This window comes from Ascaphus truei, chromosome 15 (assembly GCF_040206685.1).
Source record: "Ascaphus truei isolate aAscTru1 chromosome 15, aAscTru1.hap1, whole genome shotgun sequence".
NCBI lineage: Eukaryota > Metazoa > Chordata > Amphibia > Anura > Ascaphidae > Ascaphus > Ascaphus truei.
The window spans coordinates 7949805-8080242 of NC_134497.1; the positions used below are offsets into that span (position 1 = coordinate 7949805).

Consider the following 130438-nt stretch of genomic DNA (forward strand, 5'->3'; position numbering starts at 1 on the left):
CAGTAATCCGTGCGTATACGCGGTGCCCATAAACCGTTAATAACATGGATTCTCTATACCTGCGTTTACAAAACCATATGACGCACATAGAGGGGTACGCGGATAAATCGCACGCCGACTAATTATCGGATAAGGGAGACGCGACCATCCTCACGGTTCTAGAGGCGGTCGTGCTTGCGGTGGAGAACGAGCGTATGAAGAGTCCTGCGTGCCGCACGACGTGCCCCGAAACACCACGCGGTGCGACATCTCCAGGTTGTTAAACACCACCAGGATATTATTTGTGAGCGACACGTACCGATATGCGTGCAGCTTAACCACGTTGAAATGTTAAAACCGTTGTCTTCGAACACTCTCACCGCGACCCCCACGGATTGTTTTATCTGCCTGAACCAGCGTTAACAAAATAGCAATGTAGTAATTACGAAACACATACAATTGGCACCCTTACTAACATAATAAAATCCAAATGTATTGTTAATTATTTATTTGATGTTATTCAGAATCTGTGGATCAACTGCTTAGGAGGGAGGTGTGCTGTCTGTGAGATGTTCCACACCGGATTAACAGAGACACAGTTATGTTCAGTGAAGAATATCAAACACAGAACAAACAAAACTCACCTCCACAGATATATAACTCACTCTGCACAAGGAAGCAGAAGCATCATCTACAGCTCCTGCACGGGAAACCCAACTACTGCACTAAACAAAACCCATACCGCGTAAGTACCAGTTCTTGACACGTCTGTCAATCGATATCCGTACGTCGGTTATATGCAACTGTTGGTGACCATGTTTTTATTTAACAGATCTTTACCGGCGGCAGTGTGGACATGGATCCTGTACTCAGATCGGTATTTACGCTGGTTGATATATGGAATCGCATATATACGATAAAAGAAACTACCCACAGAAGTGCCAGGAAAGCGTTGGATATAATCCTACATTTGATCAGAGAACACCCGCTCATCGGCCCGCCGGGCATGTGCGATCTCGATGCGAGTAAAAGGATCTGTCTGGAATTGAAAGACTGCGCGACCGACATACACTACCGACACACTTTATTGAAGTGTGGTCGGTACCGCAAGCCGGGAAATCTCCCGGCTTGCTAGTGCTAGCGTGCGCCCCCTGCACGTGTGTCCAGGGGCTCCCCGAGGGAGCCCTGGTGTCCCGCGATCGCGGGACAGCGGCAGGGGGTTCCGGGGGACCCGGCGGACCCGGCAGCGGTAGGGAGAGCGCCCCGATCGGAGGGCGCTCTTCCGCTGCTTCGGCGTGCGCCCGTCACACTCGGGCGCGCGCCAGGCTACTGCTGCGGCACAGAACGGGCAAATGCTCGAATAAACTGTGCCGCAGCAGTAAGTACACCGGCCTATACAAATCAGCAACACCTTGCGGACAGCAACCCGTTCTTCCTGCGGGCGAGCAGAGGTGAACTATTTGACATGGCTTCTAAACAGAACGGAAACATCGTCCCGTACAAGGTGGGATGTCACGTCGCACCGTGTCTGAGATCGGAGACTACGTTAGTATTTACATGTGTGAAGAACACACACCTAACGCCCATCACGGAGACACAGTACCACAAAAGAACCATCACTGACCACACGAGACTATGGTTTGCACACGGCATGAAGACGATGGACGGTAAATATACGTCGCAAGACATGGCTCTGTACGATGAGGTTATGTCGTATACCCGTCATTTAAAGGGCAAGGAACATGAATATTTTGTCAATGCTGTGGTAGAGTACATTGTTATCGGTAACGACACGTACACGATATCGACTGGGCTTATGGGATTGTGTTTTAACCCCCTGTACAAACTGACGATAGGGGAAACTATGATTAATAGGGATGAATCGGGTGTGTATCTTACCGATGTATTGTATGCAGTTAACAATATTAATCAATACCAACACGTATACGATATGTTTATCAATCCACAGGGCAATATACGATTTTATGCTAAAGACTGTTGTGCGGAATTGAATGTATTGGTCGATCGTTTTGTTTCCACTTTACCCGAATTTCCAAGAGACCGTGTCTATGCCAAACATTTGTATTTCGAAAAGGAATTTGCTGCAGCGCGTTCGGCTGTACGTGCGTTGGAAAAAAAGAAACCGCAACCGCACCGCCCGTACAGATGAGAGCGCGGCTACTGGTTTGACAAGCGTAGGTATGATACGCACACATATACGCACACACACAGAAACAGATGTAGTAGACCCCCTTACGATCGTGTCAGGTCTAGGACGTCCTTTGGGTACGGACATACTTTAAAGGCCCGACTGCCGCGGTACGTACGGATGGACGATAACGTCCCTATAGACGAAACCGACCCAACATGCGCGGAGACAAAGGACATATCCCAGACATATACGACCCCCAACAACACATTAAAACCATGCGCCCTGACGCACGCATTGCTCCCCGCACACAAACGCAACACTTTCACACAAAGGGTATCTGACACGGGTCCCTGGCAGCCCACCTCGAACGTATGGACAGATGATAACGGACGTCAAAGACCATCGTCCCCAACTACGGAACACGACGATACTCTATCGATACACGCAGACATATCCTCGGAGATTGACGAGTCTCGTGCAGACGGCGCGTTTGCAGACAATGGTGAGGTTGTTCTGTGTAATAAGCGTAACAGGAGCAGCAGCGGTAGTGACAGCCGCGATACCGATAGCTCGAATGACAGAGTTAGCGACGGTCGTACATTAAGCACATCTAGCAATAACTCTGTTGACAGTAAGATGAGCGTTAAAACAATCATGACCTGTGCCTCTGTAGATAACATAAGCATTGCTGCCAATGATTATGAGGATTTCGTTGACGATGATTTTTAAATACACACCATACCTGCCTCGTATAATAAGTTGTTGACGAACTACATTGTTTACATTGTATATATGTATAATAATATTCCCTGCCTTTCACCCCCCCTTCCCTGCCTTTCACCCTCCCGCCCCGCCCCTGCCTTTCACACCCCTGCCCCTGCCTTTCACCCCCCCGCCCCTGCCTTTCACTCCCCCCTGCCCCTGCCTTTCACCCCCCCTTCCCCTGCCTTTCACCCTCCCGCCCCCGCCCCTGCCTTTCACCCCCCACACCCCTGCCTTTCACCCCCACGCCCCCGCCCTTCAACCCCCGCCCCTGCAATCCCAGGCAACGCCGGGTATATCAGCTAGTGTATAATAAAGTTTGTTTTGTGTATTGGTTTTACAAATGACATAATGCTTTGTTTTACTAAAATGAAACCGCTGTGTATTAGGTGTTACATGTCGGTATTATAAATAAAGGCATTTGGGTTTTAAGATTCTGTGTCCGTCATGTCTGATCCTTCCACTATACCATTAGTCATAAAGTAACCGTACCTGCCGGTTGGCACATGCACAGTGCTGGTACCCTAATAAATGGTTGCGTTCCTTCCGTAGTAGTGCCGCAGGAGGAAGCCACAACCTCCATATTAATGAACAATTGGTAACTGAGGAAGAAGTTCATAAGCGACTTGAAAAAAATTAAAGTAAATAAGGCACCTGGCCCCGATGGCATACATCCAAGAGTTCTCAAGGAGTTAAGCTCAGTAATAGCAAAAAATAGAAAAAACAAGCGCAAATAATATTAGTAATAAATCAAATAACATAAATGATATACTGTCCTTAATGAGTGCAGCTCCCGACGTAGAATTCAAACCAAATTCAATCAGCAAATGAAGGAAAAACAGGTGCGCAAATCACATCAGGACATGGAAAAGAAAGTAAAAACACAAAAATAGTGCAATATTGTCTACTCCAACAGATCATTTCAATGCTGGAAGTTCTATAAAATTTGCACTCACGTGTTTAACGTGAAATGAAAGCGTTGTGGTTATTAGAAGTTACCAACTTATATCTCCAGACAGGTACTCCAGATCCATATAGAGGGGGGGAAATCCATATACAAAAAAGGGGGAAAGCAAAAATAGTATAGTACTGTTTTTAATGTTAAAAACACAAGTATTCCACTGTTCCATATCCTGACAGTGAACAGTGCTTAGCCTTTTGGTTATTAGGAGCAATGTATATTATAGGGTAAGAGTGCAAATTACTAGGGTGCTTTACTCAATTCTTTTTGAGTTCTCTTGGTTATAAATGTTATACCCTCTATGCACCTACCTTACTATATATAGGATCGCAATATATGTAGAGGTGAGCAGTTCAATTTTTTCTTATTTGATCAAGTCCACTAGACAGCTAGTGTCGTTTTCATGTAACTAGCTCCCACACTCTCCCGAGTTGAACATACCTTATATTTCCCTATATAATAGTGATTGGCATATGAGTAACATGACAGGCTTTCTAGACAGTACACAGAATTTTGATATTTGGTTGAATGAAGCCATTAATGTCTTTTCAACTAATGGTGCTCCTAGTGATGACCAGACACCTAACATCAAAACGTTCTTCTATCATTTAGAAAGAACTTATACATCACAGGCCAAGATCTGGTGGGAAGTGACTAGCCTTGATTACTACCTAAAAAGTAACCTTGTCCCAAGAGGGCTGCGTGTTAAGCTACCACCTTCCCAGCAGATTGTTGATGTTGAGTTTACCACATACTGGAATAAAATACTGTTGGAATGCTCATCCAGACTTATGACCCTTTTATGGACTATGAAACCAAAAGGCTAGAAGTGGTAAAAACAGAGATAAAGACACAACTAGAGGGTTTGCATATTTGGCGCACCAATACAGAGTTTGTGCAACTTGAACTCAAACTCAAGAACAACATAGACAAACTCACAAAAGACATTAAGGAGAGGAAACAAAGGAAATATAAAAGGGACAAGATTGATTTTGAAACAGGTAAAATCTTTAATTTCAAATCTAGACGCCAGACAAAACATTACTCACAGGCACAGGAAACATCCACTGATTGTGAGATTTCGGAAAGTAAACCCGAGACCACACACTGTGAAATAAACCCTGAACACCCCGGTACTAGTACAGGACTCCCTTTTCCACTACCCCAAAGACCAGCCTCTTTTTTAGGAGAAGCGGGCAATACAGGCCAGCCCTCAAGAGGAAAACAAGGAGGGGGAAGGGTAGACTATCTGGGAGACAGAGAGAATTGGGCATACCAGGAACCGCAACACACGAGGAGCAGACGAAGGAGAAACAGGCGATACAAATAATCAATCTTTCCTCCAAAATCCTAAGCACTGACCATATACACTTACTCTCCAAAGGTCTTTCCTTTTGTCCAACCAACCAAATAGATATTTTTAATACAGTCAAAGATCTTAACCTATTCTGTCGAAAGTTAAATCTTCACAAATTCTTCAAAAAATGTAGAGTTTGGCAGAATAGGAACACCCCCCCCGGAAAACTTGAACACACAGGATTGTGACAATATTGAACTCCAAGAGGGTCTCATAGATGAAAACACTAGACCAAGGGGAGAAGGGCCTTTCACCACGCTCAGGAACAAATCTCACTTTGTTCCCCCATCTGAAACTAGTGCGAATGTTGATGTTTTTTGTCAACTAGTTACTAAAGACATAATGTCTTTAAAAGTCAAAAAAGGAAACAAAATCTCACTTATAAAGAACGTTTAGCATTAAAGGATCTAGCAAATGACCCCACAATCATTATCAAACCCTCAGACAAGGGAGGAAATGTGGTGAGTCTTAACCAATGTGATTAAATTGTTGAATGTAAGCGTATCCTGTCGGACAGTAAATGCTATAAAATCCTAAAAACCAATTCAACAATAGCGTTCACCAAAGAACTCACGACCATACTTACTGAAGGCTTACTCACAAACTTATCTCTAAAAATGAACATGATTATATGTTGGTTAAGAAACCCCAAACAGCTACCTTTTACTGTCTTCCAAAGATACATAAAGGGAAGATCCCCCCACCCGGAAGACCCATTGTCTCCTGTATTGACAACATAACATCACGTGTAAGTGTATATTTGGACAATTTCCTGCGCCCGTATGTCACCAGCCTTCCATCTCACATTAGAGACACTAAGAATGTCCTACTCAAACTGGAGAATATAGTGTTGGAAAAAGTCACTTTTCTGGTGGGATTAGACGTAGAGGCACTGTATTCAAGTATACCTCATGAGTTTGGGGTTCAGGCTGTTTCCCACTTTCTAAGAGCCAGGGGGGATGACATGAAACGACATAACACCTTGATATTGGACCTTCTTTGGTATGTTCTGACCCACAACTTTTTCCTTTTCGAGCATCAACTCTACCACCAGGTGCAGGGTACGGCAATGGGGACAACCTGTGCCCCCACGTATGCCAACCTGTACCTGGGATGGTGGGAAGAGATGATTGTCTTTGTGGAAGACCACGAAAGGTTTTTAATCCATGTGGAGTTGTGGGTCAGATTTATAGACGATATCCTACTCATTTGGAGTGGGACTGAAGATTTGTTGAAGGAATTTATCCAAAGTCTAAATAAGAACAAACAAAATCTCATTCTAACATATCAGTTGAGTAAAATTCAATTGGATTTCCTCGATATTACTATATCAAAAAATGACATGGGTGGGCTGACAACTAGCATCTATAGAAAACCTACCTCTACCAACACGCTACTTATGGCAAATAGCCATCATCCTAGGCACATTACAGATAATATTCCGATAGGACAGTTCCTACGCCTTAGAAGGAACTGTTCTTCCTTATCCGAATTTAAGCTACAAGCCAAAGAAATGACAACAAGGTTCAAGGAAAGGGGGTACACAAATAAAATCATAAAGAAGGCCTACTACCGGGCATTCACTTCTGAAAGAACAGTACTACTCGCTAATAAAAAAGAGACAACTACGGATAACATAATAAGGTTTATTGGCAAATACAGCAGCCAATCACATGAGCTTAGACAGATTCTGCACAGCATTGGCATGTCTTACAGGAAGATCAGGACTTGTGCAAAGTTCTCCCCACAACTCCGAGCATGTGTTGGAAACGCAGTGGCAACATTAGGGACAGACTTGTCCATAGTCATTTCCAAAGCAAAACAAATAAAACCTGGTTGGGAGAAAAACCATCAGGGTATTACAAATGCACGAGATGCAAAGCATGTCCTGTCATGAGAAATGCAAAAACGTTCATGAATCTTACACAAACACAGACTTATCCAATAAAATAATTTATTAATTGTGAAACCTGCGGTGTTATTTACCTCATGACATGCGAGTGTGGGAAACGCTATGTAGGGAAAACACACAGAGCATTTAAAACCTGCGTCCTTGAACATATTGGCAACATTAGGAATTCGGTAGATAACCCACTAGCCAGACATATTATTGAATTTCATCAAGGTAATCCCAATGTTATGAGTTTCATTGCCATTGAACATATTCAGCGAAATCCACGAGGAGGAGACTGGGACAAAATACTTCTCCAAAGAGAAAGTCGTTGGATATTTCTGTTACAGTCCCAGTCATCCTCTGGACTCAATGAGGGATTTCTATATTCAGCATACCTTCATTAAATTAAACAATTACTAAGAACTACTGATATGGAATAACATCCCCACCCCCACCCCCTTTATAGGGAGAATTTCACTATATGTGGGGATCCAGGGAATACAGGAGTAAACCAATTATGATCCGTATTGACCTTAGGGGCGGATCACCTAAAAGTACACACACTCCTACACTATAACATCTTTTTACTAGTGATCCATAGTTTACCTACTTTATCCCCCTGCTAGACCTTCCCTTAATTCATGTCACTTAAATGACTTATACACAAAAGGGATACTATTCATGAAAGATAGGTCCGTGACAATTTGTCACTTATGTCAGACCTGACATGATAGGGTCACTTCCACAGACTCCTACCAATAGAAGCTAAGCGCTGCCAATAAAAGGCCAAGTCAGGTATTGAGGAGCAGACTCGTCCCCCTGATGAAGCGCGTGCATCGCGCGAAACATATGTCGGGTTAGTCGGACGTCACCAGAGTGACGTCACTGAGGAGCGGCGGCTCATGCGGCTGATGCGATCTGAATCCTGCTAGACACACGGCTTGAATAATCCCTTTCCTTCTCTGCTGTTGGGGTTTGCCGCAACCCACACTGACACGAACCACCGGTGGTGATTCATGTTTGTTCCTTTGAATGTGCAACACGCCCGAGTACTTCTTGCATAGATACATGTGTTGTAGGACTCACTGCTACATAACAGCAGACTATCACCTGTGGCTACACAGCAGTCACTTTTTGGTTGAGACGAGTTGGTTACTTTGTGGCACCTTGCATTGCCTAGTTTATCCTCATACAGGCATTTACATTGTTTGTCACTATATTGTGTCTATAGAGCATGCATGTGTGATATCTGAGCTCCAGCAGGCTTTTGGCTACTATGTTTTATATGTTGCCAGTTTGACAATTAATAGCCTATATACTCCAACATTATTTTCTAAGGTACAAATGGTATAATAAGGAGTTGTCTATAACAGACACCTCATATAAAGATCATCTTATTGTGCAACCTAGGCTATACAATAATATACATGCTAACTACATGTGTGGACCTTAACCAACAACACACATAGTGAAACTCTAGTTTATACAGCAACACCCTGTTTGTTGCAAACTTACACCGCAGAGCGTTTGAGACCGTAGGAGGGGGAAGATAATTTTCTGTCTGCAGAAACCACGCAGTTACTTATCAGAACCTCCATAATTTCCCCACTCCCCCGCTCCCACATGGGGATTTTAAACAACATTTAAAAAAAAACATTTTTTACTATTGAATGTGATTATTAGATGTATTAAAGTATTTTTTGTTTTTTCGTCGGTTCCATATCCTGACAGTGAACAGTGCTTAGCCTTTTGGTTATTAGAAGTGTGGCAGGACGGCCTGTAGCCGAGGTCAGGGAACAGTCCACACGTGTAGTTTCAGGATAATGAAAAATGTTCAATGGCTTTATTTCTCCACAGTAACATAACATGCGGGTACACTGTCCCTTTAACAAAATAAATCCTGCTCCATGATGGGAGAAAAACTGACTAACACAGCAGACTTATCTAGCAGGCTGGCTGGCTAAACCATAACCAAACCTTCAGAGTCTTTTAAGCAGTCGTGAAAACAAATGAAACAAATTTTACTTTGGCTGCAGTAAGTAGTGTGTTGTATCCTTCTGGCTAGCAGCACATCTATCCATGTGCTCTTGTCTGAGAGAGCCAGCTACTTCTGGTAACAAGACCCTTTTCTACCTTTCTGGCTCTTAGGTGTCAGCTTACTTCCTGACTACCTAAGTTCCACCTGAGTTAACCCTTATGAGTGCTGGATGAAGCACTCACACATATGTCTCCCAGGCGTAACTGATAGGAGTTGACTTCACTCTGTCACATACCTCCCCTGTTTGTGTGTGGCTAGTGTCCCACACGGCTGAAGCCCGACCCTCCACTCCTTCCCTTGACAAAAAATCAGCATTTCCATGGTCCTTTCCAGGTCTATGCTGAATATCAAACGAGAAGGGTTGGAGGGCAATATACCACCTGGTCAACCTTGGATTTGTGTCCTTCATGGTGTTTAACCACTTCAAGGGCGCATGGTCAGTGACCAGGGTGAAGTGTACTCCGGCGACATAATGTCTCAAGGCCTCAATTGCACATTTTACAGTGAGGCACTCCTTCTCAATAACGGAATACCTCACTTCCCTTGGGAACAGCTTCCGGCTGATGAACAGTATGGGGTGTTCAACACCATCAAATTGCTGAGACAGCACTGCTCCCAGTCCTAGCTCTGAGGCATCCGTCTGGATGATGAAGGGCTCTTTAAAATCTGGGCTCCGAAGAGCGGGGCCCTCTGACAGGCACTTTTTTAGCATGTCAAAGGCGTCTTGGCACTCCCAAGACCATTTAACTTGGGTTGGGGCACTCTTTTTTGTCAGATCTGTTAGGGGTGCAGAAATTTCCGAAAAATTGGGGATAAACCGCCGGTAATACCCTGCTAACCCCAAAAGGGAGCGGACCTGTGTCTTTGTCTGTGGGGTGGGGACTTCCTTTATGGCGGCCACCTTGCTAGCTAGTGGCCTTACTATCCCTCCCCCAATGGCATAGCCCAAGTACTTTGTAGTGGATTTACCCAGGGCACATTTTTATGGATTTGCAGTGAGCCCTGCTTCTCTTAAGGACGTTAGGACTGCCCTCAACCTTTTTATATGAGACTGCCAGTGTCTGCTATAGATGACAATGTCATCTAAGTAGGCCGCGGCATATGCCCTATGGGGTCGTAGTACCTTGTCCATTAACCTTTGGAACGTGGCTGGAGCCCCATGTAACCCAAATGGCATAGTGACGAATTGGTATAAACCGAGAGGTGTGGCGAAGGCAGTTTTGTATTTGGATTCTTCCGCTAGAGGTATCTGCCAATATCCTTTCGTGTGATCTAGGGTGGAGATATACTCTGCTTTACCAAGCGAATCAAGCAATTCATCCACCCTAGGCATTGGATATGCATCAAATCTGGATACAGCATTTACCTTTCGCAGATCTACACAAAACCTCACCTTCCCATCTGGTTTAGGGACCAACACGATAGGGCTACACCATTCGCTGTGGGACTCCTCGATCACGCCCAATTCCAACATGTCTATTATCTCCCTCTCTACCAGGTCTTTTCGGCCCTCTGGCAATCTATAGGGACGGGACCGTACTTTTACGCCAGGTTCTGTCTCAATCCTATGGGACACTAAATCAGTCTGCCCTGGCAGCTCAGAAAAAACATCTGAGAACTGGTTACATACATCAAGTAGGTCTGACCTTTGTTCCGTTGTTAACTGCTCTCCCATGGGAACCTGATGGTCAGTGTACATACTACCCTTTGGAAGCTTTGGACCCAAATCCGTCTCTCCTTCCCGAGGGTGAATGAACAGCGATCTCATCGTTTTCCAGGGTTTCAGGAGGTTCACGTGGTAGATTTGTTTACCCTTCCTGGACCCTGGTTGAGAGATCTCATAGTTCACCTCCCCGGTGCGGCGGAGAACTTGGAAAGGACCCTGCCCCTTCGCAAGGAGTTTACTCTCTGATGTCGGTAGTAGTAGCATCACTTGGTCCCCAGGTTGGAAGACCCTCAAGCGAGCATTTTGGTTGTACTGCCTCTCTTGACGTTCTTGAGCAGATTTGAGGTTTTCCTTTGCAAACCGACCTATCATGTCTAGGTGGTTTCTAAGGTCTATGACATACTGAAGGGTATTCTTGGAGGGGGAGGGCTCCTCCTCCCAGGATTCCTTCAGTAGGTCGAGAATACCCCGAGGTTGGCGTCCATATAGGAGCTCAAACGGGGAGAAGCCTGTGGATGATTAGGGAACTTCTCGTACCGCAAACAACAGGAAAGGGAGAAGTTCATCCCAAGCTCGCTTTTCAGTGTCCACAAACTTCCTAAGCATAGATTTGAATGTACGGTTAAACCTCTCTACCAATCCATCAGTCTGAGGATGGTAGACCGAGGTCCGGACGGATTTTACCTCCAATAACTTCAGGACATCCTGCATTATCTTTGCCATGAAATTTGTTCCCTGGTCAGTTAACATTACTTGGGGAAGTCCTACCCTAGAAAACAGTTCTAACAGCCTGTGAGCAACCTGTTTAGCAGTGGCTGATCTCAGAGGGAAGGCCTCAGGATATCTGGTGACATAATCAACAACAACGAGTATAAATTTATGTCCCTTCGCAGAGGGTTCTAAAGGTCCGACCAGATCTACCCCAATTCTCTCGAATGGGATGGCTACCAAGGGCAGAGGAACCAAGGGAGCCGGCTTCTGTCCTTTTTGGCTAGTTAACTGGCATTCAGGACATGTCTCACATAGTTTCATGATGTCACCATGTATGCCTGGCCAGTAAAACCGGGACGAGATGCGGTCCGTGGTCTTATCTCTGCCCAAATGACCACCCCATGGGAGAGTATGGGCTAGGGTGAACACTGTTTTAATCAACCCTTTAGGGACTAGCATCTGTCGAATGACCTCCCCTGTTTGTGTAACCTTATTCACACGATATAGTATTTCATTCAACAGTTCAAAATGTGGATACACTTTTACACCTTGTTCATCTATTATCTTGTTGTTGACCTGTACCACCTTCTCATATTGTCTAGCCAGATCTGGGTCCTCCCTCTGCCTCTGACGGAAGTCAGGAAGATCCAGGCCTGGCAACACTCCCGTATCTATCTGTTCCCCACCCTGGTCATCCCCGGCCATGATCTGCAGTCCTTTGGGCTTACTAATGTTACCAAAAGTCCCAGCCTTTCTTAACCAGTCCTCTTTTTCTGCACGTCTCTGTTTACGTGTCTTTGGGACATGGTGTTTATGGGGGAAAATCTCTGGGGAAAAAGGGAACAATTCTCCGGGCTTCTCCGATACCAGAGAAGTAGGCTCTGTAGGAGTAGGGGCCAACAATGTTTCGAGGTAGGGCCAGTCTCGGCCAAGTAGAACAGGAGCAGGTAGCCAGGGAGCAACTCCCACTAGTAGGCTAGCCTCTTTATCCTGGATACGTAGTAGAACGTTCGCCGTCGGGTATCTCTTTGTATCCCCATGGATAGACTCGATATTCCAAGGAGAGTCATAAGATCAGGGTTTTTCCAGAGCCCGAGTCCAGCATGGCGTTTACTTTTGTCTCCTCCAGAGATGCTGGGACTAACCACGGATTGTGGTCCCCTCGGAGACAAGCTGTGGCAGTGGTTCTGCCATATAAACAGTCCATCTCCTCATCTCCTGAGTCCACAAACTCGGTCGTCCGCGGAAGCTCTCGACGGGGCTCGGGGTTTGGACCTCTCCGCTGTTGGATGGGGTCCTCCCTTCTGGTTGGTGGGGTTATCCTCTCCACCGGGTGGGTGACAGGAGTCCAGGTTCTCGGGGAATACTGTGGGTGGCGGCCTCCCTTGAGTGATCCAGTGGCCTCAGACCCAGGATGGGCGTCTCTGCGGGAGTTTGTACCAGGAACTCTCCGAGATGGGAAAGGGTCTTCCGATCGGGTTGACTGGATCTCCCGAGCTGGCGGGTTGTAGACCCCTCAATTGTCTGCTCTCCTGCCTCTAGCATCACCGGAAGCAACTGGTGTTTGCACCGGCCATTCCCAGATATCCAGTTGGGTGTCGTCACCCAGGAAGTTTTCCACCAAGCGGACCGCTGAATCCAGGGAAAATGCAGCGTGTCTTTTTACCCAGGAGCGGGAGGAGGGGGGCAGTATCTGTATGAACTGCTCGAGCACAAACTGTTCAAGGATCTCTGTCTTGTCACGTTTTTCCGGTTGTACATAAGTCTTCTAAGCGGTGGGCTACGACCCGGGGTCTGTCTCTGTTTGTATATTTGACTGTCCGGAACCGCTGTCGGTAGGTCTCTGGAGTGAGGCCTAGGCGATCCAGAATAGCAGCCTTTAGTTGCTGATAGTCCATGGCCTCGTCTGCTGGAAGAGCCTGGTAGGCTGCCTGAGCTTCCCCTATGAGGAGTGGAGCCAGAGTCGTTACCCAGCGATCAACTGACCAGCCGTGGGCCGTGGCTACCCTTTCAAAAGTGAGGAGAAATGCCTCTGGGTCTTCGTTTGGCTTCATTTTAGGCAGCATCACCGGTGGGTTATTTAAGTAGTAGGGAGGCATACATTATGTCAAACTTTTTTTGACAGGTACCACGCCCCTTTTCCCCTAAGCCCCGCCCCCTTTTGGCCTTAAACCCGCCCTATGTCCCGCCCCTTCCGTATCCGGTCCCGCCCCTTCCATATCCGGCCCCGCCCCCTGCGCCAATTTTTTTTTTAGGTTGACGCCCCCTGCGCCAGAAAAACGCAGTTGACGCCCCCTACGCCAAAAAAAACGCGGTTGACGCCCCCTACGCCAAAAAAACGTGGTTGACACCCCCCTGAGCCCATTTTTTATTATGTGTATTTTTAATTCTTTTTTTGTGATTGGTGCGTACTGTTGACGTAGATTCGAGGGGGCGTATACATACGCGGGGCATGTCCGGGCATGTTTATAGGCGTTTGGGACATGCCCGAACATGTTTTTTTTCATACGGGCAAGTCTGGACATGTTTATTATGAAATAACGCAGTGCGCATGTCAGAAAATTTCAAAAGACGTTGAAAAGAGGGCGTAGCATTTTTTTTAATTCAGACGGGATACTCCTTTAAGAGAATAAAACCCTCAAGTGTCAGGGTGGCCGAGTGGTTTAAGGCGTTGGACTTAAGATCCAATGGACGTATGTCCTCGTGGGTTCGAATCCCTCCCCCGACATAATCTTTTTATATGTATAGAGACGGTATGGGGATTAGCCGCAACAGGGGCTACATAAAAATAAAAAGTACAAGTGGATAAGAGTCAAAAATATTTATTTTTAAAAGCTACAACAGTTTCAAGCATGAAATAATTACAAGGCGTATTTACAAGTAAAATGGTAAATAAGGTATTAAAAGTCAGTTAAGGCATTAATAGACTAAATACATCTAGAGTCGTTAAGTTAGTACGATACATAGTATAGAGGGACAGCAATACAATGTCTTATTTACAGTGGGAAAATAATTAAACAGTTTATTTACAGTTTCAACCAGTCAGCCGACGGCGTTAATAGACTACCCCTCCTCTTGTTTAGTAAATACCCCGGCGGTGATGTTAAGCCAGGGGCACTTAAAGAACTGTAACGCAAATCAGAGGTTCTTTTCTGAAGGGGTAAAAGGGTTGATGAAGGAGGGGGCGTTGTATCGGGGGGCAGTATTTTTAAGCGATCCAGGCTTTCTCTATTTGTTGCATTACCCACAACCGATGAGGGGATATTCAGTTCAGCCATCGCAGACAGAAAAGGGCTCCAGCCCTGTGGTATTTTACGCTGTGTAACAGTGTGACTTTGTGTAACACCGCGTACCAAATCCAGTAAATTAGAGCCTGGTATAACCTGTTTTTTTATAAATAAATTCCCCTTTGTCATTCCAGCTTGTAATATGTTTAGCCTGAAACATTTTACTGAGCAATAACTCTGCATTTTTCTTGAAGCGGACATTCACATTAGTAACAACCTCACGAATCAAATTGTCAGTCGTATCTGCTGAGACAATATCCTGGATGTGTAAAGGGAGAGAGGCTGTTTCACCAGTAGGCATTAAAAGGGTTATGCGGTTCTTCTCCCCTTTGCTCTGTTTAGCATGCACCAAGTATTTCTGCAGTACAGTAGTGTATCTTTTTATCCTCTGATAAATTATTGCTATTTAAGATCGCATTAATGTCTGTATCTAGGTGTTGCATGGCAACTTCACGTATGTCGGCCTCTCGCTGTGGGGGACGCTGTAAACGATCCATATCTTGTTTGGGGACCAGGTACATTTTCTCAGCATATTCCATTCGCGGTTAGTGAGAAGGCCAGTCAGCAGCGGTATAGCAAAACCCAAAAGAGAGCCAATAAAGCCGCCGGACTGCTTCACCAGGCGTTTCTTTTTTACAATTGTAAATTTTTTATCGCTCAGCTTTTTTATAATTTTACGCCACTTTTTAAGTATGCCAATTTGCCGCTTTGATAAAGGTATTTTACCTTTTAGAGCATTGAGGGCTATCTCGCATATGGCGGTGACTAAATCATTAGACGCTGAACACAGAATAACTTTTCTTTGCTTTGGTGAAGCCCTTATTAATGCTTTTAAAGTATGCCAACTGCGGCGTAGTCGCTTAGACATGTTTACAACCGCGCTGCGGCTACAAGTAATGACAATTTACAGATAATTATCTCTTTTTAGAACCATTTTTTTTTTTAAAACATAAACTGTGGGGTTGTCAGGCGGAAAGATACCGGTTCTTAAGCGGTACTCATCAGGGGTCGTGGCTCTTAAATCTACTAACAAAAAACCATATGGGGACCGTGTGGCATCTTCAAAAGCCTCTAAAAAGAAGTGTGATTTACCAGGGTACATTTGACGAGCTAAGGTGTTAATTTGTAATTTATACCTTGGATTTTTAAAAAGAACCATATACTGTATTTAGTGTTTAAATTTATGGTTCTGCTTTTTTTACCCTGGCAGAAAACATTTTGTACGAGGTACATGATACTGGGGTTTCTGTGATGCACATACTTGGTGAATGCTTTTCAATTTCAGAGCTCTCACTGGCGGCTTCCATCAAGTCATCAACGATTGTCAAATTCACTTTACCAGGGGGAAAAAGATCATCGTCATTAAATGTAGCGGGTATACCCTCAATAAATCTAATGTGACGAGAGCGCGGCTACTGGTTTGACAAGCGTAGGTATGATACGCACACATACACGCACACACACAGAGACTCGCGCACGCGTACGGACAGATGTAGTAGACCCCCTTACGATCGTGTCAGGTCTAGGACGTCGTTTGGGTACGGACATACTTTAAAGGCCCGACTGCCGCGGTACGTACGGATGGACGATAACGTCCCTATAGACGAAACCGACCCAACATGCGCGGAGACAAAGGACATATCCCAGACATATACGACCCCCAACAACACATTAAAACCATGCGCCCTGACGCACGCATTGCTCCCCGCACACAAACGCAACACTTTCACACAAAGGGTATCTGACACGGGTCCCTGGCAGCCCACCTCGAACGTATGGACAGATGATAACGGACGTCAAAGACCATCGTCCCCAACTACGGAACACGACGATACTCTATCGATACACGCAGACATATCCTCGGAGATTGACGCGTCTCGTGCAGATGGCGCGTTTGCAGACAATGGTGAGGTTGTTCTGTGTAATAAGCGTAACAGGAGCAGCAGCGGTAGTGACAGCCGCGATACCGATAGCTCGAATGACAGAGTTAGCGACGGTCGTACATTAAGCACATCTAGCAATAACTCTGTTGACAGTAAGATGAGCGTTAAAACAACCATGACTGTGCCTCTGTAGATAACATAAGCATTGCTGCCAACGATTATGAGGATTTCGTTGACGATGATTTTTAAATACACACCGTACCTGCCTCGTATAATAAGTTGTTGACGAACTACATTGTTTACATTGTATATATGTATAATAATATTCCCTGCCTTTCACCCCCCCTTCCCTGCCTTTCACCCTCCCGCCCCGCCCCTGCCTTTCACCCCCCCGCCCCTGCCTTTCACCCCCCCGCCCCTGCCTTTCACTCCCCCCCGCCCCTGCCTTTCACCCCCCTTCCCCTGCCTTTCACCCTCCCGCCCCCGCCCCTGCCTTTCACCCCCCACACCCCTGCCTTTCACCCCCACGCCCCCGCCCTTCAACCCCCGCCCCTGCAATCCCAGGCAACGCCGGGTATATCAGCTAGTGTATAATAAAGTTTGTTTTGTGTATTGGTTTTACAAATGACATAATGCTTTGTTTTACTAAAATGAAACCGCTGTGTATTAGGTGTTACATGTCGGTATTATAAATAAAGGCATTTGGGTTTTAAGATTCTGTGTCCGTCATGTCTGATCCTTCCACTATACCATTAGTCATAAAGTAACCGTACCTGCCGGTTGGCACATGCACAGTGCTGGTACCCTAATAAATGGTTGCGTTCCTTCCGTAGTAGTGCCGCAGGAGGAAGCCACAACCTCCATATTAATGAACAATTGGTAACTGAGGAAGAAGTTCATAAGCGACTTGAAAAAAATTAAAGTAAATAAGGCACCTGGCCCCGATGGCATACATCCAAGAGTTCTCAAGGAGTTAAGCTCAGTAATAGCAAAAAATAGAAAAAACAAGCGCAAATAATATTAGTAATAAATCAAATAACATAAATGATATACTGTCCTTAATGAGTGCAGCTCCCGACGTAGAATTCAAACCAAATTCAATCAGCAAATGAAGGAAAAACAGGTGCGCAAATCACATCAGGACATGGAAAAGAAAGTAAAAACACAAAAATAGTGCAATATTGTCTACTCCAACAGATCATTTCAATGCTGGAAGTTCTATAAAATTTGCACTCACGTGTTTAACGTGAAATGAAAGCGTTGTGGTTATTAGAAGTTACCAACTTATATCTCCAGACAGGTACTCCAGATCCATATAGAGGGGGGGGGGAAATCCATATACAAAAAAGGGGGAAAGCAAAAATAGTATAGTACTGTTTTTAATGTTAAAAACACAAGTATTCCACTGTTCCATATCCTGACAGTGAACAGTGCTTAGCCTTTTGGTTATTAGGAGCAATGTATATTATAGGGTAAGAGTGCAAATTACTATGGTGCTTTACTCAATTCTTTTTGAGTTCTCTTGGTTATAAATGTTATACCCTCTATGCACCTACCTTACTATATATAGGATCGCAATATATGTAGAGGTGAGCAGTTCAATTTTTTCTTATTTGATCAAGTCCACTAGACAGCTAGTGTCGTTTTCATGTAACTAGCTCCCACACTCTCCCGAGTTGAACATACCTTATATTTCCCTATATAATAGTGATTGGCATATGAGTAACATGACAGGCTTTCTAGACAGTACACAGAATTTTGATATTTGGTTGAATGAAGCCATTAATGTCTTTTCAACTAATGGTGCTCCTAGTGATGACCAGACACCTAACATCAAAACGTTCTTCTATCATTTAGAAAGAACTTATACATCACAGGCCAAGATCTGGTGGGAAGTGACTAGCCTTGATTACTACCTAAAAAGTAACCTTGTCCCAAGAGGGCTGCGTGTTAAGCTACCACCTTCCCAGCAGATTGTTGATGTTGAGTTTACCACATACTGGAATAAAATACTGTTGGAATGCTCATCCAGACTTATGACCCTTTTATGGACTATGAAACCAAAAGGCTAGAAGTGGTAAAAACAGAGATAAAGACACAACTAGAGTATTTGGATATTTGGCGCACCAATACAGAGTTTGTGCAACTTGAACTCAAACTCAAGAACAACATAGACAAACTCACAAAAGACATTAAGGAGAGGAAACAAAGGAAATATAAAAGGGACAAGATTGATTTTGAAACAGGTAAAATCTTTAATTTCAAATCTAGACGCCAGACAAAACATTACTCACAGGCACAGGAAACATCCACTGATTGTGAGATTTCGGAAAGTGAACCCGAGACCACACACTGTGAAATAAACCCTGAACACCCCGGTACTAGTACAGGACTCCCTTTTCCACTACCCCAAAGACCAGCCTCTTTTTTAGGAGAAGCGGGCAATACAGGCCAGCCCTCAAGAGGAAAACAAGGAGGGGGAAGGGTAGACTATCTGGGAGACAGAGAGAATTGGGCATACCAGGAACCGCAACACACGAGGAGCAGACGAAGGAGAAACAGGCGATACAAATAATCAATCTTTCCTCCAGAATCCTAAGCACTGACCATATACACTTACTCTCCAAAGGTCTTTCCTTTTGTCCAACCAACCAAATAGATATTTTTAATACAGTCAAAGATCTTAACCTATTCTGTCGAAAGTTAAATCTTCACAAATTCTTCAAAAAATGTAGAGTTTGGCAGAATAGGAACACCCCCCCCGGAAAACTTGAACACACAGGATTGTGACAATATTGAACTCCAAGAGGGTCTCATAGATGAAAACACTAGACCAAGGGGAGAAGGGCCTTTCACCACGCTCAGGAACAAATCTCACTTTGTTCCCCCATCTGAAACTAGTGCGAATGTTGATGTTTTTTGTCAACTAGTTACTAAAGACATAATGTCTTTAAAAGTCAAAAAAGGAAACAAAATCTCACTTATAAAGAACGTTTAGCATTAAAGGATCTAGCAAATGACCCCACAATCATTATCAAACCCTCAGACAAGGGAGGAAATGTGGTGATTCTTAACCAATGTGATTAAATTGTTGAATGTAAGCGTATCCTGTCGGACAGTAAATGCTATAAAATCCTAAAAACCAATTCAACAATAGCGTTCACCAAAGAACTCACGACCATACTTACTGAAGGCTTACTCACAAACTTATCTCTAAAAATGAACATGATTATATGTTGGTTAAGAAACCCCAAACAGCTACCTTTTACTGTCTTCCAAAGATACATAAAGGGAAGATCCCCCCACCCGGAAGACCCATTGTCTCCTGTATTGACAACATAACATCACGTGTAAGTGTATATTTGGACAATTTCCTGCGCCCGTATGTCACCAGCCTTCCATCTCACATTAGAGACACTAAGAATGTCCTACTCAAACTGGAGAATATAGTGTTGGAAAAAGTCACTTTTCTGGTGGGATTAGACGTAGAGGCACTGTATTCAAGTATACCTCATGAGTTTGGGGTTCAGGCTGTTTCCCACTTTCTAAGAGCCAGGGGGGATGACATGAAACGACATAACACCTTGATATTGGACCTTCTTTGGTATGTTCTGACCCACAACTTTTTCCTTTTCGAGCATCAACTCTACCACCAGGTGCAGGGTACGGCAATGGGGACAACCTGTGCCCCCACGTATGCCAACCTGTACCTGGGATGGTGGGAAGAGATGATTGTCTTTGTGGAAGACCACGAAAGGTTTTTAATCCATGTGGAGTTGTGGGTCAGATTTATAGACGATATCCTACTCATTTGGAGTGGGACTGAAGATTTGTTGAAGGAATTTATCCAAAGTCTAAATAAGAACAAACAAAATCTCATTCTAACATATCAGTTGAGTAAAATTCAATTGGATTTCCTCGATATTACTATATCAAAAAATGACATGGGTGGGCTGACAACTAGCATCTATAGAAAACCTACCTCTACCAACACGCTACTTATGGCAAATAGCCATCATCCTAGGCACATTACAGATAATATTCCGATAGGACAGTTCCTACGCCTTAGAAGGAACTGTTCTTCCTTATCCGAATTTAAGCTACAAGCCAAAGAAATGACAACAAGGTTCAAGGAAAGGGGGTACACAAATAAAATCATAAAGAAGGCCTACTACCGGGCATTCACTTCTGAAAGAACAGTACTACTCGCTAATAAAAAAGAGACAACTACAGATAACATAATAAGGTTTATTGGCAAATACAGCAGCCAATCACATGAGCTTAGACAGATTCTGCACAGCATTGGCATGTCTTACAGGAAGATCAGGACTTGTGCAAAGTTCTCCCCACAACTCCGAGCATGTGTTGGAAACGCAGTGGCAACATTAGGGACAGACTTGTCCATAGTCATTTCCAAAGCAAAACAAATAAAACCTGGTTGGGAGAAAAACCATCAGGGTATTACAAATGCACGAGATGCAAAGCATGTCCTGTCATGAGAAATGCAAAAACGTTCATGAATCTTACACAAACACAGACTTATCCAATAAAATAATTTATTAATTGTGAAACCTGCGGTGTTATTTACCTCATGACATGCGAGTGTGGGAAACGCTATGTAGGGAAAACACACAGAGCATTTAAAACCCGCGTCCTTGAACATATTGGCAACATTAGGAATTCGGTAGATAACCCACTAGCCAGACATATTATTGAATTTCATCAAGGTAATCCCAATGTTATGAGTTTCATTGCCATTGAACATATTCAGCGAAATCCACGAGGAGGAGACTGGGACAAAATACTTCTCCAAAGAGAAAGTCGTTGGATATTTCTGTTACAGTCCCAGTCATCCTCTGGACTCAATGAGGGATTTCTATATTCAGCATACCTTCATTAAATTAAACAATTACTAAGAGCTACTGATATGGAATAACATCCCCCCCTCCCCCCCCCCCCCCCACTTTATAGGGAGAATTTCACTATATGCTGGGATCCAGGGAATACAGGAGTAAACCAGTTATGATCCGTATTGACCTTAGGGGCGGATCACCTAAAAGTACACACACTCCTACACTATAACATCTTTTTACTAGTGATCCATAGTTTACCTACTTTATCCCCCTGCTAGACCTTCCCTTAATTCATGTCACTTAAATGACTTATACACAAAAGGGATACTATTCATGAAAGATAGGTCCGTGACAATTTGTTACTTATGTCAGACCTGACATGATAGGGTCACTTCCACAGACTCCTACCAATAGAAGCTAAGCGCTGCCAATAAAAGGCCAAGTCAGGTATTTAGGAGCAGACTCGTCCCCCTGATGAAGCGCGTGCATCGCGCGAAACATATGTCGGGTTTGTCGGACGTCACCAGAGTGACGTCACTGAGGAGCGGCGGCTCATGCGGCTGATGCCATCTGAATCCTGCTAGACACACGGCTTGAATAATCCCTTTCCTTCTCTGCTGTTGGGGTTTGCCGCAACCCACACTGACACGAACCACCGGTGGTGATTCATGTTTGTTCCTTTGAATGTGCAACACGCCCGAGTACTTCTTGCATAGATACATGTGTTGTAGGACTCACTGCTACATAACAGCAGACTATCACCTGTGGCTACACAGCAGTCACTTTTTGGTTGAGACGAGTTGGTTACTTTGTGGCACCTTGCATTGCCTAGTTTATCCTCATACAGGCATTTACATTGTTTGTCACTATATTGTGTCTATAGAGCATGCATGTGTGATATCTGAGCTCCAGCAGGCTTTTGGCTACTATGTTTTATATGTTGCCAGTTTGACAATTAATAGCCTATATACTCCAACAGTATTTGCTAAGGTGCAAATGGTATAATAAGGAGTTGTCTATAACAGACACCTCATATACAGATCATCTTATTGTGCAACCTAGGCTATACAATAATATACATGCTAACTACATGTGTGGACCTTAACTAACAACACACATAGTGAAACTCTAGTTTATACAGCAACACCCTGTTTGTTGCAAACTTACACCGCAGAGCGTTTGAGACCGTAGGAGGGGGAAGATAATTTTCTGTCTGCAGAAACCACGCAGTTACTTATCAGAACCTCCATAATTTCCCCACTCCCCCGCTCCCACATGGGGATTTTAAACAACATTTTAAAAAAAACATTTTTTACTATTGAATGTGATTATTAGATGTATTAAAGTATTTTTTGTTTTTTCGTCGGTTCCATATCCTGACAGTGAACAGTGCTTAGCCTTTTGGTTATTAGAAGTGTGGCAGGACGGCCTGTATCCGAGGTCAGGGAACAGTCCACACGTGTAGTTTCAGGATAATGAAAAATGTTCAATGGCTTTATTTCTCCACAGTAACATAACATGCGGGTACACTGTCCCTTTAACAAAATAAATCCTGCTCCATGATGGGAGAAAAACTGACTAACACAGCAGACTTATCTAGCAGGCTGGCTGGCTAAACCATAACCAAACCTTCAGAGTCTTTTAAGCAGTCGTGAAAACAAATGAAACAAATTTTACTTTGGCTGCAGTAAGTAGTGTGTTGTATCCTTCTGGCTAGCAGCACATCTATCCATGTGCTCTTGTCTGAGAGAGCCAGCTACTTCTGGTAACAAGACCCTTTTCTACCTTTCTGGCTCTTAGGTGTCAGCTTACTTCCTGACTACCTAAGTTCCACCTGAGTTAACCCTTATGAGTGCTGGATGAAGCACTCACACATATGTCTCCCAGGCGTAACTGATAGGAGTTGACTTCACTCTGTCACATACCTCCCCTGTTTGTGTGTGGCTAGTGTCCCACACGGCTGAAGCCCGACCCTCCACTCCTTCCCTTGACAAAAAATCAGCATTTCCATGGTCCTTTCCAGGTCTATGCTGAATATCAAACGAGAAGGGTTGGAGGGCAATATACCACCTGGTCAACCTTGGATTTGTGTCCTTCATGGTGTTTAACCACTTCAAGGGCGCATGGTCAGTGACCAGGGTGAAGTGTACTCCGGCGACATAATGTCTCAAGGCCTCAATTGCACATTTTACAGTGAGGCACTCCTTCTCAATAACGGAATACCTCACTTCCCTTGGGAACAGCTTCCGGCTGATGAACAGTATGGGGTGTTCAACACCATCAAATTGCTGAGACAGCACTGCTCCCAGTCCTAGCTCTGAGGCATCCGTCTGGATGATGAAGGGCTCTTTAAAATCTGGGCTCCGAAGAGCGGGGCCCTCTGACAGGCACTTTTTTAGCATGTCAAAGGCGTCTTGGCACTCCCAAGACCATTTAACTTGGGTTGGGGCACTCTTTTTTGTCAGATCTGTTAGGGGTGCAGAAATTTCCGAAAAATTGGGGATAAACCGCCGGTAATACCCTGCTAACCCCAAAAGGGAGCGGACCTGTGTCTTTGTCTGTGGGGTGGGGACTTCCTTTATGGCGGCCACCTTGCTAGCTAGTGGCCTTACTATCCCTCCCCCAATGGCATAGCCCAAGTACTTTGTAGTGGATTTACCCAGGGCACATTTTTATGGATTTGCAGTGAGCCCTGCTTCTCTTAAGGACGTTAGGACTGCCCTCAACCTTTTTATATGAGACTGCCAGTGTCTGCTATAGATGACAATGTCATCTAAGTAGGCCGCGGCATATGCCCTATGGGGTCGTAGTACCTTGTCCATTAACCTTTGGAACGTGGCTGGAGCCCCATGTAACCCAAATGGCATAGTGACGAATTGGTATAAACCGAGAGGTGTGGCGAAGGCAGTTTTGTATTTGGATTCTTCCGCTAGAGGTATCTGCCAATATCCTTTCGTGTGATCTAGGGTGGAGATATACTCTGCTTTACCAAGCGAATCAAGCAATTCATCCACCCTAGGCATTGGATATGCATCAAATCTGGATACAGCATTTACCTTTCGCAGATCTACACAAAACCTCACCTTCCCATCTGGTTTAGGGACCAACACGATAGGGCTACACCATTCGCTGTGGGACTCCTCGATCACGCCCAATTCCAACATGTCTATTATCTCCCTCTCTACCAGGTCTTTTCGGCCCTCTGGCAATCTATAGGGACGGGACCGTACTTTTACGCCAGGTTCTGTCTCAATCCTATGGGACACTAAATCAGTCTGCCCTGGCAGCTCAGAAAAAACATCTGAGAACTGGTTACATACATCAAGTAGGTCTGACCTTTGTTCCGTTGTTAACTGCTCTCCCATGGGAACCTGATGGTCAGTGTACATACTACCCTTTGGAAGCTTTGGACCCAAATCCGTCTCTCCTTCCCGAGGGTGAATGAACAGCGATCTCATCGTTTTCCAGGGTTTCAGGAGGTTCACGTGGTAGATTTGTTTACCCTTCCTGGACCCTGGTTGAGAGATCTCATAGTTCACCTCCCCGGTGCGGCGGAGAACTTGGAAAGGACCCTGCCCCTTCGCAAGGAGTTTACTCTCTGATGTCGGTAGTAGTAGCATCACTTGGTCCCCAGGTTGGAAGACCCTCAAGCGAGCATTTTGGTTGTACTGCCTCTCTTGACGTTCTTGAGCAGATTTGAGGTTTTCCTTTGCAAACCGACCTATCATGTCTAGGTGGTTTCTAAGGTCTATGACATACTGAAGGGTATTCTTGGAGGGGGAGGGCTCCTCCTCCCAGGATTCCTTCAGTAGGTCGAGAATACCCCGAGGTTGGCGTCCATATAGGAGCTCAAACGGGGAGAAGCCTGTGGATGATTAGGGAACTTCTCGTACCGCAAACAACAGGAAAGGGAGAAGTTCATCCCAAGCTCGCTTTTCAGTGTCCACAAACTTCCTAAGCATAGATTTGAATGTACGGTTAAACCTCTCTACCAATCCATCAGTCTGAGGATGGTAGACCGAGGTCCGGACGGATTTTACCTCCAATAACTTCAGGACATCCTGCATTATCTTTGCCATGAAATTTGTTCCCTGGTCAGTTAACATTACTTGGGGAAGTCCTACCCTAGAAAACAGTTCTAACAGCCTGTGAGCAACCTGTTTAGCAGTGGCTGATCTCAGAGGGAAGGCCTCAGGATATCTGGTGGCATAATCAACAACAACGAGTATAAATTTATGTCCCTTCGCAGAGGGTTCTAAAGGTCCGACCAGATCTACCCCAATTCTCTCGAATGGGATGGCTACCAAGGGCAGAGGAACCAAGGGAGCCGGCTTCTGTCCTTTTTGGCTAGTTAACTGGCATTCAGGACATGTCTCACATAGTTTCATGATGTCACCATGTATGCCTGGCCAGTAAAACCGGGACGAGATGCGGTCCGTGGTCTTATCTCTGCCCAAATGACCACCCCATGGGAGAGTATGGGCTAGGGTGAACACTGTTTTAATCAACCCTTTAGGGACTAGCATCTGTCGAATGACCTCCCCTGTTTGTGTAACCTTATTCACACGATATAGTATGTCATTCAACAGTTCAAAATGTGGATACACTTTTACACCTTGTTCATCTATTATCTTGTTGTTGACCTGTACCACCTTCTCATATTGTCTAGCCAGAGCTGGGTCCTCCCTCTGCCTCTGACGGAAGTCAGGAAGATCCAGGCCTGGCAACACTCCCGTATCTATCTGTTCCCCACCCTGGTCATCCCCGGCCATGATCTGCAGTCCTTTGGGCTTACTAATGTTACCAAAAGTCCCAGCCTTTCTTAACCAGTCCTCTTTTTCTGCACGTCTCTGTTTACGTGTCTTTGGGACATGGTGTTTATGGGGGAAAATCTCTGGGGAAAAAGGGAACAATTCTCCGGGCTTCTCCGATACCAGAGAAGTAGGCTCTGTAGGAGTAGGGGCCAACAATGTTTCGAGGTAGGGCCAGTCTCGGCCAAGTAGAACAGGAGCAGGTAGCCAGGGAGCAACTCCCACTAGTAGGCTAGCCTCTTTATCCTGGATACGTAGTAGAACGTTCGCCGTCGGGTATCTCTTTGTATCCCCATGGATAGACTCGATATTCCAAGGAGAGTCATAAGATAGTCTATTGCTTGGAATTAGGCCCTCTAGGATCAGGGTTTTTCCAGAGCCCGAGTCCAGCATGGCGTTTACTTTTGTCTCCTCCAGAGATGCTGGGACTAACCACGGATTGTGGTCCCCTCGGAGACAAGCTGTGGCAGTGGTTCTGCCATATAAACAGTCCATCTCCTCATCTCCTGAGTCCACAAACTCGGTCATCCGCGGAAGCTCTCGACGGGGCTCGGGGTTTGGACCTCTCCGCTGTTGGATGGGGTCCTCCCTTCTGGTTGGTGGGGTTATCCTCTCCACCGGGTGGGTGACAGGAGTCCAGGTTCTCGGGGAATACTGTGGGTGGCGGCCTCCCTTGAGTGATCCAGTGGCCTCAGACCCAGGATGGGCGTCTCTGCGGGAGTTTGTACCAGGAACCCTCTGAGATGGGAAAGGGTCTTCCGATCGGGTTGACTGGATCTCCCGAGCTGGCGGGTTGTAGACCCCTCAATTGTCTGCTCTCCTGCCTCTAGCATCACCGGAAGCAACTGGTGTTTGCACCGGCCATTCCCAGATATCCAGTTGGGTGTCGTCACCCAGGAAGTTTTCCACCAAGCGGACCGCTGAATCCAGGGAAAATGCAGCGTGTCTTTTTACCCAGGAGCGGGAGGAGGGGGGCAGTATCTGTATGAACTGCTCGAGCACAAACTGTTCAAGGATCTCTGTCTTGTCACGTTTTTCCGGTTGTACATAAGTCTTTTGGCCTTAAACCCGCCCTATGTCCCGCCCCTTCCGTATCCGGTCCCGCCCCTTCCATATCCGGCCCCGCCCCCTGCGCCAATTTTGTTTTTAGGTTGACGCCCCCTGCGCCAGAAAACCGCAGTTGACGCCCCCTACGCCAAAAAAACGCGGTTGACGCCCCCTATCCAAAAAAACGTGGTTGACACCCCCCTGAGCCCATTTTTTTTTATGTGTATTTTTAATTCTTTTTTTGTGATTGGTGCGTACTGTTGACGTAGATTCGAGGGGGCGTATACATACGCGGGGCATGTCCGGGCATGTTTATAGGCATTTGGGACATGCCCGAACATGTTTTTTTTCATACGGGCAAGTCTGGACATGTTTATTATGAAATAACGCAGTGCGCATGTCAGAAAATTTCAAAAGACGTTGAAAAGAGGGCGTAGCATTTTTTTAAATTCAGACGGGATACTCCTTTAAGAGAATAAAACCCTCAAGTGTCAGGGTGGCCGAGTGGTTTAAGGCGTTGGACTTAAGATCCAATGGACGTATGTCCTCGTGGGTTCGAATCCCTCCCCCGACATAATCTTTTTATATGTATAGAGACGGTATGGGGATTAGCCGCAACAGGGGCTACATAAAAATAAAAAGTACAAGTGGATAAGAGTCAAAAATATTTATTTTTAAAAGCTACAACAGTTTCAAGCATGAAATAATTACAAGGCGTATTTACAAGTAAAATGGTAAATAAGGTATTAAAAGTCAGTTAAGGCATTAATAGACTAAATACATCTAGAGTCGTTAAGTTAGTACGATACATAGTATAGAGGGACAGCAATACAATGTCTTATTGACAGTGGGAAAATAATTAAACAGTTTATTTACAGTTTCAACCAGTCAGCCGACGGCGTTAATAGACTACCCCTCCTCTTGTTTAGTAAATACCCCGGCGGTGATGTTAAGCCAGGGGCACTTAAAGAACTCTAACGCAAATCAGAGGTTCTTTTCTGAAGTGGTAAAAGGGTTGATGAAGGAGGGGGCGTTGTATCGGGGGGCAGTATTTTTAAGCGATCCAGGCTTTCTCTATTTGTTGCATTACCCACAACCGATGAGGGGATATTCAGTTCAGCCATCGCAGACAGAAAAGGGCTCCAGCCCTGGGGTATTTTACGCTGTGTAACAGTGTGACTTTGTGTAACACCGCGTACCAAATCCAGTAAATTAGAGCCGGGTATAACCTGTTTTTTATAAATAAATTCCCCTTTGTCATTCCAGCTTGTAATATGTTTAGCCTGAAACATTTTACTGAGCAATAACTCTGCATTTTTCTTGAAGCGGGCGTTCACATTAGTAACAACCTCACGAATCAAATTGTCAGTCGTATCTGCTGAGACAATATCCTGGATGTGTAAAGGGAGAGAGGCTGTTTCACTAGTAGGCATTAAAAGGGTTATGCGGTTCTTCTCCCCTTTGCTCTGTTTAGCATGCACCAAGTATTTCTGCAGGACAGTAGTGTATCTTTTTATCCTCTGATAAATTATTGCTATTTAAGATCGCATTAATGTCTGTATCTAGGCGATGCATGGCAACTTCACGTATGTCGGCCTCTCGCTGTGGGGGACGCTGTAAACGATCCATATCTTGTTTGGGGACCAGGTACATTTTCTCAGCATATTCCATTCGCGGTTAGTGAGAAGGCCAGTCAGCAGCGGTATAGCAAAACCCAAAAGAGAGCCAATAAAGCCGCCGGACTGCTTCACCAGGCGTTTCTTTTTTACAATTGTAAATTTTTTATCGCTCAGCTTTTTTATAATTTTACGCCACTTTTTAAGTATGCCAATTTGCCGCTTTGATAAAGGTATTTTACCTTTTAGAGCATTGAGGGCTATCTCGCATATGGCGGTGACTAAATCATTAGACGCTGAACACAGAATAACTTTTCTTTGCTTTGGTGAAGCCCTTATTAATGCTTTTAAAGTATGCCAACTGCGGCGTAGTCGCTTAGACATGTTTACAACAGCGCTGCGGCTACAAGTAATGACAATTTACAGATAATTATCTCTTTTTAGAACCGTTTTTTTTTTTAAAACATAAACTGTGGGGTTGTCAGGCGGAAAGATACCGGTTCTTAAGCGGTACTCATCAGGGGTCGTGGCTCTTAAATCTACTAACAAAAAACCATATGGGGACCGTGTGGCATCTTCAAAAGCCTCTAAAAAGAAGTGTGATTTACCAGGGTACATTTGACGAGCTAAGGTGTTAATTTGTAATTTATACCTTGGATTTTTAAAAAGAACCATATACTGTATTTAGTGTTTAAATTTATGGTTCTGCTTTTTTTACCCTGGCAGAAAACATTTTGTACGAGGTACATGAAACTGGGGTTTCTGTGATGCACATACTTGGTGAATGCTTTTCAATTTCAGAGCTCTCACTGGCGGCTTCCATCAAGTCATCAACGATTGTCAAATTCACTTTACCAGGGGGAAAAAGAGCATCGTCATTAAATGTAGCGGGTATACCCTCAATAAATCTAATGTGGGGCATAGTGCTTAACAGTTCATCATAAAGATTTTGCCAGCAAGCATAAAACCATACGATATTATCAGGCCGGTGCGACAAGTGAGTGCTAGAATGCTGCAAAATCTGTTTAACAAAATAGCTTTTCCCTGAATTTGATGGTCCGGCTGATATCCATTACAGATTTATAATTAGTAACCAAAGGGTAGGGTTGTGAAGTCGTTGGTCAGCTGTCGTTTCGTGTACACACACTTTTGTGTTTTCTGTAGAGGACGCGTCTCAATCTGCCAGTAACGTTTATTTCGGACAATCCCCGCCTGTTGTACCACAATCTTTTTCTGATCTTCAGGATCAGAGTGTAGGGGGTAGTCCAGGACAATATCTTTTAAAGTGTCAAAGTTAATCAATTCAGCGTTTGCAGCGTTCAGTGTTATACCTTTAACTTTTAGACTCGTTTTACCAGTGGAAAGCTTGTAACCGTAAGTCTTGGGGCCGGCGGAAACAAATTCGGTAATGTGTGTACCAGCCGGTAGTTCACTAGTCAGCTCCCCTAAGTAGTCGCCCAGAGGCGGATTCCAGTCACCTGTTTTGCTAACAAAAATGACAGAGTCAGTGTCATGGTAGAGACACCGCTCTTGTAGCTTGTCCAAAACATTGTACAGTTCAAGACGGGCATAGGCCGTCGTAAAACAGGCAATAAAAATATTGACATTACGACCTACAGTGTATCCTTCCTTTGTATACTTCCAGCTAACCATGGCCGTGTCATCATCTAGGAAGTCTAATGATGACACATCGTATTGCGTTGAAAAGGCGTAACCAAAAAGTTCATCAGGGCTTGTTACAATACTTGTATTTTGTAAATTAGTCTTTTGACCGAATTTACCCCACAAAGAATTTAGAAACAGTTTAGAAATTTGTCTTTTTGCCGGGTTAATGTCTATTTTATCAGCGCGTAAACGTATACCCTCTTTGGAAAAATACTCGCTGATGTATTTTTGTTTTTTGGCCTCGTCTGTACACCAGCTGGGGTATCCAGATGCCTCCTGTTTGTCCCTGAGGTGCACCTTAATGTATTTAGCAAACAATTTGTCTGTATAACATTCAAAGTGCCAAATTTCAAAAATTTTACACAACCGGTACCCTTTCTTCAACGCGGCCTGAATTTCAACGGTACACCACGTACCGGTCAATGAGCGCTCCTCATCCGTATGACAGCAAGGCGTCGTCTGGTTGGTGACGGCGCATGTGCTGCATAGCGGAAACATGAGCTTGCCATTCATTTTAACAGGAAGGATGGGGAAAAATAAGTCTCTAGGCGGATAGACTTTTACTTTAGCAACCCCAAAGTACCTGTCAAAAGAGAAAAAATTCTCATAGATGATCTTAGGGTGACCGGTGGGATACATTTTGGTTTTATTGATAAAAGGATACAAGCTGGTAAAATCATAGTAATGTATACTCTCGCCGGGCGCCGCTTTGTGGTACAGCTTAATAGCGTTTGTGCGGCCGCCGTAAAGTGCATCACGGGGGTTCATGGGTTGTGGGAAATCACTTTTAAGTAGAAACGCCTTTAGTTCCGTATCGGTCTCTAACATGTGTTTCCACTCGTGCTCCCACAGCTCACGCACCGCATAGCCACATTTGGTTTTTAGAAAATGTGTTTTGATGGCTGTTTTGTGGTACAATTGACCATATGTGAGAGATGTAACAGTGTTTGTATCTTTTTCATTGTAACACATGGGACAGCCATGGTAAAAGCAGCCGTTGAATTCAAAGGCTGTTTGAACCCCATTAATCACCGCATAACCATCCAGAAAATAGTTACCCACCTTCTTTTCACCTCCCCTTAAAGCGTGCTGTATGACTATATTCTCCTTGTAAGACACATACAGTAGCCACTGTGTGGCGGGCGTAGAGAAGCGTTTTTTTGTGATGTTGTAATTGTCAGGGGGCACAATGGCGATGGTGTTACTTGGTAAAAATTTGAGCCGATACATAGCCATGCACACAGAGGCGAGGGTTGTCAGCTGAAAGGGGTCCACATTATAGACATCGTCCTCACCAATCTGAGACTCACGGTCGCTCATTACCGTATGCTCTGTCATTTCTATGACACTGGTTCTAAAGCAGATACAGGCTTTCTTCAAAATTTTTACATCCTCAATGCAATAGCTTTTAAGCTCAGCCTGAAAGTTGAAATCACAATGTTTGTTCGCTTTATACCATGTCATGAACCCCGTTTTCTCGTCGGCCATCATGTACTGGGGACCGTAATGCTCTATAGAGGGCATAGAACCGCTGTAATTTTGATTCTGTACAGTGTTAAAAAAGTGTGGGAAATGTCCTTTACTGCCTGTAAACCCCAGGGCCTGTGGCAACTTACTGAGCTTCATGGGGAGGAAATTTAAAGAGTCGATAAATCTGATATTCAGATCAGGTATTGTTACACATAATAATTTACCGCCTTGTGCTAGTAATTCTATTTTTATCTTCTCTTTAAGCAGCTGTTGCACCACAAAATAGGAATCGTAACGGCCTGCATTATGTGCGATGAAAGTGTACCCCCTAAAGGGCCTGTCTATGAATTTTTTTACAAAATCAGCCAAACACTCTGGACCCTGGAACTCCCAACCCTCAGTGCCGTCTAAAGAATGGGCACGACCTTTTTCTTCATCATCCCTTAAAGGCATGGCGTAGACATAATTTGGTATGTGTACGCCCGTCTCCTGCATGCACTCAAAGTCATAAAAAATGTAGTTGTCAGTGAGGACCGGTGGTTTGTATGGGAGCATGTAGCATAGGTGATTGTCAAAACTGGCGATGTAAGCATAACAGACTCTACACTGCAAACCTCTGCATTCCTCATGATCGTCATCTGTGTAGCGACCGCAACGGTCGCAGTATTTCTTGCGCTTACAATCTATTTTAGCAGCTTGGGCTAGTTTCTTGTGTTCACTCAAACAATCCTGTGAACGACAAAATGCCCGACACATAGGGCACCTAGGCATGTCTGCTATGACCTCAACACAATTCCGTCTGTGGCACGATCGGCAAAAATAGCGGCATGAATGGTTATTTTTGTGAGCGAATGGAGTATGACAAAAATCGCAAAAGTAATTGGCACCGATGAAAGCGTTTATTTTTTTTACGCCAAAGTAATGTGTGTCTTCATGGTATATAAATAAAACCCGCTCTTTGCAGGGCTCACTTGTATTAAAAAACTGCCATTCTCCCCGATTGTGGTAGAACACTTTAATGGTTACATTCAAGTGCTTTTCAAAGTCGGGTATGTCGCTAAAACTGACTAGACGATCATCAGGAATACCCAGGGTGCGATGTATCAAACGTGCTTTCTCCAGTAACACCGCGTCAGCCGTATCTCTCTTTTCTAACAGGGCACAAAGACTGGCTGCTAGACACAAGTTATGGCTGTCGTTATTTAAGTCAAAGAGTAATTGTCTTTTTTTGTTTACTATGCAACTGTAAGGCGTTGAATTAATGCGTCTACGGTGCATCACACCACCAACTCTGTTCTTAACAGTTATGACCAATAGTCTTAAAGTACCGTCACCAAGAACCTCCGCGTTGCTTTGTAACATGTTTGCCACATGTTCCAAAAACGTCTCAGCGCTTAAGACGTCCTTAGAGCGTTTAATAGAGTATAAAGCTCTATTTAACGTGTCACCGTCTAGACGTAATTGCACCATGTCATGGGGCCCTATGTCGGGCAGTAGTCTATTCAATGTACACTGTATAGAATCATGTACCGCCTGTAATGCCATTGAAAATGATGTTATACGATCAAGATTTACAAATTGAAAATGTTCAAAATGTTCCACAGCATTAAAATTGTGTCGTACTCTTTGGTACTGCGCTACACGTTCCAAAAATACAGACTGATCCACCGCATCATTAGGGGGCTGTACTATCAGTGGTGTATGTATTTCAACACTATTTTCAACCGGCAGTACAGGTCTTTCAACATTAATTTCATTTACAGGCGGCTCTGTCTGTACAGACATTAATGGCCGTATACCCCTCTGGGGCTGTTCGACCGCAATTAAGTTGGGGCTCATAACGGGGGTCGATAAATCACCTGTACTAACGGGCGTTAATGAGCTTTCTGGCGTGTGTTCTGGGTTGGTGTCTACAACATAATTTATCTGCTGGCCGCTCTGCGTGTTTCTGTTTAACGTGGGGTGTTGATCTAAGCCCCGGCCCACCATATTTAGTCATGAATTGGTTAGTAATTGGGCCCCGTTGCTAAATACAGTCGTTAAACGATCAAGTTTTAGTTTGAACGCCGGCTCCATACACATGTTGCGTTCGACCTGAGGCACCCAACAATGTGAATACAGTCCACGCATAAATGCGTTGATAGACCTCTTTACATCCACCCAGAAAAGGTATTCAGTGCACCCCCGGCTCTCAATGTCAGATTCGTCCTCTATACACAGCGTTGTTGTGGCTTTTGGGTGTGTATTGTCAGTACACGGTGTTGTTATTATTACGTCGTGTTTTATGTTTTGGTTGTTGGCACTTAAATCCCCCTTTAGCTGCATTACACCCTTGTGAAATATATCGCTTGAACGGCGAAGCCTTAATAACAAGGCTTTCAAGCGCTCTAAATCGCGTTCATGCTCTTTCACAAATATCAATGTTTTCAAGTCGCTTATTACATTTTCTATAAGCCGATTTAAATCTATCCAAAAAACAAAATGATTATAGAACCAGCGCCAATAATGCGGTGTATCAATGTCATTAATCGTCGTGCAGTTAACTGACTGACCTTTCTGCGCCCCATGATCATTGTTTGTGACAGTCGTGATGTCCTGTAAAGGAAACCCTTGGCTTTTACTGTTTGTGACAGGTGTGATGTCCTGTAAAGGAAACCCTTGGCTTTTACTGTTTGTGACCGGTGTGATGTCCTGTAAAGGAGACCCTTGGCTTTTACTGTTTGTGACAGGTGTGATGTCCTGTAAAGGAACCCTTCGTCTTTTAATTGTTGGCTGTGCAACATCAGGGTCATTTACACGTGGGCGTCTGCCAAAGTCAATTCTACGCAATATATTTTCCAACTGGGCTTGTTGCCGGCCTGATACAGGCGTTGTGTTTATGCGTGCTGACTCACCGCCGGTGGCACGCGAAATGATATCAGCCGTTGCTGTTGGGGAGTTCAACATTGTAGCTGGCGGTGGTTCAATTGTAACAGTAACCGTTGTTGTTGGTCGCTTTAGACCGTACAAAGCTTTTGATGTGCTGGGCTGCTCATTGTCGTGTGCTGGGTTACATTTGTCAGGAACACGTCTAGTAGCTTGTCTTACGGTCGTCTTTGAGGCTAAAAACATCAACAACAAAAAAAATACTGTCAGCTCATTTCATTAATAGATTAAAGTCCAGACAGCTTGAGGAACTATGGTAGTACTACATTACACAACACCACGTATATAGCTGCTTGAATGGCAACACAATATACTCACCAGGCTTTTCAGGTTGCGGGGCCCGTGGTTTCTTGTTCTGGGTTTGCATTTCAGCGGCGACTCTTGGGCTTCTAACGCTTTGGGGCCGGTGCATTTTTGAAGCTGTGAACAATGGCCTCTTTATTAAAAAGTTTTATAATAGACAGCATCATTTAAAAATAAAAAAATAACTACACAATTATTGTGGCTGCATGACCCCTAATGTTGGCTATAAAAAAAAAAAGTGTAATAAAATGAATAGAAACACTCTCTTAGTCCACTTAGATATATAATTACAGCCGTAATCTATAAAGTTTTAAATAAGTTCAAAACATGTCTATAGTGTTAGTTTTAAATATAACAGCGATACATTGTCATACCTACCCCGTTTTTGATTTGTCATTATGGACGGTTCAGGGCTGTGCTGTTTGATCGAACGTTTGACAGCTCGTACACCGTTTTCCGTACCCGCCTTGGTTTGTTCTGAACGACATAAAAGACCGCATAGGTGGTTATTCATGTACACAGGCAACTTTAAAAGTAAAAAAAGTATCTGCATCCGCTTTTATATAAATACGCACCATCGGTGACCGGTTTTCCAACTCGACAGTCTAGATCGTTATATAGAAGCTTATAATCGTCATTAGCCACCCGCTCAGCTTCAAGTGCAGCAGCCAAAACTACATGAAAGAAAATTACAAAAAATAAAAATAAATAAATAAAAATAAAAAATAAAATATATATATTTTTTTAAAAGTGTATAAAAACAGTCTAAGCATTTAGTATGTTAGCATAATAAAATAGCGCTGTCTTAAGCGGTCTCTGTAGATTCTTACATTCTTGGTCTGCCTCTGTGGAACTCCCCTGTGTATTTTCGGCAATATTTGTTTGGAAGCGGTCAGCCTGCATGTGTTATAAAGTACAATCAATTCTAGGCCTTTAAATATTATCATTAAAATGCCTTCAATATAGTCTAATAAAAAAACGGACAAAAAACAAAACAGTCAATGCTATTAAAATACACTAAATATCATGATATAAAATAGATGATACTATATTATCACGGGGGCCCCTTTTTAGAAAAATAAAATACATTAAATGCTACTTTGAAAAAACATATATGAATAAAACAATACACTCAATATACGTTAACTAGCTGAGAGACCCGGCGTTGCCCGGGATGTAATGTTCCCGCTCCTCTCTGTCTCCTCTCTCCACCCCCCTCTCTCTGTTTGTCCCCCATTCACATCAATCCAGTCCCCCCCCTCCCTCCTTTACAGCTCTGTTTGTCCCCCTTTACAGCTTCATGCAGTGTGTGCGTCAGTCAGTCAGTGTGTGTGTGTGTGTGTGTGCGCGTGCGTCAGTGATTCTGACGCAGAAACACAAACACACACACACAGACTGAGTGACGCGCACACACACTGTCAGTGTGTGCGTGCGTGTGTGCCTCAGTCAGTGTGTGTGTGTGTGTGTGTGCGCCAGTCAGTGTGTGTGTGTGTGTGTGCGCCAGTCCGTGTGTGTGTGTGTGCGCCAGTCAGTGTGTGTGTGTGTGTGCCAGTCAGTGTGTGTGTGTGCGCCAGTCAGTGTGTGTGTGTGCGCCAGTCAGTGTGTGTGTGTGCGCCAGTCAGTGTGTGTGTGTGCGCCAGTCAGTGTGTCTGTGCGTGCGTCAGTCAGGGTGTGTGTGCGTGCGTCAGTCAGGGTGTGTGTGCGTGCGTCAGTCAGGGTGTGTGTGTGCGTGCGTCAGTCATGGTGTGTGTGCGTGCGTCAGTCAGGGTGTGTGTGTGCGTGCGTCAGTCAGGGTGTGTGTGTGCGTGCGTCAGTCAGGGTGTGTGTGTGCGTGCGTCAGTCAGGGTGTGTGTGCGCGTGCGTCAGTCAGGGTGTGTGTGCGCGTGCGTCAGTCAGTGTCTGTGTGCGCGTGCGTCAGTCAGGGTGTGTGTGCGCGTGCGTCAGTCAGGGTGTGTGTGCGCGTGCGTCAGTCAGGGTGTGTGTGCGTGCGTCAGTCAGGGTGTGTGTGCGCGTGCGTCAGTCAGGGTGTGTGTGCGCGTGCGTCAGTCAGGGTGTGTGTGTGCGTGCGTCAGCCAGGGTGTGTGTGTGCGTGCGTCAGTCAGGGTGTGTGTGTGCGTGCGTCAGTCAGGGTGTGTGTGTGCGTGCGTGCGTCAGTCAGGGTGTGTGTGCATGCGTCAGTCAGGGTGTGTGTTCGTGCGTCAGTCAGGGTGTGTGTGCGTGCGTCAGTCATTGTGTGTGTGTGCGTGCGTCAGTCAGGGTGTGTGTGTGTGCGTGCATCAATCAGGGTGTGTGTGTGCGTGCGTGCGTCAGTCAGGGTGTGTGTGCATGCGTCAGTCAGGGTGTGTGTTCGTGCGTCAGTCAGGGTGTGTGTGCGTGCGTCAGTCATTGTGTGTGTGTGCGTGCGTCAGTCAGGGTGTGTGTGTGTGCGTGCATCAATCAGGGTGTGTGTGTGCGTGCGTCAGTCAGGGTGTGTGTGCGCGTGCGTCAGTCAGGGTGTGTGTGCGCGTGCGTCAGTCAGGTTGTGTGTGCGCGTGCGTCAGTCAGGGTGTGTGTGCGCGTGCGTCAGTCAGTGTGTGTGTGCACGTGCGTCAGTCAGGGTGTGTGTGCACGTGCGTCAGTCAGGGTGTGTGTGCGTGCGTCAGTCAGGGTGTGTGTGCGTGCGTCAGTCAGGGTGTCTGTGCGTGCGTCAGTCAGGGTGTGTGTGCGTGCGTCAGTTAGGGTGTGTGTGCGTGCGTCAGTCAGGGTGTGTGTGCGTGCGTCAGTCAGGGTGTGTGTGCGCGTGCGTCAGTCAGGGTGTGTGTGCGCGTGCGTCAGCCAGGGTGTGTGTGCGCGTGCGTCAGTCAGGGTGTGTGTGCGCGTGCGTCAGTCAGGGTGTGTGTGCGTGCGTCAGTCAGGGTGTGTGTGCGCGTGCGTCAGTCAGGGTGTGTGTGCGCGTGCGTCAGTCAGGGTGTGTGTGTGCGTGCGTCAGTCAGGGTGTGTGTGTACGTGCGTCAGTAAGGGTGTGTGTGAGCGTGCATCAGTCAGGGTGTGTGTGCGTGCGTCAGTCAGGGTGTGTGTGCGTGCGTCAGTCATTGTGTGTGTGTGCGTGCGTCAGTCAGGGTGTGTGTGTGTGCGTGCATCAGTCAGGGTGTGTGTGTGCGTGCGTCAGTCAGGGTGTGTGTGCGCGTGCGTCAGTCAGGGTGTGTGTGCGCGTGCGTCAGTCAGGGTGTGTGTGCGCGTGCGTCAGTCAGGGTGTGTGTGCGCGTGCGTCAGTCAGGGTGTGTGTGCACGTGCATCAGTCAGGGTGTCTGTGCACGTGCGTCAGTCAGGGTGTGTGTGCGTGCGTCAGTCAGGGTGTGTGTGCGCGTGCGTCAGTCAGGGTGTGTGTGCGCGTGCGTCAGTCTGGGTGTGTGCGCGTGCGTCAATCAGGATGTGTGTGCGCATGCGTCAGTCAGGGTGTGTGTGTGCGTCAGTCAGGGTGTGTGTGTGCGTTCGTCAGTCAGGGTGTGTGTGCGTGCGTCAGTCAGGGTGTGTGTGCGTGCGTCAGTCAGGGTGTGTGTGCGTGCATCAGTCAGGGTGTGTGTGCGTGCATCAGTCAGGATGTGTGTGCGCGTGCGTCAGTCAGGGTGTGTGTGCGCGTGTGTCAGTCAGGGTGTGTGTGCGCGTGCGTCAGTCAGGGTGTGTGTGCGCGTGCGTCAGTCAGGGTGTGTGCACGTGCGTCAGTCAGGGTGTGTGTGTGCGTGCGTCAGTCAGGGTTTGTGTGTGCGTGCGTCAGTCAGGGTGTGTGTGTACGTGCGTCAGTAAGGGTGTGTGTGAGCGTGCATCAGTCAGGGTGTGTGTGTGCGTGCGTCAGTCAGGGTGTGTGTGTGCGTGCGTCAGTCAGGGTGTGTGTGTGCGTGCGTCAGTCAGGGTGTGTGTGTGCGTGCGTCAGTCAGGGTGTGTGTGCGTGCGTCAGTCAGGGTGTGTGTGCGTGCGTCAGTCAGGGTGTGTGTGCGTGCGTCAGTCAGGGTGTGTGTGCGTGCATCAGTCAGGGTGTGTGTGCGTGCGTCAGTCAGGGTGTGTGTGCGCGTGCGTCAGTCAGGGTGTGTGTGCGTGCGTCAGTCAGGGTGTGTGTGCGTGCGTCAGTCAGGGTGTGTGTGCGTGTGTGTGTGCGTCAGTCAGTATGTGTGTCTCAGGTGTGTGCGTTAGTCAGGGTGTGTGTACGCGCGTCAGTCAATGTGTGTGCGTGGGCGCCATTCAGTGTGTGTCAGGCAGTCAGTGTGTGTGTGTGCCTCAGTCAGTGTGCGTCAGTCAGTGTTTGCGTGCGGCAGTGAGTGGGTGAGTGGGTGAGTGGGTGAGTGTCTGTGTGTGTCTGTGTGTGAGTCAGTGTGTGTCAGTCAGTGTGTGACTGTGTGTCAGTCAGTGTGTGTCAGTCAGTGTGTGTCAGTCAGTGTGTGACTGTGTGTCAGTCAGTGTGTGTCAGTCAGTGTGTGACTGTGTGTCAGTCAGTGTGTGTCAGTCAGTGTCTGACTGTGTGTGTGTGTGTCACTGTGTGTGTGTGTCACTGTGTGTGTGTGTGTCACTGTGTGTGTGTGTGTGTGTCACTGTGTGTGTGTGTACCTCCTTGCGCCAGCCGGTGCTCCCGGCCGCGCGGGGGGGGGGGGGTTGTGTGTGTGTGGGGGGGTTGTGTGTGTGTGTGGGGGGGGGTTGTGTGGTGGGGGGGGTTGTGTGGTGGGGGGGGTTGTGTGGAGGGGGGGGAGGTTACCTCCTTGCGCCAGCCGGTGCTCCCGGCCGCGGGGGGGGGGGGGTTGTGTGTGGTGGGGGGGGGAAGGTTACCTCCTTGCGCCCCCGGTGCTCCCGGCTCGGCCGCGGGGGGGTTGTGTGTGGGGGGGGGGGGGTTACCTCCTTGCGCCCCCGGTGCTCCCGGCTCGGCCGCGGGGGGGGTTGTGAGTGGGGGGGGAGGTTACCTCCTTGCGCCCCCGGTGCTCCCGGCTCGGCCGCGGGGGGGTTGTGTGTGGGGGGGGGGGTTACCTCCTTGCGCCCCCGGTGCTCCCAGCTCGGCCGCGGGGGGGGTTGTGTGTGTGGGGGGGGAGGTTACCTCCTTGCGTCCCCGGTGCTCCCGGCTCGGCCGCGGGGGGGTTGTGTGTGTGGGGGGGAGGTTACCTCCTTGCGCCCCCGGTGCTCCCGGCTCGGCCGCGGGGGGGTTAACTGCTTGCTGGCGCTCCCGGCGGTAAGACGGGGCCGCGATGAGAAGAGCTGAGTGAGCAGGCGGCGGGAGTTTTGCTGGCGGCGGGAGTTTTGCTGGCGGCGGGAGTTTTGCTGGCGGCGGGAGTTTTGCTGGAGGCGGGATGTTTGCTGGCGGTGTGTGAGAGGTGAGGTGGAGTAGGCTTGGCGCCGGGGAGGCTGAGGTTTGCGGTAAGGGGGGCGGGGGGTTTGCGGTGAGGGGGGGCGGGGAGTTTGCGGTGAGGGGGGGCGGGGGGTTTCCGGTGAGGGGGGGCGGGGAGTTTGCGGTGAGGGGGGGCGGGGGGTTTGCGGTGAGGGGGGGCGGGGGGTTTGCGGTGCGGGGGGCACACACACACACACACACACACACACACACGACGGGAGTGAGAGGTGGTGGAGAGTGGGACTGGCGCAGATCTGAGGAGAGTGAGTGAGTGAGTGACTGTGTGTGTGAGTGTGTGTGTGTGTGTGTGTGTCTCTCCTTTGGCCTGTCACTCCGCCTCAGGCCAATGAGAGGTGTGCAGGGGTGGGCGGGCAGGCCAATGAGAAGTGTGCAGAGGCGGGCGGACGGGCCAAGGGAGCAATCTCATTGGCCTGGCCCAAGGTCCAATGGGATTGCCGCTAGGGACACAGGGAGGGACACAGGGAGACACATACAGACATAGAAACATATGACTGTTTGAGAAATATATAGTAGATAAAAAAAAGGCCCTGTATATTACATAAAGATTACATAAAAATACATTCAATGCCATTAAATACATTAATTAGCAGTCTATAAAATAATATATCAAGGGTTTAGGTATATTATATCACAGTTTTAGGTATAATATATTACGGCCTTAGGCTCTACAGGATGTACTATATTATCAACGGGGCCACTTTTTAGAAAAAAAACATTAAATGTTAATTTGAAAAGACATATATGAATAAATCAATACACTCAATATACGCTAATAAAAAAAAGGCCCTGTATATTACATAAAGTTTACATAAAAATACATTCAATGCCATTAAAATACATTAATTAGCAGTCTATAAAATAATATATCAAGGGTTTAGGTATATTATATCACAGTTTTAGGTATAATATATTACGGCCTTAGGCTCTACAGGATGTACTATATTATCAACTGGGCCACTTTTTAGAAAAAAACATTAAATGTTAATTTGAAAAGCCATATATGAATAAATCAATACACTCAATATACGCTAATAAAAAAAAGGCCCTGTATATTACATAAAGTTTACATAAAAATACATTCAATGTTAATTTGAAAAGCCATATATGAATAAAACAATAGGCAAGTTATTACATATAGAATACATAAAAACACAATCAACATAACAACATAATAATAATATATTACGGTCTTAGCCGCTATAGGTTATACTATATTATCACATGTGTAAACTTTAAGAAAAATAAATACGTTATCTGTTATTTTGAAAAAAAGACAGACATGAATAAAACAATACAATAAATATTATGTTTACTCACCATGGCCGTTATATTGAGAGCACTGCTAGGCACAGACTGGATAGAAGGGCACTCAAGAGCAATGAGGCTAGAGACTGAAGAATTTCAAAACCACCTCTTAAATAGTGTTTTCTTGAGGATCTAACACTTCGTAGCTCCACCTTCAAGGGCTAGGGGGGTCTGACCACTCCTCTTGAGGCTGTCTTGTTCTTTGTTTAATAGTTTTAATTATTATAAGGTCTGTTTATAGGCAACACTTCTGGTTTATTATATATATATATATTTTTTTTTTTTTGCACTAACTTATCTATATTATGAAAGTGCTGTAAAAGACCATAAAAATAAAATAAACCGAGACATTGTTGGCAATGTATAATATAATTAGTCTTTTATTAAACATTACATATCAGACACATGTTTTTAAAAAAATGGGTTATATATTTTTATAACAGGCCACACATTTCTGTGTACAGTCAATGTGTACATATCCCCGCTTAAAATGGCTCATACGCTTTCTCACAAAATTAGCGACTATGCGGTCATTTTTTTTAAAATCATTAGTGAAACTTTTTAAGATCTCTTCAAATGTTAAACCTTTACACATATGATGAATGAAAAAAATACAAAATTCACCGCAGACAGACGACAAAGTATCTTGCAACTGTGCGTTCTGAAACGTTATGCGTTTCACGTTCGTATTTAAAAATTGTAAAATTTCTTTAGGAAAGAGTTCACTTTTTGGTGATAATCCGTATGAGTCGAAAAAATGTCCAGAACCATCTGTATCAAAACAAATATCGACAACCAGTGCTCACCAGGACCGTTATGAGGATGTGTATTTATGATGAAACCTGTGGGTGCATTTGTCAGCGCGCGACCGGGTAATAAATCGCAGGGGTAAATGCCTTGAAACAGTCCACGGGTGAATCGATCGGCGCTTAAAAACTGCGTTATTTGAACGGTATTCATTCTTTTTTTTTATTCAGAGTAAGTCATATAACACTTCTCTTCTCTGGTTTATCTCAATAACGTTATCAAAAACGCCGTACACAATAATATTAACGGTTCTATCCAGAGCCCTTGAAAAGCGTATTTCAGCCCTCAGGTTTCCATTGCGAATTAGTGAGAAGTGTCCACCGCGTTCCTGATCGGGTGACAAATCAAACGCAAACAGCGTGTACCCCTCAACATACTCTTCACGATTAATGAGAAATCCAGCGTCTGCATTTTGTTTACCGGCAATTTGTACCAGTGCCATGTATTCTCTAATAGAATTAGCATTCTCAAAGTCTGGTTGAAACGGTTTTGTCGGTATTTGTTCGCCGTCTAAATACAGCGCTGCAAAATTCACATGGTTGTGTTTGAAACAAAGGGGTTTTTTATCGTAAGCACCAGAAAAAACGTCATTATCAACGAATCCTATAATGACCAGTTTGGGTAACTGCCCCAAAAACAGGTTTTCTAGATTGCATATGCGGCTTCCGACCGCGATGCTATAAATTTTCATCCCCACACGGTCGATAGTGTATTTTGCGTTGCCGCTTAAAAGCCCCTGCGCATGACCTATGCGCACTGCCGGCGCAATTTGCACCCTTTTGACAAACAGCGATGCGTTTAGAATTTGAATCTTAAACGGCCTAGCCTCAGCAGACATTAAACAAAATGTATCTTTATTTCTAGTGAGTTTAATTTTTAAGTCCAGACCGTTCAGTATAAGCTTCTCTTGAACTTGATGGACCTACGTCTTTTTTCAACCTCATCTACTATGTAACTATGTAACTATGTATGCGCGGATCCATCACCGAGAACGCTAAATGTGTAACGGTCATACGGTTCGTCTGTTCATAATGCATAAGCTGTACCCACTGTTTGCAGACGGTTTCGCACACGGTCAATACGCCTTCCACGGTGTGTGGAGTGTTCTGAGACATGTAGTAGCGCGGGAATTTATCGCAGAATTCCTTGGTCAACGCTATGTAGTCTTCACCATGTATCGCATCCTGTCGCACCAGCAGAGGCGTACCGTTTATCATGTAATATAGCAGAGAACCCAACATCCAAGCGTTCGCCAGCGCAAACGTAGGGCCTTCCGTCAGACCCAACTTTCTCTTTTCCTCTACTTCATGTATGATCACCTCTGGGGCTAAAGACTGCCTGTACACGTGATTGCGCAGTACGGGGTTAGTGTCAAAAGGTTTGATTCAAACCCTGTAGTAGTCTCGCGCCAACGGTTCCAGATATATATGCGCCAAACCGACCTGGCCGTCGATCTTTTTAGATTCTAAAAACAGTAAGCCTTTGATGAGTTGTGTGATGTACCTCATAGGATCGGCGAATACTATCGCCATGTTTAAGGCTAGGGGTATGCCCGGGTTTGCATGACCAAGGCCATGCTGCTATTCTCATTCAGTACAGAAATGGTGTATACAGGGCAAATGTAGGCAGACCGTGCATGTGTCGAGAGTGTGAGGCGCCTCACCATAGGTGTACCGAGCATCTCGTTCCAGCGCCATGGAACACTCAAAATGACTTGTGACGGTTCTGCTAGTGTCCATCAGATGCGTCAACAGCTGATTGCGGAACCACAATAATGTTTTGGTCGCTAAATAACATTCCCACCAGAGCACGAGCTGCACGGCGCGCTCATCCTCCGGTTCTTGCATGTCGTAATAATCAGCCTGGGCTGAACTGTGTAAGCGGGTTAGTTACTTGAAACGGCGGTAACTTGACGCCGGGCGGTTCTGTCCTGGACTGCTCGGTCGTGTCGCTTACTATAATAGTTTTGTTCTGGACTAATATGAGACTCGGACAGTAATACGAAAATACGTTTGAAAACAGGTAACTCGGGAATTTCGAGTCAATGTTCTTAAGTCTGGTCAGGCAGAGGTTGGTGGTTTGCAGGGAGGAGTGAACGCCGCCATTCGCGTACACGTTCTTTCCCTCCAAGCCCAAAAAGGAGTCCTCCGCGCTGGTCGACGCGTCGTCTCCGAATTCGTGCGTTATGTTGCTGTACGTGTACCTGCCGTCGGGCAGCGTCCACAACCTGTCGGTGGAGCGCAGGTCCAACAGACACAGTTTCAATTTAAGTAACCGTACATCGGGGCACCGGGAACCGACCAATGCGTGACCGGTCGCCTTGTCGTACGTCACGTCTAGGTGCTGTTGGCCGGACGCCAAACGTAACAGTTCTTTGTTAGGAATCTGCTTGACCTCCGCCATGTGCGGTAAACTGTTCGGGTTGTGTAACGACCTGGAGTGAAGAGCCAAATGTTCCCACCGTTTCATTAGGTCAGTCTGCAAGTAGAACGCAAACAGTTCAAACAGTACCGCGATGTCGGTGTTGATGACGTAGGTGAAAAAACCACGGGTTGTTGCTATTGGTTAATATTTTAATATGTTTAGCCAGTGGTAGGGCTCCTATGGCCGTCGGCGCGATCACCGTGGTTAGGTTCTGTATTTGTTTTTTAAAAGCCTCCCTGGTGCCAAGTATTTCTGTTTGCTGCGGCCCCCGCACCCTCCATATGTCGTACACCAACTGACACACCATATGGCACACCTTCTGGTACGCCACGTCGCGGATAGCCGTGTTTAACCGCGCGTAGGAGGTCTTGCATGATTCCGAATTCGAATCCTCGATGACCAGAAAGAGATTGTGATACACCATCGATGCCATTTTGATAAGGACATCGTGTTCCACTTTGGGACTGAACGCTGACGGGAGCAGCAGGGCGCTGAAACACCACCCGATCGCTCCACAACTACCTGAACAGGCGCAAGTGGCACAAAACACAAATGAACGCCGTCACCGACCCCGTGTTAAAAAGGTAACACGACTGACAGCAGACCGAGAGGAAACTGTGCGCCAATTCCATGTAGCGGGTCTCGCCGTACCTCTGTCAACTAACGATCACGGCCACGGGCCGCCTTAAGCTCAACACCATACACGAACTTTTAAACGAACACATGGTGGCCGACCGGAACCTGTTTGCCGTCTACGGGGATACGGACAGTTTGATGTTTACCACGCATAATCCGTTCATGGCGGAACTCCAGAAAGATGTTTGCGAACGCGTAGACACGTGGCACGCTGATGCCGAGCGGCGCATGGTGCAGGCAGTCGGTGTTCAGATGGAGCAGGTGAATGGATTTCGAGAGGTCGAGCAGCGCGCTCTCGTAGACAACACCCTTTGGAACATGTATTACATACGCGACGACGGAACACAAGACCCGTTAACGCGTGGCACAGTCGACGGTCGCGCGACGTGGATGTGCGGAGGAGTAGGTGTGGCCGCTGTGTATCGAGCAACCAGTATAACCGATCTGTGTTTCGAACACTGCGCTAGCGTCAGAATACATTTTCAAAAGAAGATGCACCTGGCTTTGGTGCACGAACCGTGTCTGTTGATCGGCATACGCGTTCACGCGAAAGTGAAGATGCAGGGTGTAGTGGCGAAGAAGAGCACCGCTGTCGGCGCTACCAACTCCCTCACCGAGCGCTTTATCGACATACTGTTACACGGTCATGCGTTGGTCGCGACGAACACGCTGGATAGATACGTCACCAAACCATGGATTAGTCTCGCGGCGGGCAATGTATTTTATTACTGCGACCACCTTACCAAAACCGCGGACACGTCGTGGAGGAAAATACGCGATACGACCAGGGTGACAGAGTGATGTCCCTTATCCGCACCACCTCGGGGACGCGCTTTGCATTGCACCAGACGTGGTCCGGTACTTGCCTAAACCACATGCTCAATTACGATAACGCCACTGCCAGGTGCCTGCTGTTTGATCAGGTCTGTTACCACATTGCATTTGTCAGCGTCGCGGGGTTTACGCCGTGGCGCAATCTGACCAAGTACGCAAACCCGGACAGGGCAGAACACGTTTATAGCAAAAGCGTCCGCCTGGGGCTCGACGTGTGTCATGGGAGCAACGTGCCCTACGTCACCCTGTGATCTCACAAGGAGGATCCTCACAAATACGCGCTGTTCCCTCCGGGCTGCGCTAAACAGGATCCGACCAACACGTTTTTCAAAGGCTATTTGTTCGACACGAAGCTCAGCATGCTGTGGAGGGACACTTTGGGTCACCGGCTGCCGGGCAACACCCTCGCGGCCGACCTATGGGACGGTTTTTTCGCATGTTACCGACGACACTCTGCGCGAGTGGAAAGGCGCCCATTACCCGTGACATCAGTCAGGGGGTGTGCGTGCGTCAGTCAGGGGGTGTGTGTGCGTCAGTCAGGGGGGGGTGCGTGCATCAGTCAGGGGGTGTGCGTGCGTCAGTCAGGGTTTGTGTGCGTGCGTCAGTCAGGGTTTGTGTGCGTGCGTCAGTCAGGGTTTGTGTGCGTGCGTCAGTCAGGGTTTGTGTGCGTGCGTCAGTCAGGGGGTGTGCGTGCGTCAGTGTGTGTGAGTGTGTGCGTGCGTCAGTCAGGGTTTGTGTGCGTGCGTCAGTCACGGGGTGTGTGCGTGCGTCAGTCAGGGGGTGTGCGTGCGTCAGTCAGGGTTTGTGTGCGTGCGTCAGTCAGGGGGTGTGCCTGCGTCAGTGTGTGTGTGCGTGCGCCAGTCAGGGTTTGTGTGCGTGCGTCAGTCAGGGGGTGTGCGTGCGTCAGTGTGTGTGTGTGTGCGTGCGTCAGTCAGGGTTTGTGTGTGTGCGTCAGTCAGGAGGTGTGTGCGTGCGTCAGTCAGGGGGTGTGCGTGTGCGTCAGTCAGGAGGTGTGTGCGTGCGTCAGTCAGGGGGTGTGTGTGTGCGTCAGTCAGGGTATGTGTGTGTGCGTCAGTCAGGAGGTGTGTGCGTGCGTCAGTCAGGGGGTGTGCGTGCGTCAGTCAGGGTGTGTGTGCGTGCGTCAGTCAGGGGGTGTGCGTGCGTCAGTCAGGGTGTGTGCGAGCGTCAGTCAGGAGGTGTGTTCCTGCGTCAGTCAGGGTGTGTGTGTGCGTGCGTCAGTCAGGGTTTGTGTGCATGCGTCAGTCAGGGTTTGTGTGCGTGCGTCAGTCAGGGTGTGTGTGCGTGCGTCAGTCAGGGTGTGTGTGTGTGCGTCAGTCAGGGTTTGCGTGCGTGCGTCAGTCAGGGTTTTTGTGCGTGTGTCAGTCAGGGGGTGTGCGTGCGTCAGTCAGGGGGTGTGTGTGCGTCAGTCAGGGGGTGTGTGCGTGCATCAGTCAGGGGGTGTGTGCGTGCGCCAGTCAGGGTGTGTGCGTGCGTCAGTCAGGGGGTGTGCGTGCGTCAGTCAGAGGGTGTGCGTGCGTCAGTCAGGGGGTGTGTGTGTGCGTCAGTCAGGGGGTGTGTACGTGCGTCAGTCAGGGTGTATGTGTGCGTCAGTCAGGGTGTGTGCGTGCGTCAGTCAGGTGGTGTGCGTGCGTCAGTCAGGGGGTGTGTGCGTGCGTCAGTCAGGGGGTGTGCGTGCGTCAGTCAGGGGGTGTGCGTGCGTCAGTCAGGGGGTGTGTGCGTGCGTCAGTCAGGAGGTGTGTGCGTGCGTCAGTCAGGGGGTGTGTGTGTGCGTCAGTCAGGGGGTGTGTGCGTGCGTCAGTCAGGGGGTGTGCGTGCGTCAGTCAGGGGGTGTGCGTGCGTCAGTGTGTGTGTGTGCGTCAGTCAGGGGGTGTGTGCGTGCGTCAGTCAAGGGGTGTGCGTGCGTCAGTCAGGGGGGGTGCGTGCGTCAGTCAGGGGGGGTGCGTGCGTCAGTCAGGGGGTGTGTGCGTGCGCCAGTCAGGGGGTGTGCGTGCGTCAGTGTGTGTGTGTGCGTCAGTCAGGGGGTGTGTGCGTGCGTCAGTCAGGGGGTGTGCGTGCGTCAGTCAGGGGGTGTGTGTGCGTCAGTCAGGGGGGGGTGCGTGCATCAGTCAGGGGGTGTGCGTGCGTCAGTAAGGGGGTGTGCGTGCGTCAGTCAGGGTTTGTGTGCGTGCGTCAGTCAGGGTTTGTGTGCGTGCGTCAGTCAGGGTTTGTGTGCGTGCGTCAGTCAGGGGGTGTGCGTTTGTCAGTGTGTGTGTGTGTGTGTGCGTGCGTCAGTCAGGGTTTGTGTGCGTGCGTCAGTCAGGGGGTGTGTGCGTGCGTCAGTCAGGGGGTGTGCGTGCGTCAGTCAGGGTTTGTGTGCGTGCGTCAGTCAGGGGGTGTGCCTGCGTCAGTGTGTGTGTGTGTGCGTGCGCCAGTCAGGGTTTGTGTGCGTGCATCAGTCAGGGGGTGTGCGTGCGTCAGTGTGTGTGTGTGTGCGTGCGTCAGTCAGGGTTTGTGTGTGTGCGTCAGTCAGGAGGTGTGTGCGTGCGTCAGTCAGGGGGTGTGCGTGTGCGTCAGTCAGGAGGTGTGTGCGTGCGTCAGTCAGGGGGTGTGTGTGTGCGTCAGTCAGGGTATGTGTGTGTGCGTCAGTCAGGGGGTGTGCGTGCGTCAGTCAGGGTGTGTGTGCGTGCGTCAGTCAGGGGGTGTGCGTGCGTCAGTGTGTGTGTGTGCGTGCGTCAGTCAGGGTTTGTGTGCGTGCGTCAGTCAGGGTGTGTGTGCGTGCGTCAGTCAGGGGTGTGCGTGCGTCAGTCAGGGTTTGTGTGCGTGCGTCAGTCAGGGGGTGTGCCTGCGTCAGTGTGTGTGTGCGTGCGCCAGTCAGGGTTTGTGTGCGTGCATCAGTCAGGGGGTGTGCGTGCGTCAGTGTGTGTGTGTGTGCGTGCGTCAGTCAGGGTTTGTGTGTGTGCGTCAGTCAGGAGGTGTGTGCGTGCGTCAGTCAGGGGGTGTGCGTTTGCGTCAGTCAGGAGGTGTGTGCGTGCGTCAGTCAGGGGGTGTGTGTGTGCGTCAGTCAGGGTATGTGTGTGTGCGTCAGTCAGGAGGTGTGTGCGTGTGTCAGTCAGGGGGTGTGCGTGCGTCAGTCAGGGTGTGTGTGCGTGCGTCAGTCAGGGGGTGTGCGTGCGTCAGTCAGGGTGTGTGCGAGCGTCAGTCAGGAGGTGTGTTCCTGCGTCAGTCAGGGTGTGTGTGTGCGTGCGTCAGTCAGGGTTTGTGTGCGTGCGTCAGTCAGGGTTTGTGTGCGTGCGTCAGTCAGGGTGTGTGTGCGTGCGTCAGTCAGGGTGTGTGTGCGTGCGTCAGTCAGGGTTTGTGTGTGTGCGTCAGTCAGGAGGTGTGTGCGTGCGTCAGTCAGGGGGTGTGCGTTTGCGTCAGTCAGGAGGTGTGTGCGTGCGTCAGTCAGGGGGTGTGTGTGTGCGTCAGTCAGGGTATGTGTGTGTGCGTCAGTCAGGAGGTGTGTGCGTGTGTCAGTCAGGGGGTGTGCGTGCGTCAGTCAGGGTGTGTGTGCGTGCGTCAGTCAGGGGGTGTGTGTGTGCGTCAGTCAGGGGGTGTGTGCGTGCGTCAGTCAGGGTGTGTGCGTGCGTCAGTCAGGGTGTGTGCGTGCGTCAGTCAGGTGGTGTGCGTGCGTCAGTGTGTGTGTGTGTGCGTGCGTCAGTCAGGGTTTGTGTGTGTGCGTCAGTCAGGAGGTGTGTGCGTGCGTCAGTCAGGGGGTGTGCGTTTGCGTCAGTCAGGAGGTGTGTGCGTGCGTCAGTCAGGGGGTGTGTGTGTGCGTCAGTCAGGGTATGTGTGTGTGCGTCAGTCAGGAGGTGTGTGCGTGTGTCAGTCAGGGGGTGTGCGTGCGTCAGTCAGGGTGTGTGTGCGTGCGTCAGTCAGGGGGTGTGCGTGCGTCAGTCAGGGTGTGTGCGAGCGTCAGTCAGGAGGTGTGTTCCTGCGTCAGTCAGGGTGTGTGTGTGCGTGCGTCAGTCAGGGTTTGTGTGCGTGCGTCAGTCAGGGTTTGTGTGCGTGCGTCAGTCAGGGTGTGTGTGCGTGCGTCAGTCAGGGTGTGTGTGCGTGCGTCAGTCAGGGTTTGTGTGCATGCGTGAGTCAGGGTTTTTGTGCGTGTGTCAGTCAGGGGGTGTGTGTGTGCGTCAGTCAGGGGGTGTGTGCGTGCGTCAGTCAGGGTGTGTGTGCGTGCATCAGTCAGGGGGTGTGCGTGCGTCAGTCAGGGGGTGTGCGTGCGTCAGTGTGTGTGTGTGCGTCAGTCAGGGGGTGTGTGCGTGCGTCAGTCAAGGGGTGTGCGTGCGTCAGTCAGGGGGGGTGCGTGCGTCAGTCAGGGGGGGTGCGTGCGTCAGTCAGGGGGTGTGTGCGTGTGTCAGTCAGGGGGTGTGCGTGCGTCAGTCAAGGGGTGTGTGTGCGTCAGTCAGGGTGTGTGTGCGTGCGTCAGTCAGGGGGTGTGTGCGTGCGCCAGTCAGGGGGTGTGCGTGCGTCAGTGTGTGTGTGTGCGTCAGTCAGGGGGTGTGTGCGTGCGTCAGTCAGGGGGTGTGCGTGCGTCAGTCAGGGGGTGTGTGTGCGTCAGTCAGGGGGGGGTGCGTGCATCAGTCAGGGGGTGTGCGTGCGGCAGTAAGGGGGTGTGCGTGCGTCAGTCAGGGTTTGTGTGCGTGCGTCAGTCAGGGTTTGTGTGCGTGCGTCAGTCAGGGTTTGTGTGCGTGCGTCAGTCAGGGGGTGTGCGTTTGTCAGTGTGTGTGTGTGTGTGCGTGCGTCAGTCAGGGTTTGTGTGCGTGCGTCAGTCAGGGGGTGTGTGCGTGCGTCAGTCAGGGGGTGTGCGTGCGTCAGTCAGGGTTTGTGTGCGTGCGTCAGTCAGGGGGTGTGCCTGCGTCAGTGTGTGTGTGCGTGCGCCAGTCAGGGTTTGTGTGCGTGCATCAGTCAGGGGGTGTGCGTGCGTCAGTGTGTGTGTGTGTGCGTGCGTCAGTCAGGGTTTGTGTGTGTGCGTCAGTCAGGAGGTGTGTGCGTGCGTCAGTCAGGGGGTGTGCGTGTGCGTCAGTCAGGAGGTGTGTGCGTGCGTCAGTCAGGGGGTGTGTGTGTGCGTCAGTCAGGGTATGTGTGTGTGCGTCAGTCAGGGTTTGTGTGCGTGCGTCAGTCAGGGTGTGTGTGCGTGCGTCAGTCAGGGGTGTGCGTGCGTCAGTCAGGGTTTGTGTGCGTGCGTCAGTCAGGGGGTGTGCCAGCGTCAGTGTGTGTGTGCGTGCGCCAGTCAGGGTTTGTGTGCGTGCGTCAGTCAGGGGGTGTGCGTGCGTCAGTGTGTGTGTGTGTGCGTGCGTCAGTCAGGGTTTGTGTGTGTGCGTCAGTCAGGAGGTGTGTGCGTGCGTCAGTCAGGGGGTGTGCGTGTGCGTCAGTCAGGAGGTGTGTGCGTGCGTCAGTCAGGGGGTGTGTGTGTGCGTCAGTCAGGGTATGTGTGTGTGCGTCAGTCAGGGGGTGTGCGTGCGTCAGTCAGGGTGTGTGTGCGTGCGTCAGTCAGGGGGTGTGCGTGCGTCAGTGTGTGTGTGTGCGTGCGTCAGTCAGGGTTTGTGTGCGTGCGTCAGTCAGGGTGTGTGTGCGTGCGTCAGTCAGGGGTGTGCGTGCGTCAGTCAGGGTTTGTGTGCGTGCGTCAGTCAGGGGGTGTGCCTGCGTCAGTGTGTGTGTGCGTGCGCCAGTCAGGGTTTGTGTGCGTGCGTCAGTCAGGGGGTGTGCGTGCGTCAGTGTGTGTGTGTGTGCGTGCGTCAGTCAGGGTTTGTGTGTGTGCGTCAGTCAGGAGGTGTGTGCGTGCGTCAGTCAGGGGGTGTGCGTTTGCGTCAGTCAGGAGGTGTGTGCGTGCGTCAGTCAGGGGGTGTGTGTGTGCGTCAGTCAGGGTATGTGTGTGTGCGTCAGTCAGGAGGTGTGTGCGTGTGTCAGTCAGGGGGTGTGCGTGCGTCAGTCAGGGTGTGTGTGCGTGCGTCAGTCAGGGGGTGTGCGTGCGTCAGTCAGGGTGTGTGCGAGCGTCAGTCAGGAGGTGTGTTCCTGCGTCAGTCAGGGTGTGTGTGTGCGTGCGTCAGTCAGGGTTTGTGTGCGTGCGTCAGTCAGGGTTTGTGTGCGTGCGTCAGTCAGGGTGTGTGTGCGTGCGTCAGTCAGGGTGTGTGTGCGTGCGTCAGTCAGGGTTTGTGTGTGTGCGTCAGTCAGGAGGTGTGTGCGTGCGTCAGTCAGGGGGTGTGCGTTTGCGTCAGTCAGGAGGTGTGTGCGTGCGTCAGTCAGGGGGTGTGTGTGTGCGTCAGTCAGGGTATGTGTGTGTGCGTCAGTCAGGAGGTGTGTGCGTGTGTCAGTCAGGGGGTGTGCGTGCGTCAGTCAGGGTGTGTGTGCGTGCGTCAGTCAGGGGGTGTGTGTGTGCGTCAGTCAGGGGGTGTGTGCGTGCGTCAGTCAGGGTGTGTGCGTGCGTCAGTCAGGGTGTGTGTGTGTGCGTGCGTCAGTCAGGGTTTGTGTGTGTGCGTCAGTCAGGAGGTGTGTGCGTGCGTCAGTCAGGGGGTGTGCGTTTGCGTCAGTCAGGAGGTGTGTGCGTGCGTCAGTCAGGGGGTGTGTGTGTGCGTCAGTCAGGGTATGTGTGTGCGTCAGTCAGGAGGTGTGTGCGTGTGTCAGTCAGGGGGTGTGCGTGCGTCAGTCAGGGTGTGTGTGCGTGCGTCAGTCAGGGGGTGTGCGTGCGTCAGTCAGGGTGTGTGCGAGCGTCAGTCAGGAGGTGTGTTCCTGCGTCAGTCAGGGTGTGTGTGTGCGTGCGTCAGTCAGGGTTTGTGTGCGTGCGTCAGTCAGGGTTTGTGTGCGTGCGTCAGTCAGGGTGTGTGTGCGTGCGTCAGTCAGGGTGTGTGTGCGTGCGTCAGTCAGGGTTTGTGTGCATGCGTGAGTCAGGGTTTTTGTGCGTGTGTCAGTCAGGGGGTGTGTGTGTGCGTCAGTCAGGGGGTGTGTGCGTGCGTCAGTCAGGGGGTGTGTGCGTGCATCAGTCAGGGGGTGTGTGCGTGCGCCAGTCAGGGTGTGTGCGTGCGTCAGTCAGGGGGTGTGTACTTGCGTCAGTCAGAGGGTGTGCGTGCGTCAGTCAGGGGGTGTGTGTGTGCGTCAGTCAGGGGGTGTGTGCGTGCGTCAGTCAGGGTGTGTGCGTGCGTCAGTCAGGGGGTGTGCGTGCGTCAGTGTGTGTGTGTGTGCGTGCGTCAGTCAGGGTTTGTGTGTGTGCGTCAGTCAGGAGGTGTGTGCGTGCGTCAGTCAGGGGGTGTACGTTTGCGTCAGTCAGGAGGTGTGTGCGTGCGTCAGTCAGGGGGTGTGTGTGTGCGTCAGTCAGGGTATGTGTGTGTGCGTCAGTCAGGGGGTGTGCGTGCGTCAGTCAGGCGGTGTGCGTGCGTCAGTGTGTGTGTGTGCGTCAGTCAGGGTGTGTGTGCGTGCGTCAGTCAGGGGGTGTGCGTGCGTCAGTCAGGGGGTGTGTGTGCGTCAGTCAGGGGGGGGTGCGTGCATCAGTCAGGGGGTGTGCGTGCGTCAGTAAGGGGGTGTGCGTGCGTCAGTCAGGGTTTGTGTGCGTGCGTCAGTCAGGGTTTGTGTGCGTGCGTCAGTCAGGGTTTGTGTGCGTGCGTCAGTCAGGGGGTGTGCGTGCGTCAGTGTGTGTGTGTGTGTGCGTGCGTCAGTCAGGGTTTGTGTGCGTGCGTCAGTCAGGGGGTGTGTGCGTGCGTCAGTCAGGGGGTGTGCGTGCGTCAGTCAGGGTTTGTGTGCGTGCGTCAGTCAGGGGGTGTGCCTGCGTCAGTGTGTGTGTGCGTGCGCCAGTCAGGGTTTGTGTGCGTGCGTCAGTCAGGGGGTGTGCGTGCGTCAGTGTGTGTGTGTGTGCGTGCGTCAGTCAGGGTTTGTGTGTGTGCGTCAGTCAGGAGGTGTGTGCGTGCGTCAGTCAGGGGGTGTGCGTGTGCGTCAGTCAGGAGGTGTGTGCGTGCGTCAGTCAGGGGGTGTGTGTGTGCGTCAGTCAGGGTATGTGTGTGTGCGTCAGTCAGGAGGTGTGTGCGTGCGTCAGTCAGGGGGTGTGCGTGCGTCAGTCAAGGTGTGTGTGCGTGCGTCAGTCAGGGGGTGTGCGTGCGTCAGTCAGGGTGTGTGTGAGCGTCAGTCAGGAGGTGTGTTCCTGCGTCAGTCAGGGTGTGTGTGTGCGTGCGTCAGTCAGGGTTTGTGTGCGTGCGTCAGTCAGGGTTTGTGTGCGTGCGTCAGTCAGGGTGTGTGTGCGTGCGTCAGTCAGGGTGTGTGTGTGTGCGTCAGTCAGGGTTTGTGTGCGTGCGTCAGTCAGGGTTTTTGTGCGTGTGTCAGTCAGGGGGTGTGCGTGCGTCAGTCAGGGGGTGTGTGTGCGTCAGTCCGGGGGTGTGTGCGTGCATCAGTCAGGGGGTGTGTGCGTGCGCCAGTCAGGGTGTGTGCGTGCGTCAGTCAGGGGGTGTGTGCGTGCGTCAGTCAGAGGGTGTGCGTGCGTCAGTCAGGGGGTGTGTGTGTGCGTCAGTCAGGGGGTGTGTACGTGCGTCAGTCAGGGTGTGTGCGTGCGTCAGTCAGGTGGTGTGCGTGCGTCAGTCAGGGGGTGTGTGCGTGCGTCAGTCAGGGGGTGTGCATGCGTCAGTCAGGGGGTGTGCGTGCGTCAGTCAGGGGGTGTGTGCGTGCGTCAGTCAGGAGGTGTGTGCGTGCGTCAGTCAGGGGGTGTGTGTGTGCGTCAGTCAGGGGGTGTGTGCGTGCGTCAGTCAGGGGGTGTGCGTGCGTCAGTCAGGGGGTGTGCGTGCGTCAGTGTGTGTGTGTGCGTCAGTCAGGGGGTGTGTGCGTGCGTCAGTCAAGGGGTGTGCGTGCGTCAGTCAGGGGGGGTGCGTGCGTCAGTCAGGGGGGGTGCGTGCGTCAGTCAGGGGGTGTGTGCGTGTGTCAGTCAGGGGGTGTGCGTGCGTCAGTCAGGGGGTGTGTGTGCATCAGTCAGGGGGTGTGTGCGTGCGTCAGTCAGGGGGTGTGTGCGTGCGCCAGTCAGGTGGTGTGCGTGCGTCAGTCAGGGGGTGTGTGCGTGCGTCAGTCAGCGGCTGTGCATGGGTCAGTCAGGGGGTGTGTGTGTGCATCAGTCAGGGGGTGTGTGCGTGCGTCAGTCAGGGTGTGTGCGTGCGCCAGTCAGGGTGTGTGCGTGCGTCAGTCAGTATGTGTGCGTGCGTCAGTCAGGGGGTGTGTGCGTGCGTCAGTCAGGGGGTGTGCGTGCGTCAGTCGGGGGGTGTGCGTGCGTCAGTCAGGGGGTGTGCGTGCGTCAGTCAAGGGGTGTGTGCGTGCGTCAGTCAGGAGGTGTGTGCGTGCGTCAGTCAGGGTGTGTGTGTGCGTCAGTCAGGTGGTGTGCGTGCGTCACTCAGGGTTTGTGTGCGTGCGTCAGTCAGGGGGTGTGCGTGCGTCAGTGTTTGTGTGTGTGCGTGCGTCAGTCAGGGTTTGTGTGCGTGCGTCAGTCAGGGTGTGTGTGCGTGCGTCAGTCAGGGGGTGTGCGTGCGTCAGTCAGGGTTTGTGTGCGTGCGTCAGTCAGGGGGTGTGCCTGCGTCAGTGTGTGTGTGCGTGCGCCAGTCAGGGTTTGTGTGCGTGCGTCAGTCAGGGGGTGTGCGTGCGTCAGTGTGTGTGTGTGTGCGTGCGTCAGTCAGGGTTTGTGTGTGTGCGTCAGTCAGGAGGTGTGTGCGTGCGTCAGTCAGGGGGTGTACGTTTGCGTCAGTCAGGAGGTGTGTGCGTGCGTCAGTCAGGGGGTGTGTGTGTGCGTCAGTCAGGGTATGTGTGTGTGCGTCAGTCAGGAGGTGTGTGCGTGCGTCAGTCAGGGGGTGTGCGTGCGTCAGTCAGGGTGTGTGTGCGTGCGTCAGTCAGGGGGTGTGCGTGCGTCAGTCAGGGTGTGTGCGAGCGTCAGTCAGGAGGTGTGTTCCTGCGTCAGTCAGGGTGTGTGTGTGCGTGCGTCAGTCAGGGTTTGTGTGCGTGCGTCAGTCAGGGTTTGTGTGCATGCGTCAGTCAGGGGGTGTGTGCGTGCGTCAGTCAGGGTGTGTGTGCGTGCGTCAGTCAGGGTTTGTGTGCATGCGTGAGTCAGGGTTTTTGTGCGTGTGTCTGTCAGGGGGTGTGCGTGCGTCAGTCAGGGGGTGTGTGTGCGTCAGTCAGGGGGTGTGTGCGTGCATCAGTCAGGGGGTGTGTGCGTGCGCCAGTCAGGGTGTGTGCGTGCGTCAGTCAGGGGGTGTGTACTTGCGTCAGTCAGAGGGTGTGCGTGCGTCAGTCAGGGGGTGTGTGTGTGCGTCAGTCAGGGGGTGTGTGCGTGCGTCAGTCAGGGTGTGTGCGTGCGTCAGTCAGGGTGTGTGCGTGCGTCAGTCAGGTGGTGTGCGTGCGTCAGTCAGGGGGTGTGTGCGTGCGTCAGTCAGGGGGTGTGCATGCGTCAGTCAGGGGGTGTGCGTGCGTCAGTCAGGGGGTGTGTGCGTGCGTCAGTCAGGAGGTGTGTGCGTGCGTCAGTCAGGGGGTGTGTGTGCGTCAGTCAGGGGGTGTGCGTGCGTCAGTCAGGGGGTGTGCGTGCATCAGTGTGTGTGTGTGCGTCAGTCAGGGGGTGTGTGCGTGCGTCAGTCAGGGGGTGTGCGTGCGTCAGTCAGGGGGTGTGTGTGCGTCAGTCAGGGGGGGATGCGTGCATCAGTCAGGAGGTGTGTGCGTGCGTCAGTCAGGGGGTGTGTGTGCGTCAGTCAGGGGGTGTGTGCGTGCGTCAGTCAGGGGGTGTGCGTGCGTCAGTCAGGGGGTGTGCGTGCGTCAGTGTGTGTGTGTGCGTCAGTCAGGGGGTGTGTGCGTGCGTCAGTCAAGGGGTGTGCGTGCGTCAGTCAGGGGGGGTGCGTGCGTCAGTCAGGGGGGGTGCGTGCGTCAGTCAGGGGGTGTGTGCGTGTGTCAGTCAGGGGGTTTGCGTGCGTCAGTCAGGGGGTGTGTGTGCGTCAGTCAGGGTGTGTGTGCGTGCGTCAGTCAGGGGGTGTGTGCGTGCGTCAGTCAGGGGGTGTGCGTGCGTCAGTGTGTGTGTGTGCGTCAGTCAGGGGGTGTGTGCGTGCGTCAGTCAGGGGGTGTGCGTGCGTCAGTCAGGGGGTGTGTGTGCGTCAGTCAGGGGGGGGTGCGTGCATCAGTCAGGGGGTGTGCGTGCGTCAGTAAGGGGGTGTGCGTGCGTCAGTCAGGGTTTGTGTGCGTGCGTCAGTCAGGGTTTGTGTGCGTGCGTCAGTCAGGGTTTGTGTGCGTGCGTCAGTCAGGGGGTGTGCGTGCGTCAGTGTGTGTGTGTGTGTGCGTGCGTCAGTCAGGGTTTGTGTGCGTGCGTCAGTCAGGGGGTGTGTGCGTGCGTCAGTCAGGGGGTGTGCGTGCGTCAGTCAGGGTTTGTGTGCGTGCGTCAGTCAGGGGGTGTGCCTGCGTCAGTGTGTGTGTGCGTGCGCCAGTCAGGGTTTGTGTGCGTGCATCAGTCAGGGGGTGTGCGTGCGTCAGTGTGTGTGTGTGTGTGTGCGTGCGTCAGTCAGGGTTTGTGTGTGTGCGTCAGTCAGGAGGTGTGTGCGTGCGTCAGTCAGGGGTGTGCGTGTGCGTCAGTCAGGAGGTGTGTGCGTGCGTCAGTCAGGGGGTGTGTGTGTGCGTCAGTCAGGGTATGTGTGTGTGCGTCAGTCAGGAGGTGTGTACGTGCGTCAGTCAGGGGGTGTGCGTGCGTCAGTCAGGGGGTGTGTGCGTGCGTCAGTCAGGGTGTGTGCGTGCGTCAGTCAGGGTGTGTGCGTGCGTCAGTCAGGTGGTGTGCGTGCGTCAGTCAGGGGGTGTGTGCGTGCGTCAGTCAGGGGGTGTGCATGCGTCAGTCAGGGGGTGTGCGTGCGTCAGTCAGGGGGTGTGTGCGTGCGTCAGTCAGGAGGTGTGTGCGTGCGTCAGTCAGGGGGTGTGTGTGCGTCAGTCAGGGGGTGTGCGTGCGTCAGTCAGGGGGTGTGCGTGCGTCAGTGTGTGTGTGTGCGTCAGTCAGGGGGTGTGTGCGTGCGTCAGTCAGGGGGTGTGCGTGCGTCAGTCAGGGGGTGTGTGTGCGTCAGTCAGGGGGGGATGCGTGCATCAGTCAGGAGGTGTGTGCGTGCGTCAGTCAGGGGGTGTGTGTGCGTCAGTCAGGGGGTGTGTGCGTGCGTCAGTCAGGGGGGGTGCGTGCGTCAGTCAGGGGGTGTGCGTGCGTCAGTGTGTGTGTGTGCGTCAGTCAGGGGGTGTGTGCGTGCGTCAGTCAAGGGGTGTGCGTGCGTCAGTCAGGGGGGGTGCGTGCGTCAGTCAGGGGGGGTGCGTGCGTCAGTCAGGGGGTGTGTGCGTGTGTCAGTCAGGGGGTTTGCGTGCGTCAGTCAGGGGGTGTGTGTGCGTCAGTCAGGGTGTGTGTGCGTGCGTCAGTCAGGGGGTGTGTGCGTGCGTCAGTCAGGGGGTGTGCGTGCGTCAGTGTGTGTGTGTGCGTCAGTCAGGGGGTGTGTGCGTGCGTCAGTCAGGGGGTGTGCGTGCGTCAGTCAGGGGGTGTGTGTGCGTCAGTCAGGGGGGGGTGCGTGCATCAGTCAGGGGGTGTGCGTGCGTCAGTAAGGGGGTGTGCGTGCGTCAGTCAGGGTTTGTGTGCGTGCGTCAGTCAGGGTTTGTGTGCGTGCGTCAGTCAGGGTTTGTGTGCGTGCGTCAGTCAGGGGGTGTGCGTGCGTCAGTGTGTGTGTGTGTGTGCGTGCGTCAGTCAGGGTTTGTGTGCGTGCGTCAGTCAGGGGGTGTGTGCGTGCGTCAGTCAGGGGGTGTGCGTGCGTCAGTCAGGGTTTGTGTGCGTGCGTCAGTCAGGGGGTGTGCCTGCGTCAGTGTGTGTGTGCGTGCGCCAGTCAGGGTTTGTGTGCGTGCATCAGTCAGGGGGTGTGCGTGCGTCAGTGTGTGTGTGTGTGTGTGCGTGCGTCAGTCAGGGTTTGTGTGTGTGCGTCAGTCAGGAGGTGTGTGCGTGCGTCAGTCAGGGGTGTGCGTGTGCGTCAGTCAGGAGGTGTGTGCGTGCGTCAGTCAGGGGGTGTGTGTGTGCGTCAGTCAGGGTATGTGTGTGTGCGTCAGTCAGGAGGTGTGTACGTGCGTCAGTCAGGGGGTGTGCGTGCGTCAGTCAGGGTGTGTGTGCGTGCGTCAGTCATGGGGTGTGCGTGCGTCAGTGTGTGTGTGTGTGCGTGCGTCAGTCAGGGTTTGTGTGCGTGCGTCAGTCAGGGTGTGTGTGCGTGCGTCAGTTAGGGGGTGTGCGTGCGTCAGTCAGGGTTTGTGTGCGTGCGTCAGTCAGGGGGTGTGCCTGCGTCAGTGTGTGTGTGCGTGCGCCAGTCAGGGTTTGTGTGCGTGCGTCAGTCAGGGGGTGTGCGTGCGTCAGTGTGTGTGTGTGTGCGTGCGTCAGTCAGGGTTTGTGTGTGTGCGTCAGTCAGGAGGTGTGTGCGTGCGTCAGTCAGGGGGTGTGCGTTTGCGTCAGTCAGCAGGTGTGTGCGTGCGTCAGTCAGGGGGTGTGTGTGTGCGTCAGTCAGGGTATGTGTGTGTGCGTCAGTCAGGAGGTGTGTGCGTGCGTCAGTCAGGGGGTGTGCGTGCGTCAGTCAGGGTGTGTGTGCGTGCGTCAGTCAGGGGGTGTGCGTGCGTCAGTCAGGGTGTGTGCGAGCGTCAGTCAGGAGGTGTGTTCCTGCGTCAGTCAGGGTGTGTGTGTGCGTGCGTCAGTCAGGGTTTGTGTGCGTGCGTCAGTCAGGGTTTGTGTGCGTGCGTCAGTCAGGGTGTGTGTGCGTGAGTCAGTCAGGGTGTGTGTGCGTGCGTCAGTCAGGGTTTGTGTGCATGCGTGAGTTAGGGTTTTTGTGCGTGTGTCAGTCAGGGTGTGTGCGTGCGTCAGTCAGGGGGTGTGTGCGTGCATCAGTCAGGGGGTGTGTGCGTGCGCCAGTCAGGGTGTGTGCGTGCGTCAGTCAGGGGGTGTGTACTTGCGTCAGTCAGAGGGTGTGCGTGCGTCAGTCAGGGGGTGTGTGTGTGCGTCAGTCAGGGGGTGTGTGCGTGAGTCAGTCAGGGTGTGTGCGTGCGTCAGTCAGGGTGTGTGCGTGCGTCAGTCAGGTGGTGTGCGTGCGTCAGTCAGGGGGTGTGTGCGTGCGTCAGTCAGGGGGTGTGCATGCGTCAGTCAGGGGGTGTGCGTGCGTCAGTCAGGGGGTGTGTGCGTGCGTCAGTCAGGAGGTGTGTGCGTGCGTCAGTCAGGGGGTGTGTGTGTGCGTCAGTCAGGGGGTGTGCGTGCGTCAGTCAGGCGGTGTGCGTGCGTCAGTGTGTGTGTGTGCGTCAGTCAGGGGGTGTGTGCGTGCGTCAGTCAGGGGGTGTGCGTGCGTCAGTCAGGGGGTGTGTGTGCGTCAGTCAGGGGGGGGTGCGTGCATCAGTCAGGGGGTGTGCGTGCGTCAGTAAGGGGGTGTGCGTGCGTCAGTCAGGGTTTGTGTGCGTGCGTCAGTCAGGGTTTGTGTGCGTGCGTCAGTCAGGGTTTGTGTGCGTGCGTCAGTCAGGGGGTGTGCGTGCGTCAGTGTGTGTGTGTGTGTGCGTGCGTCAGTCAGGGTTTGTGTGCGTGCGTCAGTCAGGGGGTGTGTGCGTGCGTCAGTCAGGGGGTGTGCGTGCGTCAGTCAGGGTTTGTGTGCGTGCGTCAGTCAGGGGGTGTGCCTGCGTCAGTGTGTGTGTGCGTGCGCCAGTCAGGGTTTGTGTGCGTGCGTCAGTCAGGGGGTGTGCGTGCGTCAGTGTGTGTGTGTGTGCGTGCGTCAGTCAGGGTTTGTGTGTGTGCGTCAGTCAGGAGGTGTGTGCGTGCGTCAGTCAGGGGGTGTGCGTGTGCGTCAGTCAGGAGGTGTGTGCGTGCGTCAGTCTGGGGGTGTGTGTGTGCGTCAGTCAGGGTATGTGTGTGTGCGTCAGTCAGGAGGTGTGTGCGTGCGTCAGTCAGGGGGTGTGCGTGCGTCAGTCAGGGTGTGTGTGCGTGCGTCAGTCAGGGGGTGTGCGTGCGTCAGTCAGGGTGTGTACGAGCGTCAGTCAGGAGGTGTGTTCCTGCGTCAGTCAGGGTGTGTGTGTGCGTGCGTCAGTCAGGGTTTGTGTGCGTGCGTCAGTCAGGGTTTGTGTGCGTGCGTCAGTCAGGGTGTGTGTGCGTGCGTCAGTCAGGGTGTGTGTGTGCGTCAGTCAGGGTTTGTGTGCGTGCGTCAGTCAGGGTTTTTGTGCGTGTGTCAGTCAGGGGGTGTGCGTGCGTCAGTCAGGGGGTGTGTGTGCGTCAGTCAGGGGGTGTGTGCGTGCATCAGTCAGGGGGTGTGTGCGTGCGCCAGTCAGGGTGTGTGCGTGCGTCAGTCAGGGGGTGTGTGCGTGCGTCAGTCAGAGGGTGTGCGTGCGTCAGTCAGGGGGTGTGTGTGTGCGTCAGTCAGGGGGTGTGTACGTGCGTCAGTCAGGGTGTGTGCGTGCGTCAGTCAGGTGGTGTGCGTGCGTCAGTCAGGGGGTGTGTGCGTGCGTCAGTCAGGGGGTGTGCATGCGTCAGTCAGGGGGTGTGCGTGCGTCAGTCAGGGTGTGTGTGCGTGCGTCAGTCAGGGGGTGTGTGCGTGCGTCAGTCAGGGGGTGTGTGTGCGTCAGTCAGGGGGTGTGTGCGTGCGTCAGTCAGGGTGTGTGCGTGCGTCAGTCAGGGGGTGTGCGTGCGTCAGTGTGTGTGTGTGCGTCAGTCAGGGGGTGTGTGCGTGCGTCAGTCAAGGGGTGTGCGTGCGTCAGTCAGGGGGGTGCGTGCGTCAGTCAGGGGGGGTGCGTGCGTCAGTCAGGTGGTGTGTGCGTGTGTCAGTCAGGGGGTGTGCGTGCGTCAGTCAGGGGGTGTGTGTGCATCAGTCAGGGGGTGTGTGCGTGCGTCAGTCAGGGGGTGTGTGCGTGCGCCAGTCAGGTGGTGTGCGTGCGTCAGTCAGGGGGTGTGTGCGTGCGTCAGTCAGCGGCTGTGCATGCGTCAGTCAGGGGGTGTGTGTGTGCGTCAGTCAGGGGGTGTGTGCGTGCGTCAGTCAGGGTGTGTGCGTGCGCCAGTCAGGGTGTGTGCGTGCGTCAGTCAGGATGTGTGCGTGCGTCAGTCAGGGGGTGTGTGCGTGCGTCAGTCAGGGGGTGTGCGTGCGTCAGTCGGGGGGGGTGCGTGCGTCAGTCAGGGGGTGTGCGTGCGTCAGTCAGGGGGTGTGCGTGCGTCAGTGTGTGTGTGTGCGTGCGTCAGTCAGGGTTTGTGTGCGTGCGTCAGTCAGGGGGTGTGCCTGCGTCAGTGTGTGTGTGCGTGCGCCAGTCAGGGTTTGTGTGCGTGCGTCAGTCAGGGGGTGTGCGTGCGTCAGTGTGTGTGTGTGTGCGTGCGTCAGTCAGGGTTTGTGTGTGTGCGTCAGTCAGGAGGTGTGTGCGTGCGTCAGTCAGGGGGTGTACGTTTGCGTCAGTCAGGAGGTGTGTGCGTGCGTCAGTCAGGGGGTGTGTGTGTGCGTCAGTCAGGGTATGTGTGTGTGCGTCAGTCAGGAGGTGTGTGCGTGCGTCAGTCAGGGGGTGTGCGTGCGTCAGTCAGGGTGTGTGTGCGTGCGTCAGTCAGGGGGTGTGCGTGCGTCAGTCAGGGTGTGTGCGAGCGTCAGTCAGGAGGTGTGTTCCTGCGTCAGTCAGGGTGTGTGTGTGCGTGCGTCAGTCAGGGTTTGTGTGCGTGCGTCAGTCAGGGTTTGTGTGCGTGCGTCAGTCAGGGTGTGTGTGCGTGCGTCAGTCAGTGTGTGTGTGCGTGCGTCAGTCAGGGTTTGTGTGCGTGCGTCAGTCAGGGGGTGTGCGTGCGTCAGTAAGGGGGTGTGCGTGCGTCAGTCAGGGTTTGTGTGCGTGCGTCAGTCAGGGTTTGTGTGCGAGCGTCAGTCAGGGTTTGTGTGCGTGCGTCAGTCAGGGGGTGTGCGTGCGTCAGTGTGTGTGTGTGTGTGCGTGCGTCAGTCAGGGTTTGTGTGCGTGCGTCAGTCAGGGGGTGTGTGCGTGCGTCAGTCAGGGGGGGTGCGTGCATCAGTCAGGGGGTGTGCGTGCGTCAGTAAGGGGGTGTGCGTGCGTCAGTCAGGGTTTGTGTGCTTGCGTCAGTCAGGGTTTGTGTGCGTGCGTCAGTCAGGGTTTGTGTGCGTGCGTCAGTCAGGGGGTGTGCGTGCGTCAGTGTGTGTGTGTGTGTGCGTGCGTCAGTCAGGGTTTGTGTGCGTGCGTCAGTCAGGGGGTGTGTGCGTGCGTCAGTCAGGGGGTGTGCGTGCGTCAGTCAGGGTTTGTGTGCGTGCGTCAGTCAGGGGGTGTGCGTGCGTCAGTGTGTGTGTGTGTGCGTGCGTCAGTCAGGGTTTGTGTGTGTGCGTCAGTCAGGAGGTGTGTGCGTGCGTCAGTCAGGGGGTGTGCGTGTGCGTCAGTCAGGAGGTGTGTGCGTGCGTCAGTCAGGGTATGTGTGTGTGCGTCAGTCAGGAGGTGTGTGCGTGCGTCAGTCAGGGGGTGTGCGTGCGTCAGTCAGGGTGTGTGTGCGTGCGTCAGTCAGGGGGTGTGCGTGCGTCAGTCAGGGTGTGTGCGAGCGTCAGTGTGTGTGTGTGTGCGTGCGTCAGTCAGGGTTTGTGTGCGTGCGTCAGTCAGGGGGTGTGTGCGTGCGTCAGTCAGGGGGTGTGCGTGCGTCAGTCAGGGTTTGTGTGCGTGCGTCAGTCAGGGGGTGTGCCTGCGTCAGTGTGTGTGTGCGTGCGCCTGTCAGGGTTTGTGTGCGTGCGTCAGTCAGGGGGTGTGCGTGCGTCAGTGTGTGTGTGTGTGCGTGCGTCAGTCAGGGTTTGTGTGTGTGCGTCAGTCAGGAGGTGTGTGCGTGCGTCAGTCAGGGGGTGTACGTTTGCGTCAGTCAGGAGGTGTGTGCGTGCGTCAGTCAGGGGGTGTGTGTGTGCGTCAGTCAGGGTATGTGTGTGTGCGTCAGTCAGGAGGTGTGTGCGTGCGTCAGTCAGGGGGTGTGCGTGCGTCAGTCAGGGTGTGTGTGCGTGCGTCAGTCAGGGGGTGTGCGTGCGTCAGTCAGGGTGTGTGCGAGCGTCAGTCAGGAGGTGTGTTCCTGCGTCAGTCAGGGTGTGTGTGTGCGTGCGTCAGTCAGGGTTTGTGTGCGTGCGTCAGTCAGGATTTGTGTGCGTGCGTCAGTCAGGGTGTGTGTGCGTGCGTCAGTCAGGGTGTGTGTGCGTGCGTCAGTCAGGGTTTGTGTGCATGCGTGAGTCAGGGTTTTTGTGCGTGTGTCAGTCAGGGGGTGTGCGTGCGTCAGTCAGGGGGTGTGTGTGCGTCAGTCAGGGGGTGTGTGCGTGCATCAGTCAGGGGGTGTGTGTGCGTGCGCCAGTCAGGGTGTGTGCGTGCGTCAGTCAGGGGGTGTGTACTTGCGTCAGTCAGAGGGTGTGCGTGCGTCAGTCAGGGGGTGTGTGTGTGCGTCAGTCAGGGGGTGTGTGCGTGCGTCAGTCAGGGTGTGTGCGTGCGTCAGTCAGGGTGTGTGCGTGCGTCAGTCAGGTGGTGTGCGTGCGTCAGTCAGGGGGTGTGTGCGTGCGTCAGTCAGGGGGTGTGCATGCGTCAGTCAGGGGGTGTGCGTGCGTCAGTCAGGGGGTGTGTGCGTGCGTCAATCAGGAGGTGTGTGCGTGCGTCAGTCAGGGGGTGTGTGTGCGTCAGTCAGGGGGTGTGCGTGCGTCAGTCAGGGGGTGTGCGTGTGTCAGTGTGTGTGTGTGCGTCAGTCAGGGGGTGTGTGCGTGCGTCAGTCAGGGGGTGTGCGTGCGTCAGTCAGGGGGTGTGTGTGCGTCAGTCAGGGGGGGGTGCGTGCATCAGTCAGGGGGTGTGCGTGCGTCAGTAAGGGGGTGTGCGTGCGTCAGTCAGGGTTTGTGTGCTTGCGTCAGTCAGGGTTTGTGTGCGTGCGTCAGTCAGGGTTTGTGTGCGTGCGTCAGTCAGGGGGTGTGCGTGCGTCAGTGTGTGTGTGTGTGTGCGTGCGTCAGTCAGGGTTTGTGTGCGTGCGTCAGTCAGGGGGTGTGTGCGTGCGTCAGTCAGGGGGTGTGCGTGCGTCAGTCAGGGTTTGTGTGCGTGCGTCAGTCAGGGGGTGTGCCTGCGTCAGTGTGTGTGTGCGTGCGCCAGTCAGGGTTTGTGTGCGTGCGTCAGTCAGGGGGTGTGCGTGCGTCAGTGTGTGTGTGTGTGCGTGCGTCAGTCAGGGTTTGTGTGTGTGCGTCAGTCAGGAGGTGTGTGCGTGCGTCAGTCAGGGGGTGTGCGTGTGCGTCAGTCAGGAGGTGTGTGCGTGCGTCAGTCAGGGGGTGTGTGTGTGCGTCAGTCAGGGTATGTGTGTGTGCGTCAGTCAGGAGGTGTGTGCGTGCGTCAGTCAGGGGGTGTGCGTGCGTCAGTCAGGGTGTGTGTGCGTGCGTCAGTCAGGGGGTGTGCGTGCGTCAGTCAGGGTGTGTGCGAGCGTCAGTCAGGAGGTGTGTTCCTGCGTCAGTCAGGGTGTGTGTGTGCGTGCGTCAGTCAGGGTTTGTGTGCGTGCGTCAGTCAGGGTTTGTGTGCGTGCGTCAGTCAGGGTGTGTGTGCGTGCGTCAGTCAGGGTGTGTGTGCGTGCGTCAGTCAGGGTTTGTGTGCATGCGTGAGTCAGGGTTTTTGTGCGTGTGTCAGTCAGGGGGTGTGCGTGCGTCAGTCAGGGGGTGTGTGTGCGTCAGTCAGGGGGTGTGTGCGTGCATCAGTCAGGGGGTGTGTGTGCGTGCGCCAGTCAGGGTGTGTGCGTGCGTCAGTCAGGGGGTGTGTACTTGCGTCAGTCAGAGGGTGTGCGTGCGTCAGTCAGGGGGTGTGTGTGTGCGTCAGTCAGGGGGTGTGTGCGTGCGTCAGTCAGGGGGTGTGCGTGCGTCAGTCAGGGTGTGTGCGTTCGTCAGTCAGGTGGTGTGCGTGCGTCAGTCAGGGGGTGTGTGCGTGCGTCAGTCAGGGGGTGTGCATGCGTCAGTCAGGGGGTGTGCGTGCGTCAGTCAGGGGGTGTGTGCGTGCGTCAATCAGGAGGTGTGTGCGTGCGTCAGTCAGGGGGTGTGTGTGCGTCAGTCAGGGGGTGTGCGTGCGTCAGTCAGGGTGTGTGCGTGTGTCAGTGTGTGTGTGTGCGTCAGTCAGGGGGTGTGTGCGTGCGTCAGTCAGGGGGTGTGCGTGCGTCAGTCAGGGGGTGTGTGTTTGTCAGTCAGGGGGGGGTGCGTGCATCAGTCAGGGGGTGTGCGTGCGTCAGTAAGGGGGTGTGCGTGCGTCAGTCAGGGTTTGTGTGCTTGCGTCAGTCAGGGTTTGTGTGCGTGCGTCAGTCAGGGTTTGTGTGCGTGCGTCAGTCAGGGGGTGTGCGTGCGTCAGTGTGTGTGTGTGTGTGCGTGCGTCAGTCAGGGTTTGTGTGCGTGCGTCAGTCAGGGGGTGTGTGCGTGCGTCAGTCAGGGGGTGTGCGTGCGTCAGTCAGGGTTTGTGTGCGTGCGTCAGTCAGGGGGTGTGCCTGCGTCAGTGTGTGTGTGCGTGCGCCAGTCAGGGTTTGTGTGTGTGCGTCAGTCAGGGGGTGTGCCTGCGTCAGTGTGTGTGTGTGTGTGTGCGTGCGTCAGTCAGGGTTTGTGTGTGTGCGTCAGTCAGGAGGTGTGTGCGTGCGTCAGTCAGGGGGTGTGCGTGTGCGTCAGTCAGGAGGTGTGTGCGTGCGTCAGTCAGGGGGTGTGTGTGTGCGTCAGTCAGGGTATGTGTGTGTGCGTCAGTCAGGAGGTGTGTGCGTGCGTCAGTCAGGGGGTGTGCGTGCGTCAGTCAGGGTGTGTGCGAGCGTCAGTCAGGAGGTGTGTTCCTGCGTCAGTCAGGGTGTGTGTGTGCGTGCGTCAGTCAGGGTTTGTGTGCGTGCGTCAGTCAGGGTTTGTGTGCGTGCGTCAGTCAGGGTGTGTGTGCGTGCGTCAGTCAGGGTGTGTGTGTGTGCGTCAGTCAGGGTTTGTGTGCGTGCGTCAGTCAGGGTTTTTGTGCGTGTGTCAGTCAGGGGGTGTGCGTGCGTCAGTCAGGGGGTGTGTGTGCGTCAGTCAGGGGGTGTGTGCGTGCATCAGTCAGGGGGTGTGGCGTGCGCCAGTCAGGGTGTGTGCGTGCGTCAGTCAGGGGGTGTGTGCGTGCGTCAGTCAGAGGGTGTGCGTGCGTCAGTCAGGGGGTGTGTGTGTGCGTCAGTCAGGGGGTGTGTACGTGCGTCAGTCAGGGTGTGTGCGTGCGTCAGTCAGGTGGTGTGCGTGCGTCAGTCAGGGGGTGTGTGCGTGCGTCAGTCAGGGGGTGTGCATGTGTCAGTCAGGGGGTGTGCGTGCGTCAGTCAGGGGGTGTGTGCGTGCGTCAGTCAGGAGGTGTGTGCGTGCGTCAGTCAGGGGGTGTGTGTGTGCGTCAGTCAGGGGGTGTGTGCGTGCGTCAGTCAGGGGGTGTGCGTGCGTCAGTCAGGGGGTGTGCGTGCGTCAGTGTGTGTGTGCGTCAGTCAGGGGGTGTGTGCGTGCGTCAGTCAAGGGGTGTGCGTGCGTCAGTCAGGGGGGGTGCGTGCGTCAGTCAGGGGGGGTGCGTGCGTCAGTCAGGGGGTGTGTGCGTGTGTCAGTCAGGGGGTGTGCGTGCGTCAGTCAGGGGGTGTGTGTGCATCAGTCAGGGGGTGTGTGCGTGCGTCAGTCAGGGGGTGTGTGCGTGCGCCAGTCAGGTGGTGTGCGTGCGTCAGTCAGGGGGGGTGTGCGTGCGTCAGTCAGCGGCTGTGCATGCGTCAGTCAGGGGGTGTGTGTGTGCGTCAGTCAGGGGGTGTGTGCGTGCGTCAGTCAGGGTGTGTGCGTGCGCCAGTCAGGGTGTGTGCGTGCGTCAGTCAGGATGTGTGCGTGCGTCAGTCAGGGGGTGTGTGCGTGCGTCAGTCAGGGGGTGTGCGTGCGTCAGTCAGGGGGTGTGCGTGCGTCAGTCAGGGGGTGTGCGTGCGTCAGTCAGGGGGTGTGTGCGTGCGTCAGTCAGGAGGTGTGTGCGTGCGTCAGTCAGGGTGTGTGTGTGCGTCAGTCAAGGGGTGTGCGTGCGTCAGTCAGGGTTTGTGTGCGTGCGTCAGTCAGGGGGTGTGCGTGCTTCAGTGTGTGTGTATGTGCGTGCGTCAGTCAGGGTTCGTGTGCGTGCGTCAGTCAGGGTTTTTGTGCGTGTGTCAGTCAGGGGGTGTGCGTGCGTCAGTCAGGGGGTGTGTGTGCGTCAGTCAGGGGGTGTGTGCGTGCATCAGTCAGGGGGTGTGTGCGTGCGCCAGTCAGGGTGTGTGTGTGCGTCAGTCAAGGGGTGTGCGTGCGTCAGTCAGGGTTTGTGTGCGTGCGTCAGTCAGGGGGTGTGCGTGCGTCAGTGTGTGTGTATGTGCGTGCGTCAGTCAGGGTTTGTGTGCGTGCGTCAGTCAGGGTGTGTGTGCGTGCGTCAGTCAGGGGGTGTGCGTGCGTCAGTCAGGGTTTGTGTGCGTCAGTCAGGGGGTGTGCCTGCGTCAGTGTGTGTGTGCGTGCGCCAGTCAGGGTTTGTGTGCGTGCGTCAGTCAGGGGGTGTGCGTGCGTCAGTGTGTGTGTGTGTGCGTGCGTCAGTCAGGGTTTGTGTGTGTGCGTCAGTCAGGAGGTGTGTGCGTGCGTCAGTCAGGGGGTGTGCGTTTGCGTCAGTCAGGAGGTGTGTGCGTGCGTCAGTCAGGGGGTGTGTGTGTGCGTCAGTCAGGGTATGTGTGTGTGCGTCAGTCAGGAGGTGTGTGCGTGCGTCAGTCAGGGTGTGTGCGTGCGCCAGTCAGGGTGTGTGCGTGCGTCAGTCAGGATGTGTGCGTGCGTCAGTCAGGGTGTGTGTGCGTGCGTCAGTCAGGGGGTGTGCGTGCGTCAGTCAGGGGGTGTGCGTGCGTCAGTCAGGGGGTGTGCGTGCGTCAGTCAGGGGGTGTGTGCGTGCGTCAGTCAGGAGGTGTGTGCGTGCGTCAGTCAGGGTGTGTGTGTGCGTCAGTCAAGGGGTGTGCGTGCGTCAGTCAGGGTTTGTGTGCGTGCGTCAGTCAGGGGGTGTGCGTGCGTCAGTGTGTGTGTATGTGCGTGCGTCAGTCAGGGTTTGTGTGCGTGCGTCAGTCAGGGTGTGTGTGCGTGCGTCAGTCAGGGGGTGTGCGTGCGTCAGTCAGGGTTTGTGTGCGTGCGTCAGTCAGGGGGTGTGCCTGCGTCAGTGTGTGTGTGCGTGCGCCAGTCATGGTTTGTGTGCGTGCGTCAGTCAGGGGGTGTGCGTGCGTCAGTGTGTGTGTGTGTGCGTGCGTCAGTCAGGGTTTGTGTGTGTGCGTCAGTCAGGAGGTGTGTGCGTGCGTCAGTCAGGGGGTGTGCGTTTGCGTCAGTCAGGAGGTGTGTGCGTGCGTCAGTCAGGGGGTGTGTGTGTGCGTCAGTCAGGGTATGTGTGTGTGCGTCAGTCAGGAGGTGTGTGCGTGCGTCAGTCAGGGGGTGTGCGTGCGTCAGTCAGGGTGTGTGTGCGTGCATCAGTCAGGGGGTGTGCGTGCGTCAGTCAGGGTGTGTGAGAGCGTCAGTCAGGAGGTGTGTTCCTGCGTCAGTCAGGGTGTGTGTGTGTGCGTGCGTCAGTCAGGGTTTGTGTGCGTGCGTCAGTCAGGGTTTGTGTGCGTGCGTCAGTCAGGGTGTGTGTGCGTGCGTCAGTCAGGGTGTGTGTGCGTGCGTCAGTCAGGGTTTGTGTGCATGCGTGAGTCAGGGTTTTTGTGCGTGTGTCAGTCAGGGGGTGTGCGTGCGTCAGTCAGGGGGTGTGTGTGCGTCAGTCAGGGGGGGTGTGCGTGCATCAGTCAGGGGGTGTGTGCGTGCGCCAGTCAGGGTGTGTGCGTGCGTCAGTCAGGGGGTGTGTACTTGCGTCAGTCAGAGGGTGTGCGTGCGTCAGTCAGGGGGTGTGTGTGTGCGTCAGTCAGGGGGTGTGTGCGTGCGTCAGTCAGGGTGTGTGCGTGCGTCAGTCAGGGTGTGTGCGTGCGTCAGTCAGGTGGTGTGCGTGCGTCAGTCAGGGGGTGTGTGCGTGCGTCAGTCAGGGGGTGTGCATGCGTCAGTCAGGGGGTGTGCGTGCGTCAGTCAGGGGGTGTGTGCGTGCGTCAGTCAGGAGGTGTGTGCGTGCGTCAGTCAGGGGGTGTGTGTGTGCGTCAGTCAGGGGGTGTGCGTGCGTCAGTCAGGGGGTGTGCGTGCGTCAGTGTGTGTGTGTGCGTCAGTCAGGGGGTGTGTGCGTGCGTCAGTCAGGGGGTGTGCGTGCGTCAGTCAGGGGGTGTGTGTGCGTCAGTCGGGGGGGGGGTGCGTGCATCAGTCAGGGGGTGTGCGTGCGTCAGTAAGGGGGTGTGCGTGCGTCAGTCAGGGTTTGTGTGCGTGCGTCAGTCAGGGTTTGTGTGCGTGCGTCAGTCAGGGTTTGTGTGCGTGCGTCAGTCAGGGGGTGTGCGTGCGTCAGTGTGTGTGTGTGTGTGCGTGCGTCAGTCAGGGTTTGTGTGCGTGCGTCAGTCAGGGGGTGTGTGCGTGCGTCAGTCAGGGAGTGTGCCTGCGTCAGTGTGTGTGTGCGTGCGCCAGTCAGGGTTTGTGTGCGTGCGTCAGTCAGGGGGTGTGCGTGCGTCAGTGTGTGTGTGTGTGCGTGCGTCAGTCAGGGTTTGTGTGTGTGCGTCAGTCAGGAGGTGTGTGCGTGCGTCAGTCAGGGGGTGTGCGTGTGCGTCAGTCAGGAGGTGTGTGCGTGCATCAGTCAGGGGGTGTGTGTGTGCGTCAGTCAGGGTATGTGTGTGTGCGTCAGTCAGGAGGTGTGTGCGTGCGTCAGTCAGGGGGTGTGCGTGCGTCAGTCAGGGTGTGTGTGCGTGCGTCAGTCAGGGGGTGTGCGTGCGTCAGTCAAGGTGTGTGCGAGCGTCAGTCAGGAGGTGTGTTCCTGCGTCAGTCAGGGTGTGTGTGTGCGTGCGTCAGTCAGGGTTTGTGTGCGTGCGTCAGTCAGGGTTTGTGTGCGTGCGTCAGTCAGGGTGTGTGTGCGTGCGTCAGTCAGGGTGTGTGTGTGTGCGTCAGTCAGGGTTTGTGTGCGTGCGTCAGTCAGGGTTTTTGTGCGTGTGTCAGTCAGGGGGTGTGCGTGCGTCAGTAAGGGGGTGTGTGCGCGTCAGTCAGGGGGTGTGTGCGTGCATCAGTCAGGGGGTGTGTGCGTGCGCCAGTCAGGGTGTGTGCGTGCGTCAGTCAGGGGGTGTGTGCGTGCGTCAGTCAGAGGGTGTGCGTGCGTCAGTCAGGGGGTGTGTGTGTGCGTCAGTCAGGGGGTGTGTACGTGCGTCAGTCAAGGTGTGTGCGTGCGTCAGTCAGTGTGTGTGTGTGCGTGCGTCAGTCAGGGGGTGTGTGCCTGCGTCAGTTAGGGTGTGTGTGCTTGCGTCAGTCAGGGGGTGTGCGTGCGTCAGTCAGGGTGTGTGTGCTTGCGTCAGTCAGGGGGTGTGTGTGCGTGAGTCAGTGTGTGTGTGTGCGTGCGTCAGTCAGGGGTGTGTGCGTGCGTCAGTCAGGGGGTGTGTGCGCGTCAGTCAGGGGGTGTGTGCGTGCGCCAGTCAGGGTGTGTGCGTGCGTCAGTCAGGGTGTGTGTGCGTGCGCCAGTCAGGAGGTGTGTGTGTGCGTCAGTCAGGAGGTGTGTGCGTGCGTCAGTCAGGAGGTGTGTGTGTGCGTCAGTCAGGAGGTGTGTGCGTGCGTCAGTCAGGGTGTGGGTGCTTGCATCAGTAAGGGGGTGTGTGCTTGCGTCAGTCAGTGTGTGTGTGTGCTTGCGTCAGTCAGGGGGTTTGTGTGCATCAGTCAGTGTGTGTGTGTGCGTGCGTCAGTCAGGGGGTGTGTGCGTGCGTCAGTCAGGGTGTGTGTGCTTGCGTCAGTCAGGGGGTGTGCGTGCGTCAGTCAGGGTGTGTGTGCTTGCGTCAGTCAGGGGGTGTGTGTGCGTGAGTCAGTGTGTGTGTGTGCGTGCGTCAGTCAGGGGGGGTGTGCGTGCATCAGTCAGGGGGTATGTGCGCGTCAGTCAGGGGGTGTGTGCGTGCGCCAGTCAGGGTGTGTGCGTGCTTCAGTCAGGGGGTGTGTGTGCGTCAGTCAGTGTGAGTGTGTGCGTGCGTCAGTCAGGGGGTGTGTGCCTGCGTCAGTTAGGGTGTGTGTGCTTGCGTCAGTCAGGGGGTGTGCGTGCGTCAGTCAGGGTGTGTGTGCTTGCGTCAGTCAGGGGGTGTGTGTGCGTGAGTCAGTGTGTGTGTGCGTGCGTCAGTCAGGGGTGTGTGCGTGCGTCAGTCAGGGGGTGTGTGCGCGTCAGTCAGGGGGTGTTTGCGTGCGCCAGTCAGGGTGTGTGCGTGCGTCAGTCAGGCGGTGTGTGCGTGCGCCAGTCAGGAGGTGTGTGTGTGCGTCAGTCAGGAGGTGTGTGCGTGCGTCAGTCAGGAGGTGTGTGTGTGCTTCAGTCAGGAGGTGTGTGTATGCGTCAGTCAGGAGGTGCGTGCGTGCGTCAGTCAGGGGGTGTGTGTGCGTCAGTCAGGAGGTGTGTGCGTGCGTCAGTCAGGAAGTGTGTGCGTGCGTCAGTCAGGGTGTGTGTGCGTGCGTCAGTCAGCGTGTGTGTGCGTGTGTCAGTCAGGATGTGTGTGTGTGCGTCAGTCAGGAAGTTTGTGCGTGCGTCAGTCAGGAGGTGTGTGCGTGCGTCAGTCAGGAGGTGTGTGCGTGCGTCAGTCAGGGGGTGTGTGCTTGCGTCAGTCAGGAGGTGTATGTGTGCGTCAGTCAGAAGGTGTGTGCGTGTGTCAGTCAGGAGGTGTGTGTGTGCGTCAGTCAGGAAGTTTGTGCGTGCGTCAGTCAGGAGGTGTGTGCGTGCGTCAGTCAGGAGGTGTGTGCGTGCGTCAGTCAGGGGTTGTGTGCTTGCGTCAGTCAGGTGGTGTGTGCGTGCGTCAGTCAGGGGGTGTGCTTGCGTCAGTCAGGGTGTGTGTGCGTGCGTCAGTCAGGGGGTGTGTGCGTGCGTCAGTCAGGGTGTGTGTGCGTGCGTCAGTCAGGGGTTGTGTGCGTGCGTCAGTCAGGGTGTGTGCGTGTGTCAGTCAGGGGGTGTATGCGTGCGTCAGTCAGGGTGTGTGCGTGTGTCAGTCAGGGGGTGTGTGCTTGCGTCAGTCAGGGGGTGTGTGAGTGCGTCAGTCAGGGGGGGTGTGCGTGCGTCAGTCAGGGGGTGTGTGCGTGCGCCAGTCAGGGGGTGTGTGCTTGCGTCAGTAAGGGTGTGTGCGTGCGTCAGTCAGGGGGTGTGTGCGTGCGCCAGTCAGGGTGTGTGTGCGTGCGCCAGTCAGGGAGTGTGTGCGTGCGTCAGTCAGGGGGTGTGTGCTTGCGTCAGTCAGGGGGTGTGTGTGTGCGCCAGTCAGGGGGTGTGTGCTTGCGTCAGTCAGGGTGTGAGCGTGCGTCAGTCAGGGGGTGTGCGTGCGTCAGTCAGGGGGTGTGCGTGCGTCAGTCAAGGGGTGTGTGCGTGTGTCAGTCAGTGTGTGTGCATGTGTCAGTCAGGGGGTGTGTGCGTGCGTCAGTCAGGGGGTGTGTGCTTGCGTCAGTCAGGGGGTGTGTGCGTGCGCCAGTCTGGGGGGGTGTGCGTGCGTCAGTCAGGGTGTGTGTGCGTGCGTCAGTCAGGGTGTGTGTGCGTGCGTCAGTCAGGGAGTGTGTGCGTGCGTCAGTCAGGGGGTGTGTGCGTGCGTCAGTCAGGGGGTGTGCATGCGTCAGTCAGGGGGTGTGTGCGTGCATCAGTCAGGAGGTGTGTGCGTGCGTCAGTCAGGGGGTGTGTGTGTGCGTCAGTCAGGGGGTGTGCGTGCGTCAGTGTGTGTGTGTGCGTCAGTCAGGGGGGGTGTGCATGCGTCAGTCAGGGTGTGTGTGCGTGCGTCAGTCAGGGTGTGTGTGCGTGCGTCAGTCAGGGGGTGTGTGCGTGCGTCAGTCAGGGGGTGTGTGCGTGCGTCAGTCAGGGGGTGTGCATGCGTCAGTCAGGGGGTGTGTGCGTGCGTCAGTCAGGAGGTGTGTGCGTGCGTCAGTCAGGGGGTGTGTGTGTGCGTCAGTCAGGGGGTGTGCGTGCGTCAGTGTGTGTGTGTGCGTCAGTCAGGGGGTGTGTGCGTGCGTCAGTCAAGGGGTGTGCGTGCGTCAGTCAGGGGGGGTGCGTGCGTCAGTCAGGGGGGGTGCGTGCGTCAGTCAGGGGGGGTGTGCGTGTGTCAGTCAGGGGGTGTGCGTGCGTCAGTCAGGGGGTGTGTGTGCATCAGTCAGCGGGTGTGTGCGTGCATCAGTCAGGGGGTGTGTGCGTGCGCCAGTCAGGTGGTGTGCGTGCGTCAGTCAGGGTGTGTGTGCGTGCGTCAGTCAGCGGCTGTGCATGCGTCAGTCAGGGGGTGTGTGTGTGCGTCAGTCAGGGGGTGTGTGCGTGCGTCAGTCAGGGTGTGTGCGTGCGCCAGTCAGGGTGTGTGCGTGCGTCAGTCAGGATGTGTGCGTGCGTCAGTCAGGGGGTGTGTGCGTGCGTCAGTCAGGGGGTGTGCGTGCGTCAGTCAGGGGGTGTGCGTGCGTCAGTCAGGGGGTGTGCGTGCGTCAGTCAGGGGGTGTGTGCGTGCGTCAGTCAGGAGGTGTGTGCGTGCGTCAGTCAGGGTGTGTGTGTGCGTCAGTCAAGGGGTGTGCGTGCGTCAGTCAGGGTTTGTGTGCGTGCGTCAGTCAGGGGGTGTGCGTGCGTCAGTGTGTGTGTATGTGCGTGCGTCAGTCAGGGTTTGTGTGCGTGCGTCAGTCAGGGTTTTTGTGCGTGTGTCAGTCAGGGGGTGTGCGTGCGTCAGTCAGGGGGTGTGTGTGCGTCAGTCAGGGGGTGTGTGCGTGCATCAGTCAGGGGGTGTGTGCGTGCGCCAGTCAGGGTGTGTGCGTGCGTCAGTCACGGGGTGTGTGCTTGCGTCAGTCAGAGGGTGTGCGTGCGTCAGTCAGGGTGTGTGTGTGTGCGTCAGTCAGGGGGTGTGTACGTGCGTCAGTCAGGGTGTGTGCGTGCGTCAGTCAGGTGGTGTGCGTGCGTCAGTCAGGGGGTGTGTGCGTGCGTCAGTCAGGGGGTGTGCATGCGTCAGTCAGGGGGTGTGCGTGCGTCAGTCAGGGGGTGTGTGCGTGCGTCAGTCAGGAGGTGTGTGCGTGCGTCAGTCAGGGGGTGTGTGTGTGCGTCAGTCAGGGGGTGTGTGCGTGCGTCAGTCAGGGGGTGTGCGTGCGTCAGTGTGTGTGTGTGCGTCAGTCAGGGGGTGTGTGCATGCGTCAGTCAAGGGGTGTGCGTGCGTCAGTCAGGGGGGGTGCGTGCGTCAGTCAGGGGGGGTGCGTGCGTCAGTCAGGGGGTGTGTGCGTGTGTCAGTCAGGGGGTGTGCGTGCGTCAGTCAGGGGGTGTGTGTGCATCAGTCAGGGGGTGTGTGCGTGCGTCAGTCAGGGGGTGTGTGCGTGCGCCAGTCAGGTGGTGTGCGTGCGTCAGTCAGGGGGTGTGTGCGTGCGTCAGTCAGCGGCTGTGCATGCGTCAGTCAGGGGGTGTGTGTGTGCATCAGTCAGGGGGTGTGTGCGTGCGTCAGTCAGGGTGTGTGCATGCGCCAGTCAGGGTGTGTGCGTGCGTCAGTCAGGATGTGTGCGTGCGTCAGTCAGGGGGTGTGTGCGTGCGTCAGTCAGGGGGTGTGCGTGCGTCAGTCAGGGGGTGTGCGTGCGTCAGTCAGGGGGTGTGCGTGCGTCAGTCAGGGGGTGTGTGCGTGCGTCAGTCAGGAGGTGTGTGCGTGCGTCAGTCAGGGTGTGTGTGTGCGTCAGTCAAGGGGTGTGCGTGCGTCAGTCAGGGTTTGTGTGCGTGCGTCAGTCAGGGGGTGTGCGTGCGTCAGTGTGTGTGTATGTGCGTGCGTCAGTCAGGGTTTGTGTGCGTGCGTCAGTCAGGGTGTGTGTGCGTGCGTCAGTCAGGGGGTGTGCGTGCGTCAGTCAGGGTTTGTGTGCGTGCGTCAGTCAGGGGGTGTGCCTGCGTCAGTGTGTGTGTGCGTGCGCCAGTCAGGGTTTGTGTGCGTGCGTCAGTCAGGGGGTGTGCGTGCGTCAGTGTGTGTGTGTGTGCGTGCGTCAGTCAGGGTTTGTGTGTGTGCGTCAGTCAGGGGTTGTGTGCATGCGTCAGTCAGGGTGTGTGTGCGTGCGTCAGTCAGGGGGGGTGCGTGCGTCAGTCAGGGTGTGTGTGCGTGCGTCAGTCAGGGGGTGTGTGCGTGCGTCAGTCAGGGGGTGTGTGCGTGCGTCAGTCAGGGGGTGTGTGCGTGCGTCAGTCAAGGGGTGTGCGCGTGCGTCAGTCAGGGGGTGTGTGCGTGCGTCAGTCAGGGGGTGTGTGCGTGCGTCAGTCAGGGGGTGTGTGCTTGCGTCAGTCAGGGGGTGTGTGCGTGCGTCAGTCAGGGTGTGTGTGCGTGCGTCAGTCAGGGGGTGTGTGCGTGCGTCAGTCAGGGGGTGTGCGTGCGTCAGTCAGGGTGTGTATGAGTGCGTCAGTCAGGGGGTGTGTGCGTGCGTCAGTCAGGGTGTGTGTGCGTGCGTCAGTCAGGGGGTGTGTGCGTGCGTCAGTCAGGGGGTGTGTGCGTGCGTCAGTTAGGGGGTGTGTGCTTGCGTCAATCAGGGGGGGTGTGCGTGCGTCAGTCAGGGTGTGTGTGCGTGCGTCAGTCAGGGGGTGTGTGCGTGCATTTGTCAGGGGGTGTGTGCATGCGTCAGGCAGGAGGTGTGTGCGTGCGTCAGTTAGGGGGGGGGTGCGTGCGTCAGTCAGGAGGTGTGTGCGTGCGTCTGTCAGGGTGTGTGTGCGTGCGTCAGTCAGGAGGTGTGCGTGCGTCAGTCAGGGTGTGTGCGAGCGTCAGTCAGGAGGTGTGTGCGTGCGTCAGTCAGGGTGTGTGTACGTGCGTCAGTCAGGGTTTGTGCGTGCGTCAGTCAGGGGGTGTGTGCGTGCGTCAGTCAGGGGTGTGTGCGTGCGTCATTCAGGAGGTGTGTGCGTGCATCAGTCGGGGGTGTGAGCGTGCGTCAGTCAGGGGGTGTGTGTGCGTCAGTCAGGGGGTGTGTGCGTGCGTCAGTCAGGGGGTGTGTGCTTGCGTCAGTCAGGGTGTGTGTGTGCGTCAGTCGGGGGGGTGTGCGTGCGTCAGTCAGGGGGTGTGTGCATGCGTCAGTCAGGGTGTGTGTGCGTGCGTCAGTCAGGGTGTGTGTGCGTGCGTCAGTCAGGGGGTGTGTGTGCGTCAGTCAGGGGGTGTGTGTGCGTCAGTCAGGGGGTGTGCTTGCGTCAGTCAGGGGGTGTGTGTGCGTCAGTCAGGGGGTGTGTGTGCGTCAGTCAGGGGGTGTGCTTGCGTCAGTCAGGGGGTGTGTGTGCGTCAGTCAGGGGGTGTGTGAGTTCGTCAGTCAGGGGGTGTGTGCGTGCGTCAGTCAGGGTGTGTGTGTGCTTCAGTCAGGGGGGGTGTGCGTGCGTCAGTCAGGGGGTGTGCATGCGTCAGTCAGGGTGTGTGTGCTTGCGTCAGTCAGGGTGTGTGTGCGTGCGTCAGTCAGGGTGTGTGTGCGTGCGTCAGTCAGGGGGTGTGCGTGCGTCAGTCATGGTGAATGTTTGTGCGTCAGTCAGGAGGTGTGTGCATACGTCAGTCAGGGTGTGTGTGCGTGCGTCAGTCAGGGGATGTGTGCGTGCGTCAGTCAGGGGGTGTGCGTGCGTTAGTCAGGGGGGGTGTGCGTGCGTCAGTCAGGGGGTGTGTGCTTGCGTCAGTCAGGGGGTGTGTGCTTGCGTCAGTCAGGGGGTGTGTGCGTGCGTCAGTCAGGGGGTGTGCGTGCGTTAGTCAGGGGGTGTGTGCGTGCGTCAGTCAGGGGGTGTGTGCTTGCGTCAGTCAGGGGGTGTGTGCGTGCGTCAGTCAGGGGGTGTGTGCGTGCGTCAGTCAGGGGGTGTGTGCTTTCGTCAGTCAGGGGGTGTGTGCTTGCGTCAGTCAGTGGGGGTGTGCGTGCGTCAGTCAGGGTGTGTGTGCGTGCGTCAGTCAGGGGGTGTGTGCGTGCGTCAGTCAGGGGGTGTGTTTGCTTCAGTCAGGAGATGTGTGCGTGCGTCAGTCAGTGGGGGTGTGCGTGCGTCAGTCAGGGTGTGTGTGCGTGCGTCAGTCAGGGGGTTTGTGCGTGCGTCAGTCAGGGGGTGTGTTTGCTTCAGTCAGGAGATGTGTGCGTGCGTCAGTCAGGGGGTGTGCGTGCGTCAGTCAGGGTGTGTGTGTGTGCGTCAGTCAGGGGGTGTGTGCGTGCGTCAGTAAGGGTGTGTGTGCTTGCGTCAGTCAGGGGGTGTGTGCGTGCGTCAGTCAGGGGGTGTGTGCGTGCGTCAGTCATGGGGTGTGCGTGCGTCAGTCAGGGTGTGTGTGTGTGCGTCAGTCAGGGGGTGTGTGCGTCAGTCATGGGGTGTGCGTGCGTCAGTCAGGGTGTGTGTGTGTGCGTCAGTCAGGGGATGTGTGTGTGCGTCAGTCAGGGGGTGTGTGCGTGCGTCAGTCAGGGGGTGTGTGCATGCGTCAGTCAGGGGGTGTGTGCGTGCGTCAGTCAAGGGGTGTGCGCGTGCGTCAGTCAGGGGGTGTGTGCGTGCGTCAGTCAGGGGGTGTGTGCGTGCGTCAGTCAGGGGGTGTGTGCTTGCGTCAGTCAGGGGGTGTGTGCGTGCGTCAGTCAGGGTGTGTGTGCGTGCGTCAGTCAGGGGGGGTGTGCGTGCGTCAGTCAGGGGGTGTGCGTGCGTCAGTCAGGGTGTGTATGAGTGCGTCAGTCAGGGGGTGTGTGCGTGCGTCAGTCAGGGTGTGTGTGCGTGCGTCAGTCAGGGGGTGTGTGCGTGCGTCAGTCAGGGGGTGTGTGCGTGCGTCAGTTAGGGGGTGTGTGCTTGCGTCAATCAGGGGGGGTGTGCGTGCGTCAGTCAGGGTGTGTGTGCGTGCGTCAGTCAGGGGGTGTGTGCGTGCATTTGTCAGGGGGTGTGTGCATGCGTCAGGCAGGAGGTGTGTGCGTGCGTCAGTTAGGGGGGGGGTGCGTGCGTCAGTCAGGAGGTGTGTGCGTGCGTCTGTCAGGGTGTGTGTGCGTGCGTCAGTCAGGAGGTGTGCGTGCGTCAGTCAGGGTGTGTGCGAGCGTCAGTCAGGAGGTGTGTGCGTGCGTCAGTCAGGGTGTGTGTACGTGCGTCAGTCAGGGTTTGTGCGTGCGTCAGTCAGGGGGTGTGTGCGTGCGTCAGTCAGGGGTGTGTGCGTGCGTCATTCAGGAGGTGTGTGCGTGCATCAGTCGGGGGTGTGAGCGTGCGTCAGTCAGGGGGTGTGTGTGCGTCAGTCAGGGGGTGTGTGCGTGCGTCAGTCAGGGGGTGTGTGCTTGCGTCAGTCAGGGTGTGTGTGTGCGTCAGTCGGGGGGGTGTGCGTGCGTCAGTCAGGGGGTGTGTGCATGCGTCAGTCAGGGTGTGTGTGCGTGCGTCAGTCAGGGTGTGTGTGCGTGCGTCAGTCAGGGGGTGTGTGTGCGTCAGTCAGGGGGTGTGTGTGCGTCAGTCAGGGGGTGTGCTTGCGTCAGTCAGGGGGTGTGTGTGCGTCAGTCAGGGGGTGTGTGTGCGTCAGTCAGGGGGTGTGCTTGCGTCAGTCAGGGGGTGTGTGTGCGTCAGTCAGGGGGTGTGTGAGTTCGTCAGTCAGGGGGTGTGTGCGTGCGTCAGTCAGGGTGTGTGTGTGCTTCAGTCAGGGGGGGTGTGCGTGCGTCAGTCAGGGGGTGTGCATGCGTCAGTCAGGGTGTGTGTGCTTGCGTCAGTCAGGGTGTGTGTGCGTGCGTCAGTCAGGGTGTGTGTGCGTGCGTCAGTCAGGGGGTGTGCGTGCGTCAGTCATGGTGAATGTTTGTGCGTCAGTCAGGAGGTGTGTGCATACGTCAGTCAGGGTGTGTGTGCGTGCGTCAGTCAGGGGATGTGTGCGTGCGTCAGTCAGGGGGTGTGCGTGCGTTAGTCAGGGGGGGTGTGCGTGCGTCAGTCAGGGGGTGTGTGCTTGCGTCAGTCAGGGGGTGTGTGCTTGCGTCAGTCAGGGGGTGTGTGCGTGCGTCAGTCAGGGGGTGTGCGTGCGTTAGTCAGGGGGTGTGTGCGTGCGTCAGTCAGGGGGTGTGTGCTTGCGTCAGTCAGGGGGTGTGTGCGTGCGTCAGTCAGGGGGTGTGTGCGTGCGTCAGTCAGGGGGTGTGTGCTTTCGTCAGTCAGGGGGTGTGTGCTTGCGTCAGTCAGTGGGGGTGTGCGTGCGTCAGTCAGGGTGTGTGTGCGTGCGTCAGTCAGGGGGTGTGTGCGTGCGTCAGTCAGGGGGTGTGTTTGCTTCAGTCAGGAGATGTGTGCGTGCGTCAGTCAGGGGGTGTGCGTGCGTCAGTCAGGGTGTGTGTGTGTGCGTCAGTCAGGGGGTGTGTGCGTGCGTCAGTCAGGGGGTGTGTGCTTGCGTCAGTCAGGGGGTGTGTGCGTGCGTCAGTCATGGGGTGTGCGTGCGTCAGTCAGGGTGTGTGTGTGTGCGTCAGTCAGGGGGTGTGTGCGTGCGTCAGTAAGGGTGTGTGTGCTTGCGTCAGTCAGGGTGTGTGTGCGTGCGTCAGTCAGGGGGTGTGTGCGTGCGTCAGTCATGGGGTGTGCGTGCGTCAGTCAGGGTGTGTGTGTGTGCGTCAGTCAGGGGGTGTGTGCGTCAGTCATGGGGTGTGCGTGCGTCAGTCAGGGTGTGTGTGTGTGCGTCAGTCAGGGGATGTGTGTGTGCGTCAGTCAGGGGGTGTGTGCGTGCGTCAGTCAGGGGGTGTGTGCGTGCGTCAGTCAGGAGGTGTGTGCGTGCGTCAGTCAGGGTGTGTGTGTGTGCGTCAGTCAGGGGGTGTGTGTGTGCGTCAGTCAGGGGGTGTGTGCGTGCGTCAGTCAGGGGGTGTGTGCGTGCATCAGTCAGGAGGTGTGTGCGTGCGTCAGTCAGGGGGTGTGTGCGTGCGTCAGTCAGGGGGTGTGTGCTTGCGTCAGTCAGGGTGTGTGTGCTTGCGTCAGTCAGGGGGTGTGTGCGTGCGTCAGTCAGGGTGTTTGTGCGTGCGTCAGTCAGGGGGTGTGTGCTTGCGTCAGTCAGGGGGTGTGTGCGTGCGTCAGTCAGGGGGTGTGTGCGTGCGTCAGTCAGGAGGTGTGTGCTTGCGTCAGTCAGGGGGGGTGTGCTTGCGTCAGTCAGGGGGTGTGTGCTTGCGTCAGTCAGGGGGTGTGTGCGTGCATCAGTCAGGGTGTGTGTGCATGCGCGTGGCAGGCAGTCGGTGTGTGTGTGTGCACGTCAGTCACTCTGTGTGTGCGCGTCAGTAAGGGGTTGTGTGTGCGCGTGGCAGTCAGTCAGTGCTTGTGTGTGCATCAGTCAGTGTGTGTGTGTCAGTCAGTATGTGTATCTCAGGTGTGTGCGTTAGTCAGGGTGTGTGCACGCGCGTCAGTCAGTGTGTGTGCGCGCGCCATTCAGTGTGTGTCAGCCAGTCAGTGTGTGTGTTTGCACGTGGCAGGCAGTGTATGTGTGCGTCAGTCAGTGTGTGTGTGTGTGTGTGCGCGTGTCAGGCAGTCAGTGTGCGTCAGTCAGTATGTGTGTCTCAGGCACTCTGTGTAAGCGTGCGTCAGTCAGTGTGTGTGCGCGCGCCATTCAGTGTGTGTCAGCCAGTCAGTGTGTGTGTTTGCACGTGGCAGGCAGTGTATGTGTGCGTCAGTCAGTGTGTGTGTGTGTGTGTGTGTGCGCGTGTCAGGCAGTCAGTGTGCGTCAGTCAGTATGTGTGTCTCAGGCACTCTGTGTATGCGTGCGTCAGTCAGTGTGTGTGCGTGCGTGCGTCAGTAAGTGTGTGTGCGCGTCAGTCAGTGTGTGTGCGCGCGCGTCAGTCAGTGTGTGTGCACGCGTCAATCAGTGTGTGTGCGTGCGTTAGTCAGTGTGTGTGCGCGCATCAGTCAGTGTGTGTGCGTGTCAGTCAGTGTGTGTGTGTGCGTCAGTCAGGGGGGGTGTGCGTGCGTCAGTCAGGGGGTGTGTGTGTGCGTCAGTCAGGGTGTGTGCTTCCGTCAGTCAGGGTGTGTGTGCGTGCGTCAGTCAGGAGGTGTGCGTGCGTCAGTCAGGGGGTGTGCGTGCGTCAGTCAGGGTGTGTCTGCATGCGTCAGTCAGGGGGTGTGTGCGTGCGTCAGTCAGGGGGTGTATGCATGTGTCAGTCAGGGGGTGTGTGCGTGCGTCACTGTGTGTGTGTGTGCGTGCGTCAGTCAGGAGGTGTGTGCATGCGTCAGTCATGGTTTGTGTGCGTGCGTCAGTCAGGGGGCGTGTGCGTGCGTCAGTTAGTGTGTGTGCGTGCGTCAGTCAGGGGGTGTGTGCGTGCGTCAGTCAGGGTGTGTGTGCGTGCGTCAGTCAGGGGGTGTGCGTGCGTCAGTCAGGAGGTGTGCGTCAGTCAGTCAGGGTGTGTGCGAGCGTCAGTCAGGGGGTGTGCGTGCGTCAGGGGGTGTGCGTGCGTCAGTCAGGGGGTGTGTGCGTGCGTCAGTCAGGGTGTGTGTGCGTGCGTCAGTCAGGGGGTGTGCGTGCGTCAGTCAGGGTGTGTGTGCGTGCGTCAGTCAGGGGGTGTGTGCGTGCGTCAGTCAGGGGGTGTGCGCGTGCGTCAGTCAGGGGGTGTGTGCGTGCGTCAGTCAGGGGGTGTGTGCGTGCGTCAGTCAGGGGGGTGTGCTTGCGTCAATCAGGGGGTGTGTGCGTGTGTCAGTCAGGGTGTGTGTGCGTGCGTCAGTCAGGGGGTGTGTGCGTGCGTCAGTCAGGGGGTGTGCGTGCGTCAGTCAGGGTGTGTGTGAGTGCGTCAGTCAGGGGGTGTGTGCGTGCGTCAGTCAGGGTGTGTGTGCGTGCGTCAGTCAGGGGGTGTGTGCGTGCGTCAGTCAGGGGGGGTGTGCGTGCGTCAGTCAGGGGGTGTGTGCTTGCGTCAATCAGGGGGTGTGTGCGTGCGCCAGTCAGGGTGTGTGTGCGTGCGTCAGTCAGGAGGTGTGTGCGTGCGTCAGTTAGGGGGGGTGTGCGTGCGTCAGTCAGGAGGTGTGTGCGTGCGTCTGTCAGGGTGTGTGTGCGTGCGTCAGTCAGGAGGTGTGCGTGCGTCAGTCAGGGTGTGTGCGAGCGTCAGTAAGGAGGTGTGTGCGTGCGTCAGTCAGGGTGTGTGTACGTGCGTCAGTCAGGGTGTGTGCGTGCGTCAGTCAGGGTGTGTGTGCGTGCGTCAGTCAGGGGGTGTGTGCATGCGTCATTCAGGAGGTGTGTGCGTGCGTCAGTCGGGGGTGTGTGCGTGCGTCAGTCAGGGGGTGTGTGTGCGTCAGTCAGGGGGTGTGTGCGTGCGTCAGTCAGGGGGTGTGTGCTTGCGTCAGTCAGGGTGTGTGTGTGCGTCAATCAGGGGGGGTGTGCGTGCGTCAGTCAGGGGGTGTGTGCATGCGTCAGTCAGGGGGTGTGAGTGCGTCAGTCAGGGTGTGGGTGCGTGCGTCAGTCAGGGGGTGTGTGCGTGCGTCAGTCAGGGTGTGTGTGCGTGCGTCAGTCAGGGTGTGTGTGCGTGCGTCAGTCAGGGGGAGTGTGTACGTCAGTCAGGGGGTGTGTGTGCGTCAGTCAGAGGGTGTGCTTGCGTCAGTCAGGGGGTGTGTGTGCGTCAGTCAGGGGGTGTGTGTGCGTCAGTCAGGGGGTGTGCTTGCGTCAGTCAGGGGGTGTGTGTGCGTCAGTCAGGGGGTGTGTGAGTTCGTCAGTCAGGGGGTGTGTGCGTGCGTCAGTCAGGGTGTGTGTGTGCATCAGTCAGGGGCGGTGTGCGTGCGTCAGTCAGGGTTGTGCATGCGTCAGTCAGGGTGTGTGTGCTTGCGTCAGTCAGGGTGTGTGTGCGTGCGTGCGTCAGTCAGGGGGTGTGTGCGTGCGTCAGTCAGGGGGTGTGCGTGCGTCAGTCATGGTGAATGTTGTGCGTCAGTCAGGAGGTGTGTGCATGCGTCAGTCAGGGTGTGTGTGTGTGCGTCAGTTAGGGGGGGTGTGCGTGCGTCAGTCAGGGTGTGTGTGCGTGCGTCAGTCAGGGGGTGTGTGCGTGCGTCAGTCAGGGGGTGTGCGTGCGTTAGTCAGGGGGTGTGTGCGTGCGTCAGTCAGGGGGTGTGTGCTTGCGTCAGTCAGGGGGTGTGTGCGTGCGTCAGTCAGGGGGTGTGCGTGCGTTAGTCAGGGGGTGTGTGCGTGCGTCAGTCAGGGGGTGTGTGCTTGCATCAATCAGGGGGTGTGTGCGTGCGTCAGTCAGGGGGTGTGTGCGTGCGTCAGTCAGGGGGTGTGTGCTTGCGTCAGTCAGGGGGTGTGTGCTTGCGTCAGTCAGGGGGGGTGTGCGTGCGTCAGTCAGGGTGTGTGTGCGTGCGTCAGTCAGGGGGTGTGTGCGTGCGTCAGTCAGGGGGTGTGTTTGCTTCAGTCAGGAGATGTGTGCGTGCGTCAGTCAGGGGGTGTGCGTGCGTCAGTCAGGGTGTGTGTGTGTGCATCAGTCAGGGGGTGTGTGCATGCGTCAGTCAGGGGGTGTGTGCGTGCGTCAGTCAGGGTGTGTGTGCGTGCGTCAGTCATGGGGTGTGCGTGCGTCAGTCAGGGTGTGTGTGTGTGTGCGTCAGTCAGGGGGTGTGTGCGTGCGTCAGTCATGGGGTGTGCGTGCGTCAGTCAGGGTGTGTGTGTGTGCGTCAGTCAGGGGGTGTGTGCGTGCGCTAGTCATGGGGTGTGCGTGCGTCAGCCATGGGGTGTGCGTGCTTCAGTCAGGGGGTGTGTGTGTGTGCGTCAGTCAGGGGGTGTGTGTGTGCGTCAGTCAGGGGGTGTGTGCGTGCGTCAGTCAGGGGGTGTGTGCGTGCGTCAGTCAGGAGGTGTGTGCGTGCGTCAGTCATGGGGTGTGCGTGCGTCAGTCAGGGTGTGTGTGTGTGCGTCAGTCAGGGGGTGTGTGTGTGCGTCAGTCAGGGGGTGTGTGCGTGCGTCAGTCAGGGGGTGTGTGCGTGCGTCAGTCAGGAGGTGTGTGCATGCGTCAGTCAGGGGGTGTGTGCGTGCGTCAGTCAGGGGGTGTGTGCGTGCGTCAGTCAGGGTGTGTGTGCTTGCGTCAGTCAGGGGGTGTGTGCGTGCGTCAGTCAGGGTGTGTGTGCGTGCGTCAGTCAGGGGGTGTGTGCTTGCGTCAGTCAGGGGGTGTGTGCGTGCGTCAGTCAGGGGGTGTGTGCGTGCGTCAGTCAGGAGGTGTGTGCTTGCGTCAGTCAGGGGGTGTGTGCTTGCGTCAGTCAGGGGGTGTGTGTGCGTCAGTCAGGGGGTGTGCTTGCGTCAGTCAGGGGGTGTGTGTGCGTCAGTCAGGGGGTGTGTGAGTTCGTCAGTCAGGGGGTGTGTGCGTGCGTCAGTCAGGGTGTGTGTGTGCATCAGTCAGGGGCGGTGTGCGTGCGTCAGTCAGGGTTGTGCATGCGTCAGTCAGGGTGTGTGTGCTTGCGTCAGTCAGGGTGTGTGTGCGTGCGTGCGTCAGTCAGGGGGTGTGTGCGTGCGTCAGTCAGGGGGTGTGCGTGCGTCAGTCATGGTGAATGTTGTGCGTCAGTCAGGAGGTGTGTGCATGCGTCAGTCAGGGTGTGTGTGTGTGCGTCAGTTAGGGGGGGTGTGCGTGCGTCAGTCAGGGTGTGTGTGCGTGCGTCAGTCAGGGGGTGTGTGCGTGCGTCAGTCAGGGGGTGTGCGTGCGTTAGTCAGGGGGTGTGTGCGTGCGTCAGTCAGGGGGTGTGTGCTTGCGTCAGTCAGGGGGTGTGTGCGTGCGTCAGTCAGGGGGTGTGCGTGCGTTAGTCAGGGGGTGTGTGCGTGCGTCAGTCAGGGGGTGTGTGCTTGCATCAATCAGGGGGTGTGTGCGTGCGTCAGTCAGGGGGTGTGTGCGTGCGTCAGTCAGGGGGTGTGTGCTTGCGTCAGTCAGGGGGTGTGTGCTTGCGTCAGTCAGGGGGGGTGTGCGTGCGTCAGTCAGGGTGTGTGTGCGTGCGTCAGTCAGGGGGTGTGTGCGTGCGTCAGTCAGGGGGTGTGTTTGCTTCAGTCAGGAGATGTGTGCGTGCGTCAGTCAGGGGGTGTGCGTGCGTCAGTCAGGGTGTGTGTGTGTGCATCAGTCAGGGGGTGTGTGCATGCGTCAGTCAGGGGGTGTGTGCGTGCGTCAGTTAGGGTGTGTGTGCGTGCGTCAGTCATGGGGTGTGCGTGCGTCAGTCAGGGTGTGTGTGTGTGTGCGTCAGTCAGGGGGTGTGTGCGTGCGTCAGTCATGGGGTGTGCGTGCGTCAGTCAGGGTGTGTGTGTGTGCGTCAGTCAGGGGGTGTGTGCGTGCGCTAGTCATGGGGTGTGCGTGCGTCAGCCATGGGGTGTGCGTGCTTCAGTCAGGGGGTGTGTGTGTGTGCGTCAGTCAGGGGGTGTGTGTGTGCGTCAGTCAGGGGGTGTGTGCGTGCGTCAGTCAGGGGGTGTGTGCGTGCGTCAGTCAGGAGGTGTGTGCGTGCGTCAGTCATGGGGTGTGCGTGCGTCAGTCAGGGTGTGTGTGTGTGCGTCAGTCAGGGGGTGTGTGTGTGCGTCAGTCAGGGGGTGTGTGCGTGCGTCAGTCAGGGGGTGTGTGCGTGCGTCAGTCAGGAGGTGTGTGCATGCGTCAGTCAGGGGGTGTGTGCGTGCGTCAGTCAGGGGGTGTGTGCGTGCGTCAGTCAGGGTGTGTGTGCTTGCGTCAGTCAGGGGGTGTGTGCGTGCGTCAGTCAGGGTGTGTGTGCGTGCGTCAGTCAGGGGGTGTGTGCTTGCGTCAGTCAGGGGGTGTGTGCGTGCGTCAGTCAGGGGGTGTGTGCGTGCGTCAGTCAGGAGGTGTGTGCTTGCGTCAGTCAGGGGGTGTGTGCTTGCGTCAGTCAGGGGGTGTGCGTGCGTCAGTCAGGGGGTGTGTGCTTGCGTCAGTCAGGGGGTGTGTGCGTGCATCAGTCAGGGTGTGTGTGCATGCGCGTGGCAGGCAGTCGGTGTGTGTGTGTGCACGTCAGTCACTCTGTGTGTGCGCGTCAGTAAGGGGTTGTGTGTGCGCGTGGCAGTCAGTCAGTGCTTGTGTGTGCATCAGTCAGTGTGTGTGTGTCAGTCAGTATGTGTATCTCAGGTGTGTGCGTTAGTCAGGGTGTGTGCACGCGCGTCAGTCAGTGTGTGTGCGCGCGCCATTCAGTGTGTGTCAGCCAGTCAGTGTGTGTGTTTGCACGTGGCAGGCAGTGTATGTGTGCGTCAGTCAGTGTGTGTGTGTGTGTGTGCGCGTGTCAGGCAGTCAGTGTGCGTCAGTCAGTATGTGTGTCTCAGGCACTCTGTGTATGCGTGCGTCAGTCAGTGTGTGTGCGTGCGTGCGTCAGTAAGTGTGTGTGCACGTCAGTCAGTGTGTGTGCGCGCGCGTCAGTCAGTGTGTGTGCACGCGTCAATCAGTGTGTGTGCGTGCGTTAGTCAGTGTGTGCGCGCATCAGTCAGTGTGTGCGCGCGTCAGTCAGTGTGTGTGAGCGCGTCAGTCAGTGTGTGTGTGTGTGTGTGTGTGTGTGTGCGCGCATCAGTCAGTGAGTGTGCGTGTCAGTCAGTGTGTGCGCGTGTCAGTCAGTGTGTGCGTGCACCAGTCAGTGAGTAAGCACGCGTCAGTCAATGTGTGTGTCAGTCAGTGTGTGGTGTTGGTGTGTCAGTCAGTGTGTGTGTGTGTCAGTCAGTGTGTGTGTCAGTCAGTGTGTGGTGTGGGTGTGTCAGTCAGTGTGTGTGTGTGTGTGTCAGTCAGTGTGTGTGGCATTCAGTGTGTGGTGTGGGTGTGTCAGTCAGTGTGTGGTGTGTGTGTGTGTGTGTGTGTGTGTGTGTGTGTGTGTGTGTGTGTGTGTGTGTGTGTGTGTGTGTGTGTGTGTGTGTGTGTGTGTGTGTGTGTGTGTGTGTGTGTGTGTGTGTGTGTGTGTGTGTGTGTGTGTGTGTGTGTCAGTCAGTCAGTGTGTCAGTAAGTGTGTGTGTCAGTCAGTGTGTGTGTATCAGTCAGTCAGTCTGTGTGTGTTTCAGACAGGCAGTTCGTGTGTCAGTCAGTTTGTTGTTGTTGTGTGCCCCCCCCCCCTCTCTGCTTTTTCCTCTGCCCTGCTGCGAACGGGGGGCGGAGGTGAGGGGAGGTGAAGGGGGGAATGGTGGTGGTGCCTGCTTGCGCCAGCCGGTGATCCCGGCCGCGGGGGTGGGGGAGGTTACCTCTTTGCGCCACCCGGTGCTCCCGGCCGCGGGGAGGGTTGTGGGGGGGGGGAGGTTACCTTTTTGCGACAACCGGTGCTCCCGGCCACGGGGGGATGTTGTGGGGGGGGGGAGGTTACCTCCTTGCGCCACCCGGTGCTCCCGGCTCGGCGGTGGGGGGGGATGTTAGCTGCTTGCTGGCGCTCCTGGCGCTAATACGGGGCCCCGAGGAGAAGAGCCGAGTGGGCAGGCGGCGGCGTGTGAGAGGCGGCGTGAGTTTTGCTGGCGGCATGTAGAGAGGTGAGGTGGAGAAGGCTTGGCACCGGGGAGGCTGGGGTTTGCGGTGAGGGGAGGCTGGGGTTTGCGGTGAGGGGGGGTTTGCGGTGAAGGGGGGTGGGGGGTTTGCGGTGAGGGGGTGTGGGGGGGTTTGCGGTGAGGGGAGGCTGGGGTTTGCGGTGAGGGGGGCACAGGGGTGTGTGAGACACTGTTAGCCCACACCGGCCAATGAGAGGTGTGCGGGGGCGGGCGGGCCAAGGGAGCCATCTCATTGGCCTGAGGCGGAGTGACGGTCCAAAGGTCCAATGCGATTGCCCCTAGGGACAGGGAGACACAGGACAAAAAGACACGCATACAACGGTTTGAGAAATATATAGATAGATGCGCGCGCGTTTTCAGGTGTAACATTGCACGGCCGAGTGTTGGGTATAGGACTGAGTCCGTATAGCGAGCGACAGCAGGAATCCGTGCGTATACGCGGTGCCCATAAACCGTTAATAACATGGATTCTCTATACCTGCATTTACAAAACCATATGACGCACATAGAGGGGTACGCGGATAAATCGCACGCCGACTAATTATCGGATAAGGGAGACGCGACCATCCTCACGGTTCTAGAGGCGGTCGTGCTTGCGGTGGAGAACGAGCGTATTATGAGTCCTGCGTGCCGCACGACGTGCCCCGAAACACCACGCGGTGCGACATCTCCAGGTTGTTAAACAGCACCAGGATATTATTTGTGAGCGACACGTACCGATATGCGTGCAGCTTAACCACGTTGAAATGTTAAAACCGTTGTCTTCGAACACTCTCACCGCGACCCCCACGGATTGTTTTATCTGCCTGAACCAGCGTTAACAGAATAGCAATGTAGTAATTACGAAACACATACAATTGGCACCCTTACTAACATAATAAAATCCAAATGTATTGTTAATTATTTATTTGATGTTATTCAGAATCTGTGGATCAACTGCTTAGGAGGGAGGTGTGCTGTCTGTGAGATGTTCCACACCGGATTAACAGAGACACAGTTATGTTCAGTGAAGAATATCAAACACAGAACAAACAAAACTCACCTCCACAGATATATAACTCACTCAGCACAAGGAAGCAGAAGCATCATCTACAGCTCCTGCACGGGAAACCCAACAAGCACAACTCACCACAGATATATCATAACTGGCACACAGCACAAAGAGGAAAGGGCGTCGTCTACAGCTACTGCACCGAAAACCCAACTACTGCACTAAACAAAACCCATACCGCGTAAGTACCAGTTCTTGACACGTCTGTCAATCGATAACCGGCGGGCCGATGAGCGGGTGTTCTCTGATCAAATGTAGGGTTATATCCAACGCTTTCCTGGCATTTCTGTGGGTAGTTTCTTTTATCGTATATATGCGATTCCATATATCAACCAGCGTAAATACCGATCTGAGTACAGGATCCATGTCCACACCGCCGCCGGTAAAGATCTGTTAAATAAAAACACGGTCACCAACAATTGCATATAACCGTACTTGGAATGCACACTTGTTGCAAATCATAGACACGCCACCTCCCAGAATAGGGGACGCCCGACTGTAACATTAAAAAAGGACATTAAAATGAAAGAGACGACACGTTTCAAATCGTTTATTCGTATACTTATTGTACGCAGGCGAAGGGGGAAAAAAAACCATCAGCGTGTGAGCGATCTCATCATGGATACAGATCAGCTACATGTCATCATTTGGTTTTTTCATCGCTGCACCTGGGACGTACGCCGTGATTTGAGCCGGTCCGCACCGGACAACCGAGGAGGTGGGGTATGTGCATTACAGCGTGCCGGTGTGAGGAAAAAAACCTAGCTATGGCTCACCACCGCACCCTGTGATGCGGCGATAACGCCCTATGCTCGCTAACCCTGAACTCATCTAACTTGTTGTGGGTGATAGGAGCAACCGGCTCTACTAAATCACACCAGGGCGGGCAGGCAATAGGAGCAAGGCTCGACCACACCCGCCTCCGCGCCCTCTAACTCGTGTTTGGAGCAAGGCTCGACACAACACAGCTATCTGTGGTTTCAGATATACCCGGGAGCAAGGCTCGACACAGACGTTATCCTCCCCGCCCTACACGCCTAGGGCCCCTGCACCCGAGGAGCTACGGCTCAACTGCAAGGTGCGGTCAGCCCCTATAAAAAAATAAACTACAAAACACACGTCCGCACGTGTCGTACCGTCGTCGGAAGGCAACAACCACAACCGGCGCTCAGTTAGGCCACGATGCGTTATCACGGGCAACGGCGCCAATAGGATATAAACAACGGACGGGACACCATGGAAGCCCGTTGCTGTAATATCGCTACAGACGCACAAGTGCCCGATATACGACACCACTGGCCAGTGCACAAATGCCCAAACAAAACCTTCTGTTAGCGTGTGCACGCGGCCCCACCGAAACCTTCTGTTAGCGTGTGCACGCGGCCCCACCGAAACCTTCTGTTAGTGTGCGCACGCGGTCCCACCGAAACCTTCTGTTAGCGTGCGCACGCCGCCCCACCGAAACCTTCTGTTAGCGTGCGTACGCGGCCCCACCAAAAACTTCTGTTAGTGTGCGCATGCCACCGCACCGAAACCTTCTGTTAGTGTGCGCATGCCACCGCACCGAAACCTTCTGTTAGCGTGCGCACACGGTCCCACCGAAACCTTCTGTTAGCGTGCGCACGCGGCCCCACCAAAACCTTCTGTTAGCGTGCCCACGCCGCCCCACCAAAACCTTCTGTTAGCATGCGCGGCCCCACCGAAGCCTTCTGTTAGCGTGCGCACGCGGCCCCACCGAAACCTTCCGGCAATGATCAGCGTTACACACATAATTATAAACAGCTTAATCTTACTTTACTGATTGTCAATGTGAAAAAAACAACAATAACATTTTTGCACATAGTGATTTTCTGCACAACACTTATAACAATTACGTTCCGATGGGTGTTGTCTGAAACAACGAGACGTCCGTGCGCGGAGCCTACGATGGGAGACAAAATAACATTGGTGAGCATAGAAAGATCCTATTCCCCAAACACACACGTGACAACGTGCACACGAGACGCCTTTCCCTAAACTAACTACCTAACCACTAAATTAAAGACTCTCCCTACAAACATATTCGCGTCCCTAGAGTATCTGGCGCAACAACTAAACCTGACACGGCGACAAGACAAACTTTCGATAGCCATAAAGTAAAATACTTATCTCGTGTACGGTCCCGGGTGTACAGCAAGCCTAAGTATATCTACAAAGAAGCCGGGACGTGTTAGTATATATATTATACACACATCGTAATATATTTCGCACCGGATAAACAATTATATACTTCAACGTTGACAATAATCACACATTACCCCGTACACGGTATACCAAATTACGATACATACATTGGTGCTCCGTCAGAAGAAGAAGAGACAAACTATACCTTCAGAGAATTATACACAGTGACAGTGCATCGTCAAAACCCAAAAAATTACCTACCATTGATGATTCGCAAAGTGCTGTTGAGAAGATAGGAGAAACAACCCACATTGCATTGGATAAACGTTAATACAACTACAGGTTAATCGGCGCACGCACACACACATAACACATTCGGCACCGGTGAAGCCCCTTATATTTTATCTCTTGATATCACGCTCTTTGAAGAAGGGCGAAAGGGAAACGGTGACACGAGAGAGAACGAAACAAGATTAAGATCTGTTACATTGTTTAATCGGTACATACGTTCCATTCGGTACTTGTCGCCGCTCCACTGCAACATGTAATACACATCGCTCGACTTGGCGTATTCTTTAAAACAACACAGATACAAATGTCTCGTTGTTAATTTGAAGTAACACCTGGCGTGCCTATGTGTCCTGTTGTGGATAAAACAGTGAAAGGGTTTAACACAGTTAATAACAACCGTACCGTTCTCTAACGTTTTACACGTAAACATATCACGACGTATGTTTAAACTAGTTTCTACTTTAGTACGGCGCCGTCTGTAACGTCGCACGGAGTCTACGCGATCGGCGAAACGATACGTTTCACAGCGGCGCCGTGCGGCAGGACCGGCTGTCTGTATGACAGCACGTGCGAAGACAGTGTCGCCGTCGGGTATCGCACGGGTTCGAGCCACTCGTGCTCGTACGTCTCGAAATTGTTGTACGATTTCACAAACTGAAACCGTCCCCCGTCGGGTTTATCGCATAAAGGTAGACGGATAGATTTGTCATACCTACTGGGAGCGAGATCTAATCCCGTGGTCAAGGAGGAGGATTTCGCGCCCCACGAGACCGCGAACACGAATGACGGAGTTGCGCTTAAAACAGACACTGCGTTGGCGCCCTGCGAGACCACTGACACAGACGACGGAGTTGCGCTTAAGACGGGCGCCGCGTTGGCACCCCGCGAGACCGTGGACGTTCGCGATGTCTTGTTCAAACCGATAGCAGACCGCGTCAGACACGTTATATGGTCGGCGTAACTGGGTTCGAAAGAACATCGTTTGTCGTAGGTCCAATAGCAGTTGGATGTATTGGTCTGTTGCAAATCGACATCTGCCTGACACGCCCACTTGTTCGTGACGAGATCTGTAAAATAAAGAACATCGGTATTGTCAACCAACACGTATTGATTCAACGGGTTGGTGGTATCGCGTTGCAACAAAACATTGTGCGTTTTCCGTAATACAACAGACACGTCGCCTAAAACCCCACACAGTTGTACGAGCAAACGCCACAGAATGCGCAAACTCACTTTCACATCAGATGCGTGGTTCTATATGGTAAAAGACCCACGTGTTCGTATGCGAGAGCGGCTACCACGTGCCGCGTCAACACCGCGATCATGGTGGAAAAAAAGGTGTCGGCAACAGCGTCGTAATAATCTACGGCAGCTGGTCCGCGGATTTGCGGTTTAAATCTATGTCCAACACGACTGACGTGATGGGTCTGCCGGGCACCAACACTTTGTTCCAGCATGACAACAATCCCTTTGCGCAGTTATTATCGCATTCCCTCCACATCCCAGCAACATCGCACAAAATATACGAAAACGCGTGTTTGCTTTTGTGTTTGTCGTTCAAAAGCAAGACCAGGGACCGTGGCAAACCGCGAGTAATGGCTAAATACAGACAAACCTCCGTCTTAACCGCTTCCTGTCGGGCAATTTGTAAGAGGGTCGCAAAAAGCGGTGGTCCTTTGGGAAATCGCGTTTTAAATTGTTTGGCGCTGTGTCGAACGTGGACAAAACAGCCCGTGTGATCGTATATCCTGTACAATAAAGGGTGCATGTTAAACTGTTGGATCGGGTGTTGTAAAGCGACAAGTCGGTCGTCCAAAACCTTAACTGACACAGTTTTGTATTTTGATTGTTTACTGTAGAGGTATAACCATATGGTGGCCGTTTTATAGTGTGGGCATCGTAGGCTCCTCTTATCTATAATATTCATATAACTAAGGGGGTAGGGAGAGGGGAAAGGACGGGGATGGGGACGGGACCCCTGCTCAGCTAGTCAAAGTAGTGAAGTATGGTGCTACTCCCAGGGTAATATGGGATGAGAACAGAGAGAGAATAAAGAACCCTGGTACACTGAGAGCACACAGATACTAAATTGTAATGGTAGAAACAATTAAAAATATAGTTTTAATGGTAAATAATGAAAATAAATGGGCTAAAGAACGTAGATGCGACGAATACTAATGGTTGGGAACCAAAGATTATTGAATCACGAGTGTGATAAACATAGATGAGGAATCTTTATAGGATACCAATCCCCTTATATCCAACTAATAAATACTTTGGAGGGGCTATAGTGCTACAAAAAGCACAACATGGTGGCTCCGGACCAAGGTACCTGCATTTGGTGTAGTTAAAAGAGTACTTGGTATGATTTAAGTTAATAGTCACTTACATATAGTATACCAATATTAAAAGAGTGAAAGGAGGAGTCTCACATCCCCATTCCCCTCATGCACAGTCAGTATGGAATGGCTCTCTGAGTGTCTAATCAGGGGACACACGTATGAGCCGTTAACCCATAGGATATAGGATAATTCCGCCAGATGTGTAGGAATATATCACTGTTTATTAGAGACTGGTAATAGATCAACAAGTTGATGTATCCCCAAAAAGTGCTGGTATCTTCTTAGTACTTGGGGATAGCTCTTCCCTGTACTCATCCTCGCCTTGAGAAAGCGTGTGAATGCGCGCAAAATGGCGCCTGTGCTTTGATTTTAACCTTACTCAGTTAGTTCTTCAGATGTTCATATATTGATTTCACATTGAGACACAGCTATTTACTAGGAACTAGTGCTCTATATTGGTATAATTATCTAAGTAGGGACATTAGTACGATCAGTTTCTGTTTACTGGTGGAACCTAGCAAGCAGCTATTCTGCCTGGGGCTTTGCTCTTTCTCCCAGCACACACAAGCTGCATACTTTGCAGCTTTCTCTTACTGCCATTACAAGTCTGTGGTTGAACAAACACGCTACATTAGTATGCAGGCTACTGATACAATACGTTAACTTATTTGGAAACTATTAACCTACTGTACTATAAGCTAAACTGCTAATAGGAAGAGATATCCCCAAGTACTAACAAGATACCAGCTCTTTTTGGGGATACATCAATTTGTTGATCTATGACCAGTCTCTAATAAACAGTGATATATTCCTACACATCTGGCGGAATTATCATATATCCTATAGGTTAATGGCTCATATGTGTGTGTCCTGATCAGACACTCAGAGAGCCATTCCATACTGACTGTGCATGAGGGGTATGGGGATGTGAGACTCCCCCTTTCACTCTTTTAATATTGGCATACTATATGTAAGTGACTATTAACTTAAATCATACCAAGTACTCTTTTAACTACACCAAGTGCAGGTACCTTGGTCCGGAGCCACCATGTTGTGCTTTTTGTAGCACTATAGCCCCTCCAAAGTATTTATTAGTTTGATATAAGGGGATTGGTATCCTATAAAGATTCCTCATCTATGTTTATCACACTCGTGATTCAATAATCTTTGATTCCCAACCATTAGTATTCGTCGCATCTACGTTCTTTAGCCCATTTATTTTCATTATTTACCATTAAAACTATATTTTCAATTGTTTCTACCATTACAATTTAGTATCTATGAGCTCTCAGTGTGCCAAGGTCCGCTGATCCACACACAGTCCCGATCCTCTCTCACATAAGCATTAAGCGAAATTAACAGTCAACCACCGCACACGACCATGATACAACAATTTAGACGGACATAATACATACACATCGGTCAAACCTGGATAGCAGGAGAGAAACCAAGAGGTCCCTTTGGTGGAGGCACAGAGGACAAACATCTTGCTCTTTCTGTCTGGTCCTTCTCCTTCTCAGCATCCCTATGTATACATCACACACAAACCCCCCTCTCTCCCTCTGCTACACAGTAACTGACCTGTTAACTTCAGTGCGGAATATCAGTCTTGCTGTAATATTGCCTGTTGAGTATATCTTTGTGCAGGCTATTAGGCAGTAACAGGAACCTTGTAGCTCCCTTGCAAAATGAAGCACTATTGAGTGTTGAGTATCAGAGACCAACGTCTGCAATTAACTGCTTGTGTGCAATAAGAGGAACCTTGCGGTTTCCCTCCCCCTCCTTTTATCCCTCTGTGTAACATAAGTGAAAGAAACTTCTGTGCACAACAGTAAAGTTGTTTTCTACCTTCTGTTACCTATTTTCTTTCAGTTACCTGCCCCCCCCCCCCCTCACTTTGGTATCAGTCTGTCTTCAATGATATTACACACAAGGTGATAGACACCTAGAGGTATTACATTATTTTGTTAATTGATACAACAGCATAATCAGGAATTCTGGTGATCAATAACAAAACACCTTCGTTCAAGCGTAGCGTTACGGGGTCAGATATTGGATTACCAAATCAATACGTCCAAGTAACTATGTTAAATAAACAATACAACTTGATTAAATTGGATTTAAAAAACAAAAAAACCAAATGAATGATTCCGAGTAAAATACGTTAAATAAACAATACAACGTGGTTCAAGAGTTTCGCTGCGTAATACACAAATGATAATTTATATATCAACTGTGCACCCAGACACTGTGGTAGGAGATGTGAAATCACATTTAAGGTTAAACTTTAAAAAAAAAAAAACAACCCTGTTTCTGAGCACAAGGTGTCTACTCTTCTAACACCTATTATGACGATTGATAATTGTGTAGACTATAAAGTGGCAGCGTACAGTAGAGGCAACTCTTATTCGAACAAAAACCAGTGGCAATTCCCCAAAAAAACCAGGAAACACCCAGGTACATTCTGAATACATGCCTTAAACTTTCCTTAAACTAGCCCCAGCATTTCTGCATTGATTAATGGCTTATCAGATTAACAGCGGGGGTCCCTGGCAGTCCCATTCAAACTGAATGGGACTGCCAGGGATCCCTGCTGTGTTAATCCTAGGGGTCGTTAGTCAATGCAGAAATGCCTTAAACGTGCCTCAAACTAGCCCAGAACATACCCAGCATATACCCAGCACATACCCAGCACACACCCAGCACACACCCAGAACACACCCAGCACGTACCCAGCACGTACCCAGCACGTACCCAGCACGTACCCAGCACATACCCAGCACATACCCAGCACACACCCAGCACACACCCAGCACACACCCAGAACATACCCAGCACACACCCAGCACACACCCAGCACACACCCAGAACATACCCAGCACATACCCAGCACATACCCAGAATGTAACCCGGCTAGTTTACGGCAAATGTTAGAATAAACGTTGCCTCTACTGTATAGCGTCGTCGCCTCTGTGGTTGTATTACTAGCGTTTCTAACAGGTCTTTTATGCGATAGACTATATGAGCTGTGCTCCCAGCCACGTTACAACAGGTGCCCGCACTGTTCGCGCGTGTCGTTTATGCGTTCGGCGATGGTACGCGTGTAATGTTGCACAGCGTTGAACAGGCGGACACCGTCCTCTATTATGTAGTGAGCAGAGAGGACGGCGCGTTACACTGCATGTGCGTTATTGCGCCGCCCGACACTGTGCTGTCACGTATCATCGACCCTGACGAAATGTTTGTCGCGTGCGACCTGGACTGTTCGGTCTTACCTGTTGACGCGTGCGCGGCCACGACCTACAAGTGCCGTTATATGTATCACAAATCAACGTCGCGGTTTTCCGAACCCGCCTTCCGCTGCACAGACAGCGACAACTGGCTTCGGAAGCACATGCGCGTTGGTGAGGCCAAACCGCTACCCGTACCGTCCGTGGATACGGACATCTACACAGAGGCCGAGCGCAAACGTCCCTATGTGTCAGATACCGGATACACAAACGAGTGTTATTATACAACACGCCCGTGGATGCATACCATCCCGGCACAGCCGACCCATGGTTTTATTTTACACACGATATGGTCCCGCACGAGCTCCTAGAAAAATGCGGGTATGTCCTGCCGGGCAATACGGAACCCGTGTTTGCGCCGTTACGAACGATAGATTTATTTTCGGGAGCCGGGTGTCTCAGCGTGGGGCCTGTGCAAGGTATTATGGGCGTTAGACAAAGATAACGTGGCCACCGCCGACTTTAGGAGGAATCACCCCAAGGCGACCATATACGTCATGGACTGCGAACACTTGGTCTCGTGCCTAAGCCAAAACAAACGTATGGGCAAACAGCCCTTGCGCAAACACGGGGACGTCCAGATGTTACTAGGAGGACCACCGTGTCAAGGCTTCAGAACCATGAATATAAACCCTACGGGGCTACCTCGCAGTGCAACAACAACGCCCTCGGGTATATGCTAGATGCGTGTAACCACCTGCGACCTACATACGTGGTTTTGGAAAACGTAAAATCCTTCAGTACGCACAGCAAGGGCGAGGTGCTGTGCAACGTGGTCCGTTATCTCTTACATAACGTGTTAGAGGTGGCGCTGTACGGCGTGCCCCAACTCCGAGAACGGATGTTCGTTCTCGTGGCGCGTCTGGGGGTTCCCTTACCTACCTTCCCAACACCCCTGTATGATACGGAACCTTTAACCAATCGCTCACGGTTAACAAAACCCGTAATGTGTTTACCAAACCCGAATACTCCGGCTATTTCAGGGCCATGACGGTTCGCGATGCCATAGGCGATATACCCACACGTCTCGCTCAGTACAGAATGGATAAATGCAAATACACAAGCACGCCAAACACATGGACCAACGCGTGCTGCGCGACGCACAGTCCGAGCTGATGGAGCACGTCTGCTGGCCGTTGCCTCAATGCGTTATGGCACGGATACGGTACATACCCCTGACGCCTGGAAGCGACTGGCGCGACCTGACAAAATGATTTCCATAATGGTAGACTTGCCGCACCACGATGGCCACGCTGTACCGTTTCGTATACAGGGTGAACACAGCATCGATATATTTGCTGATTTCCACGTTTGGATAGTCTGGGTTGTACGATTGCGTTTCCGGCTCAATTTATTCAATAAAATATGTTTATATATATGTATAACGGACGAAGCAAGTGGCGAAACGTGCGCGTCGGGGCTCCTTTGTTTGTCTGTACCGCAGTGTCCCTGAATTGCATTACTTTCCCCCACTGTGGAAATACTTGTGGCGCTCCTGGTAACGTCGGAGCGCGTGCAGCGTGGTGTTTGCACTCTCAGCTGATTCCTGGCACAAGATGCCCTTACTGGACTTTCTGCTGAGTATCCTACTCTCATTATTGGAGGACACATATACTGTCTCTCGTTGCTGGTTATGTTTACATCTGCTGACCACCTTTGATTGTGTCACTCAGTGCACCACATATGTCTGTGCTAAACCTTGACCCATATCCCTACATATATTTTTCTTAGGTAGGGTATTGTTAACACCTTGTGGTATTGACTGGCCGGTCAAAGTGATGGGGGGCTAATTCCATGCCTCCACACTCATGGTTTAGCCAGCATTAGAGTGCACATTAATAAAGTCCATTTTAGTATATAGGGTTTTCTTACCTTTAGTGAGGTTTTCAGCTTATATTTTTGTGTGAGGGACACTGTGGGTAATTTTTATTGTTTTTTGTTTCATGTGATGTATTTAAATAAATTTGATATTTTTGTATGCTAAAGTGCTGTAGTTGGGATCTCTCTTTTTGTTTACATATGTATAACTGCGTGCCTAGTTGTTTCATGCTAACGCCCAAGACGAATGCGCGTATCAATTCCAGTAGAAACATTTCCAGTTTCAGATCTCTGTATTCGCGTAACGTGTCGTAGATGGTATTTATCATCAGGGATAGTCTTTTAAACGCCCACGAGGCGCTAGTTACGTCGGCGCCACCGCATCGCGTCAAGGCCGTTGTGTAGCGCTGGTACTCGTCCTGACCGCGGTCTAACATCACACTGGCCGGTAGAAGAGGATTGGTGCGCAACTCTTGCAATTCGTCGGCGGCCAGTGAGCGTTCATTTTCACTCTTTAACGCTTCGTACCAGGTATGAACGTGGATATAAAAATTATCGGGTAGGTGTTCGGGCAAACACTTCTGGCCCTGCGCGTTCAAAATGCACGTCGCCATGCTACCGCATTGTGACGATGGGGAGGATTTGGCCCGGGATTAAAGGGGTTACACCCCAATTGGCCACCCTCTAACCTCACCAGGCAGACAAGGGGTTAACTGGGCTGAGGCCCAGAAATGTGATTTAACCCTTGTCATAACCTGAAAATGTGTATTCCCCTGTTCCCCTGTTTTATTGTTACATCAGTGTCTGCATCACACACACACTAGGATCCATCAGGGAGCACAAGGGTTAATAGTTGTTTAGTGATTATAGCCCTTTGTGTAATTTTCCCGCCTTTTCAGGCACCATTTTGCAGGCTCCCATTGGCCGCCATTGGGGCTCCATGTGTTTCAATGGTGAATCTTGCTGTTTGGGTCCTGTTTCCTGAGAAGACCAGCAGATGGCGTCCGAGAGGAGGAGCGGCGGTTTCCCATTGTAAGTCAATGGGCTCATTGACTTCGATGGAAATCCTCGAAGGAGCTTTCCAGGAACGAGTTGGCTGCGTCCAAACCGCAAAACCGCAAAGCGGATACATTTTCAATAGGAGAGCTTTGATCACTGATTAGCCAAGTTCAACGACAAGTGGCGTGGGAATAAACAGTTCTAGAGCACCTAGAAATAAAATTATTTCTGCCCCTAGTTCCTAGACCTTCCCCCACTCGACCACAACCGGGTCCCCGTATCCTGGACCCCCGATAAGGGTCGAACTGAGAAGAGCGGGTCGCGCCATAGGTTCTAATGGCGGTGGCAGAAACAGCACAAGAAAACGGCTAAGTGTGGAAAGCTGAAATTTGGGAATCCATAGCTCCGGTTCCGGAGGGTCCAGAGGATCAGGGTTTGGGGAACCTGTAGTCACTGCTCCGGCATCGCTGCAGAACCATCCTTGACCCTCTTGGACCAACCCGACAGAGTATGGACCCCCTTGAAAGGTCGGGACTTTTCCCATAGACTCCAATGGCGGCCAAACCCCATTCACCGGCTATGGCGGAAAACCCCCATTGACTTCAACGGCGGCGTCGCCCCGTTGAAAGTCTATGGCAGCGGATTCCCATAGCCGCCAACGGCGGCGGTTTGCCATTGAAAGTCTATGGCGGCGGAGCCCGTTGTTTTCAATGGGGATTTAGTGAAAAACCGTGATTTAATTTACAGCGGAGATTTTTGTATTAAAATGAGAAACGGTTTTAAGTGTATTTGTGTATCTCCGGTTCTGAAGGTCGTAGCAAGTCTCAAATTGGACCATAGGGTGTCCCAGTTCCGGCATTAAGAACTGGGAAGTTTGGACCTGCTGGACCCAACGGAACCGGATATTTTAATATGTTTATGTTTTATCTTTCATACTGTGTTCCAAGGTATGGGTAAAACCCAGAGGAAATTCCTTTGCATACCAGGGTAGCATATGGCCAGAAAGGCGACCCAATGTCTAGGACTTAAGTATGGTTCAAAGGATTTTGTCACCTCTACTGTTTACATGAGGGCGGAGATTACTCAAACCAGAGCAGTCTTCAAGTGTTCCAGTTCACACCTCACAACAAAGAATTTCCTGCCAGATATTTCGTTTGGTAGACTAGCTGGCATTCCTGATGCAGAGGAGGGGTTACAGAAATGAGACCCCAGAGCTCTACTGCGCATGTACCAGCTAGCAGGGGGGCATGTATCAAAATGTGTTCCCACGTTAATGAGTGGCTAGAGTTAATTGAAGACCAATCCACTGTACTTAATGTTAAGGATAGAGCACAAAAGGTTTATAAACTGTTGTCCACCCTTTATCCTTTGTCTGTTCTATACCATCTTGATTGCTGAGAGAAACGCTATGCAATGTCTTCATGCCAGAGGTCTTTCCTGATCACCCTGGCAGTGGGCACCATTGGGTTAATCCCTTCTCACTCTAGGTAGGACAGGAAGTAGACTTTTGCAGGTATGCCATATAAGGCCCCTCCCTCTACCTGCACCTTAGTCTTTTTCCTGTCCTCACAGCTAGGAGTAGGATTTTTTATTTTCTAACAGGGCTCACCTACTGCACCTTGTGCAGATAGCCAGGGTCTCAGCCTCTCTGCCCTGAAGCTCCGCGGTGCGCCCTACGGGGGGCAAGATGGAGACCCCTTAGAGTCGGGGGAGCCCCTGTTGGGGGGGGGAACAGCTGCAGCCGCGCAGGACCGATCGAAGGCGCACAGCAGCTGCAGCTGGGAGCCGTGGAGGCCCAGACTCACCGCTTAAGCGTATGGTACGCTGCGGTAAAGTACCCAGCAGCCCGCTACAGGCGGAGGGGGGAGCAGCCATAGCTGCGAGCAGAGGAGGCTCAATTGACCGCACTAGCGTATGGAACGCAGCGGTGAACTACCCCAGTAATTCTGCTGCGAACCGAAGGAGGTTAATATTGACCGCATGTGTATCTGAGATACTGCGGTAAAAGGGGTACAGTGCAGGCGGCCGCTCGGGAGCGTGCGCGTCACGACACGCCGGCAAATGCGTACAGACACGCGAGCCGTGCACGAGCACTTGATGACGTCAGAGAAGCGACGACCACACGGTGTATGTGTGAGTGAAAGCTGCAGCATGGAACGCTCAGCAGGGAGAAGCCAAGTGCTGGATATGGATTCAAAACTGGAAACACCCAAACTTCAGTTCCCAAGACTAGGTGAGTCCTTAGTTTTAGTTCTGCATGGGAAAGAGAGATGGTATATGTACATTAGGGTGTATGTTTAGTATTTATTTTGTTTTTATAAATTAGTTCGGTTGTTACCCTCCCAGAAGCAGGATCTTCAAAGGGACGGGGGAATCCCTGCAACATAAATGAAAGGTTGCTAAGAAAACTAAATGGTGTTCAGCTTGTGAGAAACCAGCCCTAATAGGGAAGTAATGATGTGAAGATTGTCTTAAGACACCTGCAGGTGATACCAATGAACAAATGAGCATTTTCTTTATTGATGAAGGAGGCTGTTAAACAGAGAGTTGATGCGGCAGTACAGCAAGCTGTTAACCCTGCGCAGGAAGATCTAGATCCCAGACCAGTCTGGATAAGGGGAAAAGTTTTTCATCATATGGGTCTGAAATTGATTGTTTTCATGTGTCAGAGAGTGAAATGGATTCATCAGATCAAGATATTCAGGAAGGAATCTGAATTTGATGTAGAAAGGGTGGATCCACTCATCAAAGCCATGATACAGGTTTGGAACTGGAAGACATTGAGGAGTTAACCCACAAAAAAGATAAAAATTTTGGGGCGAGACAAAAAGTGTCCTGGCTGCTTCAAGAGTTTCTGTACTGGCCTGCTTTGACAGGCTAAGCAGGCTGCTGCTGCTACTGCTACTGCTGCTGCTGCTGCTACTACTGCTACTACTGCTACTACTGCTACTACTGCTACTACTGCTACTACTGCTACTACTGCTACTACTGCTACTACTGCTATTATTGCTACTACTGCTACTACTGCTGCTACTGCGGCTACTGCTGCTAGTACTGCGGCTGCTTTAAAAAGGTAGAGTCTTTACTATCCATCAAGTAGTTAAGGACCTCATTCAGGTGGAGTTGGCGCAACCAGACGCCAGAGTATTTACGCCTAAAAGGTTTGGGAAGATGTATCCATTCCCACAAGAGGAGGTAAAATTTTGGGATGTCAGCCCAAAGGTGGATACTGCTATTTCCAGAATAGTAGAGAAGACCACAATTCCAATAAGGAACTTGCGTCATTGGAGGACGCTATGGATAGGAAGATGATACGTATGGAAGAAAACATACGTTACCGCAGGAACATCCTCATACCTGCCATAGTTGCCAACATTGAAGAAGCAATACACAAAGGTGTGGAAAGAAGTGCTATTCTTAAGCACTGTCCGAAGTAAAATGAGCAGCAAAATCTATGGTGCTGGCGGTATCAGCAAGAAGGGCTTTATGGCTCAGACAGTGGATGGCTGACACAGCATCAAAGAACAATTTGTGTGGATTACCATTGAAGATGAGTTCCTCTTCGGTAACAAACTGGATGCAATAATAACAAAAGCATCAGGAGGTAAGAGCATTTTTTACCTCAAGAAAGCAGAAGATTCGGTTTCCAACAGGCTAATAGAAACCAATATAAGGAAGCAAAGGCACATAGACCTGGCAGGTCATCTCCAAGACAAAGAACATGGAGGGACGGCCAGGACCGTTTTTTTTGTGACAGTTGCCAGTAGGAGGGCGACTGAAGCAGTTTTTCTGCAACATGGGCCCAAACGATACAGGACAATTGGGTATTACACCATTCATCAGGGGTACAGTATAGAATTTAGAGAGATGCCAAGAAGAAATATGTTCTTAATAACATGGATACAGTCCAAGGAAAAAAGAAGGCAGAATAATTCGGCTTTGAAGAAATTATTACAAGCAGAAGTAATAAAGAAGGTACCTCAGGAAGAGGAAGTGAAATTTATTCCAGAATTTTTCTAGTAAGGAAACCTACAAGGGAGTACAGAGCAATTCTAAACCTAAGAAGTGTGAACCTGATTATTCAAGAGCTACAACCAGGAGACTGGATGGTGGCAATAAGACTTAGAAGATGCTTATCTACAGGTGCCCATAACAAAGGGACACCAAAGATGCCTAAGGTTTACAGTAAATCAAGATCATTATCAGTATACAGCACTGCCATTTGGTCTGGCGACTTCCCCAAGGACGTTTATAAAGGTTCTAGCCCCTCTAGTGGCAGAAATGAGAAGAGGGGTAGATATATACCCATACCTGGACGACATCCGGGTAAAATCAGGGAGTCTGGAGAAACTCCAACAAGAAGATGGTATAACCTTTCTGGAAAAACACAGTTGGTTAATAAACAGAAACAAGAGCCATCTCATGCCACTCAGCTGGTAAGATTTCTGGGGGTAGAATTTGATACAGAAAAAGGAGAAGTGAGACTACCAGACGCAAAGAGTCAAGACATAGCCATGCAACAAAGAAGCTCAGGAAAGCTACCAGGACTTCAGCAGAAGAATGCATGAAGCTCCTAGGGAAATTCGCTTCAACATTAAGCGTCAGAAAATGGGCAGCAATACATATGAGACCAAGAATCTTGTTACACCCACACACAAAACAGGAATTAAAGTGGTGGGTAGATACCCGAAACCTGGGAAAAGGACAAACACTACACCCAGTGCACTGGGTAAGAATTACAAGTCAATGGCACTGTGGCTTAGTTGGTTAAAGCGGCTGTCTTGTAAACAGGAGATCCTGAGTTCAGATCTCAGCAATGCCTTGTCTTAGTCCCATGCACGTTTCTTAAACAGATGCGAGCAACACAGGTCGGGGTGCCCAGATGGGAGAAACATTGGTGCAAGGAACCTGGACAAACCAGGAAAAGCATCTTCCATCAAATCTGCTGGAATAAAAAGCAGTACAAGGGCCTTAGAAACTTTCCAAGACCATATAAGAGGTGGCTGTATAAAAATAGAATCAAACAACAGGTCAGTTGTCAAGTATATAGCCGAACAAAGAGGAACCAGGAGCAGAAAGCTGATGAACCTCACAGCAGAAATCCTCTTTGGGCAGAGTGCCACTTGTAGGAAATTACAGCCATACATATCCCAGGACTAGAAAATGTCACAGCAGACTTTCTAAGTCGGAGCATCATACACCCAGGAGAAGGGGCATTATAGCCACAGGTGTTTCAAGAACTGGTAGAGTGATGGGATCAGCCAGACATAAATCTCATGGCGACACACCAAAACCGCAAGGTAAGGAACTACTGTGCCAGACAGTTTCATCCAAGCGCACAGGGTACAGATGCTCTCAGTTTCAAATGGCACTTCAAGTTGGTATACCTGTTCCCTCCAATTCCCTTAATTCCGGAAACAATCAGGAAAATCAGGGAAGACCAAGCAGAGGTGATATTCATAGCACCCTACTGGCCAAGAAGGCTTTGGTTCACACACTTGGTAATATGGCACTAGATACACCATGGCACATACCAGATCGCAAAGGGTTGATGCGACAGGGGTCAATATGTCATCCGAATGCCAAACAATGGGCTTTGACGGTATGGCAATTGAGCAGGAAACATTGAGACTGAAAGGTTATTCAGACAAAACAATCCAAACCCTTTTACAAGCAAGGGAAAGTTCCACATCGAAAGTATACCATAGAATCTGGCTTTGCTTTCGCGATTGGGGTGAAAAGGGAAAACAGAAGTCCTTTCACCTAGAATTGTATCAATTGTGGAGTTCCTGCAAAAAGGATTTGAGAAAGGTCTCAGTCTTAGCTCATTGAAAGTACAGGTGTCTGCACTATCAGCCTTGTTGGAAAGAAATCTGCCAATGGAAAGATTGATCATCAGATTCTTTCAGGCAGTTAGAAGGTTAAGGCCTCAAATCAAGAACAGGGTACCTACAGGGGACTGGTCCCTAGTATTGGATGTACTAACAGCAGCTCCGTTTGAACCTATACAGGAGATAGGCTTGAAATGGTTATCATGGGAAATAGCGTTTTGATAGCAATCACCTCAGCAAGGAGAGTGGGAGAACTACAGGCTCTATCAGCCAAGGAACCATTCCTAGTCATACATCAAGACAAGGCAGTTCTCAGACCAGTATACCAATTCCTGCCAAAAGTTGTATCACAGTTCCACATGAATCAAGAAATTGTGATTCCGACATTCTGTCCAGAACCAAAGAATAAGAAAGAAGAAAGACTACACAAGTTAGAGGTGGTAAGATGTCTAAAAGTGTACCTGGAAGGATGCGAGATATCAGAAAGTCAGACAGACTATTCATCAATTCCAGAGGGACCGAAGAAAGGTCAAGAAGCTTCAAAGACAACAATTTCCCAGTGGATAGTGTCTTGTATTAAAAGGCTTATGAAAGCAAAGGACAAGATAAACCTTTGAACATTAAAGCTCAGTCTACAAGGGCCATGTCTACTTCATGGGCATTTAAAGCCCAGGATACACCAGGACAGATTTGCATAGCGGCAGTCTGGTCCTCATTCAATACATTCTTGAAATACTACAGACTAGACGTACAATCATCAGCTGACGCAAGCTTTGGGCGTAGAGTGTTAGGAACTGGAGTAAAATAAAGTGTATTAATAAAGGTCAAACTGATAAGGCATTAAACTGGTGTTGTCTATTCCGATGTATCCCTCCCTAAAATTTGCACTGCTTGGGTATGTCCCAATGGTGCCCACTGCCAGGGTGATCAGGAAAGGAGAAAATTTAAACAACTTACCGTAATTTTCTTTTCCTGGAACCATGGCAGTGGGCACATAGTTACCCTCCCTATGTATGTCTAATGCCTATCAGTTATATATTTCAGCTATGGAAGAATCGTAAGACTAAGGTGCAGGTAGAGGGAGGGGCCTTATATGGCCTACCTGCAAAAGTCTACTTCCTGTCCTACCTAGAGTGAGAAGGGATTAACCCAATGGTGCCCACTGCCATGGTTCCAGGAAAAGAAAATTACGGTAAGTTGTTTAAATTTTCTCCTTTCATGTCTTTGGTGTCTTGATGACTATGAAGAGTGCTGTGTGAACTGCCAGTCCAGATATGACTGCTTCATCATTTCCATTTTAAGTAAGTGTCCATATTTTGCCTGTTATTTGTATATCTGATGTGTTCACCTTTATCAAGGAATAAATTATATTTTATCATATCTAAGTCTCGTCCCAGTTCAGACCCAGTTATATATATATATTATATATTATATATATTTTGGTGTAAATTACAGCCTGTCACAAAGCTCCCGTCACACGCATAAATTGAACTTCCAACTGATTAGTCAGTATGGCGTGCCGGCGTTTAAAGGGAAAACCGTACACAACGAGCGTCTTTTTCAAGAGACGGAATTACGAACCTTTCACGACATTGCGTGTTGTTACATAGATCAAAAGAAACACCAGCATATACGCAGTTTCTGGCTCGTCCACGATACAAACCCCCGTATCGTACACGTCACTTCGATAGGCGCCGAGCTCGTGCTCCGTCTACTAAACGTGTTCTATAGAAAGATACTGTTAGTAGTAGGTAGGCATACATTATGTCAAACTTTTTTTGACAGGTACCACGCCCCCTTTTCCCCTAAGCCCCGCCCCCTTTTGGCCTTAAACCCGCCCTATGTACCGCCCCTTCCGAATCCGGTCCCGTCCCTTCAGTATCCGGCCCCGCCCCCTGCGCCAATTTTTTGAGGTTGACGCCCCCTGCGCCAAAAAAACACGGTTGACGCCTAATGCGCCAAAAAACGCGGTTGACGCCCCATGCGCCAAAAAAACGCGGTTGACACCCCCCCAGACTCCATTTTTTATTATGAGGTGTATTTTTTATTCTTTTTTGTGATTGGTGCGTACTGTTGACGTTGATTGGAGGGGGCGTATACATACGCGGGGCATGTCCGGGCATGTTTATAGGCGTTTGGGGCATGCCCGAACATGTTTTTTTTCATACGGGGCATGTCTGGACTTGTTTATTCTGAAATAACGCAGTGCGCATGTCAGAAAAGTTCAAAAGACGTTGAAAAGAGGGCATAGCATTTTTTTTTTTTAAATTCAGACAGAATACGGCTTTAAGAGGCTAACCCCATCAGGTGTCAGGGTGGCCGAGTGGTTTAAGGCGTTGGACTTAAGATCCAATGGACGTATGTCCGCGTGGGTTCGAATCCCTCCCCAGATATAATCTTTTTATATATTTTTTATTTGTATAGAGACGGTACAGGGATTAGCCGCAACAGGGGCTACATAAAAATAAAAAGTACAAGTGTATAACAGTTTCAAGCAGGAAATAATTACAAGACGTATTTACAAGTAAAATGTTAAATAAGGTATTAAACGACAGTTAAGGCATTAATAGACTAAATTAGTCTAGAATCATTAGGTTAGTACGATACATTTTTTAATTTATTTTTTATATGTATAGAGACGGTACAGGGATTAGCCGCAACAGGGGATACATAAAAATAAAAAAAATACAAGTGTATAATCAAAATTGTTTATTTTATTTTTAAAAGCTACAACAGTATCAAGCAGGAAATAATTACAATTCGTATTTACAAGTAAAAAAGTAAGTAAGGCATTTCAAAAGTCTTTGAAATGCGTTTCATAGCAATTGAAGCAATATCCTCATTAGCAGATGGGTGTGGGGACACAATGACAAGCTAGACAAACACCATTGTTGTTAATTGAGAACAGAGGTGTCGTGGGAACGTCCTCATTGACAGAGGTAAATAAGGCATTTCAAAAGACTTGGAAGAGCTTTAAAATGCGGGAGATAGCATTTGAAGTACAGGATGTGTTAAAAGGCTATCCGGTGTGCTGCCTTATGTGAGTTTCATACAAAAGGAAACTTATCAAAATGTGGCGCTCTAAATATTCAGATATTAACCATTAATAATGGTGTAAAAAATACAGTGATACTTATGCAAACATATTAGAAGATGCAGCTGTGACCCAGTTGAGGTTTGCTCAGTCAATCCTCATGAAGTATAGTAGCGATGAAGTCTCCGGGAAGCGCAATATATGTAAAAAAAGAATACAATGGTGATGTCATCTGCCGCGTCCACTTCCTGGGGTTCACCTGATGAAACCTATGTGGTGAAACGCGTAGAGTGACGCTCTATCCCTGAGACGGCCAGAACCCCAGGAAGTGGACGCGGCAGATGACATCACTTCCGGTGTTTGGAATGCACCGGTGGAACGCACGCCACGAGAGAGGGGAAGCGGAGATACCATCCACCCGGCCGGAGAGATCCATTGAGATCTAAATGCTTACCTATATTTGAAACCATGTGAGTGTAAACTTGTTTTACTTACCTTCTATAAACTATACATACGGTCTGCACTATGTCCAGTTGTATCTTTTAATAAGGTTCCTGGGAGTCCATCTATACGGGGCTACATTGATTTCTGCATCTCCTGGTGACTGAGTGACTAATAAGAATGCCTTAAAAGATACCTTTATGTGCCTGCAAAACCTCACATGTTTGTGAGTATATATATTGAGAGCAGTGTCATCTTTATTTGAGTTTATCTATTTTATCTTAACAATATTGCACTATCACCATTATGTGAGTTTCAACAGGATATCAGCACAGCTTTAAACAGAGGCTGAAAGCACCATAGAAGCATTATATTGCTTTATGAAACACTATTAAAGAATGCACAGCCATACAAGCTCAAAAAAAACGGATGCGCAATTACGAAAAATATATTACACGCCGAAAATGCCGGGTTCCTTTGGCGACACACAGAGTTTAAACAATGCAGCACAAAAATACGGTATTTCAAATGCAACGGTCAAAAATTATCTTTCAGAGCAAGATGTCTATTCGTTATACAAACCAGCGCGAACATTTTTCAAAAGGAATATGATCTGCGTGTCCGATGTCGATGCGCAGTGGAAGGCAGACCTCGTATCAATGTTTGATTTTGCCAATTTTAATTACGGCAACCGATATATTTTGACTGTTATTGATGTTTTGTCAAAATACGCCTGGGTGAAATTGTTGCAAAATAAAACAGGGTTAAGCATCGCGTCTGCTTTACAGGAAATTTTCTTAGAGGGACGGGTGCCTCAAAAGTTACAAACTGATGGGGGTAAAGAATTCTTGAATAAGAATGTTAATTTACTGCTCAAAAAATATGGCGTTATAAGCTTCATCTCCGGCAACACCATTAAGGCAGCCATTGTTGAGCGCTTTAATAGGACATTAAAAACAAAAATGTGGCGTTTTTTCACAGCTCATAATACGTACAGGTACAGCGATGTGTTATCAGACTTAATATACAGCTATAACCACACGCCACATCGCACCATTAAGTGTGCGCCAAAGGATGTAACACAAGCGAATTCTCTCACCGTTTGGAATACTATTTATAGGTCACATGTGTGTTCTAAGAAACTTAAGCCACTTTTAAAAATTGGAGACCATGTTCGGATATCAAAATATAAAGGAGTTTTTACAAAGGGTTATGAACAGTGCTTTACAGATGAAATATTTATTATTGCTGATGTACGCACGAAAGGCGTAAAACCTCTGTATAAGCTTACAGATAGCGCTGGTGAGGCCATAGAAGGCTCATTCTATGCTGAAGAGATACAAAAAATACCAAAGAATTTAAATCGCGTTTACAGAATTGAGAAGATATTAAAACAAAAAAGCGTAAGGCGTAAAATCGTCTACTACGTTAAATGGTGTGGATACCCTACAAAATTCAACAGCTGGATAGAAAAAGCACAAATAACTCGCTTGTAAAAAGACGTCACGATGGAGGATATTGCCTTTTATGTAACGTTGCCTAGTAATGCGTCATACGAAACGTTCCCCCAAAATGACATTTCTAATTATACGACAAAACTAGTCAAGCCCATTATTTTAAAAGGTGAATGGGAGGTTGCTTTAACAGAAATACAGTATCCGCATACTTGGAATACATTTGAAAACGTGGACGGTAACGTATCTGTAACACAACTAAGTCCGCAGATATGGAACGCTGCGCCAGACAGCACAATACATGTATCACCGCTAAACGCCATTAAATCAAACTTCATGGTAAAATCGGGGTATTATAGTGATATTAATGAATTGGTTAGGTCTATTAACGAGGCGATGGCCATCAGTAAAGTGAAATTGAAATATGACGACTTTGAAAGAACAGTATCTGTTGTGGGCCCACAACGCTTTACAGCCTCAGAGCGTATGATGAACATTCTAGGCATGGATTCTAATAATATCGATAAAATTGAAAAAAATGCTAAAATATGTGCAGATATAAAAAACGGCTTTTATACAATATTTGTTTATACCGATATCAATATGCATCAACGCGTAGGTCACAGTTTTGTCCCCCTACTGCGTACCGTTGAAATCACCGGCAATAATAATGATATCATTACGCAGCGCTACATAAAGCCTGATTACATACCCGTCAGTAAATATCACATCGATTGCATTACAATCGAGATAAAGAACGACCAAAATAAGAACGTCTCATTCAAGTACGGGAAGTCCATTGTAAAACTACACTTTCGGCCGCGCAAAAGCTCTCTGTATTGAGGGGCCGGCAACATGGTGGCTGTTAAAAATTATGGAGAACCACAGGTTTACAGTATGTACTATAGAGCATCAGAAAAGGGGAAGGGAAACACAAAATGGATGTGCACCCTAAAAGAATTCACTTATATGCACACCAAACTAATGTAAAAATTAACTTTTAATAAGTACCTTAAAACATATATTACCAAAGTAATGTGTAATGTGGATTAAAAATATATTAAATCAGAAATATCTGGCATCCGTGTCTTTAATTATTGAGTCGTGCTGTCCCAGATGTCCACTTAGTATTAGTGGGATACAAAAGACAGAGGATGCTAGGAGTCAGGGTGTTACCCCCTCTGGAGCAATGATGAGACCCAGTAGTAAGAATATATAGTAGTTCACAGATAGAGCTACCTTGCTAGATAGACCAGCGCTGCGCACTGCAATAAGGGCTTGGTGTGTTAAAGTGCAGGTGCCTGGGTAGTAAAGTTAGCACATACAGTGTAATGATAATACAGACACTGCAACATACATCCACCAGACACAGCAGTGCTGGGGTGAATAACACAGAGATAACTGTGAAAGCACCTCACATAGAGTGCAAGGGAAGCAGGTACACAAACTGTAGAAATAAATAAATAAACGACTATCTGCTATGGTCTGCAAAGTTAGAACCAGGAGACTACAGACACTACATTAAAACAGCTCCAAGTAGGAGACTGACAACATTGCGCGTCCAACGCGCGTTTCCCTCTAGCAAAGGAGCTTCTTCAGGGACAAATTTTACTGGGGGAGAGAGGTCTGAACCCTTTTATACCCCTTCAATACCCTAATTACAAAATCAATTGCTGTCAGCTGTTGCACATGCGCACTGATCTCACTCACAGACTGACTCAGCAAAGTACTCAAACACCAATAAATGAATTATCAGAGAACGTTCCATTGTTTGTACCTTTATTTTGGCATATTCATAACATAAACCGGCTGTTCGTAGGGTTTTTAAAGCCATAAACCGTGATTGCCATATCCAGTGTCTAATGCGCATGTGCAGGGACTTAGACAGTATTTTCATTCTAGTCCGTGCGCGTCGCGCATGCGCGGGGACTTAGGTGTATTTCCATGCTTTTTCGTCTCCATTGCGCATGCGCGAGGACATAGAACGCATTTCTATATTTGTGCCAGTACATTGCGCATTATATCGTGCCACCGCGCATGCGCAAGAACTTAGAGTTATAGACGGTCTACCCTCCGTCATAGTGCGCATGCGTTGGGACTTAGAAATAATTCCGGACGATTGTATACAGCGCTAGTGCGAACTGCGCATGCGTAAGAACTTAGAATTTATTTCAACGATCTTTGTGTACTGCGCATGCGTGGGCACTTAGAAATTTTTTCGCGATTCTTGGTAATTTCTATAGCGCATGCCCGGGGACTTAGGAATTATGTCAGAAACTGCCCAAACATGATGCTAGCACATGGGAATTCAAGGTTCCTCAGGGGAGAAAGATGTTCATGTATAAGATTATGATTAAGTACATACAAGGGGTACTGAGTGTAGATAAAAGGTAAGGGTGTACAGAACCTGTGTTTCACGTATTGTATTGGTTGACAATGCAAATAAAATTATTTGCAGTCCCCCATATGTATAAAACACAATGTGTCAACTTTCAATGCGGTGTTGGATAAATCAATTAAACAATTTGAAAAAGTATGACTGTATATGTGTCTGTAATTTATTCTCTCTACTCGTTATATATAACACATATACACACATTACACAAATACTAAACCCACTGCTGGGTTTAGAACTTAAGTATTATAGTCACTAGTCTAAATAATAATAATACTATAATCTATTTAATATTTTCAATACCAAGGCTGGAAATTGTCATAGTGGACAATGAGAATGACATAGCTGGATGTCGGAGAGACAAGTAAAATGTATATACATAATAAGAATAGATGGCAGGATACATATGTTCGACCAGATAGTCCCTTGCTTAAATGAAGGGCGTGAAAGTAAACCCCTCATTAAGACCGTTAGGGCTCCTAGTTTTTAGCTTGTAAATCCATTCTGCTTCGATACGAAGCAGGGATTGGTCAGTGTTTCCACCTCTCATGGGACATTTCAACTGATAAATGCCCATGTATTTGATGGCATTAATATCGCCGTCATGACATTGTGTGACATGTCTAGCCACGGATGTCTCAGCAGAGTGTTTGATGGAATTAATGTGTTCGAGAACACGTCTGCGTAGCTGTCTGGTCGTCTTGCCAACGTATCTCTTACCACAGTTACATGTGATAAGATAGATAACGTTGGTGGTACGGCAATTAATAAAACTATCCACACAGAATTGTGATGTGTTGTCATGATTGGCGAATGTTTTGCCAACATTGATGTGTCTGCACGCTTTACATCCCTGGCAACGATACATGCCTTTCACGGGACTCAACCAAGTAGTGGTCCTAGCCCGCTGGAAGTGGCTGTTCACTAGAGAATCCCGTAGGTTCCTAGACCGCCTGCTGGTAATAATGGGTCTAGGGCCTATAACTTTCGCCAGGTCATCATCTGCCTGAAGAAGATGCCAGTGTCTAGCAAAGATCTGTTTAATGGCCCACCATCTTTTATTAAAGGTGCCAATGACTCTGACTGTTTTGTCCTGTACCTTCTCCTTATTACTGGACAGGAGTGAGGCCCTATCACTGTGTAGTGCCCGATGATAAGCCTTGTTTAATGTTTTGATGCTATATCCACGGTTGAGGAACCTAGATCGTAGTTCTTTAGATTGAGTGGTAAATTCTTCGATCGTAGAGCAGTTACGCCGGAGACGGAGGTACTGCCCTATTGGAATGCCCGCTACCAAACTCCTGGGATGCTGGCTCTGTGCCAGTAACAAGCTGTTGGTTGCTGTGCTCTTCCTAAACACCTTAGTTTGTATGTTACGCTCATGATCAACATAGATGTTCAAATCTAAGAATGTTATGGAGGTGGTACTCAGCACGGTGGTGAGCCTCAGATTAAGCGTGTTTGTATTCAGCTTCTCAACAAATTCGTGCAATAGTTGACTGGTTCCTTCCCAGAGTAGCAGGATATCATCTATGTACCTGATCCACATAGAGATGTGGTCAGTGTACATAGATAGTTCCTCATTAAAGACGTGGGTACGCTCCCACCAGCCCAGGTACAGGTTGGCATACGTTGGTGCACAGGCTGTGCCCATTGCCGTACCTTGGGTCTGGTGGTAATACAGCCCATCAAAAACAAAGTAATTATGTGTTAAGACGTAGTTCAGTAGGTCTAACACAAATGAGTTGTGTCTATTGAACCTACAGTCCCTAGTTGTTAGAAAATGTCTGACAGCAGTAAGACCATTCTTGTGGATGATGGAAGTATATAACGATTCAACATCTAAACTCACAAGAATGGTCTGAGATGTAACATGGATGCCATCCAGTCTCTTTAGTGTGTCTTTCGTATCCTGAACATACGATGGGAGGCTGATGACAAAATCCCTCAGGACCTTATCCAGATATATGCTGCTACCTTCGGACAAACAGTTGTTGCCCGAGACAATTGGGCGACCAGGGGGGGACTGTAGGCGTTTATGTACCTTAGGTAAAGTATAAAACGTCGCCACAGTTGGTGACTTGCGGTACATAAAATCAAACTCACTTCGGCTTATCATGTCTGCGTCGAGAGCATCCTGTAAGATGTTCAACAGTTCTAATTTATATTCAGATGTGGGACTACGTTCCAGGATCTCATAGCAATCTTTGTCATTGAGAAGTCTCATGTTCTCCTTAACATAGGCTTCAGTATCTAATATAACAATGTTACCACCTTTGTCGGATGGTTTGATGGTGTAGTCCTTGTTAGACATTAAATCTCTTAGGCCAGCTCTTTCCTCAAATGTGAGGTTATTATCAGACTTATAGTGTTTTGGTTCGGCTTCAAGGTCCCTAGTAACACAGCCAACAAATAATTCAACAGCCGGACAGATGGTAATGGGTGGAGTAAAGTGGCTCTTGGTCTTAAGGTGAGTAAAAGGACCAGTAAAAGGACCAGTAAAAGGACATCAAAAGCGTCGTACGGTGTAAAGCGACCAACAACAACGGTTACTATTACAATCGAACCACCACCAGTTACAATGTTGAACTCCCCAACAGCAACGGCTGATATCATTTCGCGTGCCACCGGCGGTGAGTCAGCACGCATAAACACAACGCCTGTATCAGGCCGGCAACAAGCCCAGTTGGAAAATATATTGCGTAGAATTGACTTTGGCAGACGCCCACGTGTAAATGACCCTGCTGTTGCACAGCCAACAATTAAAAGACGAAGGGTTCCTTTACAGGACATCACGCCGGTCACAAACAGTAAAAGCCAATGGTTTCCTTTACAGGACATCACGACTGTCACAAACAATGATCATGGGGCGCAGAAAGGTCAGTCAGTTAACTGCACGACGATTAATGACATTGATACACCGCATTATTGGCGATGGTTCTATAATCATTTTGTTTTTTGGATAGATTTAAATCGGCTTATAGAAAATGTAATAAGCGACTTGAAAACATTGATATTTGTGAAAGAGCATGAACGCGATTTAGAGCGCTTGAAAGCCTTGTTATTAAGGCTTCGCCGTTCAAGCGATATATTTCACAATGGTGTAATGCAGCTAAAGGGGGATTTAAGTGCCAACAACCAAAACATAAAACACGACGTAATAATAACAACACCGTGTACTGACAATACACACCCAAAAGCCACAACAACGCTGTGTATAGAGGACGAATCTGACATTGAGAGCCGGGGGTGCACTGAATACCTTTTCTGGGTGGATGTAAAGAGGTCTATCAACGCATTTATGCGTGAACTGTATTCACATTGTTGGGTGCCTCATGTCGAACGCAACATGTGTATGGAGCCGGCGTTCAAACTAAAACTTGATCGTTTAACGACTGTATTTAGCAACGGGGCCCAATTACTAACCAATTCATGACTAAATATGGTGGGCAGGGGCTTAGATCAACACCCCACGTTAAACAGAAACACGCAGAGCGGGCAGCAGATAAATTATGTTGTAGACACCAACCCAGAACACACGCCAGAAAGCTCATTAACGCCCGTTAGTACAGGTGATTTATCGACCCCCATTATGAGCCCCAACTTAATTGCGGTCGAACAGCCCCAGAGGGGTATACGGCCATTAATTTCTGTACAGACAGAGTCGCCTGTAAATGAAATTAATGTTGAAAGACCTGTACTGACGGTTGAAAATAGTGTTGAAATACATACACCACTGATAATACAGCCCCCTAATGATGCGGTGGATCATTCTGTATTTTTGGAACGTGTAGCACAGTACCAAAGAGTACGACAGAATTTTAATGCTGTGGAACATTTTGAACATTTTCAATTTGTAAATCTTGATCGTATAACATCATTTTCAATGGCATTACAGGCGGTACATGATTCTATACAGTGTACATTGAATAGACTACTGCCCGACATAGGGCCCCATGACATGGTGCAATTACGTCTAGACGGTGACACGTTAAATAGAGCTTTATACTCTATTAAACGCTCTAAGGACGCCTTAAGCGCTGAGACGTTTTTGGAACATGTGGCAAACATGTTACAAAGCAACGCGGAGGTTCTTGGTGACGGTACTTTAAGACTATTGGTCATAACTGTTAAGAACAGAGTTGGTGGTGTGATGCAACGTAGACGCATTAATTCAACGCCTTACAGTTGCATAGTAAACAAAAAAAGACAATTACTCTTTGACTTAAATAACGACAGCCATAACTTGTGTCTAGCAGCCAGTCTTTGTGCCCTGTTAGAAAAGAGAGATACGGCTGACGCGGTGTTACTGGAGAAAGCACGTTTGATACATCGCACCCTGGGTATTCCTGATGATCGTCTAGTCAGTTTTAGCGACATACCCGACTTTGAAAAGCACTTGAATGTAACCATTAAAGTGTTCTACCACAATCGGGGAGAATGGCAGTTTTTTAATACAAGTGAGCCCTGCAAAGAGCGGGTTTTATTTATATACCATGAAGACACACATTACTTTGGTGTAAAAAAAATAAACGCTTTCATCGGTGCCAATTACGTTTGCGATTTTTGTCATACTCCATTCGCTCACAAAAATAACCATTCTTGCCGCTATTTTTGCCGATCGTGCCACAGACGGAATTGTGTTGAGGTCATAGCAGACATGCCTAGGTGCCCTATGTGTCGGGCATTTTGTCGTTCACAGGATTGTTTGAGTGAACACAAGAAACTAGCCCAAGCTGCTAAAATAGATTGTAAACGCAAGAAATACTGCGACCGTTGCGGTCGCTACACAGATGACGATCATGAGTAATGCAGAGGCTTGCAGTGTAGAGTCTGTTATGCTTACATCGCCAGTTTTGACAATCACCTATGCTACATGCTCCCATACAAACCACCGGTCCTCACTGACAACTACACTTTTTATGACTTTGAGTGCAAGCAGGAGACGGGCGTACACATACCAAATTATGTCTACGCCATGCCTTTAAGGGATGATGAAGAAAAAGGTCGTGCCCATTCTTTAGACGGCACTGAGGGTTGGGACTTCCAGGGTCCAGAGTGTTTGGCTGATTTTGTAAAAAAATTCATAGACCGGCCCTTTAGGGAGTACACTTTCATCGCACATAATGCCGGCCGTTACGATTCCTATTTTGTGGTGCAACAGCTGCTTAAAGAGAAGATAAAAATAGAATTACTAGCACAAGGCGGTAAATTATTATGTGTAACAATACCTGATCTGAATATCAGATTTATCGACTCTTTAAATTTCCTCCCCATGAAGCTCAGTAAGTTGCCACAGGCCCTGGGGTTTACAGGCAGTAAAGGACATTTCCCAAACTTTTTTAACACCGTACAGAATCAAAATGACAGCGGTTCTATGCCCTCTATAGAGCATTACGGCCCCCAGTACATGATGGCCGACGAGAAAACGGGGTTCATGACATGGTATGAAGCGAACAAACATTGTGATTTCAATTTTCAGGCTGAGCTTAAAAGCTATTGCATTGAGGATGTAAAAATTTTGAAGAAAGCCTGTATCTGCTTTAGAAACAGTGTCATAGAAATGACAGAGCATACGGTAATGAGCGACCGTGAGTCTCAGATTGGTGAGGACGATGTCTATAATGTGGACCCCTTTCAGCTGACAACCCTCGCCTCTGTGTGCATGGCTATGTTTCGGCTCAAATTTTTACCAAGTAACACCATCGCCGTTGTACCCCCTGACAATTACAACATCACAAAAAAACGCTTCTCTACGCCCGCCACTCAGTGGCTACTGTATGTGTCTTACAAGGAGAATATAGTCATACAACACGCTTTAAGGGGAGGTGAAAAGAAGGTGGGTAACTATTTTCTGGATGGTTATGTGGTGATTAATGGTGTTCAAACAGCCTTTGAATTCAACGGCTGCTTTTACCATGGCTGTCCCATGTGTTACAATGAAAAAGATACAAACACTGTTACATCTCTTACATATGGTCAATTGTACCACAAAACAGCCATCAAAACACATTTTCTAAAAACCAAATGTGGCTATGTGGTGCGTGAGCTGTGGGAGCACGAGTGGAAACACATGTTAGAGACCGATACGGATCTAAAGGCGTTTCTACTTAAAAGTGATTTCCCACAACCCATGAACCCCCGTGATGCACTTTACGGCGGCCGCACAAACGCTATTAAGCTGTACCACAAAGCGGCGCCCGGCGAGAGTATACATTACTATGATTTTACCAGCTTGTATCCTTTTATCAACAAAACCAAAATGTATCCCACCGGTCACCCTAAGATCATCTATGAGAATTTTTTCTCTTTTGACAGGTACTTTGGGGTTGCTAAAGTAAAAGTCTATCCGCCTAGAGACTTATTTTTCCCCATCCTTCCTGTTAAAATGAATGGCAAGCTCATGTTTCCTCTATGCAGCACATGCGCCGTCACCAACCAGACGACGCCTTGATGTCATACGGATGAGGAGCGCTCATTGACCGGTACGTGGTGTACCGTTGAAATTCAGGCCGCGTTGAAGAAAGGGTACCGGCTGTGTAAAATTTTTGAAATTTGGCACTTTGAACATTATACAGACAAATTGTTTGCTAAATACATTAAGGTGCACCTCAGGGACAAACAGGAGGCATCTGGATACCCCAGCTGGTGTACAGACGATGCCAAAAAACAAAAATACATCAGCGAGTATTTTTCCAAAGAGGGTATACGTTTACGCGCTGATAAAATAGACATTAACCCGGCAAAAAGACAAATTTCTAAACTGTTTCTAAATTCTTTGTGGGGTAAATTCGGTCAAAAGACTAATTTACAAAATACAAGTATTGTAACAAGCCCTGATGAACTTTTTGGTTATGCCTTTTCAACGCAATACGATGTGTCATCATTAGACTTCCTAGATGATGACACGGCCATGGTTAGCTGGAAGTATACAAAGGAAGGATACACTGTAGGTCGTAATGTCAATATTTTTATTGCCTGTTTTACGACGGCCTATGCCCGTCTTGAACTGTACAATGTTTTGGACAAGCTACAAGAGAGGTGTCTCTACCATGACACTGACTCTGTCATTTTTGTTAGCAAAACAGGTGAATGGAATCCGCCTCTGGGTGACTACTTAGGGGAGCTGACTAGTGAACTACCGGCTGGTACACACATTACAGAATTTGTTTCCGCCGGTCCCAAGACTTACGGTTACAAGCTTTCTACTGGTAAAACGTGTCTAAAAGTTAAAGGTATAACACTGAACGCTGCAAACGCTGAATTGATTAACTTTGACACTTTAAAAGATATTGTCCTGGACTACCCCCTACACTCTGATCCTGAAGATCAGAAAAAGATTGTGGTACAACAGGCGGGGATTGTCCGAAATAAACGTTACTGGCAGATTGAGACTCGTCCTCTACAGAAAACACAAAAGTGTGTGTACACGAAACGACAGCTGACCAACGACTTCACAACCCTACCCTTTGGTTACTAATTATAAATCTGTAATGGATATCAGGCTTCAACACCCTTTCTCGTGCATTTTAGCCGGACCGTCAAATTCAGGGAAAAGCTATTTTGTTAAACAGATTTTGCAGCATTCTAGCACTCACTTGTCGCACCAGCCTGATAACATCGTATGGTTTTATGGTTGCTGGCAAAATCTTTATGATGAACTGTTAAGCACTATGCCCCACATTAGATTTATTGAGGGTATATGTCACGGTGAGATTATGGCAGGCTGTATAAGGTCACATAAATATATATAACAGAAGATATATATTTATCACTGGGTCTGAACTGAAAAGAGTCTTAGATATAATAAAGTGATTTTATTCCTTAGGATAGGTGAACACACGGATAATACAGTAACAGACAAGAAGTACACTTACTTAGGGGTTGGGGAATGAGAAGTTAGATGTAGCATTTCTCTTCAGCAATCAGGTAATCATTCAGGTGATATCAGGTAACCATACCAGCAAACGAAGACGAATGAAGACTCAATGAAGACAAAGGATATATGGGTGGACAGCAGTTTATAAACCTTTTGTCCCTCAATCCTTAACCTTAAGTACCTGTGATTGGTTTCCCATTATCTCCAGCCAATCTTGGATGGGGGAACACATTTTAGGACAGGCCCCCCTGCTAGCTGGCACATGCGCAGTAGAACTCTGGGGTCTCATTTCTGTAGCCCCCCACAGGCAAATGGAATGCCAGCCAGTCTACCCATCTGGATCTCTAGCAAGATAACCTTTGTTGGAAGGTGATAACTGGGACACTTGGAGACTGCTCTGGTTTGAGCCTCCTCCGCCCTTCAATCACCAGGGAGGGTGACAAGACCCTTTGAGCAATACTTAAATCCTAGACATTGGGGCGCCTCTGGGGCCATCTGCTATCCTAATAGACAAAGGAATTTCCTCTGAGTCTTTGTCCATACCTTGGGACACAGTATTAAACATAAAACATAAACGTATTAAAATATCCGATTCTATTGGGTCTAGCAGAACCAAACTTCCCAGTTCTCATGGCCGGAACTGGGACACCATATGATCCAAAAAGCGACTTGTTATGACCTATGGAACCGGAGTTACACAAATGCACATTAAATCATTTTTCATTTTAATACAAAAATCTCCGCTAAAAAAGAAATCTCAGCTTTTCACTAAATCCCCATTGAAAACAATGGGCTTCTCCGCCATAGACTTTCAATGGTAAATAGCCGCCATTGAGGTCAATGGGGTTTCTCCGCCATTGAAGTCTACGGGAAAAGTCCCGAACCTTCAAGGGAGTCCATACTCCGTCGGGTTGGTCCAGGAGGGTCAAGGATGGTTCTGCAGTGATGCCGGAGCAGTGACTACAGACACCCCAAACCTCGATCCGCTGGGCCCTCCGGAACCGGAGATATGGAGTACCAAAATACAGCATTTCACACTTAGTCATTTTTCTGAGCCGTTTCTGCCGCCGCCGGCAAAGCCTATGGCGCGACCCGTTCTTCTCGGTTCGACCCTTATCGGGGGTCCAGGATTTGGGGACCCGGTTGTGGTCGAGTGGGGGGAAGCCTAGGAACTAGGGACAAAAAGAATTTTATTCCTAGGGGCCCTAGAACTGTTTATTCCCACGCCACTTGACGTTGACCTTGACTTGTAAGTGATCAAAGCTCTGCTATTGAAAATGTATCCGCTTTGCGGTTTGCGGTCTGGATGGCAGCCAATTTGTTCTTCGAAAGCTACCTTGAGGAACCTCCATTGAAGTCGATGGGCCCATTGACTTTCAATGGGAAACCGCCGCTCTCCCTCTCGGACGCACCAATCACAAAAAAAGAATAAAAAATACATATCATAATAAAAAATTGGCGCAGGTGGGCGTCAACCGTGGTTTTATGGCGTAGGGGCATCAACCGCGAGTTTTTGGCGCAGGGGGCGTCAACCTCAAAATTGGCGCAGGGAGCGGGGCCGGATACGGAAGGGGCGGGACCGGATACGGAAGGTGCGGGCAATGGCGGGTTTATGTCCAAAGGGGGCGGGGCTTAGGCCAAAAGGGGGCGTGACACATGTCAAAAAAAGTTTGACATAATGTATGCCTCCCTACTACTAATGGGGATTGGCCGCCATTGGAGTCTATGGGAAAAGTCCCGAACTTTCAAGGGGGTCCATACAACGTCGGGGTGGTCCAAGAGGGTCAAGGATGGTTCTGCAGCGATGCCGGAGCAGTGACTACAGATACCCCAAACCCTGATCCTCTGGACCCTCCGGAACCGGAGCTATGGATTCCCAAATTTCAGCTTTTGACACTTAGCCGTTTTCCTGAGCTGTTTCTGCGCCCGCCATTGGAACCTATGGCGCGACCCGCTCTTCTCGGTTCGACCCTTTTTGGGGGTCGAGGATACGGGGACCCGGTTGTGGTCGAGTGGGGGAAGGTCTAGGAACTAGGGGCAGAAAGAATTTTATTTCTAGGTGCTCTAGAACTGTTTATTCCCACGCCACTTGTCATTGAACTTGACTTGTTAAGTGATCAAAGCTCTCCTATTGAGAATGTATCCGCTTTGCGGTTTTGCGGTTTGGACAGCAGCCAACTCGTTCCTGGAAAGCTCTTTCGAGGATTTCCATTGAAGTCAATGGGCCCATTGACTTACAATGGGAAACCGCCGCTCCTCCTCTCGGACGCCATCTGCTGGTCTTCACAGGAAACAGGACCCAGCAGCAAGATTCACCATTGAAAACCATGGAGCTCCAATGGTGGCTTATGGGACCCTGCAAAATGGTGCCTGAAAAGGCGGGAAAATTACACAAAGGGCTATAATCACTAAACAACTATTAACCCTTGTGCTCCCGGATGGATCCTAGTGTGTGTGTGATGCAGACACTGATTAAACCAGATGTTACAATAAAACAGGGGAACAGGGGAATACACATTTACATGTCATAACAAGGGTTAAATCACATTTCTGGACCTCAGCCCAGTTAACCCCTTATCTCCCTGGTGAGGTCAGGGGATGGCCAAATGGGGTGTAACCCCTTTAAAACCGGGCCACCCCCTCTCTCCCCTTCACCTCCCCTTCTTAATGGGTGACCTGTGGCCCACTGGCCCTAACGGGGAGTGGGGCACTGCTGGCACCATTAATGAATTCAGTCTCAGAGGGATAGTCCTGGCGTGAAAGTCCATCAGCATTGCTGTTTTCACTGCCCTTTTTGTGTTGAATGGTAAATTCAAATTCTTGCAAAGCCAAGCTCCATCTCAGCAACTTGGCATTCTCCCCTGATACCCTCTGTAGCCAACTCAGGGGATTGTGGTCTGTTATGACCGTGAAAGCCCTCCCATATACATAGGGCTGGAGCTTTTTGAGTGCCCACACAATGGCCAAGCACTCCTTCTCAATGGTGGCATATGCCACCTCCCTGGGGAGCAGTTTGCGACTGAGATACACCACAGGGTGCTCTTTGCCATCGTCCCCCACCTGGTTCAACACAGCCCCAACACCAAAGTCTGAGGCATCAGTCTGAATAAGAAAATGCTTGGTATAGTCTGGGGCAGCCAGTATAGGGGCTCCAGCAAGCGCAGTTTTCAGGGCCTGGAAAGCAGTTTCACAGGCAGGAGTCCAGGTAATAAGCACAGGCAGTTGCTTCTTAGTCAGATCAGTCAGGGGTTTGGCCAGGGCGCTGTACTGTGGGACAAATTTCCTATAGTACCCTGTGGTGCCCAAAAATGCCATGACCTGTTTCTTGGTTTTTGGGACAGGCCACTCAACTATGGCTTCTACCTTGGCTGACTCTGGTTTGAGATGCCCTCCACCCACCCTGTGCCCTAAGTACAGGACTTCTGCCATCCCTACCATACACTTAGTGGGTTTTAAGGTAAGCCCAGCCTCCCTGATCCTATCCAGCACTGCAGTTACATGTCCTATGTGGGATTCCCAGGAACTACTAAAGACAGCAATGTCATCTAAGTAAGCCCTGGCATAGCTCTGCATCCCTTCCAGTAACCTATTGACCAGGCATTGAAAGGTAGCCGGGGCAATCTTCATCCCAAATGGCATCACCAAAAACTCATAGAGGCCACTTGGAGTGATGAATGCTGACTTCTCCCTAGCCTCCAGGGTCAGTGGGATTTGCCAATAGCCTTTGCTCAAATCCATGGTGGTCAGATACTTTGCCCCCGTGAGTTCATCTAGTAACTCATCCATGCGGGGCATGGGGTAAGCATCTGACACCGTCCCAGCGTTGAGCAACCGGTAGTCCACACAAAACCGGGTGGTCTTATCCTTCTTAGGAACTAGGACTACTGGACTTGCCCAAGGGCTCTGGGATGGAGTAATTACCCATAGGGTCAGCATCTCCTCTATCTCTCTCTCCATACTTGTCTTGACCTCTGCTGACACTCTATAAGCATGCTTATGCAGAGGCTGCAGGTCCCCTGTGTGCACTGGGTGTTTTGTGAGATGTGTGGTCCCTGGCATGTCAGTGAAGAGGGCGCTAAACTGAGCTAGCATGTCCTTGGCTTCTCCCTTCTGCCAAGCACTCAACTGTGTCCCTATCTCTACCTGCTCTACAGTGTTTCCCTGCCTAGCCTCCCCTAGGAGATCAGGCAGAGCATTGCTCGCCGGATCCTCCAGCAGTGGGCTACAAATGGCCAGCACTGCTCCCATACTCGGTGCTCTGTATTCCTTCAACATGTTGATGTGGTATGTCTTGTGCCTCTCAGGCGCTACCGGTACAACATAGTTGCACTCATTCACCTTTCGGATAACCGAGTACGGTCCCGACCAGGCAGCCATCAGCTTGTTCTCCCGAGTGGGTTTGAGAACAAGCACCTGCTGTCCTGGGATGAATTCTCTGCTACAGGCCTGACGGTCATACCATTGCTTTTGCTTGGTCTGAGCGGCCCTGAGGTGGTCCTGGGCCACCCCCATGAGCATCTCTAACCGGTCTCTGAGATCTACTACATACTGGATCACTGAAGCATCAGGAGCAGTAGTCTCCCCTTCCCATCCCTCACGGAATAGGTCCAGAGGTCCACGTACCCTGCGGCCATATAGTAGCTCGAAGGGGGAAAAGCCTGTAGATTCTTGCGGTACCTCTCGGTATGCAAACAGCAAGTGCTGCAGGTGAATCTCCCAGTCTTTCCCCTCCACCTCTATAAAGTTCCGAAGCATCTGCTTCAGGGTTCCATTAAACCTCTCACATAATCCGTTTGTCTGGGGATGGTAAGGGGTAGTGCACCGGTGCTGTACACCGCATGCATCCCAGAGACAATGTAACAGTTCACTCATGAACTGCGACCCTTGATCGGTTAGGATCTCACTAGGGAAACCTACCCTAGCAAAAATGTTCAGCAAAGCTGCTGCCACTGTCTTGGCACTTATAGTGCCAAGCGCTACCGCCTCAGGGTACCGGGTGGCAAAATCAACCACCGTGAGGATGTAGCGCTTCCCTGACCTGCTAGGAATCATGAGAGGTCCTATAAGGTCCATCGCTACCTTCTGGAAGGGTTCCCCTATTATCGGTAGGGGTCTCAGGGGTGCCTTCACACGGTTGCCCACCTTACCTACTCGCTGGCAGGCATCACAAGAGCGGCAGAAATTGCTCGCATCTCGGGATGCCCCCGGCCAGTAGTAACGCTGCAATAACCGGGCTCACGTCCTGGTGACCCCCTGATGTCCCGCTAACGGAATAGAGTGAGATACCAGTAACAGTTGCTGTCGGTACCCCTGGGGCACTACTAGCTGTCACTTACCGGTCAATCCCTCCTCTATCCCCGGGTTCCCTTCTTCTCTGTATAGGAGTCTCTTATGCCATAGGCAGCGCTCAGTGCCCTCCCCTGCCTGAGATTCGGACGCCCGAAGTCTCACGCCGGCCAGGGTAGGGTCTGTCTTCACTGCCTCCCTAAACTGGGCTCCTAAGTCTGGCCACCCCCCAGTCATGTCATTGTCAGGGGAAGGGGACAGGGTAAGAGGGAACAGTAAGTCAGCCTGTGGTTGCAACTGATCCTGGCTTACCTCCCCGGGCTCCTCTGCGCCCTCTGCTAACGTTGGTCCCAAAGGCTGGGGGACTGGAGTGGCCGCCGCCGGCATTGCCGCTGTTTGTCTCCGGGTAACCGCCGCCACTGCAGCGGGCTGGGGCACACGGTCGTAGGTGCAGGTCATCGGTCCCAGGTCATTGCCCAAAAGAATTTCAGCATCCAAACCGGGTAAAACCCCCACCTCCCGCACACCCTTGCCCACCCCCCAATCCAAAAAGATGCGGGCCACCTGCAAGAAACGTGGCTCTCCGTCGGCTACAGTGATCTGCATCCCAGGGCCTGGGAGCAATTCCTCTGGCCGGACCATATCAGGTCGGACCAGGGTCACTGCAGCTCCTGACTCCAGCAAGCCGACTGCTTGCCGGTCACCGAATGTGACCGGGGTGAGATGTTTGCTCCGGCCGTCCGTCTGCTGCAGGTCTGCGCTGAGATGTCCTCCGCTCCTGGCTGTAGGCACCGATGAAACCGGGATAGGGGTGACATGGGACGTCTCGCTGGGAATTGTTTCCATGAACGGTCCTGGTTCCTTGGTGGAAGCCACCCGCACGCGGGCTACCGGCTTCGCAGCTGGGGTGCGTTGCTCCTGATGGGGTCCGTTGGAACACAGGGGTTCCGGGCAATCTGGTCTGAGGTGACCAGTGCTGTTACAGTTGTAGCACCGGCGCTCATGCCGGAGCTCTCCCGCCTTCTGTGAACTGCTGCTTGCAGGCGGCTTTTGGGTCCACTGGGGGGTAGTAACAGACTTCTTGGCTGGCGCCGGTGCCGCCGCCACTTTGGCTGGTGCCTTGGCGGTCATCTGGGACCGGCTGACCACATAGTCATCTGCCATCCTCGCCGCCTCTGTGTAGGTCTTGGGTTTTTTGTCATACACCCAAGCCCTCACTGCCGGCGGGCACTGCTGCATGAGCTGCTCCTGAAAGATGAGGTCCAGCAGGCGTTGGTAAGTCCTGGCCTCAGAGCCCTCCACCCAGTGTAGCCCGTACAAAGCCATGCGGGTCACATAGGTGACATAGGTCTCCTGAGGCTGCCTCTCCTTCAGCCGGAATTTACCCCGGTAAGCTTCAGGGTTAAACCATGCTGAAATAGCAAAAGTTCTTTCAGGTGGTCATAGTCATCAGCAAACTCCTGAAAGATAAAACATAGACATATTAAAATATCTGGTTCCGTTGGGTCCAGCAGGTCCAAACTTCCCAGTTCTCAATGCCGGAACTGGGACACCCTATGGTCCAATTTGAGACTTGCTATGACCTTCGGAACCGGAGATACACAAATACACTTAAAACCGTTTCACATTTTAATACAAAAATCTCCGCTGTAAATTAAATCACGGTTTTTCACTAAATCCCCATTGAAAACAACGAGCTCCGCCGCCATAGACTTTCAATGGCAAACCGCCGCCGTTGGCGGCTATGGGAATCCGCCGCCATAGACTTTCAACAGGGCGACGCCGCCGTTGAAGTCAATGGGGGTTTTCCGCCGTAGCCGGTCAATGGGGATTGGCCGCCATTGGAGTCTATGGGAAAAGTCCCGAACTTTCAAGGGGGTCCATACTCCATCGGGTTGGTCCAAGAGGGTCAAGGATGGTTCTGCAGCGATGCCGGAGCAGTGACTACAGATACCCCAAATCCTGATCCTCTGGATCCTCCGGAACCGGAGCTATGGATTCCCAAATTTCAGCTTTTGACACTTAGCCGTTTTCCTGAGCCGTTTCTGCCGCCGCCATTGGAACCTATGGCGCGACCCGCTCTTCTCGGTTGGACCCTTATCGGGGGTCCAGGATACGGTGAGTGGGGAAGGTCTAGGAACTAGGGGCAGAAAGAATTTTATTTCTAGGTGCTCTAGAACTGTTTATTCCCACGCCACTCGTCGTTGAACTTGACTTGTTAAGTGATCAAAGCTCTCCTATTGAGAATGTATCCGCTTTGCGGTTTTGCGGTTTGGACGGCAGCCAACTCGTTCCTGGAAAGCTCTTTCGAGGATCTCCATTGAAGTCAATGGGCCCATTGACTTACAATGGGAAACCGCCGCTCCTCCTCTCGGACGCCATCTGCTGGTCTTCACAGGAAACAGGACCCAGCAGCAAGATTCACCATTGAAAACCATGGAGCTCCAATGGCGGCTTATGGGACCCTGCAAAATGGTGCCTGAAAAGGCGGGAAAATTACACAAAGGGCTATACAGGCATACCCCGCTTTAAGGACACTCACTTTAAGTACACTCGCGAGTAAGTACATACCGCCCAATAGTGAAACAGCAGCTCACGCATGCGCCTGTCAGCACGTCCTGAACAGCAAAGTTGAACTCCCTACCTGCACTGAAGCTGTGCACAAGCGGGGAGACTATAGAGCCTGTTACAAATGCGTTATTTACATCAGTTATGCACGTATATGATGATTGCAGTACAGTACATGCAACGATAAGTGGGAAAAAGGGAGTGTTTCACTTTAAGTACATTTTCGCTTTACATACATGCTCCGGTCCCATTGCATACATTAATGGGGGGTATGCCTGTAATCACTAAACAACTATTAACCCTTGTGCTCCCGGATGGATCCTAGTGTGTGTGTGATGCAGACACTGATTAAACCAGATGTTACAATAAAACAGGGGAACAGGGGAATACACATTTACATGTCATAACAAGGGTTAAATCACATTTCTGGACCTCAGCCCAGTTAACCCCTTGTCTCCCTGGTGAGGTCAGAGGATGGCCAAATGGGGTGTAACCCCTTTAATACCGG

At 51.3% G+C, this 130438-nt stretch overlaps 1 protein-coding gene and 3 non-coding genes across 10 annotated transcripts; 3 read left to right on the plus strand and 1 right to left on the minus strand.

The window, feature by feature from the left end:
- Positions 1–14164: 14164 nt before the first annotated feature.
- Positions 14165–14248, plus strand: TRNAL-UAA (transfer RNA leucine (anticodon UAA)). The gene has a single exon. It is a non-coding gene; the product is annotated as a tRNA-Leu (tRNA).
- A 13643-nt stretch (positions 14249–27891) lies between these two features.
- TRNAL-UAA (transfer RNA leucine (anticodon UAA)) lies at positions 27892–27975 on the plus strand. Its single transcript has one exon. It is a non-coding gene; the product is annotated as a tRNA-Leu (tRNA).
- LOC142466467 (uncharacterized) lies at positions 27895–96673 on the minus strand. 7 transcript variants are annotated; one of them, XM_075571431.1, is made up of 9 exons: positions 96517–96673; positions 93306–93660; positions 92014–92943; positions 90318–90529; positions 36211–36277; positions 35956–36054; positions 35759–35857; positions 35396–35497; positions 27895–35253 (listed from the first exon to the last, which is right to left on the minus strand). In XM_075571431.1, exon 9 carries the CDS (start codon positions 34139–34141, stop codon positions 30104–30106), a length of 4038 nt encoding a protein of 1345 aa, XP_075427546.1. In that variant the 5' UTR covers positions 34142–35253; positions 35396–35497; positions 35759–35857; positions 35956–36054; positions 36211–36277; positions 90318–90529; positions 92014–92943; positions 93306–93660; positions 96517–96673; the 3' UTR covers positions 27895–30103. The 7 variants fall into 7 exon arrangements, with proteins under 7 accessions (XP_075427546.1, XP_075427545.1, XP_075427547.1 ...); XM_075571430.1 differs by having other exon boundaries at positions 92014–92327; positions 92810–93660; XM_075571432.1 differs by having other exon boundaries at positions 90329–90529; positions 92014–93660.
- Positions 96674–109182: 12509 nt separating this feature from the next.
- On the plus strand, positions 109183–109266 carry TRNAL-UAA (transfer RNA leucine (anticodon UAA)). The gene has a single exon. It is a non-coding gene; the product is annotated as a tRNA-Leu (tRNA).
- The last annotated feature ends 21172 nt before the right edge of the window (positions 109267–130438 follow it).

Coding starts and splice junctions, on each gene's coding strand:
- LOC142466467 (XM_075571434.1), bottom strand. CDS start 34,141: ATGGTGGGCCGGGGCTTAGATCAACACCCCACGTTAAACAGAAACACG.